The sequence below is a fragment of the Hordeum vulgare genome, chromosome 2H, assembly GCF_904849725.1.
Source record: "Hordeum vulgare subsp. vulgare chromosome 2H, MorexV3_pseudomolecules_assembly, whole genome shotgun sequence".
In the NCBI taxonomy this organism is placed as follows: Eukaryota; Viridiplantae; Streptophyta; class Magnoliopsida; order Poales; family Poaceae; genus Hordeum; species Hordeum vulgare.
In genome coordinates this window covers 11,950,864-12,069,583 of record NC_058519.1, presented here as the reverse complement: position 1 = coordinate 12,069,583, position 118,720 = coordinate 11,950,864, and the positions used below count along the sequence as shown (strand labels likewise).

Below are 118,720 nucleotides of genomic sequence, written 5' to 3'. Positions count from 1 at the left end.
GACCTGACTATATTAATTAATGCTTACCAAAGAGGCAGGGTCAAGGATGCCCATATCAGGATGAAGGGTTGATGAGTAATGGTGTCTATCATCAACCCTTCTATGGACCTGACTATATTAATGGTTACAAAGAGGCAGGGTCAAGGATGTCCACATCAGGATGAATGGCTCCAGCAACGGAGAAAACAGTGTCTTTTATGACCGTCTCTTAATTTGAGATGGGCCGTACTGTTTGCAGGCACCAGTTTTACATTGATCCCCCGCTGCTGCACGTACCCCGTGAAGAAGTGATGTTTTTGCACCGGACTTCAAATGAGCTCGGGCGAACAGTAAATTTTAAAAATTATTTTAAAAATCTGATTTTTTTAGGCAAACTTTAACAAATGTTGTAAGTGTTCGTAAAATTTCATCATGAAATCGCATTTGAGAAAGTCGTAAGAAAAACAAAATCAAAACTCTGAAAAATGCTACTTCCAAAAGCATTCTGGAACACTAATTTTGATTTTCTGCCACGACTTAAAAACTATGATTTCGTACTAAAATTTTGCAAGCTATTAGAACATTCGTTAAAGTTTGCTGTATTTTTTTTTTCATATTTTCTTAAGCATTTTAAAATATGGTTCGAATTCACTGTTCATCCGAGCTCGGGTGTAGAAGAACACTTTTTCCCGAACACCCGCAAACCCATCATGTAGCCTTTTCGATAAAGGGGTTTCTAATAAGGACCTATCATGTACTCCTTCCGTAAAGTAATATAAACATATTCAGGGCAACTTCAATGGGCCGACCCAAACGGACGGTGATTTTGTCCGTTTTTTGTCCCTTTGGATAGGCCGCCCGTCCGGTGTCCGCCCTGTTTTAGATTTGAATCGGCACTGCGCCCAACGCGCCGTCCCATATATGCCGGCGTGGCCGACTGACCGTCCTATTTCAACATATATATATATATATATATATATATATATATATATATATATATATATATATATATATATATATATTTTTTTTTGCATTGTTTTGCATTCAAACATATAGTCAAATTTTCAACCGAATAAAATAGCATAGTTTTACAAGCCCAATAAAGAAGATACATATATTGGTTGCCAACATGAGCCCACATATGTTTAACAAATAATTTTGCAGTTGCACATCAGTTTCTCAATCACGCATGTCATGGTGAAATTGGATGAACTGTTCAAACGGTGCCGCTCTTCCATGCTCAGGCACAACATTCTCACCGTGAAACTGAAATACTTGATCGTACAGACGTTCCGGGCACTCATCTTTTATGATCATATTGTGCATGACCACACAAGAAGTCATCACATCCAACAGTTTCCGCGTGCTCCAGGTATTAGCAGGCACAATATTCTCACCCTGAAACTGAAATCCTTGATCGTACCGATGTTTCGGACGCTCATCTTTTACGATCATATTGTACATGATCACACAAGCAGTCATCCTCTTTGCACTCGAAATAGTCATCGTAGCCGATAACCCCCTCTCTAATATGGTTGAAAAGATGCCCACTCATACGAAAACGACGGCGGAATTTCTGATGTTTGAACAATGGATTTGTTGTCTCTAAGTAGTCCTTCCAAAGAAGGAGATGCCCTCTCTCGGTTGCGATTCAACGCCGGAAGTTGGTCCGGAATGGAGCCACGGAACAATGTGCGCTGGCTATTGAGGTAGTGATGGACCAACACTGTGACAACCCGAGACCGACGCTCCAGAAGATTTCCCTTTTATTCCATTGCCGTTGTGCGATTAGATTGTCTATCGCATTCATCATCACATCATTAGCATCATCAGCATTGCATCGGCACTCCGTTGCCACCGGTTTTCAAAACCTACATCCGTTATTAGTTGTCGGTCCTCTCCGTGTTCGTCGTTGACCGTTTTGGGACCAACCACACACGCAGGCGCCCGCGACATCGTTAAAACATTGTTTTTAAAAGTGTGTATAAAATATTATCGGATTGGGTTGAAACTTGGCGTGCGGTCTTAATATAGTGTAGGTAGGCCGTCTGCCAAATTTCGTCGCAATTCGAGTCCGTTTGATACCCAAACGGTTGACCGTAGTGGCACCGTCCTCGGTTTATCGTCACACGTTTTTCGGTGTTTTGAAAGTCTTGTGTCGGGCCGCAAACCCTCTCTTCTCTCAACCCATCATCGGCCGGCCCCGTTCCTCGTCGCCCCGTCGCCCAATCGCCATCGCCCCCAGCGCCGTAGCCCCGATCTCGATCGGATATGGGGTTAGCCGACCCCGTTGACCAGCAGTGGGCTGCAGCCCTGCTGACCCGCATCGCCCACGGCCCAGTTGGCCAGATTCGCCCCGGCCGGCCTCCTCAACAGGGCGAGCCTTCGCCTCTCCTCCACCTGGGCCGAAGCCCACGAAGGTGAGACCCCCTGGCCCCTCTATTGTGCGCCCGAGGCGACCTTTAGCTATCCAGCATCCGTGCTCCGATTCAGCCCTTAGACATATTCGACCCATGTAGGTTTTTTAGCACCTGCGATTTAATTCTTTTTCAGAAAAGAGCATAATTTTCAAACGCTCGTAAGTTTTAATCCATGCGTCGGATCGCGACGAGTTATATATGTAACTTGACTAGAATTTCGCGTAGATTAATATTTTACAACCCTCATGCATATTTAAAATTGTTTAGCATGCTCAAGCGAATTGACCTTCTTACCAGTTGGAGCTCTTTCAGTATGCCATTGAGAATAGTGTTTCATGATGTTGTCCGTCATCACTGAGGCCTCTCCTAATGTCACCTCCAGGAAGGTATCACTTGCGGTAGAATCTAGAAGATTTCTAGATACAAAGTGTAGTCTCGCACATAAATTTTGTATAATCATCCATAAATTTAAACCATGAGTGGGGCATTATTTAATGGGACAATTGAATTTATGCCCCTAGTTGGGTCACACTCGGCAGGTTTACCCCTAGTTTTAGAAAACACTTGTTCCCACCGAAACCATTTTGCTTTGCTTATGCTTTTGCCCTTTGATCGTTTGACCGACACTTTGAAAACTTCATAAACTATTCATACTAACTTAGAAAAACAAAAAGATATCAAAATGCTCAAAAAACATCACCTATATGTGCATGCCATTTGCATTCTTGACAAAACTAGTAAACTAGCAAGCAAAGTAACAAGCAGAATGAGTAAACTAGCAACGATAACAAGCAAACAAGTAAACTAGCAAAGATAAATATTTTTATATTTTAAATTTTTATAGCAAGCAAAATATAACGACAAATAAAAAGTAAAACAAGTGAATGATAATTTGTGAGTAGGTACTTGATAGGAAATTGGTGATACTCCCCGACAACGGCGTGAGATATCCTTCCTCATACTTGTGATCTGCGTTGGGTTTTTCCCCAAATAGGAGTGGATGAGGCAGCACATTATAGATAGTACTTCCCTCTTTGAGAACCAAGGTTATCGAACCAATGGGAGAACTATGCAATTTCCCGTCTTTAGAGCCTACACACAAAAGAGTAAACACTTGCACCCAATGCGGGCAAGAGGCTTGTCAATCCCCTTGAACTCGTTATTTACAAGCGATAACTAGTGATAGATAGATAGTATAAATATACTAAATATAAAAATTAAATATAAATAAAAAAGGAAGCGAGGTATTTAGTATTTTTGAAAAATATATTTATGAATGGACACGGGGGGCATAGCTTTCGCTAGAGGCTTCTTTCTTGTAGAAAACATACGGTGGGTAAACATGTTACTGTCGAAAAATTGATAGAAAAGCGCATAGTTATGCAATATTTATTCATGAAAATGGTCATTACATATAGGCATCACATCCATAAGCAAGTAGATTGACTCCTGCCATCGACAGCTACTAGCATGCATCTAGAGTATTAAGTGAAACGAGTAATGCTTGGAAAACAATGACATGACGTAGACAAAGTAAATCCTATTAATATGAATGGACTCCATCATTTTACCCTTATTGGCAACAAGACAATACGTGTCATGTCCCTTTCTTTCACTGGGATTGAGCACTGCAAGATTCAACCCACTACAACGCACCTTTCTCACGGAGGATTGATCAATCTAGTTGGACAAACGAAGTCAATAGATCGGAAAAAAGTACGAAGCTATCACAATCATGCATACAAGAATTCAGAGAAGACTCAAATATATTTCATGAATAATATGAACATAAACCCACAATTCATCCGATCCCAACAAATTCACCGCATAAAGTGATTACATAAGATAAAATCGCGATGATCATGGCAACGAAGAACCTAGAGAGAGATATCCATCTATGTACTAACTATGGACCCGTTGGTCTGTGATGAACTATTCACACATCATCATGGAAGCAACAAGGTTTATGTAGAGGCCCTCCGTGATCGGCCCCCCTCCGGCAGGGCATCAGAACATGGCTCCAGATGGGCATACGACGAAACAAAGACTTGGGACAATGAAAAAAGTGTTTCAGGTGGCTTCCTAGGTTTTTTCGGGAACATGTGAATTTATAGAACAAAGAGGAGGGCCGTAGGGCAAAGAAGGTGGCCCCAAGCCATCAGGGTGCGACCACCACCCTGGGCCCATCCTGTTGGCTTGGCGCCACCCCGTGGGGCCTCCGGTCTCCATCCGAAGCTTCCAGGTCCTTATTCTATGCATAAAAAAATGTCGGAAAGTTTCAGGGAATTTAGACTTTGTTTGGTATAGTATTTTCGAAAAGCCAAAAACATGTAGAAAATTGCAACTGACACTTGACACTAGGTTAGTAGGTTAACGCTTCAAAATAATATAAATCAGCAAGTAAATGCCTAAAAAGCATCCTACCGTGATAATATAATAGTATGAAATAATAAAAAATTATAGATACATTAGAGATGTATCAGTACGTCACGTTCTCCACTAACCGTGACGTAATCCGTGCGCATGTACCTTCCTCAAATCGCGAAATTTCTGTTGCGATTCAATCCGATTGATTGTTTTTAATTCCTTTCCGAAGGAACACTCTTCGGTCCGCCGAATACCCTCTGGGGGTCACCGTGCACTTGGGCACGTAACCAAAGCGACTGAAGTCAACTTCAGGACTGCAATGGGATGAGCTCGATGGTCCTCTGCGGATTAACTAGGCATTTTTTCTAGGTTTCATGGCATGAGTCTTATTAACTTGGACTTGGAGATGACCCGTGCTAGCGTTCTCTCAGATAATGAGTGATGTCTCTCCGGAGAGTTAGCCCACACACCGGCATTCAAACCTCTAGGGCGTGTTTGGTTCCTTGCGTAGCCTCAAACTGCATCGTATCTACCATCCTGGTTGAGTCTAGCCTGGCCAATCTGATGCAAAACTGAGTTCAGATGTATGTTTGGTTGTGTGCATGGCGTGGGGCAGACTAATGTGAGATATTGTTTGGTAGGTTGTATGAGAAGTCAACCAAGTACTTCCCCAAAGCATTATAGTGACGAAAATTCGATGACCAGATCAAGCCGCCACCAACGCGAGTGGTCTTGCCGAGCCGGCACAGCCGGGGCCTCCGCCCTTGACGCAGACTAAGCCCGCGAGCGGAGGAGCACAGATGTCCGGCAGTAGGTCACGGTGGACGAGGGAGCTCCCGAAAGGAGTTCAAATGGCAGGATTGAGGCGGACAGGGAAGCTCACCGGCTGGGGACAAGGAAGATTCAACCGACGGCACAAAAGGGAGCTCCGACCACCATGACGGCGAATGGTTTGCCTGTTCGATCCGATCTGATGCGTGAGAGAGAGGTGAGGAAAGAGAGATACACGGTTGGTTTCGGTGGCAGTATTGATGTAATTCTGAAAAATGACGAGGTCGATCCCATATACCGTTTCGTTTTAAGTGGAGCCGCGGGTGCAGGCGTGAGGATGCATCAGAGAAACGCTAGATTCCTGCGAGGCCTCTTTCTGCATCTGTCGGGCCTGGCCGAGGAGGCCACACAGGTAACCAAACGAGCTGGATTCTGCATCCGTGATGCGAGCCAGGTGCGAGGCACCCATCCAAACACGCCCCTAGTCTATCTCTTCCGAGAGATGTACGAATGGCACCAAGTTTTGACCTGCAGTCAACATGACCCGATCGATCAGGCGGGAAATTCCTAGTCCAGAATCCGTTGCAGTTTCGCTCAGGCCACGATAGGTTATCACTTGGCGACGGATCTTGAGCGCTTCCGAAGCACTAGGTCCAAGTCAAGAGTTCATCCAACTCGTCCTACGAAACCTCAGCCGATTCGAGGATTAATGATGGGTCACCTATTAAGGATAGGGTCATAGACCTGACATCTGGGGCCCACCTAGGGTCCCACACCGTAATTGAAAGGTCTTCGGACCATAGGCGCATTCAGATGCGCACCCCAGGATATCCACTCGGATATGGTCTAGCCACTCGGTCGTCTTCCCACCAGTCGGCCTTACCAACGACACTCGGAGCAGAGACAATGTGTGAGCTATAATGTTTGAGAGGCTTAACGTTGGACTTCAAATATAGTTATAGAGGCAGTTACCAGTAACGCCCATAGTTACTCCTCCTCTTATCTCCCCTTGTAACGTACTCCCTCCGTTCCTAAATATAAGACCTTTTAGAAATTACACTATGGACTAGATACGGAGCAAAATGAATGAATCTACATCCTAAAATATGACTACATACATCCGTATGTAGTTCATAGTGGAATTTCTAAAAGGTCTTATATTTAGGAACGGAGGGAGTAGCATTAATGAGTATGGGTGTACTCTCTATAAGACCCTCTCCGGCGCCATGACAAGGGTTCACAATCTATTGTAATCAGACACCTCTTGAGAAAAAAAACATAGCTCCAAAGCTCGAGACGTAGGGCTATTACCTCTCCGTGAGGGGTCTGAACTCGTAAATGTGAATGTCACACCTGTGTCGTAGCTAGGTTCTGCCTCTATTCGCACGTCCAGTACTCATTGTCAGATTTGTTGCCTCGACACCTAGGACATGATGGATGTGCCCGGACCTCCCCATATCTGCCCGAGATTCATGCTGGATGTGAAGAGTGTTGGTCAGTGTGCGTTTAGAACCGGTATGAGGAGCCCATTTTGGTCTGTTTTATTTTTTGCCGATCATTGACAGGGCCATCCGCCCTGTAGGGGTGAGGGGAGTGGTTTGGGAGTCCGTCTCTAGATATGCTCTAACATGACACTACATATGTTTCGAAGCAGAGAGTGATGTGAAATACCAAAACGTAAATCATGTATTGAAACATTACAACATTTGATTCCCAGCAAAGAGTGGAGTTAAAAACAAAAGACTCGACATGACAAGAACTCGGATTACTGGCTGGCAGGATATGACCCTGACCATCTTTTGTTGGAACCAAACAAATTAAACAAACACGTTGGCTAAAAGAGCCGCAATCAGCAGCAGTATTACTAGGTAGTGAGGACGTTCCGAGGAATCGAGTAAACACCGATCGAGTGCATCCTATAATGGCCGGGCCAATTATCGCCACTGCTGCCATGGAAAGCCACAATCATGCTGTCCTCTGGCACCCTGCTTTTGAACTCAGTACCACCTTGAGCTCCACCAAAAGGTCCAAACTCTCTTTGATTGGTGACCAATTTTATTGACCGTACAAAATAGTTCGGCTCATTGGAGTTATCAATTACACCGGATACTTCCTTCAGAAACTCTGAAGGACCAAGTGTGACCTGCAAACAATAGGGAGAAAAATATTCTCACTGAGTGATATATGTCCCGTGCACATGCATGCCAGAGGGAGGCTTGATTAGGCCACCCGAATAGATGCAGTGTGTTGATATTTGGTGAAGGCATCTTATCAGAATTGTAGGTGTAGCGGTAATAGTTGACAGACAGATGGCTTTGTGTTGGTTCATGTATTTATTTTTTTAGGTTCTCCGTAGATTTTCATCCTTTTCAAAAAACAAAAAAAAGGCATGCATGAGAAAAAATAATTAAATCTGAAAACAAATACTCACTGTGTGCTCCGATCCATCTTGACTAAAACCCCATAGGTTTTCGGTACGAGTCTGCCCAGTTTGGTCAATGTAAGTAAACTTAATTCCATCGAAGAGGTCGCTGGTGCGAACGGTCACACTCCGTAGACGCAAAGGTTTTTCGTTGATGTCATGAACGAAATTTCCGTTTGAACCCCATGCTTCACTTTTCGTAACAGCAAGAGCACGGCTCTGCGTAGTGTGCAAGTGCAATGCATGTGAAAATCATACTAAATAGCAAAATAACATACATAAAAACAAAGGGCGTTGAATATTCCCCTAACCGGCATAGTACAATATCCAAGGATATCAAGCTCAAGTATTTCTCCACCAGGTATTTTCTCATGTACTTTTATCTTGATGACGCCACGTGCCATTGCGAATTCACCGGTCCCACCCACGATAGCCCACTCACCTTCTTTCTCAACGGATGACCCCAGAACTTGAAGAGTGGAGTTCTTAAACCTGCGAAATCAGTTGCACATCATAGCTATCATGCACCAAAAGTCTACAGTAATGCATTAATTAAAAAATGAACTACAAAGGGTGGAAATTGTTAGGGCATCTTCAATGGTTGTATGATCATCGTTGGTAAAATTACCACATAAATGATTTTAATGACATGGCGCATAATAAAAGGAGAGAGAGAATGCAATCGTATGAACTTGAAACAACGGTTCACGCACAAGCTCCGAGGCAAGCATGGTTATTTCTTTCATGTTTAGTGAACCCGCTTAGTTATCTTACATACGATTAACATACACTTCATTGAAGACCTTGTATGATGTGTTGTTGGTTGTTGATGTGGAAACTTATATCAACGTGTGAACATACGAACTGTTGAAGATGCTCTTATATTAATAGAAGGTGTGGGGCACCTAGGCGTCTACCAAGGATCGTAGGTTGGAACCAACCTCCATCCTACCATTTAAAGGACAGTTTCTAGTGCGCTTCCAAGAAAGCGGTAATTATTGTCATCAATAAAATGGGATGGGTGCTTGTTCCTATCGCTAAGGCAGTGACTAAAAGAATGGCCTAAATACGGAATGGAGTGATCATCTGGGAAAAAAATACACGGTGCACCATCAAATACAAGTTAATCTTCTACTCTCTCCGTTCCTAAATACAAGTCTTTTTAGAGATTTCACTATTGAACTACATACGAATGTATAAACATATTTTAAAGTATAGGTCAACTAATTTTGCTTCGTGTGTAGTCACTTAGTAAAATCTCTTAAAAAATTATATTTAGGAACGGAGGGAGTACATACCTTTCAACCTCGAACAACATGGAGAACGAATTGTGCCAACTCTTAGAATGCATATGTAGACCATCCGCACGGGCAATCACATGTGCCTTAGGGCCGACCCCATCATATATTTCCCAACTGTTAACAAAAGTCGAGCCAAACCCATTAGTGCCGGCTATTAATTGTAACTGATTTGGGTTTGGCCCGGAATAGATGTGATGCAAGTACACGTGTTTGATTGTAAACTTTGTGATTTCAGTGAGTGTACTGTTATCAACCAACTCGAAATTGGAGGGGAGATCCATGGCCATGGAGAGAGAGAGAGAGATTTGGGGCTGTATTAATAGAGAGGAAGCTGGAGAGGGTATTTATAGCATCTAGGGAACAAATTAGTTAGGGGCTTAGGGCACCCCCTTTTTCGCATTTTTTTTAGCTAGGACAGCTAACCCATTTTGTTAGCATCTTTTGTGTAGGAATGATATACGTGGTCTCGTACATCACGACTTATAAGGGTGTCAGGGGGTGGCACAGTGACCTGTGACCATGTGCTGCAGTTCTAGCTTAGTGCTAACATGACATAATGAATTTTATAGGCTTTGCACACCTTGCATCTGTTGAGAATAATATCCAGCCGTTAGTGCCAATAATCCATTTTGTGCATCTCTCCGTATTCTGAGCGGATGCGTTGTCAGCTTAATAATCCACTAGTTTTTTTTCGAGTATCACATGTTATTTTACTTTCATAGGAAGAGGGAAAGACCGGCAGGGAGTTCCAATAGTTGGAGGAGCAATAGGCATCGTGAGTGAAACACGGCACATAGGTTGACCACATGATAGAAGCTTTTTCTAAGAAAAATCAAATAACCCATTCAAGTTTGTCTCTCTTCAGAATGGACTGCAGATTTTCTTTTTGTGAGGCCGTTGTTCCCATCGACAACGAGGAGTCTGCCTGCACATGTGTTCCCTATATGATATAATTGGCATTGTCACAAAAAGAGTATGTAGCAAAAAAATTACCACGTTACATGTGTTGACCATAGAAAACTATCACTCTTTTTAATCTTTCAAAAAACTACCGCAAAAGTGGTACGCTGCTTTAAAAACCCAAGTGGCCGAACGGTTACATTTTAATTGCGTTTATGACATGTAGGGCCCGCCCGTCGGGCTTCTGTCGGCCAGGGGATGACGGCGCGCATGCGGACGGCCGTTAGAGCAATTCGTTCCGACCGGGGTCAAAAGGACCGAGCCGGCCGGGCTCCTCTCGCTCACTCTCTCTCACTCACACTCACTCTCACTCTCTTCCTCGCTCTGTTCTCCCATGCCCTTGCTCGCCTTCGTCGCCGACCACCTTCTTCCTCGTCGCCGGCAAGGATGTCTTCTTGGAATGATGTGGAAGAGAGCTCCGACAACGACAACATGGGCGGAAACCTAATGGATATGGAGTACTTTGTAAGTATCATCCTCTCTTGTCCCTCTCCATTACTTAGAATTAGGGTTAGGGTTCATTTGATTTTGGATTTAGGGTTGAGGATTTGCAACTATGGATGGATTCCTTGGTTGAATCTTTGGTTTAGGCAGTGCTTGATGGATCTGTAAATATTGAATGGATTCTTTGACTGATTTAGCTTCTACCGTGTGTAGGAGACACCTGACATCATCCTCGAGCCATCGTTCCTTGGTGCTCCCATGGAGGAAGTTCCCAAATGCTCACTGCACCAGATGATGCCTTGGAAGTGTGTTGATTGCTGCAGTTAATGCAGGTTATTGTGCCCATCCTAGATGTATCCTTAGGAGTTGGCACTTCAAACTAACCCTTTTTCCTAGTTGTCTGCTTCTCCCTTTTCTTCTCCCTAAATACTGGTGGCTCTATGTCTCATGTGTTTGTGTTTGGCCAGAATTCATGACCAGGAACATGGTAGATGATGTGTTGGTATGCAGCCTTGTACATTTCCTTCTTAAAGAATGGATGCACATAATCTTCAGGGTGTGAACTTTTATCTTCTGCATAGCAGCTATTGCATGGTGGCAAGGTGATCCTGTCATGTCCCACCTCCTCCAAGAACAACTCCCTTCATTCAAGTTCACACACTACATGTTTTCTCCACTAGTAACTTGCCAGATGTTGGGACCAGCCATGTCTGCTTCACAATATTTAGCCTATTTCTTGCTCTCTTCAAGCCTCTCCATGTAATGAATGGTTATTTCCCACCTACAGTTTTCTGTTTTCTCTGTGATGCCCTTGTACTTAACCATTAGTTTGGTCCTCAACCCTTCAAACATGGTCTTAATTTGCTTGGACCTAACATCTAGAATCATCTTGTTGAAAACCTCACTAAGGTTTTTGACAACCAAGTGAGTCTTGCAAACATGATCCATTACATATCTAGCCCAACACTCCTTAGGGATGCCATTCAGCCACATGTAATCTAGTTCACATGCTGCTTTCAAACCATCCATTCCAAGTTTGTGACCATGCTCAGTGAAGGAATAGCTAGCTTTGTCAACCCATTTTTTAAATTCTTCTGCTCTAAAGCCAGCTGACTGGAAGTTGGCATATATGTGTCTAAGGCAATATCTTTGTGGTGATTGAGGAAATACTTAATTAATTACCTTAAGAAGACCATGTTGTTTGATTTCATGAGCAACAAATTAGAAAACTATAGCAAAGTAGCATGACAATGTGAATTACTCTTATTAATGCAGTTATGTTCAAAGAAATAAGAAAATACATTTTGTCTGTCAGAAATGTGTAGTCCCCAAATTTGTTACTGGTGCCGATGCACACTCTAAGCTGGTTAAGAAACCATGTCCAGTTGTCACCATCATCTTTGTCAACCACGACAAAAGCAATGGGGATATATTGTTGTTCCCATCTCTCCATATAGCTACCAATATGTGTTGTCATGTTGATAACTTGATGAAACAACAATCAAATCTTGCATAAATAGTGAAATTTAGGGTCAAATGAATCAATTATGTCCAGAAGTTGAACTTGCCAAAGAAGTACATCACTGAAATTTACCTATGAAAGGCCTACAAGCACTAAGGAATCCATCCTTTGATGCGTGGAGGCAGTAGAACATGTACTTGAACCTTGGTGTGGGTGTTGGGTTCAAAGGATCCTTAGAAGTGGTAACTATGCATCTACTTCCAGGATTTGTGTCAAGCACACATTGTAGGTAGCGATGGCTGCCTTTGCCTGGTCCGTACTCAGGCCAGCCATCAAACTCTCTTTTTGACGTTCAAGAAATTGGATGGATCACGTGAAGGCTTTGGCGTGCTTTTTGCTCCACGAAATCCCTCCGTCTCCGTGCGCGGGCAGATCTCAACAGGTAGATGGAGTACACTCGGCCTGCTCTTGCTCGGGCATATCAATACTATTTTCTTCTTCTGTACCTAAATAATTATAGTTCGACAATTATTTAGGTAAGGAGGGAGTAGAGACAACAATAGATGCGAACATAGTTGGGCACACCGAAACAAACAACACAAAAGTCATGGCAGCAGCTTAATGGAATTTCCTATTCTTAGCGAAGAACAGTGGTCTCTTGGTACAAACCATGCACCTCTGCCGCTGCATTGGGCCAGTCCAGTTTGGCTGATTTCTTCGCTGGTTTTTATTGAAGTTTTTCTGTGCGTTCTGATGCTTTTTTTCTTCTCTAGTTCCTTTGGTATTATTTTTTAATTTGGTTTTTAGTTTACAGATTTTTATCTGGTTTTTAATTATGGGTTCATTTGTCCATTGTTCTTAAAAATTCACGACCATTTTTAAACAAAAATTTTAATTCTTGAATATTAAAAATATTCATGAAAATTTCAAAATTTATCTTTCTTAAAATATTTTTTGCAACGGTTGTCCTAGAATTAATGAACATTCTATTATCTGGGTTTTTTCTTAAGCGAGATAGCTATCTGTTTTTCTGGTAGGAAACCAAACATCAACATACAAAGTCGCTTCTTTTGTCTATATTAAAAATATACCATTCTTTTCTTCTCCAAGAAAAATAGCCGTGTGACCGGGAACGCTAAACGGTGTGACAGTCTGCACGTGATTCAACCAATTCTTTTGGGTAGCAGTCCTCTTGACCATAATCCATCTCTGAGCCCGAGCTCCAATGCACCCGATAAACAGTAACAAAAAAACTAAAAGCCGAGTTCGAAAAATTTCAATTTTTTTTATGGTAAATGATGCATGAGTGCACGATCTGTATGTCAATTTTCAGAGCATTTGGGCATTTGAGCAGCTCTTAGCAAAAAAAGACAAAATCAGGTCTAGACGGTACAAAACAATACACTTTTTCACAGCTCCAAATTTTGTCTTTTTTTGCTGAAAGCTTCTCGGATGTACAAATTATCTCAAATTTGGCACAAACATCACACATTCATGCATATTTAACCGCAGAAAAAATCGGATTTTTTAAAACTATTTTTCTATTTTTACGATTTTATTGTTCATGCCTGGTTTCATCTGAACCCGGAAGCCAAATCGCCGCTCCCTTTTCTTATAAATTTTTTCTGGGTTGAGATACTCTGCAGTACTGTACGGTGCTGTAGTACGGATGACACATGAGGCAGGGTCCACATGACAGCGATTGTACTGCACGATGCACTACAGCGGAGGATCCTGACCCGATTTTCCTGTTTTTCACTTATGGCGAATAATAGGGGCGCTTCATTTTAGACAATAGATCACGTCTCCCCTGCAGGGAAAACCGGTAGTGGGCCCACCCACAAACTACGTGTTCTCGTGACGCTGAAGTCATATGTGTGTTTTTCCCTTGATAAAATACTAAATAATATATTATGATCACTTTTTTTATTTTTGAAAAGTATCAATCACACATTTAAAAAATGTAAATATAGTGTAAAAATATGTTTCCTGATCTTTTAGAAAGTATTTGTACCATTCAAGAAAAAAGAATGTGACATTTCAAAAATGTTCACGCATTCCAAACAAACGTATGAGATATTTAATTTTTTTATTTAATACTTTCTCCATCCCAACATAACTGTTTTAACTTTGTAGTAAATCTAGTACAAAAGTATACTAAGACCGTGACACTTATTTTGTGATAGAGGGAATAAAAAAATAAGTCATATAAGCCAAAAATAATTCGTACCAATCAAGAAATGAAAATAAGTATTGCATTATTTGAACAAAATAATTAGTATAATAAAAAATAAATGTTTCAAGGTGTAGTTGAAAAATGTATAAAACATATTCGAAGAAATATTCAGAAAAAGTATGTTATAAAATCTTAATTATATATTTGAAAATGTTAATTATATTTAATATATATTTTTGGATTTCAAAAACTAGAGATAAAAAAGATAAAAAGAATTATGCATTTGTAAAATAATAAACATGTATAAATCAATGTTCCTGATATATATGGAAAATTTATAATTTATATGAAAATATTGACATCTTGAAAAGACCAGTGAAAAGCGAAGAAAGGAGAAAAATGAAGAAACAAATAAAAGTGAGGAGAAATGGGAAAAAAAGGAAAATGAAGAAAACAGGAAAATAAAACCCAAAGAAAATAGTGTAAAACAAATAAAATCATTATACAATAATGGGCCGGCCAACTAGACGCCCCCCGACTGGAGAATATGATAGTAGTCTTGTGGTACAAATGGCGTACCTGTTGCTATATTGGTTAACCCAGTGGAAGCAATTTTTTTATCAATTTTATAAAAAAATATTATTGTTCACAATACCAAAAAAAGCAAGCCCAGCACAGCAAACAACACATGGCAAAATGAAAGAAAAGCACGAATTTCAAAGCAAAATTCAACATCCAAGAAAATGCTGACCCAAATTTGAAATCACAAGTCAAGTAGCTAAAGTGCAAATTTTCATACTAGATCATAGTTAGCATGTTGCTGAGAAGATTGGTTGCAATATATTCTTTTGGTCGCATTTGCTTAGTTACAAAATTTTGATAGGAGAATTAAAACTAAATATACACATGGCTTATTGTATTGATTGTTATTTAATTGAAAGAAGTAAAAAAAAATCTAGAATACGCCGAAACAACATCTTTCAGCACAATGCTATACCAAGAGGTTAGTACCACATCCACCACGACCACACTTGCACACTACTTGCCTTGCTGAAATTGAAGCCATGAATGGCAAAAAGGTAGAGCTAAGAGTACACACGCAGTGCCACATCCGTATCCAACAGCTCGGAGCACGACCTCCAAACCAAACTAGATCAATGCACTCTCCACTCATAGCGGCTAGGAGATCTGGAGATGGACAGTAGGAGCTGGCCCGACTCGAGGAAGACGCCTCAACAAAGGTGTCGAAGGTGGAGTATATTGCGCCCTGAATGCCCATGCCCACGGCAACAACCAACACGTGAAAAGACGGTCCAAACCCGCTGAGGCAAACGAGGTAACCCACACCAGCTACTCCTTCGGAGGACACCCCAAACACCCACGCAGCTTATCCAAGAAATCTTCTATTCTTAAAAGAGCTAGAACTCATTATCCAACTTTCCTCTCCATGCAACAATGTCACGTCATCAAGTCATGCATGTAGTCATAAGTTACTTTTTTTCATTAATTTCTTAATGCAAGACATACCCTCTTGCATGAATTTTTTCTAGGTATTTAACCAAGACCTTTTTGTAATAGTTTTTACATTAATATTAGTTTTCTAATATTTATCCATATATTTTGTAACTCTTAAATAGCTAGAACCCATTACCCAATTTTCCTCTTCATGTAACAATGTTACGTCACCGAGTCATGCATGTAGTCATAAGTTATTTTTTTAATTAATCTCTTAATGCAAAACATACCCTCTTGCATGAATTTTTTCTAGGTATTTAACCAAGACTTTTTTATAATAATTTTTGCATTAACATTAGTTTTCTAACATTTATCCTTTTATTTTGTAACTCTTAAATAGCTAGAACCCACTACCCAATTTTTCTCTTCATGTAACAATGCCACGTCATCAAGTTATGCATGTAGTCATAAGTTATTTTTTTCATTAATCTCTTAATGCAAAACATACCCTCATGCATGATTTTTTTTCTAGGTATTTAACCGAGACATTTTTATAATGATTTTTTACATCAACATTAGTTTTCAAACATTTATTCATATATATTTTTTAATAAATTTTCCGCTGCAACGCGCGGGGCATCTTCTAGTTAGTAAAAGTAATGGGGTCGACGTAGTGAGATATACACATATTGAGAGATATTAAAAGCATTTACACTGATGTTGAGAGGAGACGAGACAGCGGGGTTGACAATGTAGTATGTGTGATTATTTTTAGCGTGGGGATCAAGACAGTAGACTCTTCCACCTCGTTTCAATAGGTCAGCCCATAGAAACATGTCAGGACATGGTCTGAGTCCAACCCATCACTAGGTTCCCTCCATGTCGACCCGGTGCGGCTACTTCCCCCCTCAAAGTGACGGCAACATTGTCGTATATGAAGGGGGTGTTGGAATTATGCCCTAGAGGCAATAATAAATATAGTTATTATTATAATTCCTGTATCAAGATAATAATTTATTATCCATGCTAATTGTATTGAATGAAGACTCATTTACATGTGTGGATACATAGACAAAACACCGTCCCTAGCATGCCTCTAGTTGGCTAGCCAGTTGATCGATGATAGTCAGTGTCTTCTGATTATGAACAAGGTGTTGTTGCTTGATAACTGGATCACGTCATTGGGAGAATCACGTGATGGATTAGACCCAAACTAATAGACGTAGCATGTTGATCGTGTCATTTTGTTGCTACTGTTTTCTGCGTGTCAAGTATTTATTCCTATGACCATGAGATCATATAACTCACTGACACCGGAGGAATGCTTTGTGTGTATCAAACGTCGCAACGTAACTGGGTGACTATAAAGATGCTCTACAGGTATCTCCGAAGGTGTTAGTTGAGTTAGTATGGATCAAGACTGGGATTTGTCACTCCGTGTGACGGAGATGTATCTCGGGGCCCACTCGGTAATACAACATCACACACAAGCCTTGCAAGCAATGTAACTTAGTGTAAGTTGCGGGATCTTGTATTACGGAACGAGTAAAGAGACTTGCCGGTAAGCGAGATTGAAATAAGTATGCGGATACTGACGATCGAATCTCGGGCAAGTAACATACCGAAGGACAAAGGGAATGACATACGGGATTATACGAATCCTTGGCAATGAGGTTCAAACGATAAGATCTTCGTAGAATATGTAGGATCCAATATGGGCATCCAGGTCCCGCTATTGGATATTGACCGAGGAGTCTCTCGGGTCATGTCTACATAGTTCTCGAACCCGCAGGGTCTGCACACTTAAGGTTCGACGTTGTTTTATGCGTATTTGAGTTATATGGTTGGTTACCGAATGTTGTTCGGAGTCCCGGATGAGATCACGGACGTCACGAGGGTTTCCGGAATGGTCCGGAAACGAAGATTGATATATAGGATGACCTCATTTGATTACCGGAAGGTTTTCGGAGTTACCGGGAATGTACCGGGAATGACGAATGGGTTCCGGGAGTTCACCGAGGGGGGGGGGGGCAACCCACCCCGGGGAAGCCCATAGGCTTTGGGGAGACACACCAGCCCTTAGTGGGCTGGTGGGACAGCCCCAAGGGGCCCTATGCGCCAAGAAAAGGAAATCAAAGGAAAAGAAAAAAAAAGAGGGAGGAAGTGGGAAGGGAGGGGGACTCCTCCCACCAAACCAAGTCCAACTCGGTTTGGGGGGGGGAGTCCTCCCCCCCTTGGCTCGGCCGACTCCTTGGGGGTCCTTGGACCCCAAGGCAAGGCCCCCCTCCCTCCTCCTATATATATGGAGCAATTAGGGCTGATTTGAGACGACTTTCTCACGGCTGCCCGACCACATACCTCCATAGTTTTTCCTCTAGATCGCGTTTCCGCGGAGCTCGGGCGGAGCTCGGGCGGAGCCCTGCTGAGACAAGATCATCACCAACCTCTGGAGCGCCGTCACGCTGCCGGAGAACTCTTCTACCTCTCCGTCTCTCTTGCTGGATCAAGAAGGCCGAGATCATCGTCGAGCTGTACGTGTGCTGAACGCGGAGGTGCCGTCCGTTCGGTACTAGATCGTGGGACTGATCGCAGGATTGTTCGCGGGGCGGATCGAGGGACGTGGGGACGTTCCACTACATCAACCGCGTTCTCTAACGCTTCTGCTGTACGATCTACAAGGGTACGTAGATCACTCATCCCCTCTCGTAGATGGACATCACCATGATAGGTCTTCGTGCGCGTAGGAAATTTTTTGTTTCCCATGCGACGTTCCCCAACAGTGGCATCATGAGCTAGGTTCATGCGTAGATGTCTTCTCGAGTAGAACATAAAAGTTTTTGTGGGCGGTGATGTGCGTTTTGCTGCCCTCCTTAGTCTTTTCTTGATTCCGCGGTATTGTTGGATTGAAGCGGCTTGGACCGACATTACTCGTACGCTTACGAGAGACTGGTTTCATCGTTACGAGTAACCCCCTTTGCTCAAAGATGACTGGCAAGTGACGGTTTCTCCAACTTTACTTGAATCGGATTTGACCGAGGAGGTCCTTGGATGATGTTAAATAGCAACTCATATATCTCCGTTGTGGTGTTTGCGTAAGTAAGATGCGATCCTACTAGATACCCTTGGTCACCACGTAAAACATGCAACAAAAAAATTAGAGGACGTCTAACTTGTTTTTGCAGGGTATGATTGTGATATGATATGACCAATGATGTGATGTGATATATTGAATGTATGAGATGATCATGTTGTAATAGAAATATCGACTTGCACGTCGATGGTACGGCAACCGGCAGGAGCCATAGGGTTGTCTTTATACTAACGTTTGTGCTTGCAGATGCGTTTACTATTTTGCTAGGATGTAGCTTTAGTAGTAATAGCATAAGTAGCACGACAACCCCGATGGCAACACGTTGATGGATGATCATGGTGTGGCGCCGGTGACAACAAGATCGTGCCGGTGCTTTGGTGATGGAGATCAAGAAGCACGTGATGATGGCCATATCATGTCACTTATGAATTGCATGTGATGTTAATCCTTTTATGCACCTTATTTTGCTTAGAACGACGGTAGCATTATGAGGTGATCTCTCACTAATATTTCAAGACGAAATTGTGTTCTCCCCGACTGTGCACCGTTGCTACAGTTCGTCGTTTCGAGACACCACGTGATGATCGGGTGTGATAGACTCAACGTTCACATACAACGGGTGCAAAACAGTTGCGCACGCGGAACACTCGGGTTAAGCTTGACGAGCCTAGCATGTACAGACATGGCCTCGGAACACATGAGACCGAAAGGTCGATCGTGAATCATATAGTTGATATGATTAGCATAGGGATGCTTACCACTGAAACTATACTCAACTCACGTGATGATCGGACTTGGGATAGTGTAAGTGGATCATGAACCACTCAAATGACTAGAGAGATGTACTTTTTGAGTGGGAGTTTAGCATATAATTTGATTAAGTTGAACTCTAATTATCTTGAACATAGTCTAAGTCCACTTTGAATATATTTGTGTTGTAGATCATGGCTCACGCAAGTGTCATCCTGAATTTTCCAAAAAATTTCGGGTGTTGCTATGTTGGTGTATCTATGTTGGGGAACATCGCATGGGAAACACAAATTTTCAAGATAATTCAGGATCCACTCAAAATTCAGGATGACACTTGCGTGAGCCATGATCTACAACACAAATATATTCAAAGTGGACCTAGACTATGTTCAAGATAATTAGAGTTCAACTTAATCAAATTATATGCTAAACTCCCACTCAAAAAGTACATCTCTCTAGTCATTTGAGTGGTTCATGATCCACTTACACTAACCCAAGTCCGATCATCACGTGAGTTGAGTATAGTTTCAGTGGTAAGCATCCCTATGCTAATCATATCAACTATATGATTCATGATCGACCTTTCGGTCTCATGTGTTCCGAGGCCATGTCTGCACATGCTAGGCTCGTCAAGCTTAACCCGAGTGTTCCGCGTGCGCAACTGTTTTGCACCCGTTGTATGTGAACGTTGAGTCTATCACACCCGATCATCACGTGGTGTCTCGAAACGACGAACTGTAGCAACGGTGCACAGTCGGGGAGAACACAATTTCGTCTTGAAATTTTAGTGAGAGATCACCTCATAATGCTACCGTCGTTCTAAGAAAAATAAGGTGCATAAAAGGATTAACATCACATGCAATTCATAAGTGACATGATATGGCCATCATCACGTGCTTCTTGATCTCCATCACCAAAACACCGGCACGATCTTCTTGTCACCGGCGCCACACCATGATCATCCATCAACGTGTTGCCATCGGGGTTGTCGTGCTACTTATGTTATTACTACTAAAGCTACATCCTAGCAAAATAGTAAACGCATCTGAAGCACATATGTTAGTATAAAGACAACCCTATGGCTCCTGCCGGTTGCCGTACCATCGACGTGCAAGTCGATATTTCTATTACAACATGATCATCTCATACATCCAATATATCACATCACATCGTTGGCCATATCACATCACAATCATACCCTGCAAAAACAAGTTAGACGTCCTCTAATTTTGTTGTTGCATGTTTTACGTGGTGACCAAGGGTATCTAGTAGGATCGCATCTTACTTACGCAAACACCACAACGGAGATATATGAGTTGCTATTTAACCTCATCGAAGGACCTCCTCGGTCAAAACCGATTCAACTAAAGTTGGAGAAACCGTCACTTGCCAGTCATCTTTGAGCAAAGTGGGTTACTCGTAAAGATGAAACCAGTCTCTCGTAAGCGTACGAGTAATGTCGGTCCAAGCCGCTTCAATCCAACAATACTGCGGAATCAAGAAAAGACTAAGGAGGGCAGCAAAACGCACATCACCGCCCACAAAAACTTTTGTGTTCTACTCAAGAAGACATCTACGCATGAACCTAGCTCATGATGCCACTGTTGGGGAACGTCGCATGGGAAACAAAAAATTTCCTACGCGCACGAAGACCTATCATGGTGATGTCCATCTACGAGAGGGGATGAGTGATCTATGTACCCTTGTAGATCGTACAGCAGAAGCGTTAGAGAACGCGGTTGATGTAGTGGAACGTCCTCACGTCCCTCGATCCGCCCCGCGAACAATCCCGCGATCAGTCCCACGATCTAGTACCGAACGGACGGCACCTCCGCGTTCAGCACACGTACAGCTCGACGATGATCTCGGCCTTCTTGATCCAGCAAGAGAGACGGAGAGGTAGAAGAGTTCTCCGGCAGCGTGACGGCGCTCCGGAGGTTGGTGATGATCTTGTCTCAGCAGGGCTCCGCCCGAGCTCCGCAGAAACGCGATCTAGAGGAAAAACTATGGAGGTATGTGGTCGGGCAGCCGTGAGAAAGTCGTCTCAAATCAGCCCTAATTGCTCCATATATATAGGAGGAGGGAGGGGGACCTTGCCTTGGGGTCCAAGGGACCCTCAAGGGGTCGGCCGAGCCAAGGGGGGGAGGACTCCCCCCCCAAACCGAGTTGGCCTTGGTTTGGTGGGAGGAGTCCCCCTCCCTTGCCACTTCCTCCCTCTTTTTTTTTCTTTTCCTTTGATTTCTTTTTCTTGGCGCATAGGCCCCCTTGGGGTTGTCCCACCAGCCCACTAAGGGCTGGTGTGTCTCCCCAAAGCCCATGGGCTTCCCCGGGGTGGGTTGCCCCCCCCCCCCCCCCCCCCCCGGTGAACTCCCGGAACCCATTCGTCATTCCCGGTACATTCCCGGTAACTCCGAAAACCTTCCGGTAATCAAATGAGGTCATCCTATATATCAATCTTTGTTTCCGGACCATTCTGGAAACCCTCGTGACGTCCGTGATCTCATCCGGGACTCCGAACAACATTCGGTAACCAACCATATAACTCAAATACGCATAAAACAACGTCGAACCTTAAGTGTGCAGACCCTGCGGGTTCGAGAACTATGTAGACATGACCCGAGAGACTCCTCGGTCAATATCCAATAGCGGGACCTGGATGCCCATATTGGATCCTACATATTCCACGAAGATCTTATCGTTTGAACCTCAATGCCAAGGATTCGTATAATCCCGTATGTCATTCCCTTTGTCCTTCGGTATGTTACTTGCCCGAGATTCGATCGTGAGTATCCACATACCTATTTCAATCTCGTTTACCGGCAAGTCTCTTTACTCGTTCCGTAATACAAGATCCCGCAACTTACACTAAGTTACATTGCTTGCAAGGCTTGTGTGTGATGTTGTATTACCGAGTGGGCCCCGAGATACATCTCCGTCACACGGAGTGACAAATCCCAGTCTTGATCCATACTAACTCAACTAACATCTTCGGAGATACCTGTAGAGCATCTTTATAGTCACCCAGTTACGTTGCGACGTTTGATACACACAAAGCATTCCTCCGGTGTCAGTGAGTTATATGATCTCATGGTCATAGGAATAAATACTTGACACGCAGAAAACAGTAGCAACAAAATGACACGATCAACATGCTACGTCTATTAGTTTGGGTCTAGTCCATCACGTGATTCTCCCAATGACGTGATCCAGTCATCAAGCAACAACACCTTGTTCATAATCAGAAGACACTGACTATCATTGACTAACTGGCTAGCCAACTAGAGGCATGCTAGGGACGGTGTTTTGTCTATGTATCCACACATGTAAATGAGTCTTCATTCAATACAATTATAGCATGGATAATAAACTATTATCTTGATACAGGAATTATAATAATAACTATACATTTATTATTGCCTCTAGGGCATAATTCCAACAATCTATGCCGGCGGCCAGACGTCTAGCCATCGGCATGCATAGATTCGACGGCGTTAGCCCCGTCGCGTGGGGGGGGGGGGGGTCGCTGGGCCCACATCTATGCCGACGGTCTTTGTATGCCGACGATGGCCGTAGGCGTACTATTCTGTAGGCCGACGGCGTAGATGTAGATATGCCTACAGCTTTTGTGTGCCGAGGGCTTTTAGCAAGCCGTCGGCATAGCTACAACTATGCCGACGGCCCCGATAAAAAGCCTCGGTATAGAATAAGCTGTAGACATAGTAGGTTATTCTGGTAGTTACTTATACATATGTCTAGGAAAAAAAATAGAAATAGGGAAGATATACCTAGGGCATGATTAATTAGGGGGAAAAGGAAATGTGGATGTGACAAATCACTCCTCCGGTAATACAGTTAATTATTTGATTGAAGCATCTTTGAAGAATGAACTTCTCGTCAGTCCGGCCTGTCGTATACCCACAAAACAAAAACGTCGTGATCGATTTCCCGTAAAAGTCGTCTCCTTTGGGATTCAAAAATCAGGGTTAGGCGCCTTAATTAAGACCATGCATATGCAAAGGATTAAATGAAAGGTCAAATCTCAAGACCAGACGTTCATCCAATATTAGCGCTTCTTCTAGCTAGGCTAGGGCCATCGATCTCCATACACAGCTGTACGTACGCGCGCGCCATGGTGACATTCACGGCGTGCCGGAGCAAGCCGGAGCTGGTGTTGCCCGCGCGGGCGACGCCACGCGAGGTGAGGTCGCTGTCCGACGTCGACCGCCAGCCAATACTACGATCATACACGACTGTCATCGAATTCTTCCGGTGCCTCGTCCCCGGAGGGGCGCCGGCGCAGCCGGCAAGTGCCCTCAAGGCCGGCCTGGCGGAGGCGCTGGTGCACTACTACCCCGTCGCCGGTCGCCTGCGGGAGCTCCCAGTCCCGCACGGGAAGAAGCTGGTGGTGGACTGCACGGCGGAGGGCGTGGTGTTCGTGGAGGCGCACGCCAACGTGCGGTTGGAGGAGTTCGCCATGCCGCTGGTGCCACCGTACCCCTGCGTCGACGAGCTCGTGTGCGACGTGGGCGACGCTGGAGCTATCGTCGGCAAGCCCTTGCTCTACTTGCAGGTATTCGTCCGAGTTCATCTTCTAGGAGTACATGCGTACGTGCATGCATATGCATGATTGCAGATGATGAACAGACAATTCATTTCTTGGAGATGTAGATGACGCAGCTTCGATGCGGAGGCATCGTCCTGGCGTTGACAATGTGCCACAGCGTCGTGGATGCCTTCGGTTTGGTCCAGATCTTCAGATGCATCCTTGACCTTGCACGGGGTGAAGCACAGCCCGCCGTATTGCCTTCGTGGGAGAGGCACCTTCTCACATCTTCCTTCTCACCGGAGGCTGCCGCCATGGCTGAGGAGGCAGCCCACGACGACTCCTCCGAGGCGCAGACATCATCAACGCCGGCACCACCACCACTGCCACTCGATGAGGAAGAAATGGTGACCCGATCATTCCTATTCGGCCCAAGGGAGGTAGCCGTTCTAAGGAGCGGCGTGCCAGCGCGCCTCGGCCGATCCTCCACCGTGTTCGAGCTCATCACGGCGGCCGTGTGGCGGTGCCGGGCGGCAGCGCTGGAGCACGCGTCCCATGACCGGGTAAGCGTCTGGTTCCTCTCAAACGCCCGCGGGAGCTGGAAGCGCGACCCGCCGCTCCCGACAGGGTTCTACGGCAACGCGCCCTTCATCGCGAGGGCGGAGGCCGCCGCCGGCGAGCTGTGCGACGGTGGTCTCGCGCGCGCGGTCGAGCTCGTCCACGAGGCCAAGCTCCGCGTGACGGACGAACACGTGCGGTCGGTGCTGGACCTCATGGCAAGGGGCGAGTACCGCGTGGATCCGGACCTGGACCAGACGTTCCTGGTGTCGGACATAACCCGCTGCGGGGACGACTCGCTGAACCTAGGTTGCTGGGCGGAGCGCGTCGGCGGCGGTGCGCCGGGCCTGGGTCCCGGCCATGGCTTTGCCAGGAGCCCTCCGAGTTTTTTTATGAGCTGTAAGGACGCCAATGGCGACGTCTGTGTCGTGGTGCCCATGTGCTTGCCGGAGACGGCGATGGCGAGGTTCGCGTCTCAGATCGCCGCCTTGACAAACGTTCCCATCGCGAGGAGCTCGATGTAGCTAGGTAGACATGCATCTTCCTTCTACGACGGCAAAACGGAGTCTCTTTTAGTTTTGGTATTTGCCTGTCTGCAGTCTGATCGAAGGAGCGTTGGTATCTTGTTTCCAAATATCACGTAGTGATGTTTCGTCGGGTTCTTATGTAAACAAATACTTCCTCCGTTCTTTTATATAAGGTGTTTTTGCTTTTTTGATGAAATTTCGCAATTTAAGGTTCATTTCTTGTAATTCTTCGTAACTCCGTCGTTAGGCCTTAAAAAAAGTATATCTTCTCTGATTGCATGTATCCTTCTTTGTAGTGAGAAAATAATAAAGAAAAGTATATCTTTTTCGGTTGCATGTATCTCTTACTTTCCAAACCTAAATAATTTATTTAACGCTAGTAAATAATTTAGCCAAGATTAATTTTCTCCTAACATGTGTTTAATTAAGTGCCTTGATCATCGTGCCAAAAACAATACATCTTACATAAATAAATGAAGGAAATATATACTCCCTCTGTCCCAAAATAAGCGTCTCAACTTTGTATCAATTTTAGTACAAAGTTATAATAAGGTTAAGACACTTATTTTGAGACGGAGGGAGTACGTTTCAGGTCATTACTTTAATGATCTAAAACGACGTATATCTATTTACAGTTTTGTCTTCATTCAAAAAGCGTATTGTAATTTTTCATGCTATATCCTACAAAAGGGGCGTACAAATATCTTGTTCGATGAATAGGATTTGATTGGATTTATAGGTATGCGGACCTTGTGATACAAGTAACAACCATCCATATTGTTTGGAATAACAAAGCACCATATATCGGTGAGTACAATTGGGGGTCCAACAACTTGGATATGAAGCCGCTAGGTTTCGAGGTGCCCGATCTAGACAAATGTCTTAAATCTAATTTACCATCTTTGTCGTTGAAGTAGAAGTTGTCCCCCCCCCCCCCCCTCCAAAAAAAAATCTAGTTCTTCGGGTATTTATAACTGTGTTGGGTGGGTTTAGTCCATTTGAACGACCCGAAATCCTCTTCAGCTAGAGGTCCCACGTATTCCCTTTTGGGAGCCCGGGGTACCCATTTGCTACTCTTTGGAAGTTTATATATCAAATGATCACATTCACATACTTGTCAACTTTGTGTAATGCAAATGTTGTTATTTAGCTCAAACAAAAAGTCAGGCCGTCATGTCATATCATATATCAAAGTGGAGGGGGGGGGGGGGGGCATTGGCCCCCAGCCTTGAATAATTAGTAGAGAAAAAAATGTGGAGATCTTACATTATATTTAGACGTTAAGCCTCTCAAATAATCATATATATTGCGTTCCACGGCCAACGGATTTGGAGTGAGAGTAACATAGCTAGTACTAGCTCCATTCGGGTTTTCAGGCGTCCTGGGCACCACATGTCTGTACCATATTTACAATGCCGCTACTCGATTTGGAGAAAGAGCGGGTAATCATGTGATGCATGCAACCGAGAGAGAGCGAATAATCAAAGGAGAGAGAAAGCACTACTTCTATTCCCTCCGTTTTTAAATATAAATCTTTTTAAAGATTTTATTATGGACTACATACAAAACAAAATAAGTGTATCTATACTCTAAAATATATTTATATACATTTGTGTATAGTTTATAGTTTTTTTTAAAAGACTTATATTTAGAAACGAAAGGAGTATGCTGCATGGGAAAACCAAGCGTTCTCATGCATACGGTAACTACACGCGAAGGTCATTGGCTTCTCGCTCTGCTAGAATATCTCAGTTCACTTACATGAGATCACAATCATGATTTATTGGTTCCTTGCAATGATAGGTAGAAAAATTGGTGAGTTGACACTCTATTAAATATGGAAAAAAGGGAAGTTGTACTACCTCAATCCTGTTTTATTGGTTCCCTGCATATTTTATGACATATTTTATTTTTTTTCTGTAAATTAAGTGTGGCTTGTAAAATTTTAGCCCAGCAGTTTGGCCTTTTCTCCTGAGATGCAGTCCATCGGATGTAGTTTTTCACTTTCATTTTTATCTTGTAAATATGTTATGAACTCTCTCCTATTCTCCGTTTTAATGAAATGGGCGATGCTCCTGCTTTTCATGTCAAAACAATAAAATTAATCACGATTTCTCTATCGAAATGTTGCACTATTTGTAGCCGTTTTGGGGTCTCTATTTTCTTCTCTTGGTACTTCGGGATTAGAGTTCTATAAAATCCAATTCAGTTCAGAACTCTATTTTCTTCCGTTGGTACTCAAGGCAAAGCAATCCAATGAAAAATTTGTATTGCTTTACTATCGAAATCACTAATTGAGAAGTATTCCTTTCAAAGATGACTCCTACCTTTTCAGGTCGTGACAAGTGGGCATGTGTGCCACTTGTTGCAACCTGAGAGTTTTCTCTTTTTTTATAGATCCGTATTTTCAAAATGTTTTATCTCTTAAGCCATGCGTCGAAATCTTAAACCGTTTTCACTGTTGGGTTTCTCGCATCGAGATCTTCAAACTAGATCACATGTTCATAGGTTTTGACGAACTTTTTTTTCAATATAAAATCAGACAGAAAAACTGTGTCTCTCGCGATAGAAAAAAAATAAAAAAGGAGTTTTTCCGTGTTTCCGAGAGACACGGCCATACTTCTTATGAAGGCAAAATCGTGCCTCTCGCGGAAGCAAAACCGTGCCTCCCATGAAAAAATATCCATTTCCCGGAGGCACAGCCGTGCCTCTCGCGAAAGCAAAACCGTGCCTCTCGGGGAAACAAAACCGTGCATCTCACAAAAAACAAATAGAAAACACAATTTTTTTCCGTTTCTGAGAGGCACTCGTAAAAGCAAAACCATGTCTCTCGCAAAAAAGCTGAAACACATTTTTTCCGTTTCCGAGAAGCAAAACCATGTGTGATGCGAAAGTGGAACCGTGCCTCTCGCGAAAGCGAAACTATGCCTCTCGTGAAAATAAGGAAAATGCATTTTTTGACGCAAATTTTATTTTTTGGAATTTTTTTTGTCGAAAAGCTAAGAAAGACAGGTGAAAAACCAACACACACAAAAAAGGAAAAAAATCAATTAAAAAGATGAAAAGACGTGCAGAAAAAATAAAATAAAAATCGAAGAAACGCTCAGAACCTGACATGTGGCGATGGCTGAGAACGCGACAAATGGCAGCGAAATGGCAGGGCATGCGAGTGATCGTTGGGGCTCCCGATGAAGTGCTCCCTAACTAGTTTACTCTCCTTTATTGTGATATGTGATCTGCGGTCTCTGAATGGCTGCAATAGTAGCATACTCTGTTAACACAGATTTTGAGTCTTGCTTAGGTACAACCTTAAACGTAACAAGGGTATTATGAAACTTCCATCAATCATACGTATATACGCAGTGCTGACCACTCTCATTGGGATTCAAAGTACAGACGTCCAAGTCAGCGATGAGCGCACCTTACCAGTCGGGCTAACAAGCCTTAGTGAAGATAATGGAACATGCACCTTTAGAAGAACTAAATAGTCCCTCCATTCCTAAATATAAGTAGTTTTAGAGATTTTATTAGAAGACTACATACGGATGTATATAGACATATTTTAGACCGTAGATTCACTCATTTTTCCCACAAAAAAAGTCGATACACGGTCATATGTCACAACTTGCATCCGGTGTCAGAAGTCACTCAAATTAGGCATGGATTCTTAACATGGGCATTCTCACCTTTTTGCAAAAATTTGGGTCAGTCCTAAGATTTCAAAACAAGAAATGCCATATTAATAGAGAGTGTACGGGTAGACCAGAAGGGTCCATTACAAAAATATTAGATCATATTTTATGTAAAATTAACTAAATGGTTGCGTCTTAAAAGCTATCCATCCACCTCTCATTAAATAGGCAAATTATTACCGAATCAGGAGGAGACAGATCAAATTTCAACTATAACTCCTTCATAATATGCTCATTATTATTTTAAAAACTATATCCAGGTGCATAAGTAGTCATTTCATCAGAGATCATGAGAGGAGAATCCTATTCGGCATGTGGGTAGCTGGTTATCGACTGCGCGCGTACCCCCTTACATGCCGGTCTTTCTATCGGCCAACCCATTTTCGGGATTTGCCCCAACCTGAATTTTCTGAACCAGATTTTTATGTTTATTTTTTCTTTATTTTTTCCTCTGTTTTTTGTTTTTCCCTCTCTTTTACATTACTTTATCTGTTTTCTTTTTCTTTTACTCCGTTCTTTTATATTTTCTTTCTTTATTTTCATTCTTATTTTTTCAATTTGCGAAAATGTTATAAATTCATGGATATTTTGAAATCATGAACAGTTAGATCTACTTTTTACAAATTCCTTAACGTTCTCTTAAATCATCAATACTTTTTGAAGTCATGAACTTTTTAAAATTCATGAACATTTTTAAAATTCATGAACTATATTTCGAAATTGAGAACATTAGTTTTACAAATTTATTAAAATACTCTTAAATCCTGAACATTTTTCAAATTCATGAACATTTTTCAATTGTGAATATTGTTTGAAAATATTTTTTAAATTCATGAACAGTTATGGATTTTTTTTAACTTGTGAACATTTTGAAACTTCATGACATTTTTTGTAAATCTTGACCATTTTTTAAATTGACATACATTTTGGATGTCGTGAACAATTATTAAATTGGTGATCTTTTTTCAGAAATTCATTAAAATTCTTAAACTGTGAACATTTTTTGAATTCTCAGTTTTTTTGAAATGATGAACTTCTTTGAATTCATGAACATATGTTTTCAAAATTTGCAATCTTTTTTTTTAATTTAGAACTTTTTGATGTCCTGGATTATTTAAAATCCCGGCCCAGACGTGGGATAAATGTGGCACAAGTCAACCATTTGGTCTAGCCCCACACGTTTCTGAAAAAGGGCTTTGGCCAAAATGGACTGTGAGACTACAATACTAATTCTTCTTATAAGGTAACACATTACTTAGAATTGTGAAGTGGTTACGACTTGCAAGCCCCTAGTTGAGGGCGTGGGTTTGATCCCCCTCTGAGCAGATTTATTTTATAGTTTGCTAGTTCACTTGCGCCGGGCCTTGCATGTGGGACCCGCTTGTCAGGATACGTGCACAGCGCCCTTTTTTTGTGGGGTACGTACCCCAGTGGCCTGGGTGGGTGAAAAGTTTTAAAAATATGACCATCATACACTTTGTTATGAACGTGTGTGATTTGATCTCGGACATCGATGTGCTTAGGATATCCCTAAAAAAAGCAATATGTTTATGGTGGTTGTACCGAAGTAGAAGTGACAAATTTCGGCCCAACTGTTTTATACCTGGCCAATGTACACAACGATAACCTGAAATGATTAACAGACTTCAGACCAACTTGAGTGTCTCTTGGATCAGAGAGGTCGAGTTACATGGTTCCATAATACATTGTAAACTGGCATTCAGAAACCGAGGTAAATACACTGGTTCGCATAGCTAGGCCTAGTGAGGTTGCTCAAATCTCTCCCTAATAATAAATTAAATAGGGTTTCTGATGGCATTTTTACGAAAAAGTCCCTCAGTTTTCAGTTAATCAACCTGCACTCCTTTCTTAAGTGGAAAAAAAACGTTTCGTCCCGGCCGCCCCTCCCCCTCCTCCTCCTCTCGGCCGCCCATCCTCCTCCTCCTCCCTCCCTCCCCCCTCCTCCTCCTCCCTCCCTCCCCTCCTCCTCCTCCTCCTCCTCCCGGCCGCCCCTCCTCCTCCCTCCCTCCCCCCTCCTCCTCCTCCCGGCCGCCCCTCCTCCTCCTCCCGGCCGCCCCTCCTCCTCCTCCCTCCCTCCCTCCCCCCCTCCTCCTCATCCCGGTCGCCCACCTCCTCCTCCCGGCCGCCCCTCCCCCTCCTCCTTCTCCCGGCCGCCCTCCTCCTCCTCCTCCTCCCTCCCTTCCCTCCCCCTCCTCCTCCCGGCCGCCCCTCCTCCCCCCTCCCCCCCCTCCTCCTCCTCCCGACCGTCCCTCCTCCTCCTCCTCCCCTCGCTGATGCGGTGATGGGTGTGGTGGTGGATGGAGGAGCAGAGCGTCAGACGAACATTCCATGTCGAGGGAGGCGAGGTCGAGGTGCATGACGGTGTAGCTGGTGTCCGCCATGCCCGCCGCCTTGGCCGCCTTGGAGGCCTTGAGGAAGTCGCGGCACGCCATGACGACGTGCCACTTGCCCGTCTCGGCCAACGCCTTGGCCGCCGCCAGGCCCAGCCCGGAGGACGCGCCCGTGATCACCACCACGCCCTGCCGCAGCGTCTTCTTGCCGCTTGGCGATGATGCGGTCGAGCCCGGGCTCGTCGTCACCGGGGACGACGCCGTGGCCACCTGCGTCCTCACCGCCAGCGACGCCTTCTTCGCCTTGCTGCTCACGCCTAGGAACGCCGCCGTGTCCTTCACCGCCACAGCGCCCATGCTGCTGCCCTGCATCCATTACAAAAACATGAATGTCACCACAGATGCAGCAACAATGTACATCGATGTTGAAGATGATCTTGCTTGTGTTAATTACCTTCTTGGGGACGGAGAGGGGAGGAGCTGGAGAGCCATGGATGACGGTGAGCTTGGAATGTCGCTAGCTAGCACTGCATTGCAGGAGTTGTACTGTGCTGCTGTACTTAATTAATCATAGATTTGTAAAATTAATGACAGATTGGTGCAATTTTACTAAATTCGAATTGTTTTATTTTGGATTATAAATTTTGAACTTTTATAAATTAAGAGCGTGGAAAATTAATTTTTTCCGGAAATTTATTTTTCCCGTTGCAACGCACGGGCCCTTTTGCTAGTAAGGTTAAAGGCTTCATATTTGAGGTAACATGGCTTCAGATTCCAGATTCAGTTCCGGCCCAGGGAAAAATTAATCTGATCAAGTCCCTTCAAAACTGCACATTCAACAAATTTTGGCACACCGAATAACAAAATTCGAATTAAGTGGAGTTGCCTTACCAAAATTGACAAACTGAACTTTGCGATTTAACCAAGTTAGGCAGAAGGCGATGGTCGGACGGTGCAGTCTGTCCCGCGTCTCAGCAGAGGTGTTGGTGGCGGCCAACGGAAGCGCCACGGCTCAGGACATCAAGAGCAGGGGACATGCAGAGAAGCAACACAACCAGAGATGTATATAATGACTGACAGCGAACAAATTGTTTGTACCGTGTATACAGGAAGTTAAGAGTAGAAAAAACGAACAGATGTGCAGTTTGCTGGTTCATCTGCTAAGCTGGCGGCGTGTGAAAACATATCTTCTCCATTTCTCCAGCCAGAGCCAGAGATTCGACTAGTCAACTTATTTGGTGCCCTGATCCCAAGATTAAGGGCACATCATATCCTACTGCACCATAGTGTTTAGTTGGAATTCTATGGCAAACCTGTGTCTCTGTTGTATAATTTTTTACGGGTCTTGAAGAATATGTTTATTTTGCCCCGGTTGATCATGTGCCGAAGGCTTTCTTTTTCTTCAGGAAAAGCAATTATTTCCGTGTTCCGGACCAAAATAAGTAAACACACTGAGCTATCTCTGGAAACGAAGTGGAGTTCTTTCAGTTTGGTGCATTGAGACAAGCAAAATGCGGGTTGATTCATTCCAGAAAGTAACACTCTTCCCCTTGTGTTTTAGTGGAAAAGTCGGTCAACAATGTACATTGTCCCTCTTGATGTGTTGGACGTGTAGTTGTGTACCAATCAAATGGCCTCACTTTTCTCCGGTAGGACCCACCATATTGACCGAAAACCAAACGTGTAATAGACTCTGGTACTATTTGTTCTTAATTTCTTTGGCACTTGCCTTGATTATTCATATTTCATAACCCACCCGGCCATCCCTGAGAGAAAGGCGCCTCCACCATGCTGCCTCGCTACCTATTACTCTGCCTCATCTTCCTCATCCCAGCCTCCGCCTCCTACACCAACGACGGCTTCACCTACGATGGTTTCTCTAGTGGCATGCTCCGGTTTGATGGTGTAGCTTCAATCTCAAGCAGAGCTCTCATGCTAACCGATGGTGTTGCCCAGAGTGTAGGACGCGCTTTCTTCGGAGGCCGGTTTGACTCTATTTCCTCATTCTCAACAACCTTCGTGTTCGTCATCAGTCCTCCTTACTCTGATTTAGGCGGGCATGGGCTTGCCTTTACGGTTTCTGCCACGACGGACTCTTTATTGGGCGCCTCCCCGTCTCAGTACATGGGCATCTTCAACCCTGAAAACAACGGCAATGTGACAAATCAACTCTTTGCCGTCGAGCTTGATACCATCCAAAATCCCGAATTCAGGGATATTAATAGTAACCATGTTGGAATCGATGTAAACACCTTGGTGTCTATCAATTCCCATCCTGCTGGATACTATACCCCAGATGGCAATTTCACTGATTTGCTACTTATTAGTGGAAAACCGATGCAAGTATGGGTGGATTATGATGACAGTTCACACCAAGTGAATGTCAGTTTAGCACCTTACCTAGAGCAGAAGCCTCAGCGCCCACTGCTATCCAATACTATCAATCTTACATCGGTTTTGCCAAGATCAGTATATGTTGGCTTTGCCTCTGCAACCAGCACCGTAAGATCCATACACCGCATTATCGGCTGGAGTTTCAATCCAAATGGGGAGGCTAAACCACTTAACTACTCAGTGTTGTCTGAAATTATACAAGATGTTCGACGCGATGCTCAAAGTCGCTCCCATGTCCCTAAGGGTGTTCTTATACCAGTTATTATTGTGTCGGTGTTCATCACAACTGTTGTTATTGTCGCTATTTATGTTTATATGAAGAAAGCAAGGCAAAGTGGTGATTGGGAAATTGATTGTGGGTCAGCATCCTTCACATATAAAGATCTTGCTGCTGCAACTAACAGTTTCAGTGACAAGATGCTTCTTGGGAAAGGAGGATTTGGGAAAGTGTACAAAGGGCTGCTGCAAACCTCGAAGCAAAATGTTGCCATCAAGCGGGTTTCACCAGAGTCAAAGCAGGGGATGAAGGAATTCATAGCTGAGATAACCATCCTAGGCCATCTCCACCATCGCAACCTTGTGCAATTGCTCGGTTATTGTCGCAACAAGAGCGAGCTCCTTCTGGTTTACGATTACATGCCAAATGGTAGTCTGGACAGAGTTTTGCATGGTCGAGATAAGCAGACTGTAGGCTGGGTTCACAGATTCAACATTATAAAAGGCATTGCAGCTGGTCTTTGCTACCTCCACGAGGATTGGGAGAAGGTAGTCATCCATCGAGACATCAAAGCAAGCAACGTGCTCCTCGACAATGAAATGAACGGTAGATTGGGTGATTTTGGTCTGGCAAGATTACACAACCATGGTACAGATGCCCACACCACACATTTGGCTGGCACCTGGGGGTACATTGCTCCGGAGCTGTCTAGGCTAGGAAGGGCAACCAAGGCAACTGACGTCTTTGCATTCGGTGTCTTCATGTTGGAGGTTGTTTGTGGGAGGCGTCCAATACAAGTGAATGATTCTGATGGTGAGCCAGTGCTGCTGACAGACTGGGTGGTTGATGCATGGGAGAGTGGTTCAATCCTCAATACGGTAGACCCGAAATTAGAAGATTATCTCAGTGAGGAAGCAGAGTTAGTACTAAAGCTTGGCTTGCTCTGCTCACACTCAGCACAAAGTGCTAGGCCATGCATGCGCCTAGTTATGCAATACCTTTCAAAGGATGTGCTACTCCCTGATTACCAGCCAAGTTTTTTGAGCCTTACTAGCAGGGATGAAGAATTTGGGCAGCATATCCTGTCATGCCCATCTGTGGCGGCGACCATGACAGGACTTTCTGGAGGAAGATGATGCATATTTAGTTCTATGGTTTTTGCAATAACCTATGTTTACAGATATACTCTGTTGTCGAACTTTCATCTGAAGGATTAGTTACACCTGAAAACCAAGTATAGCGTTTTATAAACTAAGGGTACAGATAAAGGTTTCTTTTCTGGATGCCTCTCATTTGATATTATTTTGTGGATGAGGCTATGTGTTAAACTTTTTTTATTATACTTTTGTGGATGCAGTTATGTGTTAAACTTTTTTTATTATACTTTTGTGGATGCAGTTACGTGTTAAACTTTTGCTCCCTGGTGTAGTCCCCTAAACTATTTTCTTTAATTTTCAGTGCAAGATCAATAGATATGATGCCCTTTTGGTTACTGTTTGTTGAATGCATAAAGCAATGTTCCCTCTGCGTCGTCTATTTGATGGATGCTGCTACATGGTTTTAGTTCCCATCTGGGATAAACTAGTATGGTTTAGCTGATGAAACCACTACGATGGGTGTACCCCCGGTCAGATAAGGGTATAAATTACCCTCCCTATCACACTAGTCATGTTATTTGTACTAGTTTCTCTAGCTTTACGTATTAAGCAATTGTAAACAACAAATCGCCATTCAGATAGAAAGTTATACAAACTTGTGCATGACTGTACCAATTGTACTGCAGGGCCGAGTTAGTTTTCCCTTTCTGCACTGTAGGCTGGTCAATCATATTTTGTAAGGATTCTTAAATCCTCATTCCAAGACCTATTTAAGACTGTTTCTTAATTTGAGGTCCAGCTATCTGTGATCAGTGGCTTACTTGCATTCTAGTTAGTGGCACTGCATAAAGCATTAATTTAGGGCTGGCCCACTAGCCATGGATTGTTTAGCCTCTAAGTGAGAGAATATAGCAATCTACGCATCATCGGCTCGACCCACGACCCTACAAGCCTGTGGGCAGGGGAGGGGCCGCAGGGGAGTGAGGGGGATGAGGGGCCGCCGGGGTAGGGGGCGGTGGAGGGAGAAGGCCGGTGGGGGAGGATCTGGGAGGGGAGGCGAGGTGGAGAGGAGGGGGGCGACGGGGTGGGATCTGGCGTGGGATGGGAAGGGGGCGAGATGGGGGCGACGGGAGGGGTGGGGCCCCTGTCGGTGGGGGGGGGTGGGGTGGTCACGGGAGAGTGGGGGGGTGGCGGCGCACAGGGAGGGGGAGGGAGTAGCGAGGGGAGGAGGCGGCGGCTCCGAGGGGGATTAGGGTTGCGGGATGGAGGTGGGGGCCGGCTGGGCCTTGAGCCCAGTTGGGCCAGGGGGGGTGGGTTGCTTTCCCTTTTTTTTGATTTGTTTTTATTTTGTTTTACCTTTTCCCTTTTCTTTTTATTAATCCTTTCTTTCAGTTTTCTTTTCTTTCTTTTATCATTATTATTTCTTTAATACTTTCCCCTTTTTTTTTACATATATATTCTTTTAATATTTGCAATGAACTCATAACGTACTCTACTTTTGTTTTTCAAATTTGAAATCCGGACAAACTCGAATCAACGCGGGTCTGAGATGGAAATCCGATGACGTGGCATCATTAGCGGTTGATCACTGTAGCTTAATTACAATTACTACTGTAGCAAAAGTCGAGGATGTCACAGCCCCGAAGTAATTCATGATACCTCGGAAGAAGGGATGGGGAGGCAAGGAGAAACCTCTGGCCACATGGCTGAGCAGCAGAACGCGCTCCCCCTCCTTCGGCGCCGGCTCCGTCTCGCCTTCCGGCAGCCTCCAGGACTTGTTGACGACCATGCCATGCTCCACCAGCTCCAGCACGTCGTTCTCCGTCACCGAGGAGGGGAGGAAATCCCCCTGGATCCAACCCGCCGGCAGCGCCCGCTGCCGCCGCTGAGTAGGGGCCGCCCCCTTCTTCTTCTTCTTCTGCGACTCGATCTTGCTGGTCTGGCCGTTTGTCATGGCGAGGGCGACGGATCCGCAGAGGAGGCGGGGAAGGAGGTGGCTTGAGTTGTGCAGAGAGCTGCGGGAGGAGCGAGATTAATGAGAGGAGGATGAGCAGCGCAACAGGAAATCCCGCCGGGGAGGCTTAAATAGGCTTCTGACTGGGCCACTAAAAGGTGGACCCAAGATCTTATCCCCCCAACCGGCCACTGCAAGATTAGTGGAGAAGATAATGGTGCGGTAATCGAGGAGGAAAAACCTACTCGATGGCGATGTCGTCATCCCCGCTGAGCGCGCGACAACCGAAATTTGAGGATCCCGGAAAATCCGGCGTTGTCAGTTGGACCAGTCACGTCGAAAGATTCCGCGGAAGCACTCGGTCCCTGACGGTTCGTTTCACTGGTATATTCACTCGGATCACTGGTTGAAAGGATAAAATGGATCGAGGCAAACAACGCTAAAGTCACCTCCATACCAGTCGGTTCCATACTCCAGACATCACTTCATCGTTCCAAACCCGATCCATTCGGGGACTAATGATGGGGTTATAGTCCGAGGGTAGGGTCATAGGCCTGCCCTATAGGTCCTATCCAAGGACTACCCTTCATAGAAGACAAGGCCCTTAGACAGTTCCGACTGAACTAAGGACGTCCCCATCATCCAGTCGACGACGATCCACTCGGAGCATATTTAACGTACCGACTGGAATCCACTCTATACATCGTAACCTCCCAGGAGGGCAACGGTCATACGTTTTCATTCACCATTATTAGCATTTAAGGCTTACGTTACCTGTAACGTAGTCATTTATTCGCCACTATTCCACCCTTGTTCACCGGGCCATTATGAAGGGCAACGCACTCTATATAAGCCGCCCTTCCCCACTGGTGCAAAGGTTGGCACTTGCTGTAATCCTATAATCCACTCGACACAAAGCTCCCAAGAGCACTGAGACGTAGGGCTTTTACCTCCACCGTAGAGGGGCCTGAACTCATACATCCTCGCTGTAGCTAAGACTCTGCCCATCCTTTCGTACCCCATACATCTACTGTCAGACTTATACGCACGACAACAGTTGTGACTCTCGCAAAGGCAAAAGCATGCCTATCATGGAAGCAAAACCATGTCATTCACGAAAAAACCCGCATTTGTTTCGATTCCAAAAGGCACGGGCGCGCCTTTCACTGAAGCATAACCGTGCCTCTCGTAAAAAAATAAAAAAAACACATTTTTTCCAAGAGGCATGGCTTTGCCGTTCGTGTAAACAAAATCGTGCCTCTCATAAAAAGAATAAAAACGCGTCTTTTTGTCCCCGAGAGACACAGCCGTGCCTCTCGTAAAATCAAAAAACAGTGACTGAAAACAAGTTTTTGTCCTTTTTCAAGAGGCACTGCCTAGCGTCTCGCAGGAAAAAAAACAAGTATGAAAAAACTAAGAAACGTGACTCGCGTAATTTTTATTATTTTTTCGAAAAGCTAAGAAAGACGTGTGAAAACCCGAAACGGCAGAAAAACCAAAAAAATAATCTAAAAAGCCAAAAATGCATGTGGAACACAAAAGGAAAAATCCAAAAAAACGCTCAAAACGCGACACGTGATGGCGGCTGAGAATTGTTTTTTAAGAAACCAGCAAGAGCTCTGCTTTTGCATTAAGAAAAAGAGAGTTGACCAGTTATGGCGGCTGAGAATTGCGGCCGTGCTTCTTGAAAACGAAAAAAAAAACGCGTTTTCGGTCAAATGGCAGTTCGTAGGAGCAATCATTGGAGGAGCAATCGTTGGGAGGCTTCCGAAGAAGTGTCCCTAACTAGTTGGTCCTGAGAATTGTTCTTGGGCTTAGTTAGCCGTTGGATCCACTCATTGTAGTACTGTCTAACCCAGGTCCCATATTACGTTTAAAAAGAAAAAATGAAGATCGTGCAAAACGTGTGCCTTCTAAAATAATCGCCATTTTATGGAACAAACACAAAAAAATCACCCTACATAGGTCTTTACCAAAAAAAATGCTGGAAGCTGCATATTTTGACCCGCGACTGTCATATCTAATATATTTGTCGCGTGACTTGACGGGAGGGAAACTTCAGCCCCCTTCTTTGCCCGGCCTCCTCCGCCACCTCCTTGAATCACCCAACCGTTGATGCCCATAATTTGGAAATCTTGAACTATTTTTAAATCATTTTGTTACATGCTTCTCGTTATTATTTTTGTTTTAGACAGGGAACTTGTATGTTTGATTTTCATCAGCCTTTGTTATTTTTGTTATTTTCCCGCGACAAAGCGTAGGGTGTCATCTAGTTGGAGAAAAGGACGATCCGTACACACACCGGCATCCATCTCTGACAACTCGTTACTCGTGGGCTATACATATAAAGTTGGGCGCAATTCTGTTTCAAAGTCCATCTCGATCTACTGAAACCGAACAGGGGTTGAGTATTGTTTTTTTCAATCGGTCCAAGCAAAAGATAAAAAAAATATAGTCCTTCCTCTATTTTAAAATAAGTGTCTTTAACCTTTTTTTTTTGTTGGGCAGTGTCTTTAACTTTTGTACTAACTTACAAAAGTTGGCCGGCTGGTCCCAAAGGAAACCCAGGTCTGATTTGGTTTTGTTTGGTTTACGGTTTTGCACATCTATGGACAGCACGTACACTTGCGCGCCTGAGGTTCTCGGCCGGCCCTAGTAGCATGCAAATACAAGTAGGGCTAGCAAATGATAATGTGCGCCCAGAGCATCTGCGTCTCCTAAGCTTGACTTGTGGTCGATCGTCCATCTGATTTGACCCATCCAGTTGGCGCCGCGGCCGCTCGAAAGTGTGCAGGCACACAAGAAATGACCTGCAAAAGGCACCTTCCGAATACATTTCCTTGCCTATTACGTACGTACTGCACGGCTCTCACTCTATATATATAAGACTTGCCCATCATCAGCATTCTTCACATCAACCAACAATCACTGTAACTAACCACAAGAAGAAGAAGAAGAAGAAGAAGAAAAAGCGATGGCGTTCCGACGCCGTTCATGCGTACTAGCAGCTCTTGTCGCCCTCTGCTTCCTCGCCGCCACGGCAGCCGCCGGCGACCACGGCCTGACGGTCTTCTGGGGCCGGAACAAGGACGAGGGCTCCCTGAGGGAGGCCTGCGACACCGGCATCTACAGCACCGTCATCATCTCCTTCTACAGCGTCTTCGGCCACGGCAAGTACTGGGGCGACCTCTCCGGCCACCCGCTCTACGCCATCGGGGCCGACATCAAGCACTGCCGGGCCAAGGGCATCGTCGTCCTCCTCTCCATCGGCGGCGGCGGCACCCAGTACTCCCTGCCGTCCTCACAGTCCGCGGCCGACGTCGCCGACAACCTCTGGAACGCGCACCTCGGCGGCGGCCGCCCCGGCGTGTTCCGCCCGTTCGGCGACGCCGTGGTCGACGGCATCGACTTCTTCATCGACCAGGGCGCGCCGGACCACTACGACGAGCTCGCCAGGCGCCTGTCCGGGTACAACCGGCACTACCGCGGCGCGCCCGGGGTGCGGCTGACGGCGACGCCGCGGTGCGTGTGCCCGGACTGGCGCGTCCAGAGGGCTCTGGACACCGGGCTGTTCGAGCGGATCCACCTCAGGTTCTTCGGCGAAGACCGGTGCTCCTACAACCGCGTGCACAAAGACGGGGTGATGGCGCAGTGGAGCAAGTGGACGGCGAGGTACCCCCGGAGCAAGGTGTACATTGGGCTGCCGGCGGCGAACCTGCCGGGGAGGAACGACAAGGTCGGCCTCATGTCGATGAACTACGACCTCATGCCCAGCCTGAAGCAGGCGGCGAACTACGGCGGGGTCATGCTCTGGGACAGGTTCTACGACAAGCAGACCGGATACGGGCGCGACCTCTACAACGCCGGCATCTTCTAGAGTAATCAAGATGCATGCATGCATGCATTATAGTGTGTGTGTGGACAATAATAAATTTAACAGTGATGTAACGTGTGGTATTATGTTGTACTTCAATAATAAATCAGAGATCCATATAAGGACCTCTGGATGTTTCAACATCTCGTATTTGATGCACTGCTTGTACGTACGTGTTGCACTAGTGCAAGAGATATACCTCAACATATTTGTTCTTTTTTTTTTGCAAATAATGTATTTGTTCTCGTATGAGTAACAACAGGCTTTGTCCATGTTCTTAGGATGGGGATTTATCTAAGATATTACTGTCTCTGTAACTAAAGATAAGACGTTTTTTGACACTATGAAAATGTAAAAAATGTCTATGACTTACGGAGGTCGATGTATCAACATGTGTAACTCATGCACTCCAACTATTTTATCACATGCCTTCGCTGCTGAAATTCTGTGTGCGTCAAATACACTCGGCTATGGCTTGGTGCTCATTACGGAAAAATCACTCAGGAAAGAATGGACATTCGGTGAACAAGTATTTTTCTTTCTTTCTCTTTTATTTTATTTCTTTTTCTTTCCTACATTTGCCTCCCTTCTCTTTCTCATCATTTCCTTTGCGCCAATATTCTTCGTCTAATCTCCCGTAACTTTGCCCCCTCCCTTTCATTTCCTATCTATTCCAGCCCTTTATTTCTCCTCTGTTTCCCGCCATTTTTCATCCTAGAAAACATAACAATTATTCAAAAAGCACACTAAGGCTGCCAGTAATGAAGTATCATCGCTAGTATAACGCATACAAACTAGACAATTTTAATTAGGAAGCATAGAATCAAATAAAGGAAAAAAGGGATTTGATATCATATTATAATATCATATTATAATTTATATTATGCTACTATGTATCTTACATGATAATAAATAAAATAATCTAAGATACCAATATATATGGGACCGCCTGGAGCTCAGCTAGCTGAGAATTAATATGGTCTCAGTTACCTGACGTCATATGATGTCACTGTATATTTGATCCCAGCCCACAATTGGTTTTAGTTGTCCCAGGCCACCGTTGCCTGTCTATTAGGCCTTTTAGTGTGTTGGGCCTCATTGCCACAAGGAGGAAAACCCCAGCTGTCAGCCGACAGTCTCAGCCCACAAAAGGAGGAAAACCCAGCTCACGTGCCCCAAGGAAAATATCTCATGCTCACGTGCCCCACGACTGTCTCAGCCGATTCTCTTCTTCCTCCAGACAACGACCACACAACCCCAGAGATCTGGATCTATGTCCTAACACAGGAGGGCAACAATCATAAAAATGGCTGGAGATTCAGGGGTTCTGGAGGAGCTCACCAGGGTAATTGCTCTCCACACATCTGTTCCTAGCTTTTTCTTCCTTCCCCACAATTGGTCAACTTTTAGGGATAAAAGAAAACCTGCTTGTAAATCATGTAACTGTCCAAGTAACAGGTTTTTGCACCTAGAAATTGTTCCCTTCTGGGAAAACATGGCAGATGTTACTTACGAAAATAAATAAATAAAATTGAAAAAAAAAATGTCTGACCAATTTGTACTTCCTCTTGACACTACAGCTATTATTGAGGAATTTGGACACTATCTATTTGGCAACCAGGTTAATTTTTGTTTTGGATTAAAAAAAAAGAGGAACTGCATATTTTTTTCTGGAATAGTTCAATGCACTTGCCTGAATGAAAAAACAGCACCAACTAAGCTTTTTACTCACCTCAGACAAGCACAGGACATTTGAAAACACAAGATCTCATAGGTGTGCATCATGATGCTGCTCTTGCTTCTAACTACGACATAAGCATGAACTCTATGCAACAGGTAATAATAAATTCAGAGAAAGTGGTAATAAATTCAGAGATGCGCTGCTCTGCGTTTCCTACGCTTGACTTGTGGTCGATCGGGAAGAAAATTCTATGGGACAGGGCCTCATAGTGCCTGGCCTGAGGCCCCTCTTTAGATTTTGACACGTCATTGTTTGCACACATCTAAAAGCTGCTTAAAATCCCCTAATCAGCTGATATGTATTTGTAGTATGGATACGACACAATATCAATCTAATCAATACCTTTCGTCCAACAAACGTAACCAGAAGGTAGCAATCTTCTCGTGCAGTCTCCGCTGCACCCGACGTGGAGGCGCCGTCGTCACAACATGTCCCCGGCGCCAAACCTAGGCACTGCTACCATGTCTCCCATGGAGACCTCTCGTTCCGCCGGTGATGACGACGTGCTCGTCGTCCCTCACGGAAGCAGCGGCGGCGTCCACATGGAAGCAGCGGCAGCAGACCTGTCCCCATGGCTACCTGTCCATGCGCTCGCGACGACGATCTTCATGGAAGTGGCGACGTCCACATGGAAGCAGCGGTAGCAGACCTTCATGGAAGCAGCGGCAGCAGACCAGTCCCCATGGCTACCCGTCCATGCGCTGGCGACGACGATCTTCATGAAAGTGGCGGCGTCAATGTTGAATCCATACCTGTTCCTAGAGTTGGAATGGCATTTAAGTCTGAGGAGGAGGCATACGATTTTTTTACAATAATTATGCTTGTAAAGTTGGGTTCAGCATTCAAAGGAGCCACACGAAGTTGAGACGAGATGGAATCGTTTATCAGAAACATTTGGTTTGCAGCAAACAAGGTGAGTGAGAAACTCATTCATCACATCACACCAAGAAAGAAAATGCAACCACAAGGTGTGATTGCAATGCCCGTGTTCAGCTGAGTATTTCTCCTGATGGCGTTTGGAATGTGCAAAAGGTTCTTCTTGAGCACAACCATGATTTTGCAAGTCCAGATAAGAGGCACATGTTGAGGTTGCAACGTCGTATTGCAGCGTCCGATAAACTTGTGATTGGCGAGATGCGTGAAGCCGGAATAAAGCCAACTGAAGTGTACACTTTTTTCAAGCAGTGGTATAAAGGGCCACATAATGTACCTTTCTTGCGGATGGATTCCAATAACCATATTAGTCGTGAGCGCAGGAAGTATCTGGAAGTTAATGATGCGCAAACATTGCTGGAATTCTTGAAGAACAAGCAGTTAAATGATCCTTCGTTTTTTTATGCTATAGAATTATACGAAGAGGATTGCGGGATAGCTAATTTCTTTTGGGCAGATGGTCAAGGTATCATGGACTACGCTTGCTTTGGTGATGTTTTGTCCTTTGACACAACATTTCAGACAAACAAGTTTGAAATGCCTTTTGCACCACTACTTGGAACAAATCATCATAAGCAGACCATTCTTTTTGGAGCTACCCTGTTATGTGATGAAACCAAAGATTCATTCATCTGGCTCTTCAACACATTCTTAACCGCCATGTCTGGCAAGGCACCTGCAATCATTTTCACCGATCAGTGTGCTGCCATGGCGAAAGCAATCAACATTGTTCTCCCAAATACAAAGCACCGCCTCTGTTTGTGGCACATTTATCAAAATGCTGCTAAGCATCTTAGCCATGTAATTTCAGACCATCCTCAATTCCTTGTTGATTTTAAGAGATGTGCCTATGAGGAAAGGTCAGTAGCATACTTTTAAATAAAGTGGCAAGAATTGTTGAGTGCTTACAACCTTCAGGATAACACATGGTTACAACAACTCTATGATCTGCGTGAGAGTGGGGTACTGTTTACCGTCGTGATTCCTTTTACGCCAACATGACTTCAACTCAAAGGAGCGAAGGTATGAATAACGTGTTTAAGAAAAGATTTCGGAAGAGAGACTGCCTTTCAGAACTCCTAGTAGAATATGATAAGTGTGCCGCTAGTCTTCGGGAAAATGAACTGGACGAGGACTTTAAATCACGTCAGTCTAAACCAGTTACTTGCATCAGAAACTTACCTATGTTGAAGACTGCTGCTGAATCATATACAAGAAGCCTTTATGTTCATTTTGAAGAGCAGTTTAAGCAACAATTTTCTGCCAAGTGCCAGTTAGTTTCCACTATGGGGACAGTTAGAACTTACATGGTGTCACCTAGGAAAGATGAGGATGAGGCAGTAGTTGTATTCAGTTCTGAGAATGTCACCATTTCATGTTCTTGCAGAAGGTTTGAATCCATAGGTAAGAAATAACATTTTGTTATTTTACTAGTTTACAATAAAGTTGTCATCAAATATGTACCAACGTATGAATTATGGGATAGGTATTTTGTGCAGGCATGCTCTGCGAGTGTTGAATATCAACGGGGTTTTCACTTTGCCATCTCCATATATACTACACCGATGGACAAAATATGCAAAGAGAGGATTGTCGACGAAGACCGTCGAAAGTGAGAAGGAAACTTTGCAGACCCGTGCGGCACGCATAGCTCGGAAAGCAACACCTACTGCAATGAAGTGTTCAGTTTTAGAAGAACTACTTGCAAAATTGGAGGAAGCTATAGATAAATTAGATCTCGAGGCAGATGATTTGTTAAGCGAAAAAAGGCATGCTAAACATGACAATATTCCTCAAAATACTAATGAGCACGCTTGCAATAATATTCCTCAAAATACTCAAGATATATTCACAGGGAACATATCATTTAGAGTCCCTGAAGTGATAAAAGGTCCAAAGGGAAAAAGGATAAAAGATCCACTTGAAAAGGCGAAACCAAAGAATTTAAAACCCACCCAAAAAAAGGTATTACAACCACATTTTTCTTACTTTTCACCTCTGATTATTGAATAGGTAGTAATGTATTGCATATTTGTATGTATGAATAGGAGGAGGTAGAAAGAAAGTTACAAGAAAAGATCCGGTTGAAGAAGGTCATGAAAAATCGAGTGTAAGATAAATTAAGCAATGTTCTTTTATGTCTTCCAAAAGTAACTTTGTTGTAAGCAGTTTCCTACTTACTTAGGCACAGGGATTTGTAAACGAAGTAACTACATATGATTTTGCTGCAGAAGTTCCTCAACAAAATACTGTAAGATAAATTGCTTCTTCTTCTTGAACATACTTCGGGCAATTTAATTGTACCGCAACAGTTCTAAAGAGTTGATGTCTTATTATGCAGCAGGGATATTCAGAGGCAGGCATAAGTTCTAATGCTGCAATACCAATCGTCGCAAATAATATGTTTAACGGGGATCCTTCAAACATGTTTATTCCTTTCATCCCTGGAGGATATACACAACTTTTGCTTCAAGCTGATCAAGCTTCAGTGTTGTCTCACACTCCAAGAAGATTAGGTTTTTGATGAAGTGAATGTGAACCCTTCCTTACGCATCAAAGTAGCATAGCATCAACAGTATCTTTTATTTGCTCTTGTCGACAGTGACCAATATATTGAGTTTCTTTCAAAACTGAAATAATATATGTAGTGCCGCATTGTCATGACTGGCATTATTTTTCCCAGTTTAATTATAAGAATGTTCGCATTGGAGTACCATTTATTTTGCCCAAGTCTTAATCGCGCTTAAATTGACAGTCCATCACCAACACAAGGTCTGAAACTACAACAACATGTACTGACAACTAACTCTCTCAATGTACCCAAATTTTTACATGGATCAACAAATATAAGAAAGTTGTCGTTGGAATTTCCTTTTCTTTTTTTGCCAATGTAAACAATCCGTCTTAATGTGGTAAAATATCTGAATGTTTACACCCTACAACACATAAATGATGTGATCATGGAACTCTGAATGTTTTTGTTTGAAGATCTCTGAATTTTGACATCTCTGAATGTCACAATGACCACATCTCTGAACATCTCCGTACGTTACAATGACCATGAGCTTCCCAACGTCGCCAATGGCTGGCTTTCTGACGGCGTCGGCGCCGGCGTTGTCGTCTTGGGTGGCAAACGTGGTGGTGGGAAACCCATCGTTGTGCATGTTGCTGCTGCTTCCGCTAGAGACGCTAAGCACGTCGTCAACAACAGCGCTGGGAGAGGTCGCGACGGCGCCGCCACTTTCATGAAGATCGTCGTCGCCAGCGCATGGACGGGTAGCCATGGGGACAGGTCTGCTGCCGCAGCTTCCATGAAGGTCTGCTGCCGCTGCTTCCATATGGACGCCGCCGCTGCTTCCGTTATTGTGGCCTATTTATTTATTAAAGGATTTATATTATAGAATATTATATCATCTCATTTAGCTCGAAACTAACACAGGTATCGATACAAGAGCCATTTCTACAGCTCAATCTTGATCTTCTCTTAGATTTAGCTTGGTCATATTCTAGTATGAGTTGAAGTGAGTCAGACTAGGTTGGATTGCTCGAACTCGGCTCGTTTGCATCCACGGACACAAAATATACAGCGTTAGGAAAACAAAATAGCTAAGAAATAATAGATGCATGACTCATCCCACCAAAGTACACTTGGCAAGATCCTAGTGCCACGTGCATGCTACCGGGACACGCATCTTCCTCGCACAAAGCTATCACGTCACCATCAACACTTGGCGCACATGAAAGAAGGGTCCAGCACCACCTTGCATTCTACATTTTCCTGATGCTCATGTATAAGAGTGTCCATCGGCTGCCTGCCCTCTCAGGAAAAACACAACGGCAAAGAAGAAAAGCATATGCAAATCTTGGCGTTCACTCGCATCTGATCCATGGAGTCGCCGCTCTCTACGGGCGTCCTTCCTCAAACGCTGCCGGTAAGATCACGGGTGTGTCTTCCAGCTCCGGCAATTTACTATCCAGTACACTTCTTTAATCTAGTTGTCGCGTGCGCGAGGCCAGGAGATGGAGGAACTAGCCATGACACCGAGTGGCTTGGAGGTTAAATTTGTTTCCTTTCTTGGATTGAGAAGACTATGGTGTTTTACTTCTTTTAATATGGATTCTGGAGTCAAAAGGGGTAGCACCACAAGTTGGTGGGTTAAACAGGCATGGTTCGAGCTTCACTAGCTCCTATTTAATTTGAGCATGGCTCCTCCTATGCTCAACTCATTTTCTTAGAAGTTATGTACAATGGTTTGGCTAATTCAGTGCAAGCTTGTCTTCTTTAGATAGAATTCACTTATATAGTTACATGTGTATGTTTATTCTTTTAGAATTCTCTCTGCAACTACATAGACCGCCAGAACATACAAACTGCCACCGGAGACAAGTGGTTGGAGTATTTATTTACACATTTTGAATGGCTGCAGGTCTCACATATGGTTTATGTTCCTCGCCAGATGATTACTCGAAGAAGTTACATCACCATGCAAAAACACAAACACTTGTTCGACATCACTTTCGTGGGTGTTCGGTACTTATGAGGATACATTGACACCGCGGTTCGACCAAACGCCTTCAACGCGTGGTTCTGACAACGACCACATAAAAGGCATATACTTATACCCTAATAGAGTATAATTGAGGAATTATTATGAATGAAACTGAAAGAAAGTATCTAGGACAAATGGAAAGGAGGGATAGCGAGTATTTTACGCTGCTTGCTGACAGTATTTTTCGTGGAAGGAAAGATAGATCGGCCATATTGATTATTTTGGACTCTTTCTTCTTATCTTGATCGGTTACAACTCGAACCTATCAGATGGATGGTTATCTCAGCTTTTACCCAAGTAACGTGTGACTACGATGAATGATGTCGTCCTTATTTTTTTTGAACGGAGAGGAAAGAGAGGAGTCAGATCTCAGGACGTTAGGTGGAGGCTCGTGGAATAAGGGACACAGTTCGCCACTTAATCTAATGGCTAGAGATACATCAAAGGCTAATCTGATGGACAATATTTACTAATCTCTAGGATTAACGTGGAGGTTCAATTAGTAAATATAAGATGGTCATATTCAGATGCTTCTGCACCAGCGTAACTAATAGTATGTGTAAGTGTTAGTTTACCTCTAACTAATCCTGTGGCATCCTTTTGCTCTGTTATTAAACTCGTTCAGTATTGTCAATTTTCGTCAGTAATAAACTGCAAGAGGTACTGCAGTCGATGTGAGTGGTTTGTTCAATTGATTAACCACCGAATGCTTCTGTAAAAAGTGGCCAACACTTCTGAAAGATAAGATTATAGAGTAGTAACATTTTGTGATAAAACTAAGACAAGAAAGTACACTATGCAAGAGATATATGCACAAGTTCCTGAATTCTTACAGAGCCAACTTCTTTGTTTGTTTGTTCTATTTGTTGTGGTAAAAAAATTGTGCTTGTTCACTTTCTTGTGGTATGATTGTCCAATATTTCAGTTGTTTGTTCACTTTGTACACTTAACTAGTATGTTCAAGATGATGTGGTAAATTTTGTTGTGCTTGTTCACTTGGTTGCTTCTTCAAAATTACGTGTATGAAATATGGTGCTGAAATATAATCAAATTTGTATAGTTTGTTTGGTAGTTTTTGTCCTGTTCTTGCGTTAGTATTACTGATATAGGGTTCTGATATTGTCCAATATAGTTTCAAGTGTTTATGCATCTGGTGCTGAAATAGTCCAATAGTATTACTGATATATGGTGCTGAAATTGCTGTAGCATTACTGATATATGGCGCTGCAGGTCTCGTCCGAGGAGAGCAAGGGCACGGTCATCTGTTGCTGTCCAAGGAAAGCTGGAAGGTACGCATTTCCTCCCTGTCTCCTCTTTCTTCCTCCCTTTTCCCCTCGTTCCTTGTGTACTGTGCATCTGGCTGTGCTTTGGATTTTGCTATGAACACATATGTTTAAATATCTGACGCTCCGTTAGTCGTTCAGATCTAGTTTATATTGTCTCTACTATGTCTTTGTGTAGCTCTAGTGTTATCGCATAAATTCTTTAGGTTGCTATATCTCATAGTAATTGTGTATACTTATCTGCAATTAGATTGTCCACATTCACATTATGAAGCACTCAGTTGGCTAGTGATGTATGCCAGGCATTATCCATGTTTCCATGCACTTGTTTAATTTATAAACGTGTGCACTTGGTGATTCATTTCATTCTGAACCATGAACTCGTTATTTTTGTGATGAATCGGCATCTCACGGGAAATCTAAATGTTAAGGTCGTCAAGTTCATGGTCCTAGCTAGTGTATTCAGATTAGGAGTCATGGTCATATTCTGTGGTCATATTCAGATGCTTCTGCACCAGCGTAACTAATAGTATGTGTAAATGTTAGTTTCTATCTATCCTAATTTCTATCTCTGAATATGGATTTGTTCTAATTTGTATCTTGTTTTTTTTATCTTGTTCTATTTATAGTTAGGTTGTTTCTTTTTTGAAGTCACGTTGGTGTGTACTAGTGACAGTATCTTAGACACAAAAAATTCACTGGGAGTGCATAATTTGACAAGTCTAGGATACGCTTTGAAGCAGATCGTTCGATTTGCTCTTGATTGTTATTTTTTTATACATTTAAAAATTAATTGGCTGCTGGTTTCAGCATATTCTACTGATGATAGTTGACTTGCAAGTTGACACAACTTATCGTTTTCTCTATTGTAGGACAGCAGGTTCATTGCACACTTCCTAATATTTAAAAGATGTCTTCTACTTCTCGTATTGAATCATGTGGTGAGGTAAGACTCGTGCTCATTAAACGACACATCTTTAAAAATGTTAATTAGATGATTCAATGATCTACAAAAATGTTAATTAGATGGTTCAATCAAATTGGCTAACTCAATGTTGAGTTTAGCATCTCTTTTGTCGTTGTGGTGGTTTAGTGTAGGGAAAACTTGGTTCTCCCAGTTTTAATGAACTAAAAATGATGAAAATTTGAAAGCAAATTGTTACCTCCCAATATTTGCATTTGTAGAAACTAAAATTCTTCTCCTGGCTCATGATTATGCATTTAACTGTCCTCCCCAGATGAAGAGTCAGAAGTTGGGCGCACAAGGAGAAAGAGATGAGCGCTTGTGTATTGACTTTGGCTTTAAGGCCCAAGATGTTATGGAAGCAGCGGCTTGTCTTGATGAAGCAGACCGACGTGAAGTTGAGCAACTTGGGTACTCAGCTTTCCTAAACCTAAAGTTGGGACCAATCAGCCAGCGCAAGGAAACCTATCTGTGTATGAAGCTAGTTGATCTGGAAGAGGATAGGATCAAGGTGCAGCTACAAAATGATGTAATTGTATACATCAGACCAGATGAGATCCATCATCTCTTGATGCTGCCCCAAGGTCCTAAGGCCCCCCTCAAGTACAATTTGCAACAACATGAGGACTTTGCACCAGGCTTGTCAGAAGCCTGCCATAATTCGATAGCAACTCTCAGCTCATCAACAACAAGCTGGCACAACTGCATGTCCTTCAACTTAACAAGATCGAAATCTACAACCATAGTGGCCTCCTTTTTAATGCGAGGATGATACCCTGGGCAGATGAACCTGTTGTACAAGATCAAGCCGAAGACCTTCAATGCTAGATCATCCTTCTTTTCATCCAGAACAAGTTTCTCAAGAATGTCATGAAGATCGTCTGATTCAAGATCTTTGTCCCTGTCAATACCAAGCTCATCCTTTAAGTCCCTCAAGGGGATAACATACTCTTTCAAAGGCCTCGGAGGAGAATCATTACCACAAGGGAGGGCAAATAACTTGTGTATGACTTTAGCAGTGATCTCTAATTTTTTATTACCACCAGGTCAAGGATCATGGTGATCGGATCAATGTTGTACATCAGAAAGCAACCAAGAGTGCGGCTGATGTTGGACTTGATCTTGAAATTTTTCAGATGGCCAAGATCAGCTTTGTCAAGAACTTGGAGGTGGCGTTCCTTCAACAAATCTATACAGGCAGCTATCTCCTTCAGGGAACACCTAACAGTCGTGTTGAAGCCTCGTTTAGGCTTGGGTTTACCATCGCCGCTGGAAGACGCTGCCACCTCTCTTCCTCTTCTCATTTGGAGCAGGCTTCGGAGCAGACTCCGGAGCAGGCCTCTCGACAAACTTATACTGACAAAATTTATAAAACCAAGATAGGAAATTAGATATGAAAACAGAAAAGTGAAATTATACTTAAAAGAGGAAGTACAAGAAATGCTAACACGGAAGGTCAGATAAAACAACACATGAAGTGAAATTACAGCAAACGTAATATAACTATATGCTTGCAGAGGTACAATGCAAAAGAAACATAAAGAAGTACAGTAAAGATAAATTTGCAAGTACAAGACTAATATGAAACGGAAGTACAACTTCCATAAAAGCATGAAAATAGTGTTCACCAACTAGAAGAGAAAGTACAATTGTACTAATAAAAAAGGAAGTAAAGCAACGGATTATAAATAAAAAAGAACTCAGATATACTCTTACATATATTCATTAGGTGAAGTACAGAGAAAATATTTAGAAGCAGTACGGAACACACTCATAGAGCAGCTTCAATTCATTATGAGCGTGAAGTACAAATTACAAAGAGTGTGCATTAAAAGAAAATCACCTTAGACACATCATCAGTGTCAAAATCAGAATCCTCACCACCTTCATCATGAGAAACAACATCCTCTTCCTCATCAGGAACAAAGTCGTCATCCTTTTCAAAGCGAACAGACTTCTTGGCAGTAGGAAAAGCCTTCTTCGCTGTAACTACAGTTTTGTTGCCCTTACCAGCAGCATCAGGCTTCTTAGCCTTAGCAGGCCCCCTCTTTACCTTACCTTTTGTATCCTTAGCCGAACCAACAGGCTTAGTCTTCTTAGCTGCTGCATGCTTCGACTTAGTCACCTTTGATAAAGCAGGAGCTTTCGCAGGAGAGACACTAGCTTTCAGAGAAACTTTAACTCGAGGACTGTGGCGTTTACCATCGACACCTGTACCTGGAGAAGGATTAACACGCGAAACTTGCTCAGCAATAGTTTTCGACAGTTTTCCTTTCCTTACACCAACCCTATCCTTCCCATGAGTAATTGGGGTACCAGAGACATCAGGTTCAATAGGATCAGAAGAATCAGCCAAATTCTCTTCTAGGAATGCCTTGGACCTTGGAGCATGAGATTCATATATCTTCTTCTTCTGCCTTAATGACTCAGCAGCTAGCTGAGCAGGAGCATCCTCAGGCTGAGTCACAGGCTCCCTAAAATCAACGGACTGTGACTGCGTCTCCGAAACCAGGGAACCAATATCAGGGGTCTCATCTCCCTGACCTAAATTATCAGGTTCTGCTCCTCCAAAAGTTGCTTGAACATCAGCAACAACATCAGAAATTTTCTGATCAGCAGAACCAATAAGCTCCTCTGCAAAAAGCAATAAATGACATCATTAGATAAAGTAATTTGATGATATCAATGTTCAAATGCATAAGTTTAAAACTAAAACTGAAATAATGCTACGAGTAAGACTATCACCTAATGACTCAGCATCATTGGCATAGTTTTATTACTTAAATGAAATCTATTATTACAGCATTTAAAACCATGTGAATGCATGCATTTGTACTGCTCTCCGACGTATTATAACTTTGTAGCGTTACCATACCTGCATTTGAATCTTCCGCAGGATCCTGTGTTTGTGGGACATCAACATGATGATCTTGTTGCATATTCTCTTCAGGTTCAACATTAAGGTCAATATCGATGCTGTTTTCCAGTATTGCAGGAGAATTCATAGCTGTTGATGGCCCGCCCTGGTCAATTAGCTTGCCCCTCTTGCGTATTCTTCGCTTATAAACATTGATGTATTTTGATGGTGTTACTCCAGGAGCATCCATAGCTGTAAATGGCTCACCAACCTTCTGTTTATTTTTTTCCGCGGAAACGATGGATGATTTTGGTGCTAGTGGTACAGGGGCATCTGGATGAGATAATGACTTTTCTGCTGGCTTCTTAACTTCTTCAGTAGTTAAACTAGATCTTATACATTACTGTGGTTAAATATCTGACGCTCCGTTAGTCGTTCAGATCTAATTTTTAACTTCTTCAGTAGTTAAACTAGTACTTATACATTACTGTGGAGAGCATTACCCATACCTCTGGTTCTTTGCACAGATAAACATGACGCCACAATAAGTATCAAGTTTCTACAATCATAACATGTTAGGCATGTATGTTGTAATGAAGAGCGTTGCAGATGTGACATTGAAATGGAAAAGGGTTGTATTAATTGTTTCATTAAAAATAAGTATCATGATAAAAAAAAGCCTATCTTTTTGATAGGATAATAAATGAATAAATTAGATCAACAAAGTCCATAGGAACAGCAACCGCTAAAAAATGGACATCCTGGATGTCATTCCGGCCCATTTTCCCCAACCTTGAGCTCTTTAATTAGGCACATCCATCGGGCATGTATGTTTCAGCTGAGAGTTGAAACTGAAAGGGGCTGTATTAATTGATAGAAAAGCATTTTTTGATAGGAAAATAAAGAAATAAAATTAGATCAACAAAGTCCTTAGTAAAAGCAAGCGCTAAAGGATCGACATACTGGATCATCATTCTGGCCCATTTTTCTCATCATTGGGCTCTTTAATTAGGCCCATCGATCCTTTTCTTCGCTCCTTTTTCTTTGTTCAGTGCGTGATGATGTGTCAATCACTCTACTTCTACGTACTTTTCCACAAAACAGAAAAACAAAATATATGACCTTTTGTTGCTACGTTCGGGCTTTGCTTCGTGTTTAGGTCAATAATCATTGCGCATTTTCCGCTAACGGGTCACTCACTTGCCGGTGCATTCTACGTGTGGTATGAACGTAGAGGAACAAGAAAAGACCGGGTTGGAGGAAAAGGACGATCCATCCATACACCCATCTCCGTCAACCCAAACCTCAAAGGATTTGCATAAAGTTTCCCCACCGTGTCAATCGGGTGCAAGCGATCAAAAGCTATGAAAAGAGAATCCGGTCGAGTTGGCCGGCCGGTCCCATGAGAAAATCCGGTCCGCTTTGGTTTGCTGTCTTCTACCAATGATCTATGGGCCGCAGTACCGCACCGCATTCATTTTGCCGGTTGTTGACGATGTACGTGTGAGACCATATATACCATGGCATCGTTGATCGATCTCTATCACTGGTGCATGTGGCCAATGATCAACGGCTAACGAAATTGCTGTCACTAGCATGCAAGTACATGTGCCGCATGCGCCTTACATGAGACAGCGGATCGAGCAATGAGTCGTTGACTATGCTGTGAATGGTATCTTTGTGTCGATCTGCCTAACATGCGACGTCCAGGAATATGGTTTCGGCACTGCTTCTTTTTTATTTCCAGTGGGCAGTCCCAGGGCAGGCGCAGTATGTTTGTTCGATCTGCAGTCTAGCTAGGTAGCTAATGCACTAATGCTAAATCATGAGAGCAATATTTGCACTCCCTCCGTCTCATAACATAAGAATATTTTTTATACTACATACGTTAGTATAAAGTGCATTGACAAACATACTATATTATGAGACGGAGGGAGTAGTAAATAGCTTGTCACAAAGCCACTGCTAAAAAGGTACATTCTCCTTTCGTAAATATAAGATGCATGTTCTAACTTCTTTACAAAGTGGATGTATCTTTGTGAGGCACATGGCCATAGCCATATTTTTATTAGTATTGATGCAAGGCAATGAAACCAAAGTCATCATAGATATTAGTATGTTTCAGAAAAAAAATCCGAACCATATGTGTATAGAGACACACTTTAGTATGTTTGTCAATGCATTTCATTTCAATCAGCATATAGTCTATACTAAAATATTCAAAACATTTTTTTATATTTATGAACGGAGCAAGTATATATACACCCCGTCTGTACAAAACATAAATTAGGGTTAAAACATAAATTTTGTCCCATATATTAAGTAGCACAACCAATACAAAAGAACACTTATAACAAAAATCCAAAAGTGCTTCCAAATTCTTGGGGGTGTCGAAGCCTACTTCCTTCAAATTCTTTGGGGTATCAAAGTATTTTTTTCTCATGCTTCCATTGATGGCGTGTCCCGAGCAAAGTTCAATGTTGTCTCTAGGTCCTGTCTCAACGAAGCAAACTTACTGAAACCCAAAAGCTTACTGAAACAACATCCAAGAAGACTTCGATCTAGACCATAAGATGCCGACGATCGCAATTTGCGTAGCACATCACTGCCATGTAGAGGGAACGTATAACGCCCCAGGTCAGGCCATACCAAGTTGGGGGACACAACTCTCACACGTTCTCCGACAGGGACAAAGCTAGCGAACATTCTTCGATCAAAACTGAAGTCTAAGGGCTAAGATGCAAAGTCACGCAAGCCGCTCCGGGGATAGGGCCAACAAGGAAAACCTACAAAAGAAAAACCACCACCTGTAGAATCGGATCTAGGGACCACTCATATGCCTTACAACGATCACAAGAAGCATCATCGGAACAAGTATAAAGCAGGGAGGATTTAATACATACCAATAGTAGCACCATCGCCTCACCACCTCAACTCCGGATGAAACTCCAAACTAAAAATCTCACCCTACCCAGCCCACTCATGTCGCCGAAGTAACGAAAGGAGGGAGAGGGGACCCATTATTTCACCCGAAGGAGGTAATCGGTGCCACCGCCCTAGCTCCTAGGGTTTTACGTGATGGACTTGGGGAAGGTTTCCTACGTGGCGAACTTCCCTTTCGCCACGTTTCTCCCGATCCACCTATCCCTCTCTCGCATCTCACCACCGCTCTCCTTCTCTATGCCTCTTTGAAACACAAAGCTCATCATGTGGTATGATTTCGATGCTCCGAGATTGCAAGTCAACAGTGTGGTTCACGCTTGGAGGTGGTTGCATCAGCTTGACTCACGTGTTACTCCTCGAGTGGGAATGTGAGGGGTGCAATGATTCGAGATTGATCGCCCACACACAATGCCTAGAGTCATCAAACTCGTCCGTGAACCGCATGAATGGAGGCCACCAGCCCGAGCTCCACTATGTGTTGTTGGATGGTAGTCTATAATGTGGTGGGGGAAAGGGAGGAGAGAAAACAAAATTGTTAAGAAAAAATAGAAAAAAGTAAATGTGTATTGCATGCATTTCATTGTGTGAACAAACCAAGTCTAAAATGCGGCCCGGGAAAGGAAGGAGAGAAACGAAAATTGTTGAGAGAAAGGGTTAAAAGAAGAGTAAATGCACATCGCATGCCTTTCATTGTGTGAAGAAACCAAACGAGGAAGTGACCTAAAGTGATGAGCAAACATATTAACAAAAAACGCATTAGTAATACCATATAAAGTTATTGCCGGTTAAATTGTGTCATGGTAAAGTAAAAGGTATCGGACAAGAAACGAGTACAGGGTCGCCTCTCTAAAATGGGTATTTCAACATTGACGAAATTCAAAGTCAAGGAATTAATATTTTCTTCAAAGAAGTCAAAAAATAATTATTGCCCCAATGCTATATCCCATCTCCTTTGGATTTCCTAGGTCGTCGTCGTCTGGGTCCGCATGTTTTCACTGTTGGGCTCTTTACTCGGGCCCGTCCGTAAATTTCTTTCTCATTTGGTGCGTGGTGAGGACTCTTGGCGCCACGCCTTCTTGTCATGCATCATGTCAAGATGCATCTGGGCCTTATCTGATGAATCTTTGTTGGCAAAAAAGGCAGATAATATGGAGCCAAGTGCTAGGAACTAGGTCTTTGACATGCAGGAGTCGTTATCACATGCGAGTTTCACTCGTATGGTGCTCACGCTTTGGTCGACTTGGTATGCTCGGCGGAAGGCTATATATGAAGGAATTTTTCAGAGTCCACAACAAACTATCGCCTTTGGCAACACTTTCCTGGGAGAGTTGGGGCAAATAGCGTTGAAGTCGCCTACGATACCAAATGTTAGGGCATTTTCGCCCGGAGCTCAACGGTGGACCGCCCCGTCGACTGGACTGATGAAAGTTAATATCGATGGAGCAGTCTCGACGAACAGGCAGGGGGGAGCTGCAGCTGTTGTATGCAAAGACGGGGCTGGTAATTACCTGGGCTCCTCGACTATTGTTTTGCAAGGAACGGATGATTCAACTATCCTGAAAACTCTCGCTTGTAGAGAGAGACTGGCTTTGGCAGAGGACTTGGGCATTCAACAGCTTGGGGTAGCATCGGATTGCTTGGGAGTTGTAAAGGACATCAACAAAGGGACTCGAGGCCCTCATGAAGCAATTGTCCACAAAATACAAACTCGTAATACTAGTTTTTCTTGCTTTTTTCACGAACGTAGAAACTATAGTTTTAAGGCTTACAATCTCGTCAAATATGCTTGTAATTTGAGTGTAGGGAGACATTTATGGTTGAGAAACCCGCATGATCCTTCTCTTATACCTATGAACTTTCTTCAACATCAATAAAGAGTGGCGAGTTTTTCTCAAAAAAATAAAAAAAAAATGGTGCGTGGTGATGTGTCACTCACTCGGTCGTTGCTACGTTCCCAAAGAAAAACTTGTTTGCTACGTCAGGGGTTTGCTTGATTGCTGCTTATTTCAATTATCATGCCGCATTTTCCGGTGACGGGTCACTCACTGACTCACTCACCGATGAACTCCGAGTGGTAGTATGAACGAACGAAGAAGAAAAGAGTTGGCAAAAGCCAAAAGGAGACGGAGCTGAAAGGGAACGACGATCCAAACATCCATCTCTGTCGACTGAAACCGAAAAGAATTCCTGTGTTCTTTGCTTCGATTTGGTCTACTGTTTTCTCTTCCTTTTGCTTGTTACAATTGGCCTGACTGACAATGTAATTTGTCCAATGATAAAAGGCGTGGCATGCAAGTACTGAAGTACGCATGTGCCGATGTGCAAGCTTTCTTTGATCCTCTGGACCGGCTGACACAGGGGATCGACGAGTCGTTGACTATGCTATGCTGGTGGATCAGCATCGGCGTGTCGATCTGCCTAAGAGCATCTAAGCTGACCCTTTAAATACAACCTCTCAAATGCCCGCAGACGAGTCCGCGGACACTGATCGGACGTTCAACTTTTTTCCTTTCATATTCGAATTCCTCATATTCATAAAAACGCATGTAACACTACGTAAAACAAGAGATCAACATCTTTCATCGGATCGGATTGCATCACCGAACAAAAGAATCAAAGTTTATCGGAGTGCATTGACAAATTCATACTACAAACTACTTAAAATATGAAGAAAACGGGGACGGGCGGAGGAAATCACCATTTTCTCGCCGTCCCCTTCCCTTTCTGGTCGTCCACGCCACTATGCCCGTCCTCCGTGTAGGCGTCAGCGTGTGGTGAAGCGTCGTCGTCGTCATCATCGGAGCCGGACGTGATGGAGACATCGTTGTCAGCCTCGTTGGAGCTGCACCGCATGCCGGACAGCCTGCGGAGTAGGTGGTCCTGCTCCTTCGCGTGGTGGGGTTGCTTTCGCATTTGTTGCCGCCTCTTTCGTTGCCTCGCGCTCCGATAACTGGATGGCCAGTTGTACCGCCTCTGCATTCTTGTGGCGGAGGCGACGCGCATCCATCTCTGTCCTCGTCAGCGATCGACAAAGGACGCCCACCAGGAGTGCCTCCTCGGGGTCGACCAGCGTGCTCGAGGTCGAACGCGCGCAGGCAGCGCCTCTCCCTCTCGCTAGCCCGCTGCCGCTCGCGATGGGATACACGCGCATTGGATTCCGGCGTCCTCGTGCGCCCCATCCCTGACGCGGGCACGAGGACCCAGCGGTGGCCGGGCACCACTTTCGAAGCAGAAGGTGGTGGAGGTGGGTGGCGTACCTGACGTGGAGCGGACCTCCCGGAGCGGGAGCGACCGGAGCTGCGTGCCTCGCCAGAAGGGCCTGCGACGTCGTCGGTGCTCCGTCGGTGTGCAACGGGCCCGGAGGATGCAGATCCACCGCCGTCGACGCTCCGTTGCCATGCGACGGGCCCAAAGGACGCACATCCACCGCCGTCGGGGCCGCCTTGGTCTTGCCGCGACTGGCACAACACGATGCGGAGGACCTCCTCCACATCGACGTTTGACCCATCGGAGCTGCTTCCGCCACCTGTCATCGAATCAGAGTGTGGTGAGGGGAAGTAGATTGGACAATGAGTAAACTGCCGGATGTCTAGGATTTTCCCGATTCAGGTATTTAGTGGGGTCCGTGGTGCGCCGGGCTGACGTGTCGGTGGGGGCGATGGTGGGCCCGGCAGTCAGGCGGGCATGCCGGGGCACCATATCCTCCTCATATTTGGACTGGATATGAGGGGTGCCGATCAGCCCAGCGGCTCGGCGGAAGAGGGCAGGGGCGCCCCCATGATGCGATTCCAGCCGTAGATTTGGTCGGAATCGCCGGCGGCGGATGGTCGGAACCAATGACGGACGGCGGCGGGAGGTGGGGGAGAAAGGACGCGGGCTGAAATGTCACTCCCGTCAGCCACTTTCCTGGGATACGGGGCACCGTATGGACGAAGCGGAAACCTGTGTTTTCGTGGATCTGGGAGGGGGTTTTACCGTGCCCCTTAAAAAAATTACGAATCGAACGCGTTTGCGGAGTCTAATCAAGCAACATTTTTTACGTCGACCCATATTTTGATGGTTATTTTACGGATCGTGATTTTACACTGGATGTGTTAGAGATGCTCTTAATCAGTTGGTCTTTGTTCCATTTGCCTCCGGAGGGGAGGGAAAGGTATATGGTAGGCTGCGATGGAGAGCAAGGGGAGGAGAACTCCATTCGTGCCGTGCCGGCGTCCCATGCTTGTCAGGTGCGTGCTGCCCTAGGGTGTTATGAGAGCGAGATGGTTGGGGTTGAGTTGGGTCGAGGGGGCCGAGCGAGCAACGTCCGCTTCCCCTCCACTACGTCGCGCGCGGTCCGCCGTTCTCGTCACGCGCCGCGGCATGGCAATGGCGACAGCAGCGTGTACGTACGGCCGGGGTACGGCCCCCGCTAGATTGATCGATGCCGTGCTAGCTGTGTTTATCTGGTGCGAAAAATCATGTGTCAAATGCATCAGGAACAGCAATGCTACTTGCTCATACACGCACGCAGGAGGAGAGGACCCAGCTAGCTGGCCGGCCCATACGCGGTGCAGTGCATCAGATCGCCGGGGCTAGACGGATGAGCCACCTGCCGGAACCGTACCGGCGGCGCGTGGCTGACCAACGGTGCGTACAGCGCTAGGCTTCCAGCTTTCGGCTACAGTCCCGTGCTTCACGCCGCCGGACCCGGACGCGCATGGATAGCGACCGGACCGCCGGCCACTTGGCGCGTCCACATGCACCGACTGACGTAAACCACGGCATGCAGGGCGTTAAAAGTCAGCGCCTTCGTTTAACTCCTGTCGTGCATGCCACATACCCTTATGTTCCTAAATATAAGTTTTTTAAAAAAATTCACCAAATAACTACATACGGATTAAAAATGAGTTAATTTATATTTTAAAATATGTTTATATATATTTTTGTATATAGTTCCTTAGTGAAACTTTTAGAAAAACTTATATTTAAGAACGAAGGGAGTAGAAGCATGACCGAGACCTTTTTCTTCTTCTTCTTTTCTTTCCATCACACGTGCATTTGATTGTTCCTGTTAGATGCCCAGAAATTGGATCATAAGCCACATTTTACTTCTACATTTAATAATCTGGGGGTAAATCAACTAACTCCTTATAAAATGGCGTAAATCATACAATCCCCCGTTTAATGCCTTCCTAATTCTTGAATCTGAAATGGAATGAGGTATCAACCTACATATCTTTTATTTTACCCATATTTTTTTGGGAAAATGGCCAAAGCCCATATATTAAGTAGCACAAGCAATATAAAAGAACACTTACAATAAAATTGAAAAATGCTTTTAAATACCTGGAGGTGTCGAAGTCTGCTTCCTTCAAATTCTTCGGGGTGTCAAAGTCTTTTTCCTCATGCTTCCATTGATAAAGCGTCATGAGCAAAGTTTAATGTCGCCTAACATCATCTAAAATCGAACATAGAAAATATGACCCCCTAAACGTATGTGGACGCGTCCAGTCAGTGACCGAGCATGTCCCCTATTTATCCATCCGTGCAGCCATAATCCTCATTCCCTTCCTCATATGTCTGGTCACTTGCACGTGATAGATGAAGACAAAGAGAGAGAAAGAAAAACATTCTTCGATCAAAACTGAAGTCGAAGGACTAAGATGCAAAGTCACGCCAACCGCTCTGCGGGATAGGGACAACAAGGAAAAACTACACAAGAAAAATAACAACCTATAGAATGGAATCTAGGGACCCACCATACGCCTTACAACAATGACAAGAAGCATCATCAGAACGAGGCAAAGCGGGGAGGATTTAATACATACCAATAGCAACACCATCGCCTTACCACCTCAACTGGGGATGAAACTCTAAACAAAAAGTATTACCCTACCCAGCCCCCTCCTGTCGCTGAAGCAACAAAAGGAGGGACAGGGGACCCATTATTTCATCGGAAGGAGGTAATCGGTGCCACCGCCCTAGCTCCTAGGGTTTCACGGTATGGACTTGACTCGGGAAGGTTTAAATTTAATTTTAGTCAATATATAATATGAGAGCTAATTTTATATTGCATACTATTCATATTCATATTTACGTCGCATATCCAATATACATTACCAAGACAACTATCTATGCACGGGTATGTAGGAGAATAATATCCTACCTTCGACGAGATAAAATCGTACCTCACGTGGTGAACTTCCCTTTTTCTCTTGCTCCACCTATCCCTCTCTCACATCACACCACCGCTCTCCTTCTTTATGCCTCTTTGAAACTCGGAGCTCATCGTGTGGTATGGTTCCGATGCGCCAAGATTGCAAGTCAACAATGTGGTTTATGCTTGGAGGTGGTTGCATCAGCTTGACTCCCGTGTTGCTCCTCGAGTGGGAATGTGAGGGGTGCAATGGTTCGAGATTCATCGCCACACACAATACCTCATCGAACTCGCCCATGAACCGGATGGATGGAGGTCACTAGCCCGAGCTCCACTATGTGTTGTTGGACGGTAGTCTATAATGTGGTGGGGGAAGGGGAGGAGAGAAAACAAAAGTATTAAGAAAAATAGAAAAAAGGTAAATGTGCATTGCATGCCTTTAATTGTGCGAACAAACCAAATCTAAAATGTGACCAGGGAAGGGGAGGAGAGAAAAGAAAGAGAAATAGAAAAGTGTGCATTGCATGCCTTTCATTGTGTGAACAAACCAGGTCTAAAATGTGGTCCGGGAAAGGGAGGAGAGAAAAGAAAATTATTCAAAGAAAAAGTTACAAAAAAAGTAAAGGCGCATTGCATGCCTTTCATTGTGTGAACAAACCAAACGAGGAAGTCATCTAAAGTGATGAGCAAACATATTAACAAAAAAGGCGTAAGTAATACCATAAAAAGTTATTGCCGGTTAAATCGCGACACGGTAAAGTCGAAGGTATCGAGCAAGAGACGAGTATATTCCCCATATTTCAGGGTCGCCTCTCTAAAATGGGTATTTCAACATTGCCGAAATTCCAAGTCAAGAAATTAATATTTTCTTCAAAGAAGTAAAAAAATTAATTATTGCCCCAATGCTATAGCCCATATCCAGTGAATTTCCTAGATCGTCGTCCGGGCCCGCAAGTTTTCACCGTTGGGCTCTTTACTCGGGTCAATTTCTTTCTCATTTGGTGCGTGGTGATGTGTCACTCACTCGGTCGTTGCTACGTTCCCAAAGACAAACTTGTTTGCTACGTCAGGGATTTGCTTGATTGCTGCTTATTTCAATTATCATGCCGCATTTTCCGGTGACGGGTCACTCACTGACTCACTCGCCGATGGACTCCGAGTGGTAGTATGAACGAACGAAGAAGAAAAGAGGTGGCAAAAGCCAAAAGGAGACGGAGCTGAAAGGGAACGACGATCCAAAACCGAAAAGAATTCCTGTGTGCTTTGCTTCGCTTTGGTCTACTGTTATATCTTCCTTTTGCTGGTTTTACAATTGGCCTGACTGACAACGTAGGTGTGAAAGTGTACTTACTTTTCTATCAGTAGTATATCTTGGCATGGATCTGCATATCATTGGCATTGGCATAAGTATGTGGTAATCTGTCCAATGATAGAGGGCTCGTGGCATGCAAGTACACATGCGCCGATGTGCAAGCTTTCTTTGATCCTCTGGACCGACAGACACAGGAGATCGATGGGTCGTTGACTATGCTATGCTGGTGGATCAGCATCGGCGCCTAACATGGGTATATCGTCCCAGCTGGGATATGGCATCGCTGCTGCATATATTTTTTTGAGTAGGCAGCCGTATGTTTGTTGGATCTAGCTAGCCAACTTTTTTTTTATTTGCGAGATCTAGCCAACTAAATTTACTAGAGTAAAACCCTGTCATCAGATCAGTAAAATCACGCGGCATGAACATCTACATTAGAAGGTGCTTAATAAAGCATAGCTCCACTACGAATCTGACGTTTGATTCTCTTTTTAATTTTTTGAATTCTCACCGGGATGACGTTTGATCCTTGACCATGACAAATTAAACATTTTTTTCATAACAAATTATGTTTTCCGAGGATGGCAAGTTTAGTTGGTGAGCATGATAAATCAGCCTCAGTTTATCTTTTATCAGAAAATTATCGGTCTTGTCCATGTGTAGCGCGCGCGCGCGCGTGCGTATAGCTACCCCCGGCGCGAGAGGAGAGGTGAGCCGCGACGGGGAGCAAAGAAGCGAATTCGAAATTCGAATTCCATCCGTGCAGGCGTCCCGTACGTACGGTATATATGCCCTGCGCTGCGTCCTGCGTCTGTTACTGCCTGCTACGGCGTAGCTTCTACTCCACTGTACGTTGCTGCGATGGATCCCTGACCCATGGCCTAGCTCGTAACCCGTCGTCGCACCGGCTACGCATATGACCCGGTCTAGCTACGTGCCGTGCCGTGTTACTTTCTACTCCCTCCGTATTTAAACATAAGTCTTTTTACAAATTATACTATAAACTATTTTTTGTGTCTCCAAATATAAGTCATTTTAATTTTTTTATTAAAAGCTACATACGAAACAGAACAAGTAAATATCCATTTTAGAATATGTCTATATACATCCATATACAGTTTTTTTTATGAAACTTTAAAAAATATACTGTATTTAAGAACGTAGTGCGTGCATATTTAGAAACGGAGCGAGTAGCAAAAATACGTGCTGTAAATACGAGTGCATACGTAGTTGCCCGTCCAAATTAACGGTGCAGCAGATCGCCGGCTCGCCCGCCGCACGCCGCGCCATTGCCCTGGCCCTGGCCCCCACGCGCTCCAGCGGAGCACGGCAGACCGCCGCCGGACGTACGGCAAGACCGTTTCCCTCTTGGTCGGTCCACACGGACACGGTCACCACCGACCTAACGTACACGCGGCACGCATCATATATGCCAGCTGAGATCAGGTCACGGATACCGTGTCTAATATCAAGTCAAACGTCTGCTTCCCATAGAAAAAACTTGTTCGCCACGTCAGGGGATTTGCGTGGTGCTTATTTCAATAATCTTGGCGCAGTTACCGGTGATGGGTCACTCACTCACTCACGATCACTCACTGAGATGGGCTTTGTGTTGTACTAGTATATACTTTCTTTAAAAAAAGTATGTTTAAGACACATCTAGATATGATATAGTTATTGCACGTCTAAATGATTAAATCAAGCATGTGTTTTTATACTATCTAAATAATTATAGTTGGAGTCAACTAGTCTTGTTTTTCTACAACTATAATTATTTCGGTATAAAGGGAGTAGAAAGGAGAAAAAAAGAAAAAAATGCTCACACGAATCTTCACTTATCATCAATGATATATGACTTATATTTGCAATAATTATCTCACATCCAAATGTGTTTTAGCAAAATTGTATAAATAAATATAAGAGCATTTTAAAGCAACTCCAACGCGCCGACCCATTTCGTCCGCGCGCATTCGTTTGGGTCGGCGCGGAGAGAAAAGTCGGCCCAACGCACCGACCAAAACGGACGCGGGTCCGCTCTTCGTCCACCGGCCGGTCCATTCCCAACCCAATTTTGGGCCTTATTTGTATTGGCGCGGACACGAAATGGACACACGCGACGCCCGCCTACTCCTCCCCCTGGCCCGCTAGTCGGTGGCTCTTTCGCCATCCTCACTCATCCAAGATAGACAGCGAGCCCTCGCCGCCGACGGTAGTCGCTGTCTCCGCCCATTTTCCGGGTGCCCCTGCCAGCAACCGGTGCCGACACATCTCCCCTGATGTCGTCACCTCCCACGTCGCCGCCACCATCGTCCTGCCGACACAGATCCAAAGCTTCTCGGCTCCACTCCCCCCCTCCACACGTCGTCGCGAGCAGGGAGCCGCCCCCGCCAACTCCTTCGCCCTGACGCCGGCAAGCTCGTCAGACGCCTCCAGGCCAGCCACCTAGTCCAAGGGAGGCGCGCCTCCCTTCACCGGTCGGATCCTTCATCGATACCCGCAAGTTGTTCGACAGTTTGCGTAGGTATAAAATGGACTCTGCTGAAGAGTTCTTTTTTCATAATATCCTTTGGACTCCGACTATTCCTCATCCTAGGATGAGGAGGAGATCTTGGCTGCCATGTTGTTTCATAATATCCTTTTCACATGTATTTGAGACAAGTTTAATTTTTATTCGGCTTGTAAAACTATCTAAATTTATTTGGTTGTGGAACTATGCTTTCTATTTTGGTTTGGATGAAACTATGAAAAAATATATGCATATCTTTTCAGAAACAATGGTAGACCAGTCATGCGGGGAAATTTAGGTCGACGCATTGGACGCATTATCGGTTCAAATCATAAAATGGGCAGAGAACGAGCGACCGATTGAAATGAACAAAAAAGGTTAAAATCGTCATCCGTTTGGGTCGGTTGGAGTGTTGCTCTTAGAGTATAAACGAATGGGGAAGAAAAGGGTCGGGGAAAAGTCAAAAGAAGGTGGAGAAATGCTGAACGGGGACAACGATCCAAACATCCATCTCTGTCAAGTGTCAGCTGAAACCCAGATGATATCCGGTGTGCTTTGCTTGGCTTTTGTATACTACCGTTTCGCTTTATATATGCACTCTCCATTCCTATTGCTGGTTAATAGGCCTGCCATGCCATGCCATGGCCGACGAGGTACGTGTGAAACAATGCATCGTTCTACATATCATTGCCTATAGCTAGTTAATTAAAAGGCTGTGTGGATTGTTGCATGACGGTGCATGTGCAAGCTTTTCTTTGATTCCGTGGACCGGACGGCTGACACAGGGGATCGATGATGAGCCGTTGACTATGCGGATCAATCCTGCCCAACGCAACATGCATGCGTCGTCATAACTGGGATATGGTTTCACTAGAGTTTTTAATTAGTACTCCCTTCATAAATTAATATATAAAAAATTATATTATTGAAATAATAATCTAAACGCTTTTATACTTGTTGAGTAGGAGTATTATTATCAGTAGGCATTTTTTTTAAAATACAATGTCGGGTTAATGTTGTCACAAAGTCAATGCTACTCCCACTTTTTTTAAATGTAAGTCTTTTTAAAGATATCATTCAAGGACTGTATACGAAGCAAAATAATTAAATTTATATTTTAAAATATATTTATATATATCCGTATGTAGTCCCGTGTAAAGCTTCTAAAAAGATTTATGTTTAGAAACGAGGGGTAAAGAAGAGGAAAAGGTGAGAATCTAGTTTGATCTTTCTGGATGGACATGCACATCTATCTGAGAGTAAGTATTTTCCTTCTTCTTTCGATATAAACTTGTATTAAAACAATGACAATTAATACTTCATTTGTTTTAAAATAAATATCGCAACTTTTGTACAATTTTAATATTAAAATAACGACATTTATTTTAAGATGGAAGGAGTATTGGTTAGAGAAAGTGGTTGCCAGAGCGGCGACGGAGGACGGAGAGAGCAAGAAGCAAATTCGAATCCCGTGCTTGTACTCCACCGCGTTGCCTTGCATGCCCGGACACATATTGCCCCGCCAAACGGTGCAGCAGCCCACCTCCACTACCACTACCGTGGTAGAATGCACATCGATTTTTGAAAACAGAATGCAGATCGTGGCCTCTAGCTCTAGGTCGTCGGAGGGGCCGCGCGGACACCGATATGCCATACCGACGGTGCCGGTGCCGGTGCGTGCGTGGCTGACAATGGAGAAGAAACTAAACCATTGGAGGAAGTACAATAGTATAGTCAGATGCTGGCTATAAGGCATTGTCATGTCATCTATACCTCATTTTATAGCCAATAAGTACAATAATTCATTATAAAAGTGTACTATTTTTTTGTTATATGGTCCATCTTTTATACTCACAAAAGGACTAGGAGCACGTGGTAGAGCTGACTCTTAGTTAAAAACACGCTTACCTTATTTCTTCTCTTCTATTTTTTCTAACTAAATAAAAATATATTAATTTATTCCTTACAACCAGCTTACTCTATTGTACTTGCTTCACGCGCTGGCTTGTCCACCGCAGCACCGCCGCCGGACGTAGGCCAAGACCGTATGCCCCTTCCCTTGCACGTTCACACCACACTGACCTAACACACGGCATGCATGCTAGCAGCTGGGATCAGGTCCGGTCCCTAACACTCACACACCGTGTCAAGATCAAGTCAAACACCGGTTTCTCCCTTCTTGTGCATGGCATGGCATGGCCAGACCCAGAAAGGAGGGCTCCTCTTTTTCAAGCAACAAAAAAAGCAAGGGGTTGGTTCCGGTTTTCTGTTTAAAATGAGAAGCCGACATGCCATCGACCGGTACTTCCTTCTTCCGCCCATTTTGAATCTTTTTTCCAGCAACTCGTGTCAACAGCTCTAGTACTACAATTCAAAAGAGCAAAAAAGAACATTCTTGCTCATCGTCATGCGCTTGAAGTTTTTTCCGCAGCCACTGAATTCCACGCGGAACGAGGGTCAGCCACACCAAGGCCGAGCCAAGACCTCACCGATACCTTTTTAGGTTCGGTATTAGGCTCGTGACACTTTTTGACCGAAAAACGGCTCAACCACGCCCCACCGCCCTCCTAGGACGTTAAAATAGCGCCGACGAAAATATAGGTGCATGGAAAGGGCATCTTCCTAGCCACACCCCACCCCACCCCAATCAAAAGTTTGTGAGGGAAGTGATTAAGTCGGCCAAAAAAATGAAACGTGGGGATACATGACTCGCCAAAACTTTCGCAGGGGCCCCCAAGAGTGCTCCAGGGCGCTGGGTTTCGTCAGCGCCCACAACGAGTTACTCCCTTCGTTTCATAACAAGTGTAAGAGCCCTCCCGCGTGATGGCGAGAGCTTCAGGGGGGTCCCGGCGGCGCATGTGAGCCACGGGCCTGGTATTGCTCCTGCCATTGCGTTCGGTCGGCTACTATCGTCGACGGTGAAGGTTGAGCCCTCCCGCGTGTCGAAGGTGTTGTTGTTCCTAGTCCCGGCTCCTCTTCATCGATGTGTAGGTTTCTCCCTACGGTGCTGTGGTGAAATGGCGCAGGGGCCTCAAGACCGTGTTGGTGCAGGGTGTGGATCGACTTGGTGGCAGGCTCCGGAGCGCCCGAGGTGCAGGTTGGGATCGGGGGAAACCCCTGTCGGCCTGGCCAACACTGACGCAGTGACGTCGTTGGGTGTCGCCGAACCTTCCTGGAGGGCGTCGGGGCTACCCTTCCTCACACCTCGTCGCGTACCGGGGGAAACCCTTGACAGCAGCGTCATCATTGTCGAATTCCTTTTTGGAGGTGTTGATGGGTACTGGCGTTTTCGAGTCCTGGAGCTTGGTGGAAGACTCTTGGTGGGCACAGCGGTCGCGAGTCTTTTGTGTTGTTTGTAGATCCGTCGGTGCAGGCATTTATTTCTTTTAAAAAAATTCTATTTCTTTTGGGTGTGACTGTGTTGTTTCTGCCCCAGCACCTACATCGATTGTACTGTTCGGTTGCTTTGTAATACAAAGCGGGGAAAACCCTTTTTGTCATAATAAGTGTAAGAGCATCAACACGTGGACTAGGCAACCCCCCCCCCCCCTAATACGTCCGCGGACGCGCCCGGGCACGCCTGCGGACGCATCCGGAAGGCCCCTCATATTTCGCTCCGTGCATCCACATACCTCATATCCGGACTCTCGAATCCATACAAAGCAATGCATGTAGATCATCCGATAAAAACGTCGCATGTAAAATAAATGTTGATACCTAACATAAAAAGTGTTTACATCAATTTTATTTGAAGTGCACAATCAATCATGTGCTCTTTGATTTACATTGTGGGTCCACATATGGTCCACCAGATCATTGAGTAGTTGCGTGTGCGCGTGATGATCTCGAAGATTCTGATGCATCTGCAGAAAATTCATAAGCTGCATTGCATCTTGATCTTCGCGGATTTGAACTTGTTCTTCAGGTGTTTTAAAATCGTTGGTTTGAGCTACACCATCACCCTCATCCTTTGGAATCAGGGCTCTTCTATCTTTGACTTATTTTTTTAGCTTTATTCTTTATTTATTTCATTTGGATTTTTCCCTCTTCCTCTATCCCTATCCTCTAGGTACAGCGTTTGCATCAACGGAGAACTTTTTTCCCTTGTATGAATCTATATTATTCAGTTCCAAATTCTTCCCGAAGCTTCCCAAGAAAAATCCCAAATTGGATCCAAAATTTACGGATTAATGTGAGCTTACCCATGCGGTTAGGCACTCTTCAAATAGGAATCCATTGTCTAACTGGCTTTCGTGCTTTGGTGAGTCATCCAAGATCTTTTCGATGACCTATGTTGTGTTGAAGGGATATCTGTATGATCCGATCGATTGCATAAGACTCGCGGTTCGACGATCATATTGTGCAAAATAACACAACATGTCATCACGTGCCACAAAATTTCTTGTTCCCACATCATTGCAGCCCCACGAACAATTCCCCAACACTCTTGCAACACTTCAAAAGCCCTCTCCACATCCTTCCTAGTTGATTCCTCCATTGTTGCGAAGTGCTTTTGTTTTCTGTCATGTGGTTCGGATATGGTCTTCACAAATGCAGTCCACTGAGGATATATTCCATCAGCAAGATAGTATCTCATGTTGTAGTCTCGGTCGTTGACGGCGTAGTTGCACGGAGGTGATTCCCCGTTGCAAAGCCTCCTGAACACCGGCGATCGTCGAAGCACGTTGATGTCATTATGAGAACCTGGCATTCCAAAGAAAGCATGCCAAACCCATAAGTCATGTGATGTCACCGCCTATAGTATGATGGTGGCCTATTTTGTGTGACCTTGATACATTCCTCACAGACCTTTGGGCAGTTTTTCCATTGTCAATGCATGCAATCGATTGATCCGAGCATTCCTGGAAACCCTATCGCCTCTCCAATTGCCAACAACTTCTCCGTGTCCTGTGCATTTGGCTCCTCGAGATACTCTTCTCCAAACACCTCCACCACAACACGGGCAAGTTTGACAGTAGTTTTTAGGCATGTGTTCTCCCCCATCCTGACCACCTCACCAACGGCATCAGCCGCAGTACCAAGTGCAAGTATCCTCATAGCAGTCGTGCACTTCTCCTTGACGGAGAAAGAGAGTTACCGCGACAATCCCTTATGGGCTTGAGGTAGTCATCGTGTGCCTCCACTGTCCCTACAATGCGTAAAAACGACGGAGCGCGCGCGGCGGCGGAGCTGCGAGAAGGACGACGCGCGTAGAAAGAAGAGAGGAAAACGGGAAATGGATCCGGCAGTTCTACGGGGTGGATTTGGTACAATTTGCGGTAGGGTCGGGGTGTCGGGTCCGACGTGGCGTGTGTGTCCTGGCGCGTCCATATCCGTTTCATATTTTGGTTGGAAATGAGGTGTGCCGGTCAGGCCGGGCATTTAAATACGGTTTGAGAGGTTCGTCTGGATCGAATTTTTATGACCGAATAATAACCGAGCGACCTGCCCGGACGTCTGAGGGGTCCGGGACGTAGATGTTCTAAGATGGGGAAAATGTAAATTTACATTACATGACCTCAAGGAGAAACAAACACAGTATAGTAGTAGTATAAAAGTTACTGCTGGTGAAATGTCAACACGGTAAAGTCAAGCTACTGCCGAGCTTCCGGTAGAAAACCGGAAACGGCTCCAGCATTTCGGCGTCACCGAAACTCCGTTTCGAGATAGGAGTATGTAAGTATGTACGTACTCCTATGTGGAGCAATTATTAAACACCTGCTTGTTATTTACAGCCCTGTGTCCGTAGATCTCATCCAGTTGCTGCAGCTCTCCTCATTCCCTTCCCCTCTCCTTCCATCTCCATCCCCATCCCCACGCCGCGTCGTCTTCCTCTCGCCTTCCCTCCTCCCTCCCCGCTGCTCGGCCCCGCCTAACCTCCCCCGCTTTTCTTCCCCCGCCTGGTCCACGGCGACCTCGGACTTTCCTCCACCAAACCACGCCAACCTCCCCTCCTGCTCCATCCCATTCCATTGGCCGCCTCCTCAAAACATCCCCCCGCCATTCGCGCCACCATCCATTCCATTCCTCCATCCCTACTCCCCTACAGCCAGCTGCTCCGCCCCCTTTGACCCTCGCCGGCCGGCATCCGCCGAACTCGCCCCTTTCTTATCCCCCGCCCTCCCGCCCGGACCTCCCCTCAAGTTCTTGCAAGTACAGGACAGGACAGGAAAGGCGGTTTCTTGGTCTTGCAAGGAAGGAACAGAGGCCGGGATGGCGTCGATCCGGCGGCCGCACTCGCCGGCCAAGGCGCAGCACCTGCTACGCCACCACCACCCGTTCTCCACCGCCTCCCCGCCCTCCTCGCCGCTCCGCCACGCCTCCTCCGCCTCCTCCTCCTCCTCGCCGAGGAAGTCGGGCTACCCGCACCCGTTCCTCTTCTTCACCCGCCGCCCGCTCCCGCGCTTCGCCGCCTTCTTCCTCCTCGGCTCCTTCATCGGCCTGCTCCACTTCCTCTCCCACCTCCCGCTCCACCCCCACCTCCCCGCCCACCCCTCCTCCTCCCACCTCAACCATCTACAGCAACAGCAGCAGCAGGAGCAGGGGCAACCCATCACCCAGCAGCGCCTACCCGATGCCGCCGGCAGCAACGCCGAGGAGCACAGCGGCCAAGGCAAGCTGCTCATCGTCGTCACGCCCACGCGCGCGCGGGCGTCGCAGGCCTACTACCTGAGCCGGATGGGCCAGACGCTGCGCCTCGTCCGCCCGCCCGTGCTCTGGGTCGTCGTCGAGGCCGGCAAGCCCACCCCGGAGGCCGCCCTCGCGCTGCGCCGCACCGCCGTCATGCACCGCTACGTCGGCTGCTGCGACGCCCTCAACGCCTCCGCCTCTCCCGCCGTCGACTTCCGCCCGCACCAGCTCAACGCCGGCCTCGAGGTCGTCGAGAACCACCGTCTCGACGGCGTCGTCTACTTCGCCGACGAGGAGGGCGTCTACTCCCTGCCGCTCTTCGACCGCCTCCGCCAGATCAGGTGCCCGCCCATTTCCCCTGTCCCGCCTCCAGATTCACCTAACAAATGTGCAATCTTTGCTGAATTATTATTACTCAAGAGCAGTAAACAAAGCCGCCTCAAGATCCGAGCTTGCTTTCTATGATGGCAAAGCAAAATTTGGCATCTAGACATTGAAAATTCTTCTTTCAAGATTTCGGTAGTGTACATGATTTGCCTTCTAGTTCTAGGTTGCCATTGATGCTTTAATACCAGCAGCACATTCCTTGCCTGGAACAGCAGTTAGTATCTGCTAGGCTGGCAAGCAAATGAATCTGAAACCTTATGCTCAGGCATCATATCACTGGATAATAAAATTGGATGGATGATGTGTAAAGCTCCAGCTTATTGTTGACTTGCTGCTGCCTTTCATTGATTTAGGAGGTTCGGCACATGGCCCGTTCCGACGATCTCCGACGGTGGTCACGGCGTGGTGCTCGAAGGCCCCGTGTGCAAGCAGAACCAGGTTGTGGGGTGGCACACGAGTGGGGATGCCAACAAGCTCCAGAGATTTCATGTCGCCATGTCGGGCTTCGCGTTCAACAGCACCATGCTCTGGGATCCCAGGCTGAGGTCCCATAAGGCCTGGAACTCGATCCGGCACCCGGAAATGGTGGAACAGGGCTTCCAAGTAAGCTCCCTGCTCCTCTCCAAATCTCATGAGAGCTTCACATGTTATGTTCAAGTCAATTACTCTAGTGGCTTGTATCTTGTGTGCGTGTACATTTTAATCGATTGGCATTTTGTCCTGTGCCAACCGCTATACCGACACCGCATACGGGGAAATTCAAATGAGAACAAAAGGGCGACAATGGAGCAAAATAAGAACAAAAGAAAAAAGAAGCAGTTGTGTGTAGCCATCTAGCAACATGGTGATCAAACAAATGGGAGATCAGTTTTACCAGCTTTGTTTGGGACTTACTGGCTAATGCTTTTCTGCGTGGAGTATTAACAGCTGAGATTCTTCTTGTTACTTTGCAGGGAACCACGTTTGTGGAGCAGTTAGTGGAGGATGAGAGCCAGATGGAGGGCATACCTGCAGACTGCTCCCAAATAATGAACTGGCATGTGCCATTTGGATCTGAGAGCCCGGTATATCCCAAAGGGTGGCGGTCCGCGGCGAACCTGGATGTTATCATCCCTCTAAAATAGCGTCATCAGAGCAGCTCCGTTCATCAGCAAAGCACTAACTCGTTTGACAGGTCGGTTTACCTTTTGATCCCATCTCGCAAACTCTGCTTTCCCTCGGTGCGTCTGGATCGATTGCGATGCCTGGTTGTTCCTCGTTTAATTGTGCTTTTGCGTCCTTCAACTTGGCGCTAGCGAGCATACACGGGCGTCATTCGGTTCTGTTTGTCCTGTCTCTTTATTCCGGTGAATTTTTCTCCGGAAAATCGCTGGAAGATGTGCAATGGTACGGCTCAGTATGTTAGATTAGTTGGCTTCTGATTGTGACCCCTTTGAATTTTTCATCTACCGGGTGTCCTTCGTTGACAGGGACAATGGTGTGTGCAGCTGGCTTTCTGTCACTGTGCAATTAATCATTTTCCTGGAACTATTTCTACATCACGCAACGCTAGATTGGGTCAACTTCACAATTTCTGCTTTTTGCAAACTTCTGATAATTTGCAGTATATCCATTAAGTTAGATAATGATGTTAAAATAGCTACCAAGCACTAGTCAAATGACACAAATTAAATTTAGTTGATTATTGAAAGAAAAGAAAAAGGCGAACTTCCTAAGAACCGGACTATGCATGCATTTGTTTGCACACATCACTCGCCTCTGAATAAGTTCTTTTTTTTCCTAGCCTCTGAATAAGTTTGCATCTTAGTTGCTGCAAGCATTTATGCTTAAATCTCTTCAAACTTTTTCTGAACCTAATTACTGGTGCTTTGTTTCAGGCATTTACATAGCGGTTGAGCCTTGAAGATTGGGCTTAACAGGTGCAGAGGCATTCCAGGCTGACTTACCTTTGAGAAGAAGCAGCAGCTCTTGGCAAGACGTTGCTACATGGTAGTTTTCGCAGTCCGACTTTTGGGAAATATTTTGTAGGATGGAGAGAACTAGTGGGGCAACTCAACATCTTTGCCATGTAAATGTAAATGTTGTCGCGATCTGTATTCATTTGTTGAGTTGGAAATGCCAAAAGGTGAAAAATATATGCAAGGTTTGAATATCTTTCAGTTGTTGCACATGGCCTTGGTAGGTGTTCAATACTACAAAGGTTTAAAGGTGCTCTTGGATTGACTGGATTCTCAAGATGACAGGAATACAAGAAATAGAAGTTGAATGCCCTATTAATATTTGTACAAGTACTAGGAATTCAGATCAAAAGAGTGTTTGATGGACACAGAGAATATGTAGGATGGAAGTTTCCTCTAAAAATGAGTCAAGAGCAATCTTCACAAAATGTAAATATCCAAGGGTTTCAATACTGGGGATGTGTGTAAAAGAAAAATCATAAGAATTCAAACCATCGAAAAAAATCTTATGTAATTTCTTGGCAAAGGAGTCCTCATTGAGAGACTCAAATACTCCCTCCGTCCCAAAATAACTGTTTCAAGCTTAGTACAATTTTGTACTAGAGCTAGTACAAAGTTGAGACACTTATTTTGGGACGGAGGGAGTAGTTTGTTATACTCTGCTGCAAGCTATTTGAGAGTGCACTTGTACCGGATGAACCAACTCAGAACACAGCTTGCTTGGAACGCAAGAAAAATTGCAGAACAGAAGGAGAAAAGAACCAGGTTCTAAACCGGAGCATCCATATAAAACACCAGCTGTTGATAAAAAAAAACATGATACAAATTCTCAATAATTCCAAAGCCAGACCTTTGAGAATAAACAATTATCATGATAAACAGGCATCCAGTATGAACAATCAGGAATGTTTGTAAACGGCTGACATGATCATCCAGTATGGCTTTTGACTACAAAATTCATGCAACATGAGATTGCTTAGCACGACACTGCAAACCAGGATAAAGCCAGCATGATCATGTGGTAGAAGTATTTCGGATTACAAGATGTCTAATACAAAAAGATTGCTCATCTAATCTCACAGACTATAGTCTCGGTTTGGGGACTCCCCTCCGATCAGCGGATCATCAACCCTTGCATCCCCTGCCCGCCATCTTCAGTCACCTTGTTAGCTTGGATCGTGTTGATAGCATTTGCGATGTTTCCCTGTAGCAGAATGTTAAGAGGAAACTGGATTAGTTGCTCGGTAAGCACCTGAAAGTTCTCAAGGTCACTGTAGAGTAACATCTGACACTCATCAAGAAATTGAAAAGCTATGCATGTTTGAACTAGTTTATAGCAGAAAATTATCTACTGTAAATTTGAGACGAGGGGTAACTGTGAGAGGCTTACCCTCCACACTCCAAGCTTTGAACGTAGACTCTGCCATTTTGGCATCCCAAAGACCCTCGCAGTATGCCGGCTGAAATTACATACCAGACCAAGTATTAACCAAAAAGGGAAAGCATAACACTGTGATATGGAGCAAGAAAGTCTTGTGGACATGAACACCTGACAATGACCAATTGATTAAGCTGGTCAACTTTGCAGTCCAAAATCTTGGATGAAATTGCTTTCACAATCCAATATTCCACCTCATCATCATTAATCTAACGAAGAAGTAAGAAGTCAATATAACATAAAATCAAGTGAACAACAATAGGAAGGCAAGGTAAGCCGATTACCTCAAGGGCTTTTGTAATTGCAGAGTAAGGAATTTCCCCAGAACAATGGCCGCTCAGATCAAGTAGGGACAAAAGACGCATTTTGGTAATGCACTCCTCATGAACCAGTCCTGTAAATGGTCCACCATTAGATATCCAAAAGTTGAAGCGAGTATTGCTAACATTGGTTCACCAGAACATACCATATCCTTGCAGCAAGGCAGAGTTAGCAGTCTGAAACTCTAAATAGGATCCGAGCCTTTGAGTAAGGAATATCTTCAGTAGCTCGTAAACTGGCTGATACTTCTCATCTTTCTCGAGCTGTGCAACAGCTGGCATTTCGAGCAGGTCACACTGCAATAAGCATATTTTCATCAATACAGTATATAAGGAATGCAGCCGGTGCTAGGTTTTTAACTGGCATTAAACCACATGTATAGTTTGCCAAGGTTAAAACTTGCGAAATAAATCCCTCAAGAATTTCAGAACCTACAGTTGGCATACAAGGCACAACGCCATATAAAGCAGTGGCAGAGGAATTGGGCAATGCAATGCATAGCGGCACAAGTTTGTGGAAGCAATAATCCATCAAACCAACAGAAGAACGCTTGTAAGGGGCATCTTGTCACAATGTTGGCTCGGTCCAGTAGTAACCAGACATATTTAAGGTTGACACGATTAACATTCACATGCTAGTGCGAGCAGATAGCTTTAGTCCATTATGTAATTCACATTTGGTGACATTTTGCAGCTGCACTTTTTGGGGCCAATGGTGGATGGTTATCACCAAATTCACGTTTGGTGATATGATTGTAGAATGGCATGTTATATCATGTCAAACTCATAAGCATGCATTACGTCTCCCACTAGATTTTTTTTTCGCCCAAACACAAGACCTAAGGCGGAGATGTGAACCAAGGGATAAAAATACCTGATAGAGATCAGATGACTTGACAAACTCAATGATTGCTGCAGCAGCTTCTTCCTTTGCGGCACCGATTGCGTCGGCCTCATCAGCCGATCCATCGAACATGGCCAGGTACTTGTTCAGAAACTTGAAGTACTCCTTGGCCATGCTGACAATCATATCATAATAACAAGAATGGACCGCATCAGTATACAATCTTCACATGCCACTTACACACTGGGGTAAAAAAAAAATGCAAGAAACTAGGAAGCAAAGAGCGGCTGCGATGGTTACCCCTTCTGGTCCTTGAGAACCCTGGAGACGGCGAGGAACAGGTCCCTCTGCTCCGGCTTGCCGATGCCCCAGTAGGCGACGAAGGCGTCGATGTTCTTGAAGGTGGGGACGACGCAGTCGGCGGCCTTCCCGGCTGCGGCGAGCTCGAGCGCCTTCCTGTAGACAAAGGCCTTGCCGGAGGGGCTCGCCAGCAGGTTGTACAGGCTGAAGAGGCTGCGCACGACGTCCACCCATTGGCATCGTCAGGAACCTTACATAACAATCCGATGCAGAGAGGTCGCTGGTGCTGGCGGTGCTTACACTTTGATGCGCAGCGTGGTCTTGTCGGCGGGCTGGTGGGTGAGCTTGGCGCAGATGAGCCTGGCGATCTCCAGCGACTCGTCCTCGGATCCGGCCTTGGTGACGAGGTTGCAGATGACGGTGAGGATGCACTCGAGCTCTGCGGCGACGCGGGGTCAGCAAAGGCGCGATCCAAGCGAGGAGCGGACGGAGGAATGGGGGAGAGGGGGAGGGGGAGGGGAAGGGCTGACCTTTGTCGGGGACGCGGGGGGAGAGGAGGAGGAGGTCGGCGGAGGCGAGCATGAGGGCGGCCATGTCGAGCCAGCGGCCGGCGAGGACGTGCTGCTGCGCCTCGGCGCAGAGGCGGGCCACCTCCGGGTCGGCGACCTCGGGGCCGGCGTCGGCCCAGGTCTGCTGCGCGATGGAGCGCACCACCGCCAGCATCGGCTCCTCCTCCGTCGTGTTCACGATCGTCGCCATGGCCGGACGGACTACTTCTCTCCTCCGCGCTAGGGGTACGCCGCCGCTGACGCTGCTGGTGCCGCCGCCGGAGTGGGAGAGGGAGATGGAGGGGATGCGGATTGGGAGGCGAGAGAGAGGAAACCCTAAAGCCCAATGCGGCCGCGTCTGCTTAACACCCCGACGCCTCGGGCCCACATGTCAGTCAGTGTCTACTCGCCTAGGCAGGCCTTGGGTCCAACCATGAAAGACGGTCCGGTCCGGTCCGGTCCGATCCAAAACCATGGGCCCAACTCAATAGCACTTATTTTTTTCATGTGAAATAATACAGGCAAATTTTTTATATGCTCAAAAAATAGAGGCGCATTTTTTTATCTTAATTGTTTTTTTTGAATGATTTAAAGATTACTAACCACACTTGCTGTTTCTCTCTAAAAAACACACCTGCCGCGTGGTAATTGTTTGAGGTTTTCGGAATAACTTGGAGTAAATTGCAAAAAACCATCATAATTGGGGCGAAGTTTTCAACGCTTCAGGAAAAAACCATAAAACATGCATTTTGGTGGGTGTTTGATAACTTTTGCACAATTGCGGTGGTTTTTTGCAATTTACTCAATAACTTGTAAGGCGATTCATATCAAAATATCTAAAAACTTTGCGAGTGTCTTTAGACTCGTGGTTCTCGAAGGCATCGTATCTAAAATGTTTGATCGCAAATATATATATTTTGTAAAATATATAATTGTACATGTTATTCATGTACTTGTAAATTTTGATTGAGAAAATAACATATTTGTGCCTTAATTTTGTGCTCTAGAAAAAGCAACACTTATATTTTTTCCACAAGTTTTACAAACGCAAAAAGGACTCGACATCTATATATCTAACTTTTTAGGGGAATTTTTGACACACGGAGAAAAGAAAAAAACAACTGCACCTTCCAATTTTCGATAAGATTTCACATCTGTGAACTAGCACTCTTCCAGCAGATAATTCTATCCGTGTTTGACCCAACGAATCATTCGTTTGGTTAAGCTGTTTTTGCATATGCTTTTCATTTGACTATCTTCTTTCAGTATTGTCAGCACAAGAGAAGACAAAGTTAGAGAAATACTATAATTGTATAACAATTGTGGTGTTTTTAAGTGGGTGTACGTATGGTTTTATTTAATCTGATATACCAAACACCATTGGAACAAAAAAATATTTCCAAGTAGCAACTAAAATACATACCATGCAAACTTCTACAAACTGGAAAAAACTGGCAAAATCGTACAAACTGAAATTAAAACGATATACATTCTTCTTCGGAATCTGCATTCTATTTATGCCTTCAGATCAGATCAACCAAAAATTCATGAGAATTTTCTTCAATCACATGCGTTGTGTCAAAGATCTTGAAAGCAATAGACCAATTCGAACCAAATATGTTGGGCTGGATCCCAAACACATCCAGTTTATTGCCTGTCCTTCTGAGCCATCATTGTCTTGACTGAAATCACAGTGCACATGGAAAAAATACTTAACAATGTTACTGACAAGTCATTCCCACTTTCTACATTACAACATCTGGGGCAGGGGATGCCACCCTTTTTCTTCTTTCCTCACTGTAATCAGGAACTACAACACAATTTAACCAACCAATATTCGCAAAACAAGGAAACAAAAAAGGGCGGTAAAGTATTATCATATCATCGGTCCACTGTAAAAATGAATATGCTCCCCAGAGAACAAGTCCGGGGAGTTACAAAGCACGGAGGCAGGCGACCGTGGCTGCTATGACGGCGTAGGAGAGGAAGAAGCTCTTAGTCTTCCGCGGAGTGAGCTGGGGCTTCGGCGTCAGCCGCATGATCCGCGGCCATCCTTTCCTCGAGAACCCTCTCGCCACGCTCCCTGCAATTGGTGAGAATTGAGTTGGTGAGCTCCGGAAAGATAAAAGGTTTTTCCGTGAACCCGTGATTTTGTATTTTCAGCCTCACACTGCCACTATTTTGTGGGTTCGTTTATACTGAGTTTTGCGTGTGAACTATACCTTCTTCTCGATGCCTTGGTAGGATCGGTAACTGGGAGGGCAATTTCCGAAGTCTTGGACCTCGCACACAACATGCGGTCGAACATGTTAGCAACTGGGTCTGTGACTGGCCTGCAAGGATCACACACAGTAAAGATTAGTTGAGAAGCTGGGTCAATGGGATAGCCTTTGCAAGTTTAGTATAATGGAATTCAAAATTACCGCATGGCATCTGGGAACAAGCTGGGGAAGGAGAAGTCATCACTTGGGTCGCCCTTAAGTCCTGTCAGTGGGTTCCTCTGGAAGTATCTCAGGTAAAGCCAGCTGACGTACATCCCAGACAACAAAGTCGGCAGGAAGTTGATGGAATCCGGCACGATGAAGGCCATGATAGTTGAGAAGCACATGACAAAGAATGGCATCCACTGCAGCAGCAGCAAGGAAGACAAAAAGAGACAGAGAACTCCACATCAACAAACTTATAACTTGTCGTGGAAGAAGTATGCAACAATACAGTTATACAGCCATAGACCATAGAAATTGTACTGTGCTAGTGGTCTATCAATGTACCTTAGCCTTAATTTTCCAGAAAAAGCACATGGGGAGCTCAAGGTTTGGCAAGAGCTGCTTCAGGCCAACCAGAAAGCCAGCAAGAGCGCCATGGAAGCCAGAAAGTGGCGTCACACTGCACATCATGATATAACAAGGTTAGCTAGCTGGTGGTTATAATGTGCAATATTTCAGCCAGCAGCGTCACGCCATTTTCATGGACAATCGTATTATAGTCCAAACAATCATAGTACCGCAGTGTTCTAATACAAATATGAAAGATTATCCAATAGAAGTGTAATAAGCACACAAATGGAGCCACTATGTCTATGTATGCTAAATGGAAAATAAGTAGCATGTTGAGTACTAGTACATACTAACAGATTGTTGGCTTACAACTTACAGGAAGCTCTCTTTCCCGGTGACATAGTACAGTGCAACGGCAATGCAGAAGGCAAGGACACCGCAGATGGAGTTGATCAAGATAATGAACTTCAAGAACTCCTTGCGGCCCCAGACTGGCTCGATATCCTTCCCACAGAAGAGCAGACCAAGGGAACTGCCAATAGCCTACAAAAAAAAAGGTTAACATAACGCACCGAACACACAAAGGCTGTTACACTTTTGAGATACTTTCTGAATTGTGCTATTCGAAAGCGATGACTGGCGGATGCTCTCAATACAATGGTTTTTTATTTGGAATTTAGTCGCACAGCTAGCCGAGTTGCTGTAAGTTTCAGTTTCTGTGGCGATGACGGAGTAATTGCATATGACTGGAGAGAGATCTAGAGGCCCTGTTTGGATTCATCCAGATTATATAATCTGTTTTTTATAAGCTATTATGTTTCCAAACAGGGCAGTTTATACTATAGATTTTAAAAACTAGATGACCAGATTATTAAAAACTCATAATCTACTCTTTAGCTCACCCCTGGAAGGACTTGCTCGATGTAACCGGCTGTGAAGACGGTCCATACAAAGGGAATTGTCCTGCAAGTCAAGATATACAGAAGAAACTCATTAGAGATGGAATTGAGCTGCCAATTTTCGAACCCAGCAAAATTCAGAGCCGCAACGATTCTTTCGGAATTTGACGCACTTGGCGGGGATGATGGCGAGGTAGTTGAGGGAGGATGGGAGGAGCTGGAGCAGCACGTAGCCACCGATGAGCACGACGACGAGGCCCTTGCAGGTCCGCGTGAACTCCTTCCCGGGAACCTGCACGCGCGCCAACAAGAGGGAAACGCCACCCGTAAGTAAGCAATCAACGACAATTGACCAACAGACGCAGATCTGAGCAGCCAGACACGCAATGAGCTGCTGCCCCGCTCGGCCGGCGAGGCGCCAGATCGAGGTACCCAGCGGTCAACGCCGCGAGATCCCAGGATTACCCCCCTCAGATCTCGCAAGAAACTAGCAGGCAGCTACGCCGGAAATGGCGGAGCAAACCGCCAGATCTCTGGCTGGCACGGCGAGATCCGGCCGCCACCAACCGCCAGGATCCAGCCGTCCGGACACGGCCGGCCGGCGGGCGAGCAAGCTCAATTCTTGTACCCCGGACGCCGAGCAGGCAAGAAAGCAAGAAGTGGCGGCAGAGGGGAAAGAAGAGAGCTTACGACGGCGGGGGGAGCTCCGGCTCCGGCCTGGTCGGCTGCCGCGGCTCCGTCGCCGTGGGACTCGGCCGTCGCGGCCTGCAGCGGCTGGCTCTCCATCATCCCTGGCTCGTCGTCAGTCAGATCTCCCTCCCCTCCTTGCCGACTAGTCCCTCCTTGGTTTAGTAGAGGCGCACGGGGGAGGGAGGGGGGAGGTTGTTGGGGGTCAAAGCCTCAGCTCGGGTAAGCGGAGGGGAGGAAGAAGTGGCTGGCTCACTGCCTCACTGCCTACCTCGCCGGTTGCCCGTCGCCTTCCGACCACCCAACGCCAGTAATTACTATACTGAGCAGTGGCTGTGAGCACACGCTTCTTACTTAATTCTGGCGTTCAATCGGGCTAACCTCCCCTGCCTTTCCCTGCCACCCAAAGTCAACCGGTGAACCACATTGCCTATGTCACATTGTACTCTGTTTGGGTGTTGGAATTCGAATTGGTGTCGATGAGAGTTTGGTTTGGTTTGGAGGAGAAACACGGTTTATATATAAATACCAAGAAAAGGAAATACGTTACGGATTGACTGTAATTAGAATGTCTCCAAATGTTGCGTTTCGACGGTACCAGCAATCGGAGAGTATGACGGCGCTAGATTCGATTTCGAGAGTCATTTCATTGTCATGCTTTAGAGTTCGTATATCTGAATGATGATATTTCTCGATGAACATCTCCTCGTGTGACGGTGATGGTGGTGTGGAGGATAAAGCCCCTCCATCGTATTTGGACCCATGTGCAAAAGCTAAGAAGATGATGCCACGACCGACAATGATGAGCATATTAGAGGAACTATCATGCTAGTAATAGGCGGCGAGCCAAGGTGAAAACCGGAATGCGATGCGTCTGGGGAGGGGCCGCGATGTGTAGGTAGTCGTCAATGAAAACACTTATAGAGTGATTGTTCTTGATGGTGGTGGTTGTTGGCTTGGTCATTGACAACATGAGAAACTCATGGTATAATTCAGCAAAAGACATCAACTGTATCTTTCGCCCTCATAATTCATTGGTTGCGTCATTGATTATTGTGACACTTAGTCGGGAATGCTAGAGATGGGGGAGTTGCAGGCAAGGGGCCGCCTACTCCTAGGTATCCTTATCGTAGATTGACAAGGTGTGCGAGTGGATACGATGATGACATAAAAGCCAAGTTAGGATAGTCGATTCATCCCAATCAAGGGGGCAAACTCCACATTTTACCTAGAGCCAAATACCCTAGGTGAAATACCAAAAATCATAGGAAAAGACTTTACAGCTTGCCCTAGGTAAAGAATCCTAGGTATAGTATAGTTGGAAAAAGGTCTTTCCCTAGGATGCATTTCGCCGGCTCTAGGGAAAGTTCTTTACCTAGGGGCACAAGCCCTAGGGAAAGAAATTCGATGGATATTGCATCCTACATGGAAAGGTTGTTCGCCCACAGCCATATTAGGCCATAGGGAAAGATTATGGGGCCCTTTGTACTGCCATTTAAATGTGAAATTTAAATTTGTATTCATGCTGCCATAATTCAAAATCAAGCCATAGTTATCGATCGAAAGAAGCATCACATAATTGAAAGTGCGTTATATCGACTAGAGGGGGTGAATAGGAGATTTTCACAATTTCATCACTGAGGAAATTCCTCACTAATGACTAACTTACAGCGGAAACAGTAAAGGATCAGAAGTGCAAAGTTTCACAACAACAGTTTTTCAGTGTGAGGCATGTGAAAACAGATTGCACAGTGAGCAGGCACGCAGAAAACAGATGAGGATTAACTAGCGTGAAGAATTTGGGGTTGAGGAATTTCAGAGAAAGTCTTCAGCAAATTCTTCAAACAGTAACAGTGAAAGTCATCAACATATAATCTGAGGAAAGTAAGGTGTTGAGGAATTAGAACCCGTTTCCCAGCGAAGACAGTAGTTGATGACCCAGTTCCAACTGCTGTTAATGTCGTACATCTGGTTTGGAACGGCTTGGTATTGAAACCAAAGGACACAAATTCACGAGACACACAGTCCCTACCGTGTTCTCCTTGGGCTAAGAACACATAGTCCTTGCCCAACACTAGTGGTAAGTCTTCAGGGCAGACTTCCAAACCCTCACAAACTTGGTCACGCGACGATCCACAATTGACTGCTGGATTGCTCTAGACCATGACGCCTAACCGTCTGGAGGATGCACAGTCCTCAAAGGTAAAAGGCTTCAGTCCCACACAGGAACAACTTCTTCAGTGATGCTCAATCACTTGGTTCTAGGTTTGTGGTTTCGGTGTCTGGGGTATTTCCTCACTGATGAATTACTCTCGAAGACTCTGAGGAATTGGGTTGCTCTTATGACAGGTGTCAGTTCCTAACGGAGCAGCCGACCAGCTAATGGTTGTGGGGGGCGGCTATTTATAGCCTGAGAGCATCCCGACATGATTTGACACTAATGCCCTTAAATAATATGACCGTTGGTGTGGATAAGACCAATGACTTGGCGTGGCTATCGAAACGGTCGGAACCCTCAACTGTGAGAGTCCTCATGTCACTCGTATTCCTCACTTGAGGCTTTTGGTAGGATTAGGCTTGGGTTGAGCATCATGAGGAAATTCATTCCAAAGTGTAACTTCGACCCCCTTTAACAGTACGGTGTTCCTATTACTCAAGAGTGAAGAAAATAAATTAGAAACAGTAAATCTTCATGCTTCAAAGTCTTCAAGATGATTTTCTTCAGGACACACCGAATTCCTTAATTTCAATATCTTCATGAGGAATATCAATTTCATCGCAGATTCTTCGCGATTCAATTCTTCAGCTTCAGACCAATTTCTGCAACCGAAGATATATATTGTTAGGGGTCGATATTCATCAAATATCTCAAACTCCTCAGTGACTTATAGATCCTGTGTACACTCATAAACACATTAGATACTTAACCTATAAGTCTTCAAACCACCAAAATCACTAAGGGGCACTAGATGCACTTACAATCTCCCCCTTTTTGGTGGTTGATGACAATTAGGTTAAGTCTTCAACAGGGATAAAAATATGAAGTGTAAATACTCATTTGAGGAATTTGAAATCAAGATTCAGAGAGACTCCCCCTGAAGATGTGCATATCTTGAGGATTTTGCTTTTCACAGCAAATGCACATTGATGATTTATATCATGGAGTTCTCCCCCTTAGTCTTGTAAATCATGCATACATGTAACATATAATATGAAGAAAATGAAGATGCATGATGACAAATGGTATCTGACGAATACCAGCATGCGTGCATTAAAACTTGAGGAATAAACGTGCGAAGAAAAACGTTCAAAAGCGTCAGAGTACCATCGGTCTTAAGTTACAACTCATTACATAAAAACTTCAGAAGAGCCAAGAGTTTGTAACTAAAATATAGTTCATAAGCCCCAAAATATCCCGCTTGAAGACTAACTCTCAAGTTTCTCCCTCTTTGTCATCAAGTGACAAAAAGGGACAAACTAAGGACTAACGCCCGTGAAGACTTCACTTCTTGGCAGTTGATGAAGAGGCGTGATGCTTCTTGGGAGTAGTCTTCTTCCTTGGACCGGTAGCAGTGTCGAACTGTTCTTCATCAGTTTCAGCAGTGCGGAATGAAGAAAAGGAACTATCTTCAAGGTCTGGAACTGGAATTGGCCTGAACTTCTTCTTGGGCGGCCACGACCAGTCAAAGTCTCGCTCAAAGTCCATTTCTTCAAGCTCTGTCTGACTCTTCAGATGAGCAAGTGTAGCCCAGGTGCGATCAAAAACCTCATGCAGATAGTGATGGTTAAGCTTCACAGAGTTCTGTGTTTCAGTGAGGGTTTTCAGCATCACTAGATATGTGAAGAGTGGCATAGAACTGAAGAATGAGCTCACTGTTCCAATCAGAGATGTCTGAGCACATTGGTAGCAGGCCAACTTCATGGAGGACATTGAGGACTGGAGCTAGGCACGGTATTGCTTCAAGTTCAACGTGAGGAATATGCCTGTGTTGGAATATCTTGTTTCTTCCACACATCACAGAGGCATAGTAATTCAGTTGTATCCAAAATTTCAGATGTCTCATTTGAGGCTTATCATAGAGATTCTCTCCAATGAAGTACATGCGCTCTTCAAAGAAGTTCTCCTTTTGAAACTGCGGTCGCTTGGAGAATGGCTGACGCTGCATTGGCTGAAGATTTTGCTGAGGAACTGGAGGGGAGACAACAATTGCAGTCTCTGGGTTCAGCACGACAAAAGCATTTTCTTGGTCTAGTGCATTTTCCTCAGCATTGTCCTCAGGGTGAGGAATTTCATCAGCTTGGGCTTCAGGCTGGGCATCAGGCTGAGGAATTTCATCAACTGCAGCATCCTGTTGAGGGTTCTGCTCCGGAGAAGGAATAGGTTCATTCTGAGCCTCAGTGTGAAGATCTTGCTCAGGTGGAGGAGTTGGGTCAGCTTGTTCCTCATCTTGAGGATTTTTCTGAGGACTTTGAATTTCATCAGCTTGAGGAATTTCACTTTGCTCTTCCTGAGCTGGCATGATGACAGAGGCAGTTTCATCAGCTGGTGCAGCTGATCTTTGTGCAGTGTCTTCCTGAGGAATGGAGGGCTGAGGACTGTCGTTAATACGAATTTCTTCGTCAGTGTGTTCCTCAGATGCGGGATCCTTCATTTCCTCATATGTCCCTTTCTCTTGGTCTGCAAGGATGACCATTTCATAAGACGGAGCGACGTTGAGGGGCACAGGGTCCAGTGGAGCATTATCTTCAAGCGCTTTGAGGCGCTTGGCCTCTGTTTCTTCTTCTGCTCGGGAGGCCTTTCTCTTTTTGGCTTCCTTCTCAGCACCCCTGGTTTTCTTCACGTCTGATGTAGACGGAGTCATCTTCTTCACCTTTGAAGCTTTTGGTGAAGGGGTTCTCTCGACAGATTCATCAGCGGGCTTTGAGGAACCAGCTGGAGCAGAGTCATCAGCTTGCTTTGATGAAGCAGCTGGGTCAGGGGCAGTCTCACCAGCTGCAGCAGGTTCATCAGTTGGATTTTCCATGGTGATTTCTTCAATAGCCGGTACATCCTCATGGCTTTCTTGGGGTATTTCCTCAGCTTGAGGAGATTCATCGGCTGGCTCTTCAATCAGAGCCTGATGAGTTGATACTGGAGGGGCAGCCGTCTTGTTGTAGTCATCAACAACTTTAGTGGCAAATTTGATGAAACTGCTTTTGAGACTCTGACGATCAGATAGCTTTGAGTACTTCTCTGTCAAAGTCTTCAACTCAGCCTGTGTTGACACCAGTGCATCAGGCATCAAGTTGAGGAGATTCTGCTTGAGGAATTTCCCCTTTTTAAGCTTCGCAACCTTGGCCTGCTTGGCTTGTTGTTCTTTCCACTTGGCTTCATTGATAAATGTGGCCACCATGTGGCTGATGCCAGGGGGAAGTTTCAAATCATCAAGCGGAGTGTTTGGGTCCTCATACCAGATGTTTATGTAGTCTAGGAGGACCTTGGGGTCCATGGCCAGAGGAATGGCGCTACCAGATGCTTGAGCTACCCTCTCCTGCTTGTTTCTGATTATAGCTTGCAGAGTTTGATCATCATATTCATCACTGCCCTCTGATGCAGATGGGACTGTGATGATTTTGCTGGGGCTTGGTAGTCTTGCTCTTTCAGCAGACACCTGAGTCTTCACAGGAGGTGGTGAAGACTTTGTCTCCGGCCTGGTTGCAACTGGGAGTGAGGAGCTGGAGGTAGCGGGCATTGGCTTCATGACCGGCTTCAGTGATGGTTTCTCTTAGACTTCCAGCGGTGGCGCTAGGGTTCGGTGCTTTTTGCTGTAGCAGGAGAGCGATGGGGCGAAGAAGTGTTTGCTGATGGGGATAAGGACATATTTATAGCCATGCAGTTACTGTTGGCGCGAAGAGTTCGGACCAAACAACCCCTGCCTCTACGTCTGTGCAGGACACATGTAGTTCCTGAACAAGGCGGTGGAGATAGTGGAGATCGTGGTTATCCAAACGTGGGAAGTGGGGTTCAGTTACTGTTCATTAAAGAAACATTTTTGAAGAGTTGAGGATTTTGTTACATAATCATCAGCTGACAAGGACGCAGTGAGGATTTTGAACAAAGTTTGAAGTAGAACGCATATGAAGAATCGAATAGACTGGATGAGAATAGCATAGAGGGAAAGTAGGGTCCGATCACATTCACTTAGATGAAATATCAACTTAAAGAAATAGCTATAAGTGAATGCTGTTGAGGACTTGAAATCACAGTCTATCTAGTCAAACGAAAGTCATCAAGTGTTTTTGAAGATTTGAGCAACTTGAGGATTTTGTGATAAATCGTCATAATGAAGAACAACTGTTTTGAAGAAAAACACATTTTGAGGAAATGGAACATTGAAGAAAATCAACTTGAGGAATTTGCATGTTGGGCGGTGGTGTGACCCACCATATAAGAATGTTGATTACAGACGCCACGTACAATTGTCGTAGGGCCTTGAGAATCAATTTCTTTGTTGATTTCTTCACATTTAGAGTGATATTCTTCATTAGTTGAAGAAAATCAATTCATCATGTGTTGCACATCTAAGTCATCAATTTTGCATAAGTGTTAGGATGTGTGCATGTTTTTACAAAACATTTGAAGATTCTAAGATATTTAGCTCACACCGCAACTTGCAAAATCTTTTCTCATCCAAGGGCTTAGTGAAGATATCTGCCAGTTGATCATCAGTCTTCACATGGTCGATGAGGATGTTGCCCTTGAGGACATGGTCCCGAAGAAAATGATGACGAATCTGGATGTGCTTAGTCTTCGAGTGTTGTACTGGATTGTATGCAATATTGATTGCACTCTCATTGTCGTAGTAGAGAGGCACATTCTTCATGTTGATGTCGTAGTCCTTGAGGGTTTGCTTCATCCATAGTAATTGAGCACAACATGAACCAGCAACAATGTACTCAGCTTCGGCAGTGGAGAGTGATACGCAGTTCTGTTTCTTTGAGGACCAGCAAACTAGTGATCTTCCGAGGAAATGACATGTACCAGAAGTTGACTTGCGATCCACACGATCACCAACATAGTCAGAATCAGAATATCCTACCAGATGAAGATTGGAGCCCTTGGGATACCATAATCCTAGTGTTGGTGTGTGAGCTAAGTATCGAAGAATATGCTTCACAGCCTTATGGTGTGATTCCTTCGGTTTTGCTTGAAAACGTGCACACATGCAAACACTGAGCATTATATCTGGCCTAGATGCACATAGATACAATAAAGAGCCAATCATAGAGCGATATACCTGCTGATCAAATTCTTTACCATTTTCATCAGTGCCGAGATGGCCGTTGGTAGGCATTGGAGTCTTGGCACCTTTGCATTCATGCATGTCGAATTTACTCAGAACATCCTTGAGGTATTTCTTCTGTGATATGAAGATTCCATTGCGTTGTTGACGAATTTGAAGACCTAAGAAGAATTTCAGCTCCCCCATCATAGACATCTGATATTCTTCACTCATCATGTAAGCAAATTCATCACTGTATCGTTTGTCAGTACAGCCAAATATGATATCATCGACATATATTTGGCACACAAATAGCTCATTATCATAGGATTTAGTGAAAAGAGTTGGATCGAGCGAACCAGGTTTGAAGCCTTTCTTCATGAGGAATTCCTTCAATGTATCATACCATGCCCGAGGGGCTTGCTTGAGACCATAGAGAGCCTTTTTGAGTCTGAAGACTTTGTCTGGATTCTTTGGATCCTCAAAACCTGGGGGTTGAGCAACATATACTTCTTCCTCAAGCTTACCATTGAGGAATGCACTTTTCACATCCATTTGATATAAGATGATGTTATGATGATTAGCATAAGCAAGTAGTATTCGAATAGCTTCAAGTCTAGCAACAGGTGCAAAAGTTTCATCGAAATCTATTCATTCAACCTGGGTGTAGCCTTGGGCTACAAGTCGTGCCTTGTTCCTCACCACTTGACCGTCCTCATCTTGCTTGTTTCGGAAAATCCACTTGGTACCAATGATGTTGTGCTTGCGAGGATCGGGTCGTTTGACGAGCTCCCATACGTCATTCAACTTGAATCGAAGAAGTTCGTCTTGCATAGCTTGGATCCACTCCGGTTCCAGAAAAGCCTCGGCAACTTTTGAGGGTTCTGTGATAGATACAAAGGAAAAATGCCCACAAAAGTTAACTAAGTGTGAAGCTTTTGAGCGAGTGAGAGGACCTGGCGCGTTGATGTGGTTGAGGATTTTGTCAAGTTCTACTTCATTTGCAATCCTCGGATGAGCTGGTTGAGGATTTCGTCTGGGCTGAGGAAGTGGTTCTGGTGCAATTTCCTCAGGAGCATCTTCTTGATTTTCATCAGTAATGGGGATCGTTTCCTCATCAATTTCCTCAGTGGGAACAATGTCTTCAGTAGGTTTGAGCTTTATTGCTTCCTCAGGAGACAACTTATCTGGATTAGAAGGCAATTGCTCTCTTTGCGAGCCATTAGTTTCATCGAACCGCACATCTACAGTCTCAACAACTTTATTGTGATAGTTGTTGAAGACTCTGTAGGTGTGCGAGTCCTTTCCATAACCGAGCATAAAACCCTCATGTGCCTTAGGTGCAAATTTTGAGCTATGGTGAGGATCTCTAATCCAACATTTTGCACCGAAGACTTTGAAATAACTTACAATGGGTTTCTTATCAGTGAGGAGTTCATATGAGGTTTTCTTGAGGAATTTGTGAAGATATACCTTGTTGATGATATGACATGCAGTGTTGATTGCTTCAGGCCAAAAGCGATGAGGAGTCTGATATTCTTCAAGCATAGTTCTTGCCATCTCAACCAGAGTCCTGTTCTTCCTTTCGACGACACCGTTCTGCTGAGGAGTATAAGGAGCAGATAATTCGTGAGTAATACCAAGTTCATCAAGATAATCATCAAGACCAGTGTTCTTGAACTCTGTTCCATTATCACTCCTGATATGTTTGATCTTGATGCCAAAGTTCGTTGAGGCCCTTGAAGAAAATCATTTGAAGATTTCCTGCACTTCGGTTTTATATACTATGATATGCACCCATGTATATCTGGAATAATCATCAACTATGACGAAGCCATATAAAGATGCTGCATTGGTTAGTGTGGCATAGTGAGTAGGTCCAAATAGATCCATATGAAGCAATTCGAATGGACGTGTAGTGGTCATGATAGTCTTCGAGGGATGCTTGGATCTGGTCATTTTCCCAGATTCACATGCACCGCAGAGATGATCCTTGAGGAATTTGACTGATTCGATGCCTATGACATGCTTCTTCTTCGCGAGCGTGTGCAAATTCCTCATGCCTGCATGACCTAGTCTTCGGTGCCACAGCCATCCTTCTGAGGTTTTTGCTAGTAAGCAAGTGGCTGGTTGAGGATCTGTAGAGAAATCAACAATGTACAAATCCCCTCTTCTTACACCTTCGAAGACTTTGGATCTGTCAGATTCCATGATGACTACACATCTATATCTACCAAAGATAACAATCATATCAAGATCACAAAGCATCGAGACTGACATGAGATTAAAACCAAGGGATTCAACAAGCATCACTTTGTCCATATGCATATCCTTGGAAATAGCCACTTTGCCAAGTCCCAATACCTTGCTTTTACCTTTGTCAGCATATGTGATTTGCTTCAGAGGTGATGGAGTTAGTGGCATATTCATCAGCAAGCTTTTATCACCAGTCATGTGATGTGTGCAGCCACTATCAAGAACCCACTCAGTATTCTTGGGTTTATCATCCTGCAGATGAATTAGTACAGCTTACCATCTCATATGCTTCAGATTTGAAGAATATGATATCAATTTCATGAGATAAGAATTTCATCATAACAGAATTATAAGGACGTGTGAAATATTTCTATTTCATCAATATTAGTTTGCGTCCTATCAAGCATTTCCTCAGGTCTCCAGCAAATTCTTCAGATGATGATTTTCATCTGGAGACTTGACTTGCAGAAGTGATTAGTTCGATTTCTTCACCACCCACATCTGAAGGGGTGGTAAAGCATTCATCATCGTGCGAGCACCATATGAGAAAGGTGGCATTGAAGCTAATGCACTTCTCTTAACAGTAGGGGGGTTAAAGTACTCATATGAATATGCAGAGAACTAGTTTGAGGATTTATGAACATAATGATTTGAAGAGTAACGCTCATATTCATATCCTTGTAGTTTTCCTGCATGTTAGACGCATTAGCACGGGTACGAGCATAATTTTGACCAGTTGAGGATTTTGATCCTCTTGAAGACTTTGGTCCTCCTGAGGAATTTGATCTGGGGTTCAGATTCTTCATCGGTGGTGTCATGAGGACATTCACCTGAAGATTTTCAAGACAGCTTTTGGGAACCCAGATTTTCCTCAAGGGAGGACCATTCCTGCAGTTAATTCCAACATATCGAGCAAATACTTCACCAGATTGATTTTTGAACAGTTTATAGTTGGATTCAAATGACTCATCTGAGGAATAGGATAATTCACATGAAAAGCCAGTTAGATTGGATGGATCAAAAGGAGGCCCAGTAGCAGCAACCCATGAGGTTTTGGGATACTTCTCAGGTTTCCAATAAGATCCATCAGCATTTAATTTCCTCTCAAAGGCAATTCCTTCTTTCCTCAGGTTCCTATTCAAGATCTGCTTTTTGAGCACATCACAAAGGGTTTGATGTCCTTTGAGGCTTTTGTATATGCCTGTCACATACAATTCCTTCAAGCCTGCACTTTCATCAGTAACATTTATGTTTTCCTCAAGTGAGGAAATAGACACTACAGGTGCAGTTGAAGAATTTGTAGCAATAGAAGCATTTGATGATTCTGGTGAAGAATTAGCAGTTTCTCGTTCAATGCATTTAAGACATGGAGGAATGAATTCAGCTTGAGCAGCGCTGATCTGTTGAGCTAGTAATGAATCATTTTCCATACGAAGATCATCATGAGAAGTCCTCAGCTTCTCTAGATCAAGCTTCCTTTAAAGAAATTCATAGGAAAGTTTCTCATGATCAGCGAGGAGTGTATCATGACGATCTTGAAGATTATCAAATCTAGTCTGAAGACTTTTCACATCTTCAGTGAGGATTCGGGTAAGATTCATTTCATCATTCAACAGATCATCACTTCTATCTAGCAGTTTCTGAAGCTTTTCCAGGGAGTTTGTTGTTTAGTGGCAATGATAGCAAGTTTACTGTAACTAGGTTTTTTATAATCATCAGGTTCACAGTCACTTGAATCAGAGGAGAAGCATCATTCGATACCTTTGAACCTTTTGCCATGAAGCAATAGATTGGAGCGAAGTCATCAGCATAGTCATCAGTGTGGATGGTGTTATCGTCTTCTTCAAGGTTGAAGATTGACTTGCTCACAAAAGTGGTTGCCAGTGCAAGACTAGCCTGTCCGGATTCTGAGTCTTCATCAAAACCCTCTTCCTCATCACATTCCTCTAATTCTGCCTCGGAATCCATTTCCTTGCCCATAAGTGCCCGAGCCTTTCTGAAACTAGTCTTCTTGTGCGATGAGGGCTTTGAAGATGAGGATTTTGAAGATTTCTTCTTCTTCTTCGAGTCATCAGAACTATCATCCGTGTATTTCTTCTTCTTTGACTCCTTTCCCCAACGGGGACAGTCAGCAATGTAATGACCTGATTTCTTGCATTTGTGGCAGGTTCTTTTCTTGTAGTCCTCAGATGAAGATTCTGATTTCCTCATGTCTCTTCTTGAAGATTTACCAAAATGGCCACGTCGTGTAAACCTCTGGAATTTCCTCACGAGCATTGCAATGAGGGGAACAGTCACTGAGGCGGAGCAACTCTAGATACTTGGTAGATAAGAAGGCTGGCAAAAGCCGAAAGAAGTATATTTGATATACATGATGTTGATGTGTACTTTACTAGTACTCCTAGTAGCATGAGGGTATTGGATACCGGTTCGGTTGCTAAGTGATTAGTAACACGAAATGAAAGCTACGGTATAAACGGAGACTAGCTAAAGGCGAGGTGATGATACGTGTTGGAAGTGTTTCCAAGGTTGATATGATCAAACGTCGCACGCTCCCTCTACCATCGGGATTGGTGTTAAACCTAAATAATTGTTATTTGGTGCTTGCGTTAAGCATGAACATGATTGGATCGTGTTTATTGCAATACGATTATTCATTTAAAGAGAATAATGGTTACTCTATTTTCTTGAATAATCACCTTCAATGGTTTATTGAATCTCGATCGTAGTGTTACACATGTTCATGATATTGGTGCCAAAAGATACGAGGTAATGATGATAGTACCACTTACTTGTGGCACTGCCGCTTGAGTCATGTTGGTATAAATTGCATGAAGAGGCTCCATGCTGATGGATCTTTATACTCACTTGATTTTGAATCACTAGTGACATGCAAATCATACCACATGAGCAAGGCCTTGTTTTCATTGAGATGAAATAAGATAGTAACTTGTTGGAAGTGATACATTTTGATGTATGTAGTCCAATGGGTGCTGAGGCACGCAGTGGATATCATTATGTTCTTACTTCAATGACGATTTGAGTAGATACTAGAGTATTTACTTAATGAATCACAAGTCTGAAATATTGAAAAGTTCAATTCTGTTTCGGAGTGAAGTTCGTCGTAACAAGAGGATAAACTGTCTACGATATGATCATAGAAATGAATGTCTGAGTTACGAGTTTTGGTACGCAGTTAAGACAATGTGGAAATTGTTTTGCAGTTCATGCCACCTAGAACATCATAGTGTGATGATGTGTCTGAACGTCATAGCCACACACTATTTGGTATGGTGCATGCTATGATGTCTCTTATCGAATTACCACTATCGTTTATGGGTTAAGCATTAGAGACAACCACATTCACTTTAAATAGGGCACCATGTATTTCCGTTGAGATGACACGGTATAGACTGAGGTTTAGAGAAATCTAAACTGTCGTTTCTTGAAAGTTTGGGGCTTCGACACTTATGTGAAAAAGTTTCAGTATGATAAGCTCGAACCCAAAGCGGATAAATGCATCTTCATAGGATATCCAAAACAGTTGGGTACATCTCCTATCTCAGATCCGAAAGCAAAGTGTTTGTTTCTAGAAACGGATCCTTTCTCGAGGAAAGGTTTCTCTCGAAAGAATTGAGTGGGAGGGTGGTAAAACTTGATAAGGTTATTGAACCATCACTTCGACCAGTGTGTAGCAGGACGCAGGAAGTTGTTCCTGTGGCGCCTACACCAATTGAAGTGAAAGCTGATGATGGTGATCATCGAGCATCGGATCAAGTTACTACAAGCCTCATAGGTTGACAAGGTCGCGTACTACTACAGAGTGGTACGGTAACCCTGTCTTGGAGGTCATGTTGTTGAGCAACAGTGAACCTACGAGTTATGGAGAAAGCAATGGTGGGCCCGGATTCCGACAAATGGCTGGAAGCCATGAAATCCGAGAGAGGATCCATGTATGAAAACAAAGTGTAGACTTTGGAAGAACTACTTGATGATCATAAGACTATTGAGTAAAGATGGATCTTTGAAAGGAAGAAAGACGATGATGGTGATAAGTCACTATTAAGAAAAGCTCGACTTGTCGCAAAGATGTTTCCGACAAGATCAAACAGTTGACTATGATGAGACTTTCTCACTCGTAGCGATGCTAAAAGTCTGTTAGAATTATGTTAGTAGTTGTTGCATTATTTATGAAATATTGCACATAGGATGTCAAAACATTGTTTCCTCGACGGTTTCCTTGAGCAAACATTGTATGTGATACAACCAGGAGGTTTTGTCGATCCTAAAGATACTAGCAAGTATGCAAGCTCCAGTGATCCTTCAATGGACTGGTGCAAGCATCTCGGAGTTGGAATATACACTTTGATGAGATGATCAAAGATTTTGGGTTTGTACAAGGTTTATGAGAAACTTGTATTTCCAAAGAAGTGAGTGGGAGCACTATAGAATTTCTGATAAGTATATGTGGTTGACATATTGTGGATCAGAAGTAATGTAGAATTTCTGTAAAGCATACAAGGTTGTTTGAAAGGAGTTTTCAAAGGAATACCTGGATTGAGCTACTTGAACATTGAGCATGAAAGATCTATGGAGATAGATCAAAAGCGCTTAATGGAAGTTTCAACAAGATGCATGCCTTGACAAGTTTTTGAAGGAGTTCAAAATAGATCAGCAAAGAAGGAGTTCTTGGTTGCGTTGTAAGGTGTGAATTTGAGTAAGACTCAAAACTCGACCACGGCAGAATAAAGAGAATAGACGAAGGTCGTCTTCTATGCCTTAGCCGTAGACTCTAAAGTATGCCATGCTGAGTACCGCACCTGATGTGTGCCTTGCAGCAAGTCTGTTAAGAGGTACACAGAGTGATCCAGGATTGAATCACTGATCAGCGGTCAAAGTTATCCTTAATAACTAAATAGACTAAGGAATTTTTCTCGATTATGGAGGTGGTTAAAGAGTTCATCGTAAAGGGTTGCGTTGATGCAACTTTGACACTAATCCGAATAACTATGAGTAGTGAAACAGATTCGTATAGTAGAGTAGATATTTGGAGCATTTCCGAATAGCACATAGTAGCAGCATCTATAAGATGACATAAAGGTTTTTAAAGAACACACGGATCTGAAAGTTTCAGAACCGTTGACTAAAACCTCTCTCACGAGCAAGACGTGATCAGACCCCAGAACTATATGGGTGTTGGATTCGTTGAAATCACATGGTGATGTGAACTACATTATCGACTCTAGTGCAAGTGGGAGACTGTTGGAAATATGCCCTAGAGGCAATAATAAATTAGTTATTATTATATTTCTTAGTTCATGATAATCGTTTATTATCCATGCTATAATTGTATTGATTGGAAACACAGTGCATGTGTGGATACATAGACAAAACACTGTCCCTAGTAAGCCTCTAGTTGACTAGCTCGTTGATCAAAGATGGTCAAGGTTTCCTGACCATAGGCAAGTGTTGTCACTTGATAACGGGGTCACATCATTAGGAGAATCATGTGATGGACTAGACCCAAACTAATAGACATAGCATGTTGATCGTGTCATTTTGTTGGTACTGTTTTCTGCGTGTCAAGTATTTGTTCCTATGACCATGAGATCATATAACTCACTGAGACCGGAGGAATACTTTGTGTGTATCAAACGTCGCAACGTATCTGGGTGACTATAAAGATGCTCTACAGGTATCTCCGAAGGTGTTCGTTGAGTTAGTATGGATCGAGACTGGGATTTGTCACTCCGTGTGACGGAGAGGTATCTCGGGGCCCACTCGGTAATACAACATCACACACAAGCCTTGCAAGCAATGTGACTTAGTGTAAGTTGCGGGATCTTGTATTACGGAACGAATAAAGAGACTTGCCAGTAAACGAGATTGAAATAAGTATGCGGATACTGACGATTGAATCTCGGGCAAGTAACATACCGAAGGACAAAGGGAATGACATACGGGATTATATGAATCCTTGGCACTGAGGTTCAAACGATAAGATCTTCGTAGAATATGTAGGATCCAATATGGGCATCCAGGTCCCGCTATTGGATATTGACCGAGGAGTCACTCGGGTCATGTCTACATAGTTCTCGAACCCGCAGGGTCTGCACACTTAAGGTTCGACGATGTTTTATGCGTATTTGAGTTATATGGTTGGTTACCGAATGTTGTTCGGAGTCCTGGATGAGATCACGGACGTCATGAGGGTTTCCGGAATGGTCCGGAAACGAAGATTGATATATAGGATGACCTCATTTGATTACCGGAAGGTTTTCAGAGTTACCGGGAATGTACCGGGAATGACGAATGGGTTCCGGGTGTTCACCGGGGGGGGGGGGGGGCAACCCACCCCAGGGAAGCCCATAGGCCTTGGGGGTGGCGCACCAGCCCTTAGTGGGCTGGTGGGACAGCCCAAGAAGGCCCTATGCGCCATAGGAAGAAAATCAAAGAGAAAAAAAGAGGAGGTGGGAAAAGGGGGAAGGACTCCTCCTTCTAAACCTAGTTGGACTCGGTTTGGAAGGGGAGGGTTCCCCCCTTTGGCTTGGCCGAACCCCTTGTGGGTCCTTGGACCCCAAGGCAAGGCTCCCCCTCTTCCCCCTATATATATGGAGGTTTTAGGGCTGATTTGACACAACTTTTGCCACGGCAGCCCGCCACATACCTCCACGGTTTTACCTCTAGATCGCGTTTCTGCGGAGCTCGGGCGGAGCCCTGCTGAGATTAGATCACCACCAACCTCCGGAGCGCCGTCACCCTACCGGAGAACTCATCTACCTCTCCGTATCTCTTGCTGGATCAAGAAGGCCGAGATCATCGTCGAGCTGTACGTGTGCTGAACGCGGAGGTGCCGTCCGTTCGGCACTAGATCGGAGCGGATCGTGGGACGGATCGCGGGACGGTTCGTGGGACGGTTCGCGGGGCGGATCGAGGGACGTGAGGACGCTCCACTACATCAACCGCATTTCTTAACGCTTCTGCTGTGCGATCTACAAGGGTACGTAGATCGGAAATCCCCTCTCGTAGATGCACATCACCATGATAGGTCTTCGTGCGCGTAGGAAATTTTTTGTTTCCCATGCGACGTTCCCCAACAACAAGGGAGTACCTTGCTCTGATACCAATTGAAAGTGCGTTATATCGACTAGAGGGAGGGTGAATAGGAGATTTTCACAATTTCATCACCGAGGAAATTCCTCACTAATGACTAACTTACAGCGGAAACAGTAAAGGATCAGAAGTGCAAAGTTTCACAACAACAGTTTTTTAGTGTGAGGAATGTGAAAACAGATTGCACAGTGAGCAGGCACGCAGAAAATATATGAGGATTAACTAGCGTGAAGAATTTGGGGTTGAGGAATTTCAGAGAAAGTCTTCAGCAAATTCTTCAAACAGTAATAGTGAAAGTCATCAACACATAATTTGAGGAAAGTAAGGAGTTGAGGAATTAGAACCCGTTTCCCAGCGAAGACAGTAGTTGATGACCCAGTTCCAACTGCTGTGACAGTCGTACATCTGGTTTGGAGTGGCTTGGTATTGAAACCAAAGGACACACAGTACCGGGACACACAGTCCCTACCGTGTTCTCCTTGGGCTAAGAACACACAGTCCTCGCCCAACACTAGTGGTAAGTCTTCAGGGCAGACTTCCAAACCCTCACAAACTTGGTTACCCGGCGATCCACAATTGACTGCTGGATTGCTCTAGACCATGACGCCTAACCATCTGGAGGATGCACAGTCCTCAAAGGTAAAAGGCTTCAGTCCCACACAGGAACAACTTCTTCAGTGATGCTCAATCACTTGGTTCTAGGTTTGTGGTTTTGGTGTATGGGGTATTTCCTCACTGATGAATTACCCTTGAAGACTCTGAGGAATTGGGTTGCTCTTATGACAGGTGTTAGTTCCTAACGGAGCAGCCGAGCAGCTAATGGTTGTGGGGGGCGGCTATTTATTGCCTGGGAGCATCCCGACATGATTTGACACTAATGCCCTTAAATAATATGACCGTTGGTGTGGATAAGATCAATGACTTGGCGTGGCTATCGAAATAGTCGGAACCCTAAACTGTGAGAGTCCTCATGTCACTCGTATTCCTCACTTGAGGCTTTTGGTAGGATTAGGCTTGGGTTGAGCATCATGAGGAAATTCATTCCAAAGTGTAACTTCCACCCCCTTTAACAGTACGGTGTTCCTATTACTCAAGTGTGAAGAAAATAAAATAGAAAGAGTAAATCTTCATGTTGCAAAGTCTTCAAGATGATTTTCTTCAGGACACACCGAATTCCTCAATTTCAATATCTTCATGAGGAATATCAATTTCATCGCAGATTCTTCGCGATTAAATTCTTCAGCTTCAGGCCAATTTCTTCAACCGAAGATATATATTTTTAGGGGTCGAAATTCATCAAATATCTCAAACTCCTCAGTGACTTATAGATCCTGTGTACACTCATAAACACATTAGATACTTAACCTATAAGTCTTCAAACCACCAAAATCACTAAGGGGCACTAGATGCACTTACAATAATCAATATAGATATCTTTGGATATCAATCGCCACATGCATACATCAAATGCAAAACATCACTAACCATAGCATCTTTGTCAAAAAAATAGACTAGCTAGCTAGAGTTTGCTACGGTTAACCAATTGAACATCTCAATTAGCATGTACAATACATAATTGTTGTAGGCCAAGCCAAGTATCAACCAGAGTTTGCTAGATCACTGAACATCACCAACATGCATGTTAACCATACTGCTCAGTGCACAAATTCTAGTCTGATTGAAAAAGGACCCAACCATCCCTTCAACACCTGCAGGAGGCTCCATCTTCAAATTAATATTGGGCAGAAACTTTTGAGGTGTCCTGAAAATAGTGATGAGAAGCAACTAAGTATTTTGTATTAAGCACTTTTAGAAGTTTCAAACATGAGAATGTCGCAGTACGGTACCGTATTTTCCAGGGCTGAAAGATGATGATATACATTGTTAAAAGAACAACTCCCTTTGTAAACTAATATAAGATCTTTAAGATCACTAAAAATCGTATATTAGTTTACAGAGGGAGTAGAAAGCGAGAATAAATTATCAAGGGTTAATTAGATAAATGCCACTTGAATTATGGTAATTCCGAAGAAATGCCACTGCAATTTTCAAACTTTGAAAAATGCCACTATAAATTTTGCAAACTTTGAAAATGCCACAACAAATTTTATGAACTTTGAAAAATGCCACTGCACACTTCAAAAAATGCCATTGCAGACTTTGAAAAATTCCACTAGAAATGGTATATTTTGAAGTTTGGGATTGCAGGGCGTTTCTCAGAATCGCCAGAATTTGAGTGGTATTTATCCAATTAACCCAATTATCAAAGTACCCTAGTGTAACACATTTGTACTGTTTGAGAGTTTGTACAACAATAACACCATTAGTTTATTTCCAATTCAACACCCAAAATCTAACTAAGTTATGAGAGATTTTTTTAGTCTGCACAAATCACAAAAGAAGTCATGGCATGAGTCTGTGTAGACAACATCATGTAAGGATAGCTTTTCACCATCCGTTATTACTTATTTCTAAACATCTATAAATTGCAAAGAAATCTTTTACTGTTATTCAATAAACAACATATATATGCATCTCTGTAGCTCGTCAATCTTTACTAGCTCCCACAGTTCTGCACAAAGCAGCATAATATAAAGAGGAAAGAGCAACAGGAGGCCACACGGGCTTCTCAACCAAAATAAATGTAGGATTCACATGGAAGAGGAGTCCTCTATTTGTTTTGAGAAGTGATGGGTTCAAAGTACAGAAAATCCTTGCCCACTTCCATCTCACACTTTGGATTCTTTTACATTCAGCATGTGAGAATAAAATATGAGAAAATATTTAATGCCTATGACTACATCTAGTTAGTAACCAACTAAAATCAGGAAATGCAACACACAAACACACACACACACACACGCACACATTTAGCATCAAGCCATAGCACATGACGTGCCAATGGCAAGGAATCATTAAGAAAAACCTGATATTATCACCATAAGTCTAGTAAGATAAAATGAAATAAAGGACTAACCATTTCCATCTTAGTAATTGCAAAAATAAAAATGTAAGTTATAATAAATCACCACATATAATTTCTCTACATTTAGAATAATAAACCATTCGACTTATAAGATGTTGAGCTACCAAAATATCATTTAATTATATCACTATGACACATCAAGAGATATAGTAGAACAGAGACTCTATGAGGGCTGGTGAGCAAGGGAATTAATCAAATCAAAGTCTATTACTGGTTTAGTTGGTTTAAGGCTTGTTGTTCCTTCAAAATCTATTGCTGCATTGACTGGATGAACAAGGTATATATGTCACAATTCTCTCACCTGGCTGAGATGGTATTACTATTACTGCACTGAACAGAGAGACATTTTAGGCACATAGATGAGAACAAGCTTCACTGTCTGAAGTACATGCAGTTAAGACTCTTATTCACACAAAACTGTCATAACCAAGAGCCATGATTTGTTGTGTCCCTGTATACTTAGAATGTTCTACAACAATGTAACATGAGTTATATCTCAATCAACATTGTTTCCATGCTCATGAGTTATGCATGATTACCAATGACAGCTTTGCGCGAAACCAGACATGTAAAATACAGATCCAATCTACAAGAATAACATTTTGTTCCTAGTTTTGCGCCTTTTTGGAGTTCTTCTAATACAAAATGACACATTCTGATGTGTGTTAAAGAAGAGGAAATTCTAGTCGAAGAAAATACTCCCTCCATTCCCTTGAATCTGTTCACAACCTTGTCAGCATCATATATGCACTAAGCACTAGGTCAATAGGTTAGTGATCAAAATAATATAAATTGGTAAATAAATACCCAAAAGTATCCTAGAATGATAATATATCAGCATGGAACAATAAAAATTATAGATATGTTGGAGACGTATCAAGCATCCCCAAGCTTAATTCATGCTCGTCCTCGAGCGTAAATGATAAAAATAGAATTTTTAATGTGACATGCTATCCATTATGTAACATTATGCATGTATTCTCACTGAGAAACGATGAATTAACAAACATTAACATAGCAATACTTATAAGTATAAGCAACAAAATCAATAATCTTTCAAAGTATACGATCCTCAAAGATTGTTTTACCCCCATTCATCTTATTATATTAGCAAGGCATGGCACCATCTTCACCACATTAATACAAATGTCAAGCACCACCGTGCCCAATTCATGCAATTGGATCGTACTTTTTCACTATGAGCATATAGGTGGAGTGGAATGTGGTGGTGGGCATCAAAGGGGTAAAAAATGGAGAAGATAGTCTCACATCAACTAGGTGTACCAGCAAACTATGAAGATGCCCATCGATACATATCAATGCAAGGTGTAGGGATTGCCATGCAAATGATGCACTAGAGCTACAAATGTATGAAAGCTCAACTAACACTAAGTGGGGGTGTGCATCCAACTTGCTTGCTCATGAAGACCTCGGGCATTTGAGGAAGCTCGTCATTGGAATATACAAGCCAAGTTTATGAAAAAGTGATTCCCACTAGCATATGAATGGTATACATGAGACTCTCTATGTGAAGAACATGGTGCCACTTTGAGGCACAAGTGTGGTAAAGGATAGTAATAAACAACCTTCTCTCTTTTTTTATCATTCATTTTTTTTATTATGGTGGGATCATTTGGCCTCTCCCATTTTTATTTCCTCATTGGGATAATGCTCTAATAATGATGATCATCACAATTTTATTTACTTCTAACTCAATATGAAGACTGATAGGACGGTATGACTCTGTATGAATTTATCTGGCAGTGTATGAGGATGTGCAAAGATCTAGCATGACATGTATCAAAAATATAATGAAAGGTGGCTTTGCCACAGATACTATGTCATCTCTATATGATCATGCACAACAATATGAAGATGAACGAACTAGTCATGTGAAGTGGCGATGGAATTTGCATGGCAATATATCTCGGAATGGCTATGGAAATGCCATGATAGGTAGGTATGGTGGATGTTTTGAGGATATATAATAAGGCTTATTAGCAACAGAGCGCGTCATGTCACTGAGTTTGGATGCACCGACGAAAGTTGCACCGATCCTTGAGGTGAGAATGGGCAATGCACGGTACCGAGGAGACTAGCAAATATTAGGAGGTGAGATTGCGTATGTCCATGGTATCACATTAGTCATAAAGAACCCATATACTTATTGCAAAGTTTTATTAGTTATATTACAAATCAAAGTACTACTCGCATGACCCAAGGGAGGGGGTTGGTCGGAGTTAATCATCGTGCGCCCCGACCCGAAACAACACTAGGATTTCAATGAGGAATAGAAATGCTCACACATCATCACCATGCCTTTTTAACTTTTTAGACGAACAAGAAGTTAACAACTCTTAATATCGACACCTCTCTAAATTAGTAATAATGCAATCACACCTTTTTCATATCACCACATCAAGATTATTAACCCATAATTTCTCTATATGCGCTACATGATGGTTTTAATTATCACTCGTTGAACACCTATTATTTTTGGTCTAGTCTTATGACCCATGCAAATTACCGTCACTATTATTTAAATACTTTAAAAATATAAGTGAAGAATGAGAGCATATTATTTCTATAAAATCTACATGCCACTGTGCTCAAAAAGATATAAGTGAAGTACTAGAGCAACTGCTAAGCTCAAAAGATATATGTGAAGCACATACACTATTCTAACAAATTATGATGATGATGTGTCTCTCTAAAATAGGTGTGCCCAGAAAACAATGATTGTGGCAAACTTAAAGTAAAATTAAACAAAAGCAAACGAAGCTCCAAGCAAAACTCATATCATGTGATGCATAAAAATGTAGCTCCAAGTGACATACCGATGGATTGAGACGAAAGAGGGTATGCCTTCTAGGGCATCCCCAAGCTTAGACGCTTGAGTCTTCCTAGAATATTACCTTGGAGTTCCTTGGGCATACCCAAGCTTAGGCTTTTTCTGATCCTCATTATTTGTTTCATCGGGATAATATCCAACACTTGAAAACTTCAATCACATAAAACTCAACAAGACTTCGTGAGATCCGTTAGTCTAAACAACATATCAAATACTTTAGGTATTGTTATGAGTTGATTCTTATTTTATTTTAGCATAAGGTACAATATTATAACTTCTCTATGGCTTATACCCCTGATACAATCCATAGCATCATCAAAACAAGCAAACTATGTAAGAAAAACCAGAATTTTTCTAAAACAGAACAATCTGTAGTAATCTGTAATGAACCTATACTTTTGTAACTCAAAAAATTATGAAACAGTAGGATTACCTGAAGAATTTGTATACCAGTAGTGTGTAAAACATTCAGATTAAAAATATGTTCCATTAAAATCATAAAAATTTCACACCGGACAACAAATTTTATGTTTTTGCAGCGTACTAATTCTACTCATCACACAAATCACCCCAAAGGCTTTACTTGGCACAAACACTAATTAAAACATAAAAACACAATCATTACAGTAGCAACAATCACGTTATCACAAACAAATATAAAGTAAAAACAAAAATAAATATAACTCTTGGGTTGCCTCCCAACAAGCGCTATTGTTTTACGCCCCTAGATAGGCATATTGCATAGTTTCAAGTGTTGTCATCTTTGACACTCCACCCATAAGTAGCTCTCATGATTGATTCATAAGGTGGTCTAATTCTATTTCTAGGAAAGTGTTCCATTCCTTTATTTCATGGGAATTGGAACCGTATGTTTCCCTCTTTCATGTCAACGATTGCACCTATAGTTCGTAGGATGGGTCTTCCAAGTATAATGGGACAAGTAGGATTGCAACCAATATCAAGCACAATGAAATCTGCAGACACATAATTTTTATTTGCAATGATAAGAACATCATTAATTCTACTTAAGGGTTTCTTAATGGTAGAATCCGCAAGATGCAAGTTTAGGGAACACTCTTCAATATTAGTGAGACCAAGCACATCACTAGTTAAAGTTTTGACCTCTCCGAACCCACTTTTTCAGTTTTAGCATCAAAATCATCACCCCAAGAAAACTGGACACTCCTTAACTAGAGGTGACTCATCTCCAGTCCCTTTATCATTAGTATTCAAAGAGGTAAACAAAGATTCAATAGGAGAAGTACAAATCATTTTAAGATCTCCATCGCGATTCTGGTAAAAACCGGGTGGAAGCTAGGAATTCCCGCTTAGCATTTAACTTAGTGGCCCTCTCCTTACTTTAATTAATAGAAACTTGGATAGATTTAATAGTCTCATTAAAATAATGCTTCGAAGGCAAACCTTTACTTTTAAGAATTTCTACATCAAGAGCAATTATATTCATGTTTTTAGCCAAAGTATGAACAACATGCATTTTTTTTCTACCATAGTATTGAAAACCTTTTGATAATTAATAAATTCCTTAATTGTGTTCTCAAGATCAGAGGGTATCCTATTAGAATTTGTAGAAGAATTTCCATAAGAATTACCATAGTTGTTAGAGGAATTACCGGGATACGGTCTAGAATTGAAATTACCTCTATGAGCATTGTTGTTCAAATTATTTTGCGAGACAAAGTTCACATCAACAACATCATTATTTTTCTCAATCAAAGTAGACACACACATATCATTGGGATCAACATGATGTTGGAATTATGCCCTAGAGCCAATGATAAATAAGTTATTATTATAATTCCTGTGTCAAGATAATCGTTTATTATCCGTGCTATAATTGTATTGAATGAAGACTCATTTACATGTGTGGATACATAGACAAAACACCGTCCCTAGCAAGCCTCTAGTTGGCTAGCCAGTTGATCAAGGATAGTCAGTGTCTTCTGACTATGTACAAGGTGTTGTTGCTTGATAACTGGATCACATCATTGGGAGAATCACGTGATGGACTAGACCCAAACTAATAGACGTAGCATGTTGATCGTGTCATTTTGTTGCTACTGTTTTCTGCGTGTCAAGTATTTATTCCTATGACCATGAGATCATATAACTCACTGACACCGGAGGAATGCTTTGTGTGTATCAAACGTCGCAACGTAACTGGGTGGCTATAAAGATGCTCTACAGGTATCTCCGAAGGTGTTAGTTGAGTTAGTATGGATCAAGACTGGGATTTGTCACTCCGTATGACGGAGAGGTATCTCGGGGCCCACTCGGTAATACAACATCACACACAAGCCTTGCAATCAAAGTGACTTAGTGTAAAGTTGTGGGATCTTGTATCACGGAACGAGTAAAGAGACTTGCCAGTAAACGAGATTGAAATAGGTATGCGGATACCGACGATCGAATCTCGGGCAAGTAACATACCGAAGGACAAAGGGAATGACATACGGGATTATATGAATCCTTGGCACTGAGGTTCAAACGATAAGATCTTCGTAGAATATGTAGGATCCAATATGGGCATCCAGGTCCCGCTATTGGATATTGACCGAGGAGTCCCTCGGGTCATGTCTACATAGTTCTCGAACCCGCAGGGTCTGCACACTTAAGGTTCGGCGTTGTTTTATGCGTATTTGAGTTATATGGTTGGTTACCGAATGTTGTTTGGAGTCCTGGATGAGATCACGGACGTCACGAGGGTTTCCGGAATGGTCTGGAAACGAAGATTGATATATAGGATGACCTCATTTGATTACCGAAAGGTTTTCGGAGTTACCGGGAATGTATCGGGAATGACGAATGGGTTCCGGGAATTCACCGGGGGGGGGGGGGCAACCCACCCCGGGGAAGCCCATAGGCCTTGAGGGTGGCGCACCAGCCCTTAGTGGGCTGGTGGGACAGCCCAAAAGGGGCATATGCGCAAGAGATAGAAAAATCAAAGAGAAAGAAAAAAAAGAGGAGGTGGGAAAGGAGAGAAGGACTCCTCCCACCAAACCAAGTTGGACTCGTTTTAGGGGAAGTCCTTCCCCCCTTTGGCTCGGCCGACCCCCTTGGGGCTCCTTGAGCCCCAAGGCAAGGCCCCCTCCCTCCCACCTATATATACGGAGGTTTTAGGGCTGATTTGAGACGACTTTTCCACGGCAGCCCGACCACATACCTCCATAGTTTTTCCTCTAGATCGCGTTTCTGCGGAGCTCGGGCGGAGCCCTGCTGAGACAAGGTCATCACCAACCTCTGGAGCGCCGTCATGCTGCAGGAGAACTCTTCTACCTCTCCGTCTCTCTTGCTGGATCAAGAAGGCCGAGATCATCGTCGAGCTGTATGTGTGCTGAACGCGGAGGTGCCGTTCGTTCGGTACTAGATCGTGGGACTGATCGCGGGATTGTTCGTGGGGCGGATCGAGGGACATGAGGACGTTCCACTACATCAACCGCGTTCACTAACGCTTCTGCTGTACGGTCTACAAGGGTATGTAGATCACTCATCCCCTCTCGTAGATGGACATCACCATGATAGGTCTTCGTGCGCGTAGGAAATTTTTTGTTTCCCATGCGACGTTCCCCAACAGTGGCATCATGAGCTAGGTTCATGCGTAGATGTCTTCTCAAGTAGATCACAAAAGTTTTTTTGGGCGGTGATGTGCATTTTGCTGCCCTCCTTAGTCTTTTCTTGATTCCACGGTATTGTTGGATTGAAGCGACTTGGACCGACATTACTCGTACGCTTACGAGAGACTGATTTCATCGCTATGAGTAACCCCGTTGCTCAAAGGCGACTAGCAAGTGTCGGTTTCTCCAACTTTAGTTGAATCGGATTTGACCGAGGAGGTCCTTGGATGAGGTTAAATAGCAACTCATATATCTCCGTTGTGGTGTTTGCGTAAGTAAGATGCGATCCTACTAGATACCCATGGTCACCACGTAAAACATGCAACAACAAAATTAGAGGACGTCTAACTTGTTTTTGCAGGGTATGCTTGTGATGTGATATGGCCAATGATGTGATGTGATATATTGGATGTATGAGATGATCATGTTGTAATAGAAAATATCGACTTGCACGTCGATGGTACGGCAACCGGCAGGAGCCATAGGGTTGTCTTTATACTAACGTTTGTGCTTGCAGATGCGTTTACTATTTTGCTAGGATGTAGCTTTAGTAGTAATAGCATGAGTAGCACGACAACCCCGATGGCGACACGTTGATTAAGATCATGGTGTGGCGCCGGTGACAAGAAGATCGTGCCGGTGCTTTGGTGATGGAGATCAAGAAGCACGTGACGATGGCCATATCATGTCACTTATGAATTGCATGTGATGTTAATCCTTTTTGTGCACCTTATTTTGCTTAGAACGACGGTAGCATTATGAGGTGATCTCTCACTAAAATTTCAAGACGAAATTGTGTTCTCCCCGACTGTGCACCGTTGCTACAGTTCGTCGTTTCGAGACACCACGTGATGATCGGGTGTGATAGACTCAACGTTCACATACAACGGGTGCAAAACAGTTGCGCACGCGGAACACTCGGGTTAAGCTTGACGAGCCTAGCATGTGCAGACATGGCCTCGGAACACATGAGGCCGAAAGGTCAATCATGAATCATATAGATGATATGATTAGCATAGGGATGCTTACCACTGAAACTATACTCAACTCACGTGATGATCGGACTTGAGCTAGTATAAGTGGATCATGAACCACTCAAATGACTAGAGAGATGTACTTTTTGAGTGGGAGTTTAGCAAATAATTTGATTAAGTTAAACTCTAATTATCTTGAACATAGTCTAAGTACACTTTAATATGTTTGTGTTGTAGATCATGGCTCACGCGACAGTCACCCTGAATTTTAATACGTTCCTAGAGAAAGCTAAGTTGAAAGATGATGATGATCATGAAACTCTAGTTCAAGTTTCTGTTGAACCACGCAGGTCGACGAGACCACGTGCTACTCCAGAGTGGTACGGAAATCCCGTCTTATCAATCATGTTGCTAGACAACAATGAACCTGCAAATTATGAAGAAGCAATGGTGGGCCCAGATTCCAACAAATGGCTAGAAGCCATGAAGTCCGAGATAGGATCCATGTATGAGAACAAAGTGTGGACTTTGGAGGTACTGCCTGAGGGCCGCAAGGCTATACAGAACAAATGGATCTTTAAGAGGAAGACGGACGCTGACGGCAATGTGACCGTTTATAAAGCACGACTTGTGGCAAAGGGTTTTTCACAAGTTCAAGGAGTTGACTACGATGAGACATTCTCACCCGTAGCGATGCTTAAGTCCGTCAGAATCATGTTAGCAATAGCTGCATTTTTTGATTATGAAATCTGGCAGACGGATGTCAAAACGGCGTTCCTTAACGGTTTCCTTAAGGAAGAATTGTATATGATACAACCCGAAGGTTTTGTCGATCCTAAGAATGCTAACAAGGTGTGCAAGCTCCAGCGATCCATTTATGGACTGGTGCAAGCATCTCGGAGTTGGAACAAACGCTTTGATGAGGTGATCAAAGCATTTGGGTTTATACAAGTGGTTGGAGAATCTTGTATTTACAAGAAAGTGAGTGGGAGCTCTGTGGCGTTTCTAATATTATATGTGGATGACATATTGCTGATTGGAAACAACGTGGAGTTTTTGGAGAGCATAAAGGATTACTTGAATAAAAGTTTCTCTATGAAGGACCTAGGAGAAGCTGCTTACATTCTGGGTATTAAGATCTATAGGGATAAATCAAAATGCCTGATAGGACTTTCACAAAGCACATACCTTGATAAAGTTTTGAAGAGGTTCAAAATGGAACAGTCCAAGAAAGGGTTCTTGCCAGTTTTACAAGGTACGAGATTGAGTAAGACTCAGTGCCCAGCAACTGATGAAGATAGAGAGCATATGCGCTCCGTCCCCTATGCTTCAGCCATAGGTTCTATCATGTATGCAATGCTGTGCACTAGACCGGATGTTAGCCTGGCCATAAGTATGGCAGGTAGGTTCCAGAGTAATCCAGGAGTGGATCACTAGACGGCGGTCAAGAATATCCTGAAGTACCTAAAAAGGACTAAGGAGATGTTTCTTGTGTATGGAGGTGACGAAGAGCTCGCCGTAAAAGGTTACGTCGATGCAAGCTTTGACACAGATCCGGACGACTCTAAGTCGCAAACCGGATACGTATTTATTCTTAATGGGGGTGCGGTAAGCTGGTGCAGTTCCAAGCAGAGCGTCGTAGCAGATTCTACATGTGAAGCGGAGTACATGGCTGCCTCGGAGGCAGCTAAGGAGGGTGTCTGGATGAAGCAATTCATGACGGATCTTGGAGTGGTGCCAAGCGCACTGAATCCAATAACCTTGTTCTGTGACAACACGGGTGCCATTGCCCTAGCAAAGGAACCACGGTTTCACAAGAAGTCCAGACACATCAAACGACGCTTCAACCTCATCCGCGACTACGTCGAGGGAGAGGACGTAAATATATGCAAGGTGCACACGGATCTGAATGTAGCAGACCCGCTGACTAAACCTCTTCCACGGCCAAAGCATGATCAACACCAGAACTGTATGGGTGTTATATTTATTACAATGTAATTCACATGATGATGTGAGGGCTAGATTATTGACTCTAGTGCAAGTGGGAGACTGTTGGAATTATGCCCTAGAGGCAATGATAAATATAGTTATTATTATAATTCCTGTATCAAGATAATCGCTTATTATCCATGCTATAATTGTATTGAATGAAGACTCATTTACATGTGTGGATACATAGACAAAACACCGTCCCTAGCAAGCCTCTAGTTGGCTAGCCAGTTGATCAAAGATAGTCAGTGTCTTCTGATTATGAACAAGGTGTTGTTGCTTGATAACTGGATCACGTCATTAGCAGAATCACGTGATGGACTAGACCCAAACTAATAGACATAGCATGTTGATCGTGTCATTTTGTTGCTACTGTTTTCTGCGTGTCAAGTATTTATTCCTATGACCATGAGATCATATAACTCACTGACACCGGAGGAATACTTTGTGTGTATCGAACGTCGCAACGTAACTGGGTGACTATAAATATGCTCTACAGGTATCTCCGAAGGTGTTAGTTGAGTTAGTATGGATCAAGACTGGGATTTGTCACTCCGTATGACGGAGAGGTATCTCGGGGCCCACTCGGTAATACAACATCACACACAAGCCTTGCAAGCAAAGTGACTTAGTGTAAAGTTGCGGGATCTTGTATCACGGAACGAGTAAAGAGACTTGCCAGTAAACGAGATTGAAATAGGTATGCGGATACCGACGATCGAATCTCGGGCAAGTAACATACCGAAGGACAAAGGGAATGACATACGGGATTATATGAATCCTTGGCACTGAGGTTCAAACGATAAGATCTTCATAGAATATGTAGGATCCAATATGGGCATCCAGGTCCCGCAATTGGATATTGACCGAGGAGTCACTCGGGTCATGTCTACATAGTTCTCGAACCCGCAGGGTCTGCACACTTAAGGTTCGACGATGTTTTATGCGTATTTGAGTTATATGGTTGGTTACCGAATGTTGTTCGGAGTCCCGGATGAGATCACGGACGTCACGAGGGTTTCCGGAATGGTCCAGAAACAAAGATTGATATATAGGATGACCTCATTTGATTACCGGAAGGTTTTCGGAGTTACCGGGAATGTATCGGGAATGACGAATGGGTTCCGGGAGTTCACCGGGGGGGGGGGGGGGGCAACCCACCCCGGGGAAGCCCATAGGCCTTGAGGGTGGCGCATCAGCCCTTAGTGGGCTGGTGGGACAGCCCAAAAGGGGCCTATGCGCAAGAGATAGAAAAATCAAAGAGAAAAAAAAGAGGAGGTGGGAAAGGAGAGAAGGACTCCTCCCACCAAACCAAGTTGGACTCGGTTTGGGGGGGAGTCCTTCCCCCCTTTGGCTCGGCCGACCCCCTTGGGGCTCCTTGAGCCCCAAGGCAAGGCCCCCTCCCTCCCACCTATATATACGGAGGTTTTAGGGCTGATTTGAGACGACTTTTCCACGGCAGCCCGACCACATACCTCCACGGTTTTTCCTCTAGATCGCGTTTCTGCGGAGCTCGGGCGGAGCCCTGCTGAGACAAGGTCATCAGCAACCTCCGGAGCGCCGTCACGCTGCCGGAGAACTCTTCTACCTCTCCCTCTCTCTTGATGGATCAAGAAGGCCGAGATCATCGTCGAGCTGTACGTGTGCTGAACGCGGAGGTGCCGTCCGTTCGGTACTAGATCGTGGGACTGATCGCGGGATTGTTCGCGGTGCGGATCGAGGGACATGAGGACGTTCCACTACATCAACCGCGTTCACTAACGCTTCTGCTGTACGGTCTACAAGGGTATGTAGATCACTCATCCCCTCTCGTAGATGGACATCACCATGATAGGTCTTCGTGCGCGTAGGAAAATTTTTGTTTCCCATGCGACGTTCCCCAACATGTAGCACACCCGCTGACTAAACCTCTTCTACGGGCAAAGGTTGATCAACACCAGAACTGTATGGGTGTTAGATTTATTACAATGTAATTCGCATGGTGAAGTGAGGGCTAGATTATTGACTCTAGTGCAAGTGGGAGACTGTTGGAATTATGCCCTAGAGGCAATGATAAATAAGTTATTATTATAATTCCTGTGTCAATATAATCGTTTATTATCCGTGCTATAATTGTATTGAATGAAGACTTAGATACATGTGTGGATACATAGACAAAACACTGTCCCTAGCAAGCCTCTAGTTGGCTAGCCAGTTGATCAAGGATAGTCAGGGTCTTCTGACTATGTACAAGGTGTTGTTGCTTGATAACTGGATCACATCATTGGGAGAATCATGTGATGGACTAGACCCAAACTAATAGACGTAGCATGTTGATTGTGTCATTTTGTTGCTACTGTTTTCTGCGTGTCAAGTATTTATTCCTATAACCATGAGATCATATAAATCACTGACACCGGAGGAATGCTTTGTGTGTATCAAACGTCACAACGTAACTGGGTGGCTATAAATATGCTCTACAGGTATCTCCGAAGGTGTCCGTTGAGTTAGTATGGATCAAGACTGGGATTTGTCACTCCGTGTGACGGAGAGGTATCTCGGGGCCCACTCGGTAATACAACATCAAACACAAGCCTTGCAAGCAATGTAACTTAGTGTAAGTTGCGGGATCTTGTATTACAGAACGAGTAAAGAGACTTGCCGGTAAACGAGATTGAAATAGGTATGCGGATACTGACGATCGAATCTCGGGCAAGTAACATACCGAAGGACAAAGGGAATGACATACGGGATTATATGAATCCTTGGCACTGAGGTTCAAATGATAAGATCTTCGTAGAATATGTAGGATCCAATATGGGCATCCAGGTCCCGCTATTGGATATTGACCGAGGAGTCCCTCGGGTCATGTCTACATAGTTCTCGAACCCGCAGGGTCTGCACACTTAAGGTTCGACGTTGTTTTATGCGTATTTGAGTTATATGGTTGGTTACCGAATGTTGTCCGGAGTGCCGGATGAGATCACGGACGTCACGAAGGTTTCTGGAATGGTCCGGAGAAGAAAATTGATATATAGGATGACCTCATTTGATTACCGGAAGGTTTTCGGAATTATCGGGAATGTACCGGGAATGACGAATGGGTTCCAGATGTTCACCGGGGGGGGGGGGGCAGCTCACCCCGGGGAAGCCCATAGGCCTTAGGAGTGCCGCACCAGCCCTTAGTGGGCTGGTGGGCAAGCCCAAATAGGCCCGTGCGCAGGAGATAAGAAAATCAAAGAGAAAAAAATGGGAAGTGGGAAGGAAGGGAAGGACTCCACCTTCCAATCCTAGTTGGACTAGGATTAGAGGAGGAATCCTCCTCCCCCTTCGGCTGAACCCCTTGGGGCCTCTTGAGCCCCAAGGCAAGGCCCCTCCCGTCCCACCTATATATACGGAGGTTTTAGGGCTGATTTGAGACAACTTTTCCACGACAACCCGACCACATACCTCCACGGTTTTTCCTCTAGATCGCGTTTCTGCGGAGCTCGGGCGGAGCCCTGCTGAGATTAGATCACCACCAACCTCCGGAGCGCCGTCACGCTGCCGGAGAACTCATCTACCTCACCGTCTCTCTTGCTGGATCAAGAAGGCCGAGATCATCGTCGAGCTGTACGTGTGCTGAACGCGGAGGTGCCGTCCATTCAGCACTAGATCGGAGCGGATCGTGGGACGGATCGCGGGACGGTTCGTGGGACGGTTCGCGGGGCGGATCGAGGGACGTGAGGACGTTCCACTACATCAACCTCGTTTATTAACGCTTCTGCTGTGCGATCTACAAGGGTACGTAGATCTGAAATCCCCCTCGTAGATGGACATCTCCATGATAGGTCTTCGTACGCGTAGGAAATTTTTTCTTTCCCATGTGACGTTCCCCAACACATGAGTATTTTTATTGGAGACCAAATTCATAAGAGCATCCACTTTTTCACTTAAAGTAGTGATTTCCTCAACATAATTTACCTTATTACTAGTTGGAGCTCTCTCGGTATGCCATTGAGAATAATTAGTCATGACGTTGTCCAGAAGTTTTGTGGTCTCTCCTAAGGTCACATCCATAAAGGTACCACCTACAACAGAATCTAGAAGATTTCTAGACACAAAGTTTAGTCCAACATAGAAGTTTTGGATAATCATCCACAAGTTTAAACCATGAGTGGGGCAATTCCTTATCATCAATTTCATTCTATCCCAATCTTGTGCAACATGTTCTTGATCACGTTGTTTAAAATTCATTATTTTATTTCTAAGGGAGATGATCTTAGCAGGAGGAAAATAGTTGACAATAAAAGCATATTTACACTTATCCCATGTTCCAGTACTATTACGTGGTAAAGATGAAAACATGGGTTTAGATTTATCTCTTAGTGAAAAAAGAACACAATTTTAATTTCAAAATATCATTATCCATATGCTTTTTATTTTGCATATCACAAAGTTCAACAAAGGTATTAAGATGTGATGCGGGATTCTCATTAGGACTTCCCGAAAATTGATCTTTCATGACAAGATTCAGTAATGCAGCATTAATATAAAAAGTCTCCACACTAGTGGAGTGTAGTGCCCCAGATGTAAACCTTGCCATATTTGGAACCTAACTCATGTGGGTCCACCTTGTCATGCTATGAGAGAGCCCATGCTCATAATTTCATGTGATGTCACCTTATCATTTTTTCTCTTCCTTTGCATGCATGCATTCCTTATCATGCCATGCCTTGTTGTGCTTGCATCTATACCTTGCCATGTCTTACTGTGGAGACTTGTGATTTCATGTTTGTGTGGCTTGAGTGGAGTGGTGCATGTGATAGTAAGTGCTTAAGTTTCAAAACCATCTCCACCCCTCCTCTCTATTTCTCCGATGTCAAGATTCCCTTCTTCCTTCCCTCTTTTAAAAATGCCCATGGTTTAGCAAGTTTTGTGTGGGATATGGAGTGGTGTGTTTGCTATTTTTAAAACATGTTTTGAGGGGCATATAGTTACAAAACAGACCAAGTAAATTCTGTTTTGTAAAATATTTACGTGCTCCTAAACTCTTGTTTCTATTTTTATTAATTAGGTTTAGATTTTACATGTCCAATGCAAGTGCCATTTTTATTTTAGCACTTGTAGTTTATCTTGGGCTTTTCTTTTCTCCCTGTTATTTCTGTAAACAGGAATAAGCTTAGGATGTTTTTTTCCTTCCTTATGTGGCGCCTAAGGTGGGCTCCCTCTCCCTGGCGGCCCATTCCCTCTCTTTCTCTCGCTGCAACTCCTCTCCCTTGCCCGTAACTCTTCGTTGTAGCAGCCCAGCTAGCGGCGCATCTTCTTCTTCCCCGACGTCATGCACGTACGATCAATGCTCCACCATTGATCTCCCTTCCCATCGATCTGGTGGCTCCAAGTGTGCCTCCCGAGGATACTTAAGCGACCGACCCTCCTCCCCGCAACCCTAGGGCGCCGTTTTCCCCTCCCCTCGTCCCTCGCGCCGTCAAGGCAGGACCCCGAAGGCCACGCCATGAGAGGAGCTCGATGAGCTCGTAGAGGCAGCAGGAGTCGACCTCTCGCCCCTTCAGCAGTACCAGGAGGGCGTGGTGACCGAGGAGGTCGTGTTCCCGCAGCTACCCGACGACTCCCTCCTCGACATCCTCGACGTCCTCTTCTTCCCCGGCCGGCACCTCCTCTGCATCGGCTCGCTCCCCTCCTTCCTCTCCGTTCGATCCCGTAGGTGAGTCGAGGTGAGCTGCAGTGCCTCCTTCCGCTCCCCCTCTCTGCGTAGAGTGCGTAGGATAGGAGCGGCCGACGCCCTGCCGGAGTAGACGGTAGACCACGGCGACAGTGCAGCAACAGCTCCGGTGCAGTAACATGGTGCCAAGCGGGCACCTTTTCCCGTGCTTAGTGCGAAAACGGAACCCCTGGGTTCCCCGCATCCCCCGCCGAGGTTTCTTCCTGCCGCAGATGGTCGTGAGAGGCGCCGCCAGCTCCCTCTGGTTCGGTCGCCGGCGGGACGCCTCGTAGCAGCAGAGAGGCCCTTCTTCTATTTTCACCACGCGGATTTGTCAGTCGTCGAGCCGTAGCGTAGTGGTAGTGGTGCGTGTGCCTGATGAGGAGGGCGTGGGTTCGAGTCCCCCCTCGGCACTGTCTTTTGTTTGTTTTTCGGTACAGAGGTCTTCAGGGAAGCCTTACCCTGCGTGTTTCCTTCCCCTTGTCAACGGCAGTAGCGGTAGCGCAGTGGTTGTGTGTGGTGTGTTGCACCAGGGGCTCTGGGGTTCGAATCCCAAAGAGACCTCATTTTTTCTTCTTTTCCTTCTTCTAATTTTTGTTTTCCTTTGCTTTGTTTGTTACATTTGTGCCTAGATCAATGGTTTACAAGTGCCCTCATATATTTTTTTGTCCCTGTTGTTTGTTAGAGGAGTGAGAGAGAGCATGTATGTAGTGTCCATGTGTGTTAGGGTAGATGTGTAGATGTATGTGTGTGTGAGTGAGAGCTTGAGGGTGAGAGTGTGTGCAAGTGTGTGTGTGTGACCCTACACACATGCTTGTGCAATTGCACAAGCCCTTGAGTTTAAGCTTTGGTGGTAGTAGTTTTGTGCATGTGTGTGTGTCTCCCCACACACTTATGCATACACACCCATGTGAGCATGAGTGTAGGTTTGAGCTACACCATGATGTGTGTGTATTAGCTTGGGTGTGTAGGTGTTGGAATCATGATGTGAGTGTAGTTAGTGTATGTTCTAACTAGCATGGGTAGGACTAGCTATATGTTGTGATTGACATATGTGTGTGTGTGGACCTTCCCACCTTTGCAAGTTGTGCACCTCCTCATGTTTAATATGAGAGAGAGCATGTTGTGTGTGGGGTTGGCTTGTGATAAGTATTGG

General features: G+C 44.2%; 8 protein-coding genes across 9 annotated transcripts; 5 read left to right on the top strand and 3 right to left on the bottom strand.

Annotated features, from left to right (window-relative positions):
• Positions 1 to 7,287: 7,287 nt before the first annotated feature.
• LOC123429159 (protein GOS9-like) lies at positions 7,288 to 11,416 on the bottom strand. 2 transcript variants are annotated; one of them, XM_045113219.1, is made up of 4 exons: positions 9,258 to 11,416; positions 8,271 to 8,451; positions 7,969 to 8,178; positions 7,288 to 7,680 (listed from the first exon to the last, which is right to left on the bottom strand). In XM_045113219.1, exons 1-4 carry the CDS (start codon positions 9,545 to 9,547, stop codon positions 7,402 to 7,404), a joined length of 960 nt encoding a protein of 319 aa, XP_044969154.1. In that variant the 5' UTR covers positions 9,548 to 11,416; the 3' UTR covers positions 7,288 to 7,401. The 2 variants fall into 2 exon arrangements, with proteins under 2 accessions (XP_044969154.1, XP_044969155.1); XM_045113220.1 differs by having other exon boundaries at positions 8,402 to 8,451.
• A 12,311-nt stretch (positions 11,417 to 23,727) lies between these two features.
• Positions 23,728 to 25,223, top strand: LOC123424930 (acyl transferase 1-like). Its single transcript, XM_045108614.1, has 2 exons — positions 23,728 to 24,168; positions 24,267 to 25,223. The coding sequence occupies exons 1-2, from the start codon at positions 23,728 to 23,730 to the stop codon at positions 25,221 to 25,223; spliced, it is 1,398 nt and encodes a 465-aa protein (XP_044964549.1).
• Positions 25,224 to 32,109: 6,886 nt separating this feature from the next.
• LOC123424426 (L-type lectin-domain containing receptor kinase SIT2-like) lies at positions 32,110 to 35,177 on the top strand. Its single transcript, XM_045108041.1, has one exon. It carries the CDS (start codon positions 33,058 to 33,060, stop codon positions 35,014 to 35,016), a length of 1,959 nt encoding a protein of 652 aa, XP_044963976.1. The 5' UTR covers positions 32,110 to 33,057; the 3' UTR covers positions 35,017 to 35,177.
• A 4,728-nt stretch (positions 35,178 to 39,905) lies between these two features.
• LOC123424928 (xylanase inhibitor protein 1-like) lies at positions 39,906 to 40,808 on the top strand. The gene has a single exon (XM_045108613.1). It carries the CDS (start codon positions 39,906 to 39,908, stop codon positions 40,806 to 40,808), a length of 903 nt encoding a protein of 300 aa, XP_044964548.1.
• Positions 40,809 to 47,293: 6,485 nt separating this feature from the next.
• LOC123424425 lies at positions 47,294 to 51,265 on the top strand. Its single transcript, XM_045108040.1, has 4 exons — positions 47,294 to 47,411; positions 49,260 to 49,318; positions 50,185 to 50,258; positions 50,551 to 51,265. Exons 3-4 carry the CDS (start codon positions 50,223 to 50,225, stop codon positions 51,046 to 51,048), a joined length of 534 nt encoding a protein of 177 aa, XP_044963975.1. The 5' UTR covers positions 47,294 to 47,411; positions 49,260 to 49,318; positions 50,185 to 50,222; the 3' UTR covers positions 51,049 to 51,265.
• A 20,519-nt stretch (positions 51,266 to 71,784) lies between these two features.
• On the top strand, positions 71,785 to 75,202 carry LOC123424424 (probable glucuronosyltransferase Os04g0103100). Its single transcript, XM_045108039.1, has 4 exons — positions 71,785 to 73,004; positions 73,404 to 73,653; positions 74,004 to 74,224; positions 74,928 to 75,202. The coding sequence occupies exons 1-3, from the start codon at positions 72,247 to 72,249 to the stop codon at positions 74,172 to 74,174; spliced, it is 1,179 nt and encodes a 392-aa protein (XP_044963974.1). The 5' UTR covers positions 71,785 to 72,246; the 3' UTR covers positions 74,175 to 74,224; positions 74,928 to 75,202.
• A 639-nt stretch (positions 75,203 to 75,841) lies between these two features.
• Positions 75,842 to 78,774, bottom strand: LOC123424423 (eukaryotic translation initiation factor 3 subunit M-like). Its single transcript, XM_045108038.1, has 9 exons — positions 78,441 to 78,774; positions 78,211 to 78,349; positions 77,911 to 78,123; positions 77,641 to 77,785; positions 76,913 to 77,063; positions 76,731 to 76,840; positions 76,558 to 76,655; positions 76,399 to 76,468; positions 75,842 to 76,212 (listed from the first exon to the last, which is right to left on the bottom strand). The coding sequence occupies exons 1-9, from the start codon at positions 78,667 to 78,669 to the stop codon at positions 76,123 to 76,125; spliced, it is 1,245 nt and encodes a 414-aa protein (XP_044963973.1). The 5' UTR covers positions 78,670 to 78,774; the 3' UTR covers positions 75,842 to 76,122.
• Positions 78,775 to 80,063: 1,289 nt separating this feature from the next.
• Positions 80,064 to 83,140, bottom strand: LOC123424422 (rhomboid-like protein 19). Its single transcript, XM_045108037.1, has 8 exons — positions 82,825 to 83,140; positions 82,308 to 82,426; positions 82,138 to 82,198; positions 81,612 to 81,778; positions 81,230 to 81,344; positions 80,882 to 81,084; positions 80,681 to 80,791; positions 80,064 to 80,541 (listed from the first exon to the last, which is right to left on the bottom strand). Exons 1-8 carry the CDS (start codon positions 82,921 to 82,923, stop codon positions 80,454 to 80,456), a joined length of 963 nt encoding a protein of 320 aa, XP_044963972.1. The 5' UTR covers positions 82,924 to 83,140; the 3' UTR covers positions 80,064 to 80,453.
• Positions 83,141 to 118,720: the final 35,580 nt, after the last annotated feature.

Coding starts and splice junctions, on each gene's coding strand:
- LOC123429159 (XM_045113219.1), bottom strand. CDS start 9,547: ATGGCCATGGATCTCCCCTCCAATTTCGAGTTGGTTGATAACAGTACA. Junction 8,179..8,270: donor TTGGATATTGTACTATGCCG/GTTAGGGGAATA, acceptor CACACTACGCAG/AGCCGTGCTCTTGCTGTTAC. Junction 7,681..7,968: donor AAGATGGATCGGAGCACACA/GTGAGTATTTGT, acceptor TATTGTTTGCAG/GTCACACTTGGTCCTTCAGA.
- LOC123424930 (XM_045108614.1), top strand. CDS start 23,728: ATGGTGACATTCACGGCGTGCCGGAGCAAGCCGGAGCTGGTGTTGCCC. Junction 24,169..24,266: donor AGCCCTTGCTCTACTTGCAG/GTATTCGTCCGA, acceptor TTGGAGATGTAG/ATGACGCAGCTTCGATGCGG.
- LOC123424426 (XM_045108041.1), top strand. CDS start 33,058: ATGCTGCCTCGCTACCTATTACTCTGCCTCATCTTCCTCATCCCAGCC.
- LOC123424928 (XM_045108613.1), top strand. CDS start 39,906: ATGGCGTTCCGACGCCGTTCATGCGTACTAGCAGCTCTTGTCGCCCTC.
- LOC123424425 (XM_045108040.1), top strand. CDS start 50,223: ATGTCTTCTACTTCTCGTATTGAATCATGTGGTGAG. Junction 50,259..50,550: donor GTATTGAATCATGTGGTGAG/GTAAGACTCGTG, acceptor TGTCCTCCCCAG/ATGAAGAGTCAGAAGTTGGG.
- LOC123424424 (XM_045108039.1), top strand. CDS start 72,247: ATGGCGTCGATCCGGCGGCCGCACTCGCCGGCCAAGGCGCAGCACCTG. Junction 73,005..73,403: donor GACCGCCTCCGCCAGATCAG/GTGCCCGCCCAT, acceptor TCATTGATTTAG/GAGGTTCGGCACATGGCCCG. Junction 73,654..74,003: donor TGGTGGAACAGGGCTTCCAA/GTAAGCTCCCTG, acceptor GTTACTTTGCAG/GGAACCACGTTTGTGGAGCA.
- LOC123424423 (XM_045108038.1), bottom strand. CDS start 78,669: ATGGCGACGATCGTGAACACGACGGAGGAGGAGCCGATGCTGGCGGTG. Junction 78,350..78,440: donor CCCCCGCGTCCCCGACAAAG/GTCAGCCCTTCC, acceptor GCGTCGCCGCAG/AGCTCGAGTGCATCCTCACC. Junction 76,656..76,730: donor CAATTACAAAAGCCCTTGAG/GTAATCGGCTTA, acceptor CTTCTTCGTTAG/ATTAATGATGATGAGGTGGA.
- LOC123424422 (XM_045108037.1), bottom strand. CDS start 82,923: ATGATGGAGAGCCAGCCGCTGCAGGCCGCGACGGCCGAGTCCCACGGC. Junction 82,427..82,824: donor CCGGAGCTCCCCCCGCCGTC/GTAAGCTCTCTT, acceptor GCGCGCGTGCAG/GTTCCCGGGAAGGAGTTCAC. Junction 80,792..80,881: donor TTGTTCCCAGATGCCATGCG/GTAATTTTGAAT, acceptor TGATCCTTGCAG/GCCAGTCACAGACCCAGTTG.